Genomic DNA, 144179 nt, shown 5'->3' on the forward strand with positions numbered 1-144179 from the left:
AAATCCTGTCTGGGGTGGTGCACGCATCTCCCCTGGCAGGAAACCCTTTGTCCACACCTCCCAAGCTGGAAGGACTCCCAGCAGCAGGAGGGCAGACTTGTGTCTGTGGTGGCAGCATCCATTTTGTGGAGCTGAGGCTATGTCTGATTTTACCCGGGTTTCAGGTACTGTACATGTCGTGTCCCTCTAGAAGGGTGGAATGCTAACCCCGTCGCCAGAATTGGCGAGGGGTTAGTATTCCAATTCGTATGACACCTTACTCGACATGTTTTGATAAAGCCAAACCAAAGATAGCATTTAACCGCGAGGTTCATAATGCACTTAAGAGTATATGGTAAGACGATATCTGGAAACAGTAAAAGGAAGTTGTTCCGACCACTGCAGACAGGCTCAGCTCATGCCAGAGCACCATCTCACATGGAACCAAGCACTCTGCCTTCAGGATTGTTAAGGCCTGCCATTGGAGTGACTTATAGGTTAACATGTGTCCCATTTAAGGTTAGGTATAGGTATACTACACCTACGTAAGAGGTGGTTACACCAACTTACCCCAGCTGAGTGATCAGCCAGTTGTGTCAAATTTGTTAGGCCAGGCCAGGGGTGGCACAATACATGCTTCAGCCCCTGGTAGGCCTTAGATACACCAATGCCCTGGGTACCTAGTGTACACTGGTACAGGGGCTCACAGGGTGATCCACTTCCAATTGGTTATGCACCTAGGGTGCATAGTGTAAATTTAGTAGAGAGAACAGCAGGCTGGGGGTCTGATTGGCAGGCCCACAGCCTCAATATGTCAAAAACCAGTGAAGCAAAAACCAAAAATTTGGGGTGACCATAGGATAGCAGACCCTACTCTCCTACAGCATCCAAAAACCTTGAGGCAAGCCAGGCCTTACAGAAAGCTTGGCATGACCAAAAGGCTGTCTTGGTTGAGTTTCAGCCAGGACAGAAGGTATGGGTGTTGGAGCCAGTGGCCCCAGCAGCACTCCAAGACAAATGGTCTGGACCCCATACAATCCTGGAAAAGAAGGGAGAGGTTACCTACTTGGTGGACCTAGGAACTCCCAGGAGTCCCCGCAGGGTACTCCATGTTAACAGGTTAAAAGCATATGTTGACAGGGCAGACATGGGCTTGCTCATGGCTACAGATGATGGACAGGAGGAAGAGAGTGACCCTCTCCCAGACTTGTTGTCTCAGAACCCTGAAGATGGCTCAGTTGAAGGAGTGACCCTTGGAGGCAACCTCACTGACCATCAGCAGATTGAATGTAGACAGGTTCTACAATCATTTCAACATATGTTCTCACTGATACCTAGTCAAACTGACTGGTGTACCCATGTGGTGGACACTGGTGACAGTCTGCCTGTAAAGAACAAACTTTACAGACAACCTGACCACGTCAGGGACTGTATAAAGGCTGAGGTACACGAAATGCTGGAAGTGGGTGTCATTGAACCCTCAGAGAGTCCCTGGGCTAGCTCAGTGGTACTGGTCCCCAAACCTCACACCAAAGATGGCAAGAGAGGGATGAGGTTCTGTGTGGATTACAGAGGACTCAATGCTGTCACTAGGACGGATGCACATCCTATTCCAAGGGCAGATGAGCTCATAGATAAATTGGCTTCTGCTAAGTTATTGAGCACATTTGATTTGACAGCTGGCTATTGGCAAATCAGGTTAGCTGAGGAGTCCAAGGCCAAAACAGCATTCTCAACCCCAGGTGGGCACTATCAATTTTTGGTGATGCCCTTTGGTCTGAAGAATGCACCTGCCACCTTCCAAAGGTTGGTGAATCAAGTCCTTACTGGGTTGGATGACTTTTGTGCAGCATATCTTGATGACATTGCTGTCTTTAGCTCCACCGGGGAGGATCACCTGATCCACCTGAAGAAGGTACTTGAGGCACTGCAAAAGGCAGGCCTCAGTATCAAGGCTATTAAGTGCCAGATAGGGCAGAGTAAGGTTGTGTATTTGGGCCACCTTGTAGGTGGAGGCCAAGTTCAACCACTGGAGAGTAAGATACAATCCATCAAGGACTGGTCTCCTCCAACCACCCAGACTCAAGTTCGAGCTTTCTTGGGCTTGACTGGGTACTACAGGAAGTTTGTTAAGAACTATGGGTCCATTGTGACTCCTCTTAATGATCTGACATCCAAGAAGATGCCCAAAAAGGTTCAGTGGACAGTAAGCTATCAAAAGTCATTTGATGACCTGAAGAAGGCCATGTGCTCTGCACCTATCCTGAAAAGTCCTGACTACTCCAAAGAGTTTATTGTCCAAACAGATGCTTCTGAGTTGGGTGTGGGAGCTGTGCTGTCACAACTTAATGTAGATGGTCAAGACCAACCCATTGCTTTTATTAGCAGAAGGTTGACCCCCAGAGAGAAGAATTGGTCAGCTATTGAGAGGGAGGCCTTTGCTGTGGTGTGGGCCCTGAAGAAGCTGAGGCCATACTTGTTTGGCACTCACTTCAAGATTCAGACCGACCATAAGCCCCTCTTGTGGCTAAATCAGATGAAGGGTGAAAACCCCAAACTGCTTAGCTGGTCCATTTCCCTACAGGGGATGGACTTTACAGTGGAGCACCGGCCAGGTACTGACCATGGGAATGCAGATGGTCTCTCCAGGTACTTCCACTTAGGACATGAAGACGAGACTGGTCAAGGCTAGTTTAATGTCCCTGCGTTTGGGGGGGGGGTTGTGTAGGAGAGTAGGGTCTGCTATCCTATGGTCACCCCAAATGTTTTGCTTTTTGCTTCACTGGTTTTTGACATATTGAGGCTGTGGGCCTGCTAATCAGACCCCCAGCCTGCTGTTCTCTCTAACTAAATTGACACTATGCACCCTAGGTGCATAACCAATTGGAATTGGATCACCCTGTGAGCCCCTGTACCAGTGTACACTAGGTACCCAGGGCATTGGTGTATCTAAGGCCTACCCGGGGCTGAAGCATGTATTGTGCCACCCCTGGCCTGGCCTAACAAATTTGACACAATTGGTGATCACTCAGCTGGGGTAAGTTGGTGTAACCACCTCTTACTTAGGTGTAGTGTACCTATACCTAACCTTAAATGGGACACATGTTAACCTATAAGTCACTCATATGGCAGGCCTTAACAATCCTGAAGACAGAGTGCTTGGTTCCATGTGAGATGGTGCTCTGGCATGAGCTGAGCCTGTCTGCAGTGGTCGGAACAACTTCCTTCTACCTTTTCCAGATATCGTCATACCATATACTCTTAAGTGCATTATGAACCTCGCGGTTAAATGCTATCTTTGGTTTGGCTTTATCAAAACATGTCGAGTAAGGTGTCATACGAATTGGAATACTAACCCCTCGCCAATTCTGGTGACGGGGTTAGCATTCCACCCTTCTAGAGGGACAAGACATGTACAGTACCTGAAACCCGGGTAAAATCAGACATAGCCTCAGCTCCACAAAATGGATGCTGCCACCACAGACACAAGTCTGCCCTCCTGCTGCTGGGAGTCCTTCCAGCTTGGGAGACGTGGACAAAGGGTTTCCTGCCAAGGGAGGTGCGAGCCCCACCCCAGACAGGATTTTGTGGATTGGTCAGGTAGGGCTTGAAAGAAACCAGACATGCCTGAGGCTCACAAGGAGCCTCGGTGCATATGCCAGTTCAATCCGGTCCTGGGGCACACCAGCCCCGGACCTGGGGTGAGCTGGACAAAGTATTGGGGGTGTAACCACCCCCCTTCCTGGTCCCACCCTTAGGGAGGGACCTAGCAGGTAGTCCGGCCCCTAGAATCCGCTTAAAGGTAGGAGCTGTGTCCTAAGACTTCAGACATCCTGGAATCAACTTAACCACAAGAAGAAGACGGGAACTTCGATGCTCTGCTGCACAGAGGACTGAAGGAAATCTCCCGTATGGTCAGGGAGTGACCATCTTGCTAACGCAAGCACCAACCAGCTATTCGACGTCTGCTTTGCCGCCGCCTACCGCCAGAGCCCGAGCCCAGAGCCCAACATGATCTGGACCTCCAGACCTCTCACAGCCCAATCCACAGTCCCTGCAAAGAAGGAACCCATGGAGGCACCGAGACACGTGGAGCCAGCCATCTTGGAAGACCAACAACAAGCTGCAAGCGCAACAACAGAGGCTCCCTCCAAGTTGTGCTTTGGGTCCTGAGAAGCCCAACACCCGAGCAGCATCTGCACCAAAGGTGAGCCCTCCAGCATCTCCACGATCTGCGTGGGGCCCCTCTGCACTTTGCATCTCGACACGCCTGACCGGTCCCTGGCCCGTTGGCTAGTGGCCATTTTGGCGACCTAACTTGAAATCAACGATGCTGGTCTGGTTGCCCCAGACTGGTCCCAGCTTCTCTTCAAAGGAGCAGCCTCTCTGACCTTGCTGGTCAGAACAATCAGCTTTCTTTACTTTCCACGACTCCTGCCTTTGCCAAGGCTTGTTTGCTTTTTTTGAGTTGCCGACACCGCGGACAGCGAGAGCCTGCGTGGGACAGCTCGTGAACCGACTCCTGGACGTTGTCGACCTTCAGGGACCACGTGGCTGCGGAGACAAGCTACACCTCATCACCTGTTTGCACCCGACATCGCCTGGTACCTACCTGGTGCCACGCCGGTCACTGGCTAGTGACTGTGAACACTGTCCCCTCTGCTTTCAGGTCTTCTACAACTCTGATCCACCCTTGGATCCAACGCAGCTCTTCTGGACCGACCGCCTGCAGCATCTTTGTCATCAGGCTCCATTGAATCGATAGAAGAAACCCGACGCACTTCGAGACCTATGCACCCGCTTCCTGTGGGTGAGGTAAAGCTGGCACTCCGGTGCCCAAGTGTAGAGAAACATCTCTAGTGTCTGTGTTTTGAATCTTAAGTTCGTAGTCCATCCAGAAGACCCTTTCTGCAGTAACTTTTAAACTTTTACGCACCCATTGAAAACCTATGGGAGCCCGCGTGTAACTTTCCTCACTGCACACGCGACCCATGGACCTCCTGGTCACTAACTGAAGTTAGCTCCTTGTAGGCCCAGCGATTCTAGAGGCCCTAGGCCTTTTCCCTTTCCTGTTCGTGGTACTTATACCACTATTTTAGTATATGGTTTGAGTGGCCACCAGGGCCCATCCATATAAAGTGCAACTTCTGTATATTATAACGTTGTCTTGTTTAACGATTTGTGCTCCTGTGCTCATAAAGAGTCTAGGGGATACTTTGAGAAATAAATACATATATATTTTGAATATATATCTGTGTGGTGTCCTTTCATTGGTATAAAGGGGGGTTGCAATTGGTAAAACAGCCTGCTTAACACGCTTTAACGAGTTTAGCCTCAAAGACTGCTTAGCCTACGCTACCACTAGGGCAGCTAGTCCGAAAAGGTTGACTTACAACCACACCATAAGGGTTGCTTGGCATGGTACAAGGTGGTCACTTTAACTAGTGAACATCATATACCAGGGCAACTTCTCACAGCATCCGTTTAAGCGTGTAGAAATGCATCAACTAGAGCGCTGACTGCCGTGCACCGGAAGTAGCAAACTCCCTCCACATCAATCAGGACGACACCCGCGGTGCAACGGGGAGGAGCAACCGGTCACGGCAAGTAATCAGGACCGAATTCAGGTAAATCTTTGTGCAAATGGCAATGTTTTAAAATACATAAATGTGCAAATGACGCGTTTTAAAAAAACATATATGTGCAAATAACGCTGAAGGAGAATCACAATTTTAAAAATGCCGGTGGTAAGGTGTAGGTTATTTTAAAATATGGGCTGCACACAAACACATTAAAATGGCTGACTAAAAGTACTGGCTCAATCAACACAAGTCATCTAGCAGGACATAGCAGCATTGTCTCTCTGCGCGCGTCCGCTGCGCGTTAGCCAGGGCATCTGTTTTAAGCGTGTAGAAATGCAACAACTAGAGCGCTGACTGCCGTGCACCGGAAGTAGCAAACTCCCTCCACATCAATCGGGACGACACCCGCGGTGGAACGGGGAGGAGCAACCGGTCACGGCAAGTAATCAGGACCGAATTCAGGTAAATCTTTGTGCAAATGGCAATGTTTTAAAATACATAAATGTGCAAATGACGCGTTTTAAAAAAACATATATGTGCAAATAACGCTGAAGGAGAATCACAATTTTAAAAATGCCGGTGGTAAGGTGTAGGTTATTTTAAAATATGGGCTGCACACAAACACATTAAAATGGCTGACTAAAAGTACTGGCTCAATCAACACAAGTCATCTAGCAGGACATAGCAGTATTGTCTCTCTGCGCGCGTCCGCTGCGCGTTAGCCAGGGCATCTGTTTTAAGCGTGTAGAAATGCAACAACTAGGGCGCTGACTGCCGTGCACCGGAAGTAGCAAACTCCCTCCACATCAATCGGGACGACACCCGCGGTGGAACGGGGAGGAGCAACCGGTCACGGCAAGTAATCAGGACCGAATTCAGGTAAATCTTTGTGCAAATGGCAATGTTTTAAAATACATAAATGTGCAAATGACGCGTTTTAAAAAAACATATATGTGCAAATAACGCTGAAGGAGAATCACAATTTTAAAAATGCCGGTGGTAAGGTGTAGGTTATTTTAAAATATGGGCTGCACACAAACACATTAAAATGGCTGACTAAAAGTACTGGCTCAATCAACACAAGTCATCTAGCAGGACATAGCAGTATTGTCTCTCTGCGCGAGTACAAAAAGGTTTATTGTACATGCCAGGCTAATTCAGCTGGGAGAGTGATGTGCTATGAGCGAAGCACAAGTCAGTCTCAACTAACATACACTTCGGGTCTACTTCTTATAATACTAATTTTGGCCTAGATCCATATTTAATACAATGTTCACAATATAAAAAGCTTCCTGCTTTTCCGTTTTGTCCCACCCAGATTACATACATTTATTTAAAGAACAGGTCTTTTCTGTTGTTTGTGATTTCTCATGCCAAACTAACAGACTACAATGGAAAACATTCTTGCTGCTCTGAATTTCCTGTAACATATCCTAGGCAGGACGTTCTCAGCTCGAATACAATGAAGAGGAAAAAACACTTAAACCAAACCGCATTGAGACCTTTTTTTGAAAGCAGGCTGTAGGTTATTTCCAGATACAATTGTGCAACTTTAACATGCACGTTTAAACAGTATTATACTGTTTTTCTGTCTTTACTTAATATTTCACAGTGTGAGGGCACATGACAGATAAAACTGAATAATTAGGTCCTAAATCTAAATTAGTGTTTTGATTCCTTTCATTCCCCTCTCTAGTCGATTCTTCGACTACTTCTTCACTACCCCTGTACATTTCTTCCAATTCTATATTTTGCATCTCTTTATTTCTCCTTATAGGGAACATACCTCCCACTTTAGCTGTAACCCTCTTGCAACATGCTAAGATAACCTGAAATACTTGGCACATCAATAGCAACAGAACTATTATAGGCTACAAGGCCTTAGACAACCCCGACATCCAGGACGGCACCCAATCAAACCAGCCAGTGAACCACTCATCTGGAGCACCCCCCTCTTTCTTCACCTGTGCATGCAAATTATGCAAAGTCAATATGGCCTGAGTTAGATTTCCTTCATCTTCATCATTCGCCAGTATGAAAGTGCAGCATACTGAATTACGTTTTTTACATACTCCTCCTTCGATTGCTGTCATTAAGTCCAAAACATATCTGTTTTCCATCACCATAAGTCTGATTGAACGAAGCTCTTCTTTAATTGCATTAAAGTCATCTTCAGTAGCATTTATGGCTTTCATCAGCTCCCAGCGGGTGATCTGAACCCAGCGAGCATTTGCTTTTGCTTGAAACAAAGGTATCAGACTTTCAAAAAATGTTTGGGCGTCACTGAACAACCTATACTCTTTGGGCACATCCTGCCACACTGAAGTTCCAAAGGACTCAGCCATCCTTTTTCTTCTGTGATGATGCAGCAGAGTTGATGCTTTACTCATGGAATCCAAATGCAAATTTTGTATTTCTTTTGCTGGTATTACCATAGAAGGAGTATGCAAAGTCACCAGAGAGCAGATTCCGCTCCAGTCGATGGGTAATTGAGTGTATATTCGAGCTCCACACTGCCAGTAAAAATCCATAAGGTTGGAGGTACCGCCCTGCATATCGGCATTGTAAATAGTTGAACTGCAATTGAGATTCCCTCCCACTTTAACAATCCCATTTCCCTGAAAGCAAAGAGAAAATCTCATTAGTTTCACAGCCAGTTTAGGATGACGTTTAGTTCCAGTCCATGTATATCTCTGTATGTTTTCATCCCATATTTGCTGAGATGATGTTTTTATATCATCAAATCTCAAATGATTTTTTTATTTATTTCTGTGCCATTCCAGAAAGATATGGCCCTACATGAAAACCTAGCTCCAGTAAACCATTTATTATTGGCAAATACTGATGCTTCAATACTTAATACTGGCCTGGCTGCGCAATCTGGGGGCAGTGGTTTGGCAGAATAATTATTACAGGTGGATGGTGGATTAGATCTCTCTAGAATACCTCGTTCCAATATGGCTTCCTCCCAATTTGCATAACTATATTTCTACCCTGCTCCTTTCATTCTGGATATCTCTTTCATTATCTCTGTTTTATCTGTCAAAATTTGCAAAATTTCAGGGGTTGTATCAAATCTGGTTGTATTAACTCTGGCTGTCATAGGACTAACATGCGTTGGCTGTAACTGTGCTATTATCCTACACAAGAAAAGATGCAATAAACACTTTGTCATATTAACAGGCACTTCTTTAGGATACACTAAAGGTGGTGTTTCTATGGCATGGGGAATAAGAGAACATACATAACTATCATTTTGTGTATTGGTACCTATATCATGGATGCTTTTGTACCACAAATTATCAAGTAGAGAATCATGCAGAGGATGTATATCTGTTTCATTGAAAACAGCTCTACGAAAGCGTAATACTTCTTCCCTGTGGGTGGGATCTTTTGCATCTACATAACACATAACACAATAGCAAATTATCAGAGTAATAATCATAACCACTGAACTCATTATTATACTATGAAAAATATCATTTAACTGTCTCTTCATTGTATAATTTGTTCTTGGACCATTGCCTCCTCCACTCCTTGTGGGAGGGAGGCCAAAAATGGAATAATGTCCGTTACGTGCACCCAGTTCCGCATCCCCTCCACTTTTACTGCTGTTGGCGTGCTCTGAGTTACTTGGTAGGGGCCTAGAAACTTGGGATCCTTCCATGTTCTCACAAAGTTGCGCACGAAGATCCAGGAACCGATGCTGATGGCTGTAGACAAGGGCAGGGGTGGTGCAGTACTGTTGGCCTGTTGCAGCTGAACCTGTTTAAAATAGACCTGTACAGCTTTTGTTAAGGCAGACATGTATGCATTCATTTCTTGCCAAACACTTTCTGATGCAGACTTGGTATCAGAACAAATCATTTGATTTTGTTTAAAAGAAAAATTAGAATGCCTACCTGTTACGACTTGGTGAGGGGTCAAATGATGATCTTTTGAAGGGGCATTTCTCAATGCATACAGGGCAAGGGGAAGGCAGTAAAGCCAATTCTTTTTCAGTGTCTCACAAATTTTTGACACTTTGCTTTTCAATAAGCCATTCATCGTCTCAACAATTCCATTACTCTCTGGGTGGTAAACTGAGGTAAACTGGTGTTCCACTCCTAATAGTGTAGTCATTTGCTGAAATACTGTGTTAGCAAAGTGTTTTCCATTATCGCTGCGTATCGCTGCCAGAACCCCCCACCTAGGTATGACCTCTCTCACCAGGAATTTGGCTGCCTGGTCAGCATCACACCTGCAGCAGGGTCCTGCTTAAAACCATCGCGAAAATGGACACACCACTACTAACAAATACCTATATCCATTACATTTTTGTATCATATCTACAAAATATATGTGTAACTCTATGAAAGGACCTATTGGTCTTGGAATGGAGGATGAAGGCATTTTTGGTGACCTTTTATTAGAGTACTTGTTGGACCCGGCCTCGTGGCGTGGTCCTTAACCCCCCTGGACTGTGGCCGTTCCCCGCCCCGGCCTTCACGGGCCACCCGTCTGAACTGCTCCAAGGCCCTTCACCTGGAACTGCACGTGGTCGCATGCTCCTCATGGCTCCGCCATCTTGTTGGCATCTACGTCACCCCGTACACCAGCCGGCGCGACCCCGCTCAACCCGGCCTCGACCCCAGCGAAGCCCCGACCTCGAGGCACCACGGACTGGCCAGGGGGTGCCGCAGGAACCATTCATCGCCCCCGGCGGAGGACGGTATCGTTGGGACCCCCAACTGTCCTCCCCTCTCGAGGTGTGATCGCCCTGCAAACTCCCATGGGCCTGGCGCCTCTCCTGCTGGGCGTCTGGCCACCTCCACCCGGCCACTCCGCCCCCTTGGGCGCAAGGGTCCGGACATCAAAGGGCTCCAGACCTATATCTGGGGCGACCCCACCACAGCTCGGCAGTTGTATCCCGGAGTCGAGAGCCCTGCTGATCGAATCGCGGCTGACCCTACGGAGAAGAACTCTTGTCGGAACCATCACGAGCCCTGCTGACTGCGTCGCGGCTCCCTCTTGTGAACCTTTCCTGAACCACCTGGAACATCGGAGCCCTGCAGACGCCGTCGCGGCCCCACCTCGCTGAGACCTTCCTCGGAGCCCTGCTGACGACGTCGCGGCTCGAGCTGAGCAGAAACCATCTTGAGAGCCCTGCTGATTGAATCGCGGCTCTCCACGAACTGTACGCCAGAGCCCTGCTGACGCCGTCGCGGCTCGACCCCTCCGAGATCGGAGGTCCTCCAGCTTGAGGATAAGAACTGGGCCCCAGGTACCCTCGTACCACATTCCTGCCAAAGACTGTCCCGCTACCCCTACCCTTCCAAAGAGACATTGAGACTTTTGGTGGATCCCTCGATCCCTTCGTGTAAATATTGAACTCGTAACCTTTTATTGATGATAAAGAATTGCTTGTCTTGAGACAACCTCCTTGAGTCCGGTGTGGTGGTGTTACTGTGCTAGTACGTGATAGGAGAAGGATCTCTCAGGAGACTTCTCGGCAGCGCTCGGCTACTTCGTGCAGTGCGAGGGCCCCCCTTGGTGGTCTCACCGACTCCTCGGGGTCCGCCTTCCAACATTTGGTGGCCAGCGACGGGATCCGAGCCGAACGCAGTACGTACCAGCCAGTACCCACTAGCTACCCATCCAAACGAATAGCATCATGAGCAGCCAGGAAAACAACGCGACAATGGAGTTCCAGCCCGAACGGCTGGAAGAATATACGCACAAAGAATTAAAACAGTTCTGCAGAGACAAAGGCATTGCAACCACCAGCCTCGGTACCAAGGAAGAGATGCAGAAAGCTCTGAGGACATGGCTGGAGGCCGGGGCAGGCCCCTCCCAGGAAGAAGGGCCCTTGCCCCTGACGGAGACCACAGCAACCGCACTGACCCCGGCAACCGGAGGACGAAAGAGCCTAGAAACCGGCCTCTCCGAAGAAGAAATACGAGAGCGGGAAAAGGTCCGGAGCCACGAGCTAGAGCTCGCCCGACTGCGACTGGACGGCGAACTCCAGCTGGCAGAAAAGAAACTGGCCCTCGAGCAGCTACGCCTTCAAGAAGAGATAGAAGAGAAGAGACGACACCGGGAGTTGGAGGAAAAGAAGCTCACCCTTGAGCACGAGCGCAGCCTCAAGGAGCTCGAGATCAAGGCCAAGAACGGAGGGACCAACACCCCCAGTACGAGAGACACTCTACCGCCTGCCGAGGCCAAAGTACATATCCCGAAGGAGGTCGTCAAGGAGTATTACAAGAATGACGATATCCAACAGTGGTTCAAGGCCTATGAGGTGGCCATGACCTCCCATCGAGTGCCCCGAAAAGACTGGGGCGCAGGCCTGTGGGGGCGATTCCTGAGTGAAGGGCGGGACACGCTGCTCCAGCTACCGGAGGAAGTGATGACCTCCTACGATCACATGAAGGAGGCCCTGCTCACCCGCTACGGGCTAACAGCGGAAATGTACCGCCAGCGGTTCCGAGACTGCAAGAAAATCCCGGGTACCACATGGGTGGAATATGTGGACTTTTTTAGTCGGGCCCTAGAAGGGTGGATCAAAGGCAGCAAAGTAACCACCTACGGGCAACTGGTCGACCTCATCGTGTGGGAACATCTTTCCAACAATTGCTTCGTGGAGCTGAGACAGCACCTCCTCGACAGCAAAATGACCGACCCGCGGAAACTGGCCGTCGAGGCCGATGGATGGGTCAACTCCCGGGTCCCCCGGAGCTCAATGGGGGAGTACCAGAGGAACCCCAACGGACCCCCACGCCAGCGCGGTGGGGGGGGAGGGCCGAACAGGAACCGAGACCCTCCCGCTGGGGCCCCCAGGAGCCCCCCTCGAGGGCCACCGCAGCCACATCTCTCCCCGAGCCTAGCACGAAGGGTGGGCCCGGCCCGACCCGGACCACGGCCACCAGTGACCTGCTATGGCTGCCAACAAACCGGACACTTTGCCAGCGACCCGGCCTGCCCTCTGAACCGAAGAAACGGGGCCGGCGGGCCCCCGCCCCGGCAGCTGACAGCCGCCGCCTTGGGGGGAGGAGAAGAGGAAGAAGAGGCCCTCGACCGAGAAAACACTGAGTGGGAGCCGGCAGCCATGTCCCTGGTCTGCCTGGGTAGCCGGGAGATGGTACCCTGCACCCCCATCCCAACCAACACCCAGAAGTACCGGCAGCAGGTCACGGTCAACGGACAACGGGCCGAAGCCCTTCGCGACACCGGCGCCAGTATCACCGCTGTCCGCTGCCACCTGGTGACCCCTGAACAGATTCTACCGAATGTGCTGTGCCCTGTCCGGACGGCCGACAACAGTGAAAGCCTATGCCAGATGGCCCTGGTCCCCTTCGAGTGGGGAGGGGTGACGGGCCTGCTGAAGGTGACAGTGCGCGACGACGCCCCGGTCGACTGCCTCCTGGGGAACGACTTGGAGAGTTCCCCCTGGGCTCAAGTAGAACGACGAGAGCACCTCCGAATGTTGGGACTGGCTGATTGGGCCTGCGCCATCACCCGGTCCATGACCGCCCAGGCCCCCCGCTCATCCTCGACCTCCGGGACCGCCCGACCCGAGGGGCTCACACCCCCTCCCGCCAGCAGCGAGGAGGAGGCGGACACCGACCCTGGGTCCAGCGAATCCTCCCCCGAAGAGATGACTTCTCCGAGCGCCCTACCAGAGCTGACGCAATGGCAACACGAAGGGGGCCCCACCCGAGAGCAGTTCCAGCAAGAGCAACAGTCCTGTCCCTCTCTCGAAGGGGTCCGGCAGCAGGCGACCGCGCAAGCCAACGGTGACCAGACCGGCACCCACTGGATCTACTGGGCCGAGGGCCTGTTGTACAGTGAACAGAAAGTAGCAGAACTCGGGGCCAGCCGCGTGTTGGTGGTCCCCCTCCGCTTCCGGGAGTTTCTTCTCAACCTGGCCCATGATGTGCCCCTCGCCGGACACTTGGGGCAAGACAAAACGTACAGTCGTCTGGTGACCCACTTCTACTGGCCCCGGATGCGGAGAGATGTGGACAACCACTGCCGGTCCTGCCAGACCTGCCAAGCCAGCGGAAAGACGGGGGGTCGGGTCAAGGCCCCCCTCCAGCCCTTTTCCGCCGTCAGCACCCCGTTTGAACGGGTCGGAATCGACATTGTGGGACCCCTGGACCCCCAAACCGCTCTGGGCCACCGCTTCATCCTGGTCCTCGTGGACCACGCCACCAGGTACCCGGAGGCGGTCCCGCTCAGAACCATAACGGCCCCTGTGGTAGGCCGGGCCTTGATGGGGATCTTCTCCCGAGTGGGATTCCCCAGCGAAGTGGTGAGCGACCGCGGCACGAACTTTATCTCCAGGTACATGCGGTCCCTGTGGCAACAGTGCGGGGTCACATACAAGTTCACGACCCCATATCACCCTCAGGGGAACGGACTGGTTGAGCGATTCAACCGAACATTGAAAGGGATGATCCAGGGCCTGGAAGAACCACTCAGGCGGAAATGGGATGTCCTGCTGCCCTGCCTCCTGTTCGCCTATCGGGAGGTCCCGCAGAAGTCCCTGGGGTTCAGCCCGTTTGAACTATTGTATGGACACCCGGTCCGCGGACCGCTCAGTCTGGTCAAGGAGGGCTGGGAGATGAAGCCCCGAGGCGCCCCTCCTGACGTCTACCGATACCTCCTGACCCTCCGAAACCAGACCCGCAAGTTCCGAGCCCTCGCCGAAGCCAACCTCGAGGCCAGCCAGGAGGACATGAAGCGGTGGTACGATCGCAACACTTCTACTGTAGAATTCGAGCCAGGTCAGAAAGTATGGGTCATGGCCCCGGTCGAACCCGGCGCCCTCCAGGACAAGTGGACCGGGCCCTTCAAGGTGGTGGAGAAGAAAAGTCCCGTCACCTACTTGGTCGATCTGGAGTCCCCCCGGAACCCCCTCCGGGTCCTACATGCTAACAGGCTAAAACCCCACTTCGCCCGGACCGAACTGAGCCTGCTGCTGGCGACCGACGAGGGGGGCGAGGACGACTCCGAGCCCCTGCCCGACCTCTTGCAATCCGACATTCACGATGGATCGATCGAAGGGGTCCAACTCGCCTCGTCCCTGACCCCGGAACAGCGCAACGACTGCCAGCGATTACTGCGGGACTACGCAGCCCTCTTCTCTCTCACTCCGGGGGTGACCCACTGGTGCGTCCACGACGTCGACACCGGGGAGAACCCCCCCATACGACACAGAGCCTACCGGGTGCCTGACCGAGTGCGGGCCTGCATCCAGGCCGAAGTAGCGAAGATGCTGGCCCTGGGGGTCATCGAGCCTTCCGACAGCCCGTGGGCCAGCCCTGTCGTCCTGGTGCCCAAGGCCGCAGCTCCCGGCCACCCCCCGGAGTTGCGATTCTGCGTGGACTACCGAGCCCTGAATGTAGTAACCAAGACGGACGCACACCCGATACCCCGGGCCGACGAACTCATCGACCGCCTAGGGGCCGCTCGCTACCTGAGCACGCTGGACCTCACCGCCGGGTACTGGCAAATCCAGCTCACCCCCGGCGCCCAAGAAAGATCCGCCTTTTCGACTCCGGATGGGCATTACCACTTTCGGGTGATGCCCTTCGGAATGAAGAACGCCCCGGCCACCTTCCAGCGACTGGTGAACAAAGTTTTGGCCGGGCTTGAGGCCTTCAGCGCGGCCTACTTAGATGACATTGCCGTGTACAGCAACCACTGGGCCGAGCACCTCCTCCACCTAAAGGCCGTCCTGGCCGCCCTCCAGCGGGCCGGGCTCACAATCAAGGCCAGCAAATGCCAAATCGGCCACGGATCCGTGACCTACCTGGGCCATCAAGTGGGGAGCGGGCAGGTGGCCCCCCTCCAAGCAAAGATAGATGCCATCCAGACCTGGGAACCCCCCACTACCCAGACCGCTGTCCGGGCCTTCCTGGGCCTCACCGGATACTACCGACGGTTTATCCGGGACTATGGGAGCATTGTCGGCCCCCTCACAGAGTTAACGTCCAAAAAGCAGCCCAAGAAGGTACACTGGACACCCCGCTGCCAAACAGCCTTCGACACCCTCAAAACGGCCATGTGTACTGCTCCGGTGCTGCAGGCCCCGGACTACCAGAAGGAGTTCGTGGTACAGACGGACGCCTCCGAGTATGGGATCGGGGCCGTTCTCTCCCAAACTGACGAAAAGGGGCTCGACCGACCAGTGGCCTTCATCAGCCGGCGACTACTGCCCCGGGAGCAACGCTGGAGCACTATTGAGCGCGAGGCCTTCGCTGTGGTGTGGGCCCTCAAGAAGCTCCGGCCCTACCTCTTTGGCGCCCACTTCCGGGTCCAGACCGACCACCGGCCCTTGCAATGGTTAATGCGAATGCGGGGCGAGAACCCCAAACTGCTGCGATGGTCCATCTCGCTACAAGGGATGGACTTTGACGTCGAACACCGGCCCGGCAATGACCACGCCAACGCCGACGGCCTGTCCCGCTTCTTCCGCCTTGACGAGGAGAATCCCCAAGGAGATGGGTGACTCTCCATGCCTTCGGCTGGGGGGGACGCCTGTTGGACCCGGCCTCGTGGCGTGGTCCTTAACCCCCCTGGACTGTGGCCGTTCCCCGCCCCGGCCTTCACGGGCCACCCGTCTGAACTGCTCCAAGGCCCTTCACCTGGAACTGCACGTGGTCGCATGCTCCTCATGGCTCCGCCATCTTGTTGGCATCTACGTCACCCCGTACACCAGCCGGCGCGACCCCGCTCAACCCGGCCTCGACCCCAGCGAAGCCCCGACCTCGAGGCACCACGGACTGGCCAGGGGGTGCCGCAGGAACCATTCATCGGCCCCGGCGGAGGACGGTATCGTTGGGACCCCCAACTGTCCTCCCCTCTCGAGGTGTGATCGCCCTGCAAACTCCCATGGGCCTGGCGCCTCTCCTGCTGGGCGTCTGGCCACCTCCACCCGGCCACTCCGCCCCCTTGGGCGCAAGGGTCCGGACATCAAAGGGCTCCAGACCTATATCTGGGGCGACCCCACCACAGCTCGGCAGTTGTATCCCGGAGTCGAGAGCCCTGCTGATCGAATCGCGGCTGACCCTACGGAGAAGAACTCTTGTCGGAACCATCACGAGCCCTGCTGACTGCGTCGCGGCTCCCTCTTGTGAACCTTTCCTGAACCACCTGGAACATCGGAGCCCTGCAGACGCCGTCGCGGCCCCACCTCGCTGAGACCTTCCTCGGAGCCCTGCTGACGACGTCGCGGCTCGAGCTGAGCAGAAACCATCTTGAGAGCCCTGCTGATTGAATCGCGGCTCTCCACGAACTGTACGCCAGAGCCCTGCTGACGCCGTCGCGGCTCGACCCCTCCGAGATCGGAGGTCCTCCAGCTTGAGGATAAGAACTGGGCCCCAGGTACCCTCGTACCACATTCCTGCCAAAGACTGTCCCGCTACCCCTACCCTTCCAAAGAGACATTGAGACTTTTGGTGGATCCCTCGATCCCTTCGTGTAAATATTGAACTCGTAACCTTTTATTGATGATAAAGAATTGCTTGTCTTGAGACAACCTCCTTGAGTCCGGTGTGGTGGTGTTACTGTGCTAGTACGTGATAGGAGAAGGATCTCTCAGGAGACTTCTCGGCAGCGCTCGGCTACTTCGTGCAGTGCGAGGGCCCCCCTTGGTGGTCTCACCGACTCCTCGGGGTCCGCCTTCCAACAGTACTGATAACACACATGACATGAAGCTAGAAATACATCAACTAATGGTCCTAGATTAGGGATAAACCAGCTTTTATTCAATTCATCCATCATTACTCTTTTAGAATTGTGTGTTGGTAAATGAAGTTGTCGAAGGGCTGATATAAGTAATAACTGAGGCATTATAACCTTACCTGAAGTTGCTAATCTATAAAGAAGATCTGGAAATCCAGTCACTCCCCCCCTTGATTTCCAGAGCTCTTTCTCATGTTGTGGCGCTGCATTTTGAATGTCTAATAATGCCTCTGTAGAAATATTCTCATAGTGTCAACCTCATCATCTGCATCTAAAGTGTGCATACTGCATGTTTTCATTGCATATAAACTAGCTTCCTTTGCTGCTGTATCAGCAGCTTCATTTCCCTTAGACACCAAATCTGTTCCCTTTTTATGTGCCTGGCACTTAACCACTGCTACTTGACATGGTATTTGTAATGCAGCAATAAGGTCAGCAAAAAGATATTGGTGTGCTACTGGTGTCCCATCAGATTTAAGAAATCCTCGCCTTTCCCATCTCTTCAGCCCTGAGTGAACTGTGGAAGCTACATATGCTGAATCAGTGTATATTGTTACTGGCTGACCCTGACAAGCCTGTAGGGCCGTTATCAATGCTTTTAATTCAACCACTTGGGCTGAGTCTTGGGATGGCAAGGTTAAGAGATGCACTGTGTGTAAGGTATAATCAGTAGGTGTACCAAAAGCCTCAACAACAGCTGGACCTGTAAGTCTTTTACCTGTCTCCTGGTCTATCCATGAGGAACCATCAATAAACAATTGTCGCCCATCAGACAAGGGGTCCTCATGTGCCAGGTGATCGTCCTCCTCCAATGTTGCACTACAGTCATGATCAGTGGGCTCTAGTGGGTGCACTAAAAAAGTTGCAGGATTGACTGAGTGTACTCGCTCAATGCAGATAGAAGGGTTTGACAGTATTACTTCAGAACCTGTTGCTCTTTGAGTGGTCAGTGTACTTTTACTTTTCTGCAGCACAGCAAATGGAGTGTGCTCAACATAAAATGTTACAGCGCATCCTGCTGTAATAGTACTACTGTTTTCTACTGCAAAAGCTGCTGCTGCAAGCGCTCGCTCACAAGGAAAGTGACCTTTCATTACTGGATCTAATAGTCCACTAAAATAGGCGACGGCTTTATGACCCATTGGGTTTTTTTGAGTAAGGACTGATATCATGGAATCCTCTGTGGCAGCAGAAAATAGAAAAAAATCTCTTTGTATAGTCTGGATTTGCTAGCACTGGGGCTGAAGCAATTGCTTCTTTCAATCTCTGAAATGCACTTATACTGTCATCACTCCACTGTATGCCTGTGTTGTCAGTTTTAGCTTGCTTCATTGCATATAATAGTGGTAGTATGATGGTAGCATAATCAAATACCCACTGACGTACAAAATTACAAAGGCCTAGACATTTCTGCATGTCTTTTACTGTCTTGGGCTGAGGCTGATCACGTATAGTTTGTATTCTAGAACCAGCTATCTTTTTGCCATCTGCGGACAACACTTGGCCCAAATACAGCACTTCTCTTTGCACAAACTGTAATTTTTTCCTGTCCACTTTGAATCCCTTAGTAGCAAGTACCGTTAGGAGATTGACAGTGTCCAGGACACATTTAGATTCTGTTTTACTGCATATTAATAAATCATCTACATATTGCAAAACTGTACTGTCTGACTGGAAATTTAACAAATCATCTCTCAATACTCTATTAAACACAGATAGAGACTCACAATAGCCTTGTGGGAGTCTAGAGTACTAGATTTGTTCACCATCAAAACTGAAGGCTGTCAAATAATGACTGTCAGGATGTAAAGGTATGCTAAAAAAAGCATTCTTTAAATCCACCACAGAAAACCATTTGCTGTTACTTGGTATATTAGTCAATATCACAGATGGGTCTGGCACTATGGGGTACTCTGCTAATACTATGGCATTAAGGGGGCGAAAATCCTGAACCATCCTCCAAGTATTACCTGTAGATTTTTTCACAGGATAAATTGCTGTGTTACAAGGTGATGGACAGGAATACAGGACTCCCTGATCCTTCAGTCTTTGTATTGTCCCTCTAATACCTTCTTGGCTTCAACTTTATCTTAAATGGTTCTGCAGATAGTATCAGTCCTACCTCATCTGGAGCTGATGTCCAGACACAAGGTGGGACTGCTGCAAGTGCTTCAATATCATTGGAGGGGGATGGCACAACTGGTAACGTGGTCTGTGCACGGTAAACACGTACTAACAAGGGTGCAGTGTGTGTATAAACTATCTCAGTCCTGGTGGGATCGTCTGAAAAGAGTTCTGAATCAGAAATGTCCCGCGGTCTCAGACCAGGCATAAGAAAATCAGGACCTTCCAAATTCCTCCATCATTATCTGATGCCACCAGAGCGCCCCACCTTCTGGATATTTCCATGCACTCAAGATAAAGGGTATTCACCTGTCCTAGTTCATCACCACCAGCTTGTCTCCTAAAAATTAATCTTGGTGGTAATTCCATCCATCTCCCTAAAAGTATTTCCTCTGTCTTCAGAACCGTAAGTACTGCATCTGCTAGCAATTTATAATGCACTGGCTCTGCCCTTCCAACCATATTTTCCTCTGGTATTCTTAGTAAATGTATCCCACATTTCGCTTGCCCTGGTATTTCACATGTCTTGGACCCATCAGAGGTAAATCTTATTGTCATGTTTAATTTAGACATGATAGCCCTTCCTAATACATTTGCTGGTGAATTTGGAGAATAAAGGAAACGCTCCTGCGTTCGCACTCCTGCCACCACTATGGGCACATGTGTTGTGTATGGAATGCGCTGTACTTCACCAGAGAAGCCCTGCGTATCCATGGCGGCAGAGGACAATGGAACATTTCCTTCTGAGAGGCAAGATTTTGTTGCCCCTGCATCAACCAAAAAAGCATACCTTCTTCCCATTATAATCATTTCTACCATTGGTTCTTCCTTTGGGTCTATAGTCCTAGCTACCACAGTACTATTGGGATTCCCTGGTGCGTCCCATCAGGCTGTATGATAAAAGAGGTTTGCTCCTTGAACAATCACTCCCCCCTTGTCCTTGACACCCTGTGCTCACCAGAGCAGTAGTCTGCACCTGATGCTGGCCTCCTCAATGCACAACAGGTGCTGGTGCCCCTTGAATAGGTACGTTAGCAAATTGCTGTTGTGGCATATAAACCTGTGGTAGTGGAGTTATTTGTTGTTGAGGATAGGGGGCATACTGATAAGGACCATATTGAGGCGCTGGCCCTGACGTGTTCACATTTTGTCTTCCCCTTCCTCTCCCTATTTCTGTCACTCCCTGCGCTTCATCACTCTTCTTAAAGCGACATTCAGCAATAAAATGTCCAATATTACCGCAGTAATGGCATTTAAAATTTATTTTTCCTTGCATCCCCTCTCTTTGACCACTTCCTTGCTCCCTGTTTGCAACAGGAACCTGCACAGTCATTTCTTTTACTGTCTTTTCCTTCTCATTTTTCTGTATCTTTTGTGTCACCAGTTTAGCTTGGGCTCTGTCACTTTGGTAATTATTCCTCCTTTCCTTTTCTTCCTTTTTCCTACAAAAATGTATAATATGTCCTTGTATTTCTGCCCAGGGTTTTACATCCAAAGCCACAACCTGATCTAAATGATCTTTTATATCTCCTGGTAGCCCCTGTTTTAAAACATTGTAGAATAATCTTCAACTACCTCCCATGTCTACAGGTCCTACATCTGCTTCCCACTTTTTCTTCATCATTGTTATGTAGTCTGCACGGGACTGTCCTGGAGACATAGTTTGTGTCATCAATGCCCCAATATCTGGTCGGTCTGGGTACCCATTCCTTAATTCAGTCCACACTCTAGAGCGCACCATTCCAAAAGCAGACTCATCACGTTTTCCTTTAGTAATAGCTACTCCTTGTATCCCTGCACTTCTCATTATACTATCCACCTCATCCCCTACTATGGAGCTCAAAAGGCTCTTTACATCCCCAAGAGCTAAAGGTATCCCAGCTGTTGCATTTTCAAATGCTTTTATCCATTTCCCTGCTCCTTCATGTAATGGAGGCAGGCCTTTTTTTAGATTTTCTTTATCCATGTGTTGCCATGGAACATAGACAGGCTGTGCTCCCTGTGTCTTATACACCAGTGGCATCTGCATTTCAGCGGTATTCCTGTCACCATGTCCCTCATAAGGTGTGTCAGACCTTAAAGCATATTTCTTCCACACACACAGACTTTGTTGCATGTAATCATAATCCCACTCTGGATCCCCATAACCTTGAAAAATACATAAATCAGCCATATTTATCAATTCAGGGTCAAAGGATCCTGCTCTTGCCCACACTTTCATCTGTGGCACCATGCCTGCTGTCCATCCTTCAAGGTTATTAGTAAATGGGACAACATTATACCAACTATTTTCTCCCTTTGCTACTATTTCATTGGGTGTCAAGTCACTGTTTCCTTTCCTTTCTTTTCTCTGTATAAAACTTGTCATTCCCTGCATATTTCGTACATGAAGGGATCTTACTTCAGCTGGAGGGGAACTTTGTCCTAACTCTATCATACCCTCTGCGCGAAATGGACGCCCAGACCTTGTTGTACTACTGGGAAACACCTGCTCTCCTTTTATTTGTTCTCTACAAGCACTTTGTTCCTCTAATCTTCTTCTATTTATTTCAGCATTTCTATTCTCAGCCTCTTGCCACAATTCCATACGTTCCTGGTCAAGAACTCTTCTAGTTTCACTAACCACTGAGTTTATTTCTTCCCTAGCTTTCTCATCCTCTCCTGTCACATTCTTGATTTCTAGATCATATCCTATGTCCCTTACAACTGACTTTGCATCTGGTTTAAATGATATGAATTATATATATTTGAACAGTCATCAGCAATAGTGCTTAATCTCTTAATTGTATTCTGTATTCCCTTAACAGTGGCGGTCATGGCACGATAACCCTTATCCTCTTCCTGATATATTTTTGATTGTGCCCCTAAATCAAACTTCACCTGTGGGGTGCTAGTATAATATCCATTTCCCTGACTTGAGTTTTGAGAAATCTTGCTAGCCCATTCTAATATATCTTTTGACTTTTGTTCCACCAATTTTCCATTGTTGTCTTGTCTTAATTGTACTGAAATGTCTCCTGTTAAGGACACTGTTCCCTCATATACTTTTTCAGGTTTAAGAGGGTCTTCATTAATTGTTTGAGCAAAATCAACCTCCCCCATTTTTAATAAGTCATCAACCTTTGGTGTAACTTTGTTTATGTCAGTCAAAGGAATTAATATCGGATCTTTATAGCCTACAGCTGGAACATCAGTGTCCACTGAGTCTATTGAGGTTTATGGATTCCTTATCTTCCACTGACAATGCTGGTTACATACCCTGACGGCATAAGGGCCCTTTAATTATCTCAGAATATGTCGGGGGTGATGCTGTGGCTTCAACATGGGAATCCTGACTGAATATCTTCCACATGTCCAATGATGCTAATCTTTTTGTTCTCTTATCTCCTTTATATGCTCCTAAAATATATGATATTACATGGGCTATCACTGTATTATCAAAAGAGCCATCTTGGGGCCATGGAACCAGGGAAGTCTCTGTGCCTTCTGCCCATTCCTGACAATGTCTTTTTATTCTGTCAGAGTCTCCTGGAAATGTGGAAATCATATGGCCTAAAGGAGTCCCTTTGTCTCCCTGCCTCCCCTTGGAAGATTTCTTAAAGAAAGTGAAGTACTGGGTTTTTCAGAACCCAGCGGTGCCAGGGGACACGCCCTAAGACTTCGAGTTCTTCCTGTTTCAGACTACAGAAACACAGAGTCTTCTTGGTGAAGTCAAAGATCGTATTTATTGGCTGCAACCAGTAACAGGTATCCTAGAAGTACAACACGGTGTATATTCTCAGGAGACTGCTCAAACTTACAAAGCCAGCCTTCTCCTTTTATACAAAATATTGTGCTTTAGGCAAACATTCCTTATTTTACAGTTGACCATTCACATATTTTCACTACAAAGAAAAGCAGAGTCATGATGACAAGCCCATTTTTCAGTTTGTCCAGCCCTCAATTAATTATCCGGCAAGGCTCAGTACTTTCATCAGATATCGACGGACCCCCAATAAAAACGGGCACCTCCTCCTCGTAAAGCAAGTCATAAAGTAAGAAACAGGGACAGGTGTGTGTGAGATTAGGCATGGTTTGTGTGTGATGAAAGGTTTTACGATATGTTGTGCCTTGATACTAATCTCGTTCGGCCACTGGGAAAGGAACTGGCCGAGCAGGTTTGGCTTTAGGCAGTGGACTCAGCTTGCCCAGGTCACAGAGGAGTCAGCAAAGGTGTATGTGTCCTTCAGACTCGATTTTTGGCCTAGTCATTGGCCTATGTGAGGGCAACCACAAAATGGCTGCCGTTCAATGGAAACCGAGGGTTCAGAACGGAAACTATGATTTCAGGGTGATTTCTTCACTCGAATATGGCGAAAATGCTTGTGCATAGTATCCTAACCATTCTCGGTCTGCTGATACCAAAATCGTCATGATACGACGATGTTTATAACACGGGTTCAGAATTTACAGTACCACAGACCCTCCTTTTGCCCTTACATAGGCAATAACCTATCCTCACGTTAATCTGAGTCCAGGTCTGAGTCCAGGTCTATGTTCATGAAGTCGTTGAGATGTTGCTGTAGCATCATCCTATTTCTTAGCTCGTCCCTTGATACAGGTTTCCTTACACACGATGTTGCACAGAGGCCACATATTGCAGGAGCACACTGTACACACAGACAGAACAGGAAAAGAATGGCTAAGATCATCCCAATGACTATCAGAATCTTCCATCCCCAGGCAGATATCAATTCCCAGAACCACCCCATCAATGACCAATCTCCTTTATCCACGTGTATAGATTCGGAGATCTTATGCAGTTTGGAAATGGCCTGGTAAACTGTTGGAGCGTTATCTGGAATGAAACCACAACAACTTGATTGGATCACTGTACATACCCCACCTCGGTCTGCAAGTATGACGTCTAATGCGACCCTGTTCTGAAGAGTCATAAGGCAATCCGACTGGAGCTCAGCTGTCAAAATTACTAAGGGCACCGGCGGTTTCATCTACCGTGGATTCAACCACCCTTGTCAATTGCCTTATGTTCCTGCTGTTAACCATAGGCCCCCAAAACGGCAGAAAACCCTTTACGAAATCTCCAAGTTCTTGTCCTGCAGTGTCTTCTTTACTGATGACACCTCTAACTATCCTTGTCTTGTGGTAATCTGCCGCGGCCGTGTAGGTGGGAGGCAACAGGAACGAAACAAAACATGTGCCTGAGAAGTCAGGGGGCAACCATGTATAGGCTCTATTATGGCAGATGAAATAGGTACCCTTAGCTGCTAAGAACGAAGGGGAAGTCTGAGACGCAAAAACATATGTTTCAGTGCAGATACTTTTCCCTAACTGAGCTCTGGGATTCTTGCCATTACCTTGCAGACATAGGTGACCCTGATGGGGTACAATCCAGATCGGGGAGGATCTCTTTGCTCGCTGGTTCTCACTCAGAGTAACTCCATATCCTGTTATGTTCCATCCAATATATGCTAGTGTCTCATCTCTCGGGATAGTCTCATAGGAAATATCTTCCCTAATCATATCTACTATACCCTTAACTAGAGCACTATTCTTAGGATTATCTTTCACAGAACGTAGGGGGTTGGCTTCATGAGCGTATATGAATATCGTTCTATATGCCCACACAAAACCATTATGGCTGAAAGGCAGGACCAGATAAGGGATACCTTTATCAGTAGTGTGCGGCATAAGACCACACACCCAACAGTTAGTTGTATTCACTACTAATTGGTGTTGGTGTAGAAGCTGAATGAATGAATTATTAACAAATTCTAATCTTCTAGCAGACTCATGTTCAGGCAGGGGGTGAAAAAAATGCGAGGAAACAGTAGAAGGAGGTATGGGCTGTGTAGTGGGTGCAAATGTCACTTGAAAAGAGAATAAAACATATCCTATTAAAAACATCATCACACTAAGCAACATGAAAATACATAATATCAAAAATGACCTCCTCTGTGACCTTGCCCAGGTCACAGAGGAGTCAGCAAAGGTGTATGTGTCCTTCAGACTCGATTTTTGGCCTAGTCATTGGCCTATGTGAGGGCAACCACAAAATGGCTGCTGTTCAATGGAAACCGAGCGTTCAGAACGGAAACTATGATTTCAGGGTGATTTCTTCACTCGAATATGGCGAAAATGCTTGTGCATAGTATCCTAACCATTCTCGGTCTGCTGATACCAAAATTGTCATGATACGACGATGTTTATAACACGGGTTCAGAATTTACAGTACCACAGACCCTCCTTTTGCCCTTACATAGGCAATAACCTATCCTCACGTTAATCTGAGTCCAGGTCTGAGTCCAGGTCTATGTTCATGAAGTCGTTGAGATGTTGCTGTAGCATCATCCTATTTCTTAGCTCGTCCCTTGATACAGGTTTCCTTACACACGATGTAGCACAGAGGCCACATATTGCAGGAGCACACTGTACACACAGACAGAACAGGAAAAGAATGGCTAAGATCATCCCAATGACTATCAGAATCTTCCATCCCCAGGCAGATATCAATTCCCAGAACCACCCCATCAATGACCAATCTCCTTTATCCACGTGTATAGATTCGGAGATCTTATGCAGTTTGGAAATGGCCTGGTAAACTGTTGGAGCGTTATCTGGAATGAAACCACAACAACTTGATTGGATCACTGTACATACCCCACCTCGGTCTGCAAGTATGACGTCTAATGCGACCCTGTTCTGAAGAGTCATAAGGCGATCCGACTGGAGCTCAGCTGTCAAAATTACTAAGGGCACCGGCGGTTTCATCTACCGTGGATTCAACCACCCTTGTCAATTGCCTTATGTTCCTGCTGTTAACCATAGGCCCCCAAAACGGCAGAAAACCCTTTACAAAATCTCCAAGTTCTTGTCCTGCAGTGTCTTCTTTACTGATGACACCTCTAACTATCCTTGTCTTGTGGTAATCTGCCGCGGCCGTGTAGGTGGGAGGCAACAGGAACGAAACAAAACATGTGCCTGAGAAGTCAGGGGGCAACAATGTATAGGCTCTATTATGGCAGATGAAATAGGTACCCTCAGCTGCTAAGAACGAAGGGGAAGTCTGAGACGCAAAAACATATGTTTCAGTGCAGATACTTTTCCCTAACTGAGCTCTGGGATTCTTGCCATTACCTTGCAGACATAGGTGACCCTGATGGGGTACAATCCAGATCGGGGAGGATCTCTTTGCTCGCTGGTTCTCACTCAGAGTAACTCCATATCCTGTTATGTTCCATCCAATATATGCTAGTGTCTCATCTCTTGGGATAGTCTCATAGGAAATATCTTCCCTAATCATATCTACTATACCCTTAACTAGAGCACTATTCTTAGGATTATCTTTCACAGAACGTAGGGGGTTGGCTTCATGAGCGTATATGAATATCGTTCTATATGCCCACACAAAACCATTATGGCTGAAAGGCAGGACCAGATAAGGGATACCTTTATCAGTAGTGTGCGGCATAAGACCACACACCCAACAGTTAGTTGTATTCACTACTAATTGGTGTTGGTGTAGAAGCTGAATGAATGAATTATTAACAAATTCTAATCTTCTAGCAGACTCATGTTCAGGCAGGGGGTGAAAAAAATGCGAGGAAACAGTAGAAGGAGGTATGGGCTGTGTAGTGGGTGCAAATGTCACTTGAAAAGAGAATAAAACATATCCTATTAAAAACATCATCACACTAAGCAACATGAAAATACATAATATCAAAAATCGTTTCTTTGTCATCATTACATACATTCTGGCTTTAAAGTTCATCTGTTTGACAGGTCTCTCATTCTCGAAAAACTCCATCCTCTCTAATTGCTGCTCATGGTGGTAGGGTGTTCTATGCTAAGGAATGCTTCTGTCAGTCCAGGGCAACTCCCTTAGACCGACCAGAACTGTCGACCTAACGTCTTCAGCTGCACTCCAAAGACTTGGGCAACCACGACCCTACAGCTGAACCCGGATGGCGGTTCGAAAAAACAAAAATAAGAAAGTTTCTCAGATGAGAGAGCTGCACTTTCAAAAATAGCAAAGAAAAATAATTTTTATTTGTCCATAGTTCTCGGCCTCAGATTGTAGCGGCTTCTTCCAGGTACTGTCTGGTTCTGGAACAAGAGTTCAGGCTCTGTCGTGTTCAATCGAATTGACGGTGGCACAGCTTCTTGCAAAATATTGTCACTTTCTTGTTCAGAAAGTGTTCCTTTTACACGTGCATCGCTAAAAGGCAAAAAACAAGGCACAGTCTCAGTCTCAGAGTCGGCGATCCCCTCCTGGACCCACTGGTCGTACGGTAGAGGCAAAGGGACTCTCTTGCAGTGTACGCCGTGGATCCAGTTCTTTTTCCCTTCCACTCGAACAGCTGATCTTGTTGAAAGAAGGACGAGATGGGGGCCGGTCCAGAGGGGCTGATCATTGCTTGTCCGTTGGAAGTTTTTGACCAGCACCCATGATCCAGGATCGATAAGATGTCCTGGAGCTTCAGAGACCTGAGGCAGAGTATCGTGAACCTGTTGGTGTAAAACACACAATTTAGCCGTCAATTCATACAGATAATCAAGCAGTACAGGGTGTTCGATCTCACTGAATTTTGTCGGTCTTGGCACTCCCCATATGTTGGCCGGGCGGGCGAACACAATTTCATAGGGACTAAGTCCCACTCGCAAATGCACAGTCATTCTTGTCGATAGGAGTGCTAAGGGCAGAGCGTCAGGCCCTTTAAGACCAGTGCTCGCTTGTATCTTTGCCAACTTCAATTTGATCTTGCCATTATAGCACTCTACTAGTCCAGCTGATTGGGGGTGATTTGCAGCATGATATTTTTGCTGGATACCTAGCCCCTCACATACTTTCTTCATCACACGACCCACAAATTCACTCCCATTATCACTCCAGACCATTCTCAGCATTCCAAACCTAGGTAAGAATTCTTTGACAAGGGCTTTAGCTGTGGATAAGGCAGTGTTGTCTTTTAAGGGATATGCTTCTACCCATCTTGAAAAGGCACAAACAACAACGAGTACGTATTTCAAATTGTTGCACCTTTCCATGTGGATGAAATCTAGCTGCAAAACCTCAAACGGATACGTTGGAGGCGCAAAATGACCAGCTGGAGTTGGGGTTCCCCTACCAGGATTGTACTTCAGACACACCATGCAATTCTTGACCACATTCTCTGCACATTTAGGAATTCCAGCATTTTGCCATACTGGAGCCAACAACTTACAAATACCTTTCCCACTGATATGGGCCATTCCATGAGCCATTGTCACCACTGCAAGCACATACGCATCGGGTAACAACCATCGCTGATGTTCTGACAAGTCAACCCAACAACCATTTTCATCCAATTTACCCGTACTTTCTCTCCACACACTCAACTCTTTCTCTGAAGCTTCAGCTTGAAGAGACTTCACACTCTCTATCGTATCTTCACACATTCCAACATCACCAACCCATCTTGCAGGGCCTGCAACATACATTCGATTCATCACATCTTTTGCTGATTCTTTTGCAATTTCGTCAGCAAATGCATTACCACGACCAACATCATCAGTAACCTTCTTGTGTGCACTGCATTTCACAATCGCAACTTGTAATGGCAAGGTCAGTGACTCAAGAAGCTCATTCACCAACTGACCATGCTGAATCTTAGCTCCATGCGAAGCCAGGAACCCACGTTCTTTCCACAATCGTCCAAAACTATGAGCTACACCAAACGCATACTGGCTGTCAGTATATATGGTCACTTTCATTCCTTTCGATAACACACACGCTCTTGTAAGTGCAATCAACTCTGCTGCTTGAGCTGAATTATGTGGTATACGTGCAGCTTCAACAATCGTATGCAAAGTCGTGACAGCATATGCTGCAGTCGTATCACCATTCGGAAGCTTGAAGCATGAACCATCCACCCATAAGGTACCATCACACTTTACAAGAGGAGTATCTTTAAGATCTACTCTCCCTTTCGTTTCTTCTTCTGTCCTGAGAAAACAATCATGCTGTTCAACATCATCTGTCTCTACTGAAATTGGCAATAACGTGGCTAGATTCAACGTATTGCATCTCTTTATGTGCACATGACTCGCTAACAGTGTCAACTCGTAACCTGACAATCGAGCATTAGTTAAGTGCTGTGTCTTGGTCCTGTTTAACAACGTGTCCACTGCATGTGGAACCATCACAATCAACATATTATTCATCACTAACCCAGCAGACTGTCGAATAGAAACAGCTGCTGCCGCTGTGGCTCTCAAGCAACTCGGCAATCCTTTAGCTACCGGATCCAAAGTCGACGAAAAATACGCGCATGGACGCTGCTTATCTCCAAAAGACTGTGTCAGCACTGACAATGCACAACCCTCTTTCTCATGGACATACAGTGTAAAGGGCTTACTGTAGTCGGGGGTACCCAACACAGGAGCCGAACACAATGCATTACGCAATTCGGAAAAACTTTTCTGACAATCTTCAGACCACGGAACAGGATTCGGTGTATCTTTACAGGTCAATGCTACCAAAGGTTTGGCCAGCAAAGAAAAATTCGGTATCCACTGTCTACAGTATGATGTAATGCCCAAGAAAGCACGTACTTCTCTCTGTGTCCTTGGCACACTCAATTTTGCAATTGCCTGAATTCTTTCTGGGGTCAGTTTCCTTCCCTCCTTCGATAAGAGATGACCTAAGTAGGTCACTTCTTGTCGACAATTTTGCAGTTTAGAAAGAGACACTTTGTGATGTAAATCAGACAAATGACGCAACAACGACAAGGTGGCTTCTTTACAAATTTCCTCAGTATCTGCAGTGATTAGCAAATCATCGACGTACTGAATAAGGGTAGCGCCATCAGGTAAAACAATTGCATCAAGCTGTGTTTTTAAGGCTTGACTATATATTGATGGACTTTCACAGTAGCCCTGAGGAGCGCGTTTGAAGCCTAAGCTTCGGCCTCCTAAACTGAAGCCAAAAATATCCCTGCTCTCCTCGGCAATCGGGATGCTGAAGAAAGCATTCTTCAAGTCAATCACCGAGAACCAGGTGGCGGAAGCTGGAATCATAGTCAATAGGGCAGTGATATCAGGAACAACTGGAAACTGTGGCACAACTATTTTATTGACCTCTCTAAGATCAATCACGAACCTGTAAACAGGTGGCTGAGAAGGGTCAGTACGTTTTAAAACAGGCAGAACAGGACTATTACAAACATTGCCTCTTGTCTCTTCAATTACATCTTTTTCAATCAAATCATAAATGATCGCTAGCAACGCTTTTTTACCTTCACTAGAGATCTTGTATTGGGGAATGCGTGGCAATTTAACATTGGCTTTCAATGTCACAACATATGGCGGTATTTCCAAAAGACCCACATCATTAGGACCAGTAGCCCAAAGAATATCAGGAAGAAACGACAATTCTGTCGGCAGTTTATCCTTCGACAAATACATTGGAGAGATCACTTTCCTACCCAGTGTAAGTTTTACTCCCGAAGGAGAACAATATAATGTCGCATACAATCTTTTCAACAAATCCAATCCTAACAAGTTTTCACCACAACCTGTCGTCAGAATAAGGGGTGCTTCCAATTCACAAGGTCCAACAGAAAGGGACATAGGACTAGAAATCGGGTTCCTAACCGGGGCGCCAGAAAAACCTACTGAAACATTTGTCTTGCCAGACAAAGGTGCGCCAGGGAGTTTTGAGTGCATAATAGAACTCTTTGTTGCACCAGTATCCAACAGAAAAGGCTCTGACACACCTGATGTAATCACCTTAACATATGGCCCACTCTGATCTACTGGAACTGAAACAACTCCCTCTCTTTGTCTATGGCTGTCCTAGCAATCATTACCTTCCATATTCTCATCTTCTGCATAATAGTCGTCAGCATAGTACTGAGCCGTCCTACCAGACGAGTTATTTTGCTGGTCAAAACTATTCATTGAATTCTGAGGCGGAAGGGAACGCGCGTTCTGGGGGACACTTCCACGTCCTTTACCTCTAGGAGCTTGTTGAACACCTTGACCTCTTGCGCCAGAAGCACCATTCGTACGCTGTAACAAAATAGGACAACTATACTTGAAATGACCCTCTTCTTTACAATAAGAACACTGGTTGGGACCTACAGGAACACGTGGTTGAGAATACTCGAACCTTTGCGAGTTTCTCTGAAACTGTTGAGGTTGCTGATAGTTACTCTGACCACCACGTGGTGGATACGCCTGTTGTAAAAGAACCTTCGTCTTTAACTCTTTAGTTTTCTTTTCTGCCCTATCCTTCTCATCTTTATCCCTATTTTTGTAGTACTGTGCAGTCGCCAATATTTGTGCTGAAGAGGAAACGGCCCAAGAACTCTCTGAATCTTTCAATTTCTTACACAGCTCGGGAAGCAAATTGTGCACAAACTTGTCAACGAACAACCGTTGACCACCTTCTGTACTCATATCTTGACCACTGTGGTCGATAAACGTTTCTTCAAACCTGGTGAAGAAATCAGACACTGTCTCATCTTTCTTCTGCTTACATGCAGACAATTTATCCCAATTCACACGCATTGCAGGCATTAAAGTCTTCATGTAAGTAATGATCCTAGCAGGAAGTTCTGCTACCAAAGGCTCAGGCTTGGCACCACCAACTTGTCTATCATTTGCAGTACTAATATTAGCCCATGTGTCACCTAATTCTTGCGCGTGATCTGCATGGCGAATCAATCTCCACAAAGGCTGTGGAACAACATTCCCAAATAACATGTCTATGTCAGCTAAATTCATAATGCATGAGTCTGCAGTCTGTGATAATTCCTTATAATACCCAGCAGGGTTTTTACGGGGGTCAGGCAAAGTCTGCTTAAGCGCTAAAACTTCAGCTCACTTCCAAGGAACATGTACCCAAACACGCTGAAAATGAGCCGGAGCAGCATCAATATTATTAACGGCATCAGCCGCAACGGCCTCCTTCCATACCGGGGGGACTTCTCTCATTGGGTACTGTCGCACTTTCTTCCTAACTGAGGAGTCAGGCTCAAACAGTGATTGGGAAGGATCCTTATTCCTAAAGGACAACAACGTCGTGACTGCTTTTTCAACATCAGAACCCACAATCGCGCCCTTTGAAAACTCAAACCGTACACGGCACTATTCAGGCGGATTTGTTTCCAAATCATTATCCTCCAATTCCTCACAAAGGAAAGCACACATTTTCTCAAAAACGTATCTTTGTTTTGGTGCTTCCCATTGACGGAAGACATCCATAACAGACTCTACATCATATTTAAAAGGGAAAGTAACCCATTTACGCGCCATATGGTCAAACACTTTTCTCTCTCGAGAATCAGGCAGTTGACTACGCGACTGCTTACGCTCCGAACCAGGGGTCAAACCAGATGACCCGAAGAGAGGAAATATAAGGCTAGAAACAGTATCAGTCATTCTCTGTCGGATAGAAGGAGAAGTTGACAAAAGAACAGGAGGAAAAACAGAGGGAGGCAAGGCAGATGCAGATTCAGACACAGAGGCAGTATCAGGAAGAACACCAGAAGAGGCAGTCGATGTAGTAGACAAAGTCGTAGGAAGTACAGATGAAGGAGGTAGCAAAGTCGGCGGCCCTTGAGGGGGCTGCGCCATAGGAGTAGGAGCCAACTGAAGAGGAGCTGGCGGCTGTGGAAGAACCTGAGGCACAATAACTGGGGGTTGCACAACTATAGGTTGCGATGGTGCTGTAGCACTCTGCGCATAAGGGGGTGGCGAACTCAACAAGTGTGACATTAAAGGATCTTTCTCAATTTCTTTTGCTGCATCTTGCTGAAGAAGCGGCAAAACTGGATAACATCTATCGATCACCATTTTACGTTGCCTGTGCAACTGCTCACTCATCTGTTCTTCTTCATTATCTTTAAACTGCATAGCAGCTTGCATTCTCGAGATACCCTTTTCTCTCTTATTTCTCTTTGCTAATTTAATTTCCTTCTGTTTGGCTTCCTTACGCCATAGGCGGAAAGAGTCAAACATCGCCGGCCGGGCTTTCTTCTTAAAAAGTTCAACCTCCAAATTATCCAGAATCTCTGTGTCAAAACTACCATATTGGGGCCATTTTAAAGCACCATCTTTCCTGGTGTATCAGATCCATACTTCATTCCATGTGATGGGGCCTACGCCATGTTTCACATATAGTTCATAGGTTGGAGTTCCAATCGGAGGAACCGGACACGAGTCCTCCAATCGGGAATCCCTATTACAACTAAGACAAAACAAATTTCCAAGTCTGCTAAGACCAGGCATCTTCGCTCTCTAGTCTAGCTTCAAACTTCAAAGGATTATCGAATACGATAGTCTCGTGAATACACGAGTCCCTCGGCTTTGGTACTTGCAAGTTCCAAATCAAAGCGATCCCAAGGGGATACCAAACTAAGAACCAAACTAAGGACTGGGAGACGCTCCACTTATACTTAACTGAGGTATCGATGACGTCACCAGAAGACTCGTCTATCGTTTCGCTCTACCAAACATCAAGGGTCCAAAACAGGGCGATAGTCAGGGCAGAAGTCCTTCGTAGCCGTTGGGAAGCGGGGAACCTCGCAGCAAAGACTTTCGGACCACGTCGACATGCAGGGGTCGATGAAGTGGCGGCCTTCCTCCAGAATTTTCACACGAAGCTCCTCACGAACCTCTGGCTTGGACCGGTACCGCTGAATTCGCCCTACGTTAGGCGCCAACTGAAGTACTGGGTTTTTCAGAACCCAGCGGTGCCAGGGGACACACCCTAAGACTTCGAGTTCTTCCTGTTTCAGACTACAGAAACACAGAGTCTTCTTGGTGAAGTCAAAGATCATATTTATTGGCTGCAACCAGTAACAGGTATCCTAGAAGTACAACACGGTGTATATTCTCAGGAGACTGCTCAAACTTACAAAGCCAGCCTTCTCCTTTTATACAAAATATTGTGCTTTAGGCAAACATTCCTTATTTTACAGTTGACCATTCACATATTTTCACTACGAAGAAAAAGCAGAGTCATGATGACAAGCCCATTTTTCAGTTTGTCCAGCCCTCAATTAATTATCCGGCAAGGCTCAGTACTTTCATCAGATATCGACGGACCCCCAATAAAAACGGGCACCTCCTCCTCGTAAAGCAAGTCATAAAGTAAGAAACAGGGACAGGTGTGTGTGAGATTAGGCATGGTTTGTGTGTGATGAAAGGTTTTACGATATGTTGTGCCTTGATACTAATCTCGTTCGGCCACTGGGAAAGGAACTGGCCGAGCAGGTTTGGCTTTAGGCAGTGGACTCAGCTTGCCCAGGTCACAGAGGAGTCAGCAAAGGTGTATGTGTCCTTCAGACTCGATTTTTGGCCTAGTCATTGGCCTATGTGAGGGCAACCACAAAATGGCTGCCGTTCAATGGAAACCGAGGGTTCAGAACGGAAACTATGATTTCAGGGTGATTTCTTCACTCGAATATGGCGAAAATGCTTGTGCATAGTATCCTAACCATTCTCGGTCTGCTGATACCAAAATTGTCATAATACGACGATGTTTATAACACAGGTTCAGAATTTACAGTACCACAAAAGGCATGACCTCACAATTTTCCTTTTAATCCACCCAAAAACTTTTACTTTTCTTAAAGGCTACTCTCCTAATGTAGTTCACACTAAAAATACAGTTGGTACCTCTGATAATGCAAGAGAACTCATAATCTAATACACATGATATAACAATCACAAATCTACATTATATTTATATATACATATATATTTAGAAAAACAACTCACTTAACATATAAATACAAAATGTCAACTTGTCCTCTTCTCGAACGTTTTCCTAATTCAAACTGTCAGGATAAACCTCTTAGATAATTCCTATTTCTCTAATAATACCCAAAGGGAAAGAAAAACAGTCTGCCAAGTTTAACTAAATAAACCTCTATTTCCCTGACGATTCCTGAACAAAAGGTCTGTCGGGATCAACAAAACACATTTAATTCTCTCTCTCTCTCTTCCTCTCTGACGATTCCTAAACAAAGGTCTGCCAGGATTAACTAAATACACATCTCCGTTTGTAACAGTTGTGGATCAATACACAAGGATTCGACAATCACCCTTTTTTTAGGTCTCACCTGACCCAGGGCATGCGTTGACCTGGTGAGACATTTAGTAGGTGGGTTTAGAAAGTGCTACCCACATTTTTGTGCTGGCGACAAGCTACAGTGCACAATGGCGTGCACGCTCACAGCTGCTCCCCGCATTCCCCCTCCCTTCTCGCCCAGCCATCTGCCTTTCCTGCGCCAGCCTTCAGAAGCATACCCCTCCCCTCGCTGCTGTGCGCGCATCCCTAGCGTGCGTCATCGCGATCCCTTTTGCTTTTAGAGTGATCGCGATCGCGATGAGGGATTGTCAGTGTGTAAGGGGTAGTTCAGAGTGCGTCGTTGTCTACACAAAGCAAGCAGAACAGATCCGCTCACCTTCACAATCTAACGCCTGACAATCGCCGGTGGGGAAACAACAAAGGAACAACAGGCCAAGCATGACTGACCCTACACTCGCCATTACAGCACTTCAGTTAGACTCGGAAAACGAACGAACAGTTGCGCCCCTTTCTCTCTTCTCCCCCATGATTGTGTACTGCTCTATCACTCTAATCCCGCCCCACTCTTCTCCGTGGTCTGTCTACTGCTATAACCCTGCCTCCTTCAATACCCTCTGTTTCCCCTTCTCCTGCCCGCGAGCTGCTGTACATTCTAGACCCTCCCATTCCATCTCCTCGCGCCTCTTCCTGTCCATGTGCTGCTTTGCTATCCTCATAGCCCCGCCCTTCTTCCTCATTCCCAGTGCTGATCTAGAGCCACTTTAGTACCGCCTCTTCGCCCTTCTCCAGCCTTACGTCTTTGTGACCCCCCCACCCTTTCACGCTCGTGCCCGCACGTGCTCTGTTCACACACTGGGGGCAGCTTTGCATGATCTCAGCTGACAGGCGCCCTCTTCCCACCACAACATTATGAAGGGAACAAGGCGCATTAGAAATCTGTCTGTTTCATCTCTTTTCTTTTTAATCCCCCGCTCATGCTGGACCCCTCCGTGTTACTGAAGTTCACTTGAGTAAATAAATATTTTTTTGTGCATGTAAAAATCGATTTTTCAGCCTCTACTGCGCAGTGTCCTTCATTGTTAGGAATATATGGGCTCCTAAGTGTCTTTGTACGGCAAGAGCCTCCTGTCTCTAGGAGCTATGGGGCTGAGAGTGCATATATTTTGTTTTATATTATTATCAGTCCCTTTACATGGGATTTGCTAAATCTCTACCTATGTTGATGCAACATGTGACCAGTTCCAACGCAGGACTACTTCATAAAACAATTCTCAGTGCTTAATGACACACGAGATGCTGCAAAAGGTCATCAGATGATGCAAATTGAGTAGAACTGGCTAGGTAAGTGCATTGAGATGAAATTGCACTGCCCCATAATGCATCCGGGAATATTAAAACAGAACATACTAATTTTCTCCATGTATCAGCTCTCTGTATCTCGCGGGCACCCTTACAGCCGCGATTACTTTCACTTTCGCGGCACCACGATTGCTTTCATTTTTGCAGCGCTGCCATCTGCATAGCCAATAGGTCTCGCTTTTGGGACCTTATAAGTATTTAGCTATGCAACAGTTGGTGTTGTTGCACTAAGGATATTGTGCTTCATACCGAAGTACTTCTAGGGTCCCAAAAGCGCGACCTATTGGCTATGCAAATGCTTGTTTAAAGGGAGCCTCGAAACGGGTCCCTATCGGGCTCTGTTTTGTGCCTTGGCACAGACGGACCGTTTTTTTCCCCGCAATGCAGTGACAGCAGGCACATGGATGTGCGGCTCACACTGCACACTTCTCACTAGTGAAGAAGTTACAGCATAACGTAATGCCAAGTGAGCGTTGTAGTGGAAGGGAAATCTTTTAAAGAGAGTCATTTTCTCTCTGGATTTCCCTTCTCTTTTTAAACTCAGGAGCAGCAACATTGTCGTGGTGTCACCAGGGCTTTAAGTGGAAGCTTTTTCAATATTATATACAAGCCATAGTTGCTGCTTATTTATCTTACGCAACTAACAACCATTGACAAAGTCAATAGTCCTGACTTCTTGTAGGTATGATGTTACTTGTTGCATCATATATCTGGATACAATGATAGAAACAGTAAAATACAAGTTGGGCGGCACACTATGCTAAGCACAGATTTTTAGCATGTGTTTTAAGTCACGCCCTTAATTACTTTGGCCACTCCCATTTGAGAGAACCCCCAGTTTTTTCATCCCACTTAAAGCCCTGAGCAAGGGTCTGGCACAGCAGAGATGTCAGTCATGGCAAAGGAAGGCACACTTCAGATACAGACTGCCAGTGCCCTGGCAGGCAGGCCCGACATGTCTCTGCTCCGAGAGTCTCACTCTGTCTGTTTTCTGTCAGGTTAGCCTCTGCTATGATAGCCTGCTGACCTGTCTCTTTTGAGAGTGTAGAGACATGTGAAACAAGGTCTGACTCAAAACAAGATGGGAAATAATCTTTTCCAGTAAAAGGTGTACGTGTGGCTGACGCAGCAAAGACACGTCAGAGTGGGACGTTTACAGGAGTCCCTTTGAAGTCAGGTAGAGTCACGTACCTGGATGTGCATCAACCAATAGCACAGTTATTTTGTAGGTGGACCAGAAGTGGCAAAGGAGGATATTGTGTGCCCTCTTTTCCAAACTGCAGCCTGTGTGCCCTCTAAAGGCTGCCGTACAAGACAACAACACATAACCAGCTTCGGGCACACAGCTGTGTTGATGCCAGTACTTGTATTCTCTCTCTAACCACTGCTTCAAAATGTGACTTCGGTAAGTAATCAAAACATATTTCAAATGTACATCCCCATGACAACCTGGACACCTTCTAGATTGAGTGAGTGATATGAAGGTTTATACTTTTATTTTGTGGTGAAAGCATCGCAAGACAGCCCTTAGTGTCTTTTGCAAAAAACGTTTGTGGCTTAGCTAACATGTCCAAGCCAACTCCTACTCCAAGACCTTGTATGTATGTATGTATGTATGTATGTATGTATGTATATATATATATATATATATATATATATATATATATATATATATATATATATATATATATATATATATATATATATATATGTATGTGTATATATATATATATATATATATATATATATATATATATACATATTTATATATTCACAGAAAAAACCATAGGTTTCAGGGGTGTTATAGTTAGCTGCCCATTTCACTCATACAAAGCCATAGAAATTCTTCCGTTATAGTTAGTTCTGCTAACTATAACTCGCGCGCGCGCAATGCACTGCTGATGATGTCACATATTGCATCATTCATGACATGGTCAGTGACATCACTGATGATATCACTGATGACATCTCAAATGACATCACTGATGACATCACTGATGACATCATCCACTGAATGTGGTTTAGTTTGAAATTTAAATATGTATTATATATATACCAATCTGTATTGAAGATTGAGTGGATATATAACTGTCTGGATGGAGGATTTAGTAGCTGTCTGACTGTCTTTTTAAGTGAGTAATTAAAAGTGTCTCACTTAATATATGGATTAGTAACTAAACTATGTGAATGTGTGCATCACTGTCTCTGTTGTATAACATGCTGCATCAGTTGGTCACTAACTACATGAGTGTGTATATTATTATTGATTAGTTGGGGGAGTATTTGCATGGGACACTGAGTGTGTGTGTGGTTGGATGGGGTGTGTGTAACTCTATGCATAGATGTGTGAATGGTTGATTGACTAGGTGTATGGGTTTAAGAGTGCATGTGGAAACAGTTGTTTGGGTGACTGAGTGTATTTATTTGTGTGCTGGTGAGCGAATATATGTTTTAGTTGTACATCTTCAACAAAATAAAAAAATAAAAGGCATTGTATGTGAGAGTTGGTGTATATAAATATGTATGTGTAAGAATCAGTGATTGTAAGAGTAACTATAGGAATGAGTGTGTAATTGTAATGTTGCTTTTTTAACATATTAACAATGAGTTACTATGTGTTTGAATAAATGAGGTGTTGTTGGATAATTGTGTAAGTGAGTAAATTTAAGTGCGATAATTTTTTTTCATGAGTGAGTAGGATGACTGCATAACCGACTAAGATGACTACTGATGTGTCAATGTCTATATATGTGTATAAGTGCATTTGATAGTGTTCTATTAATTAATGACTGCATGTATAGATGATTCTGTTGTTGAATGGGTAGTTGTGTGTGTAGACTTAGGAATCAGTGAATGGGTATGTAGTAACTGGTATTGGTGTGTCAATGGTTTCAAATATGGTACTCTGTATTTTCCAGTGAGTGATGAAAGGTTATACTAGTGTGTAATGAGGTGTATCAGATTGTCAAGTGGATGATGTCATCAGTGATGTCATTTGAGATGTCATCAGTGATGTCACTGACCATGTCATGAATGATGCAATATGTGACATCATCAGCAGTGCATTGCGGGCGCGCGAGTTATAGTTAGAACTAACTATAATGGAGGAATCTCTATGGTTTTGTATGAGTGAAATGGGCAGCTAACTATAACACCCCTGAAACCTATGGTTTTTTCTGTGAATTTCTAAGGTTTTTTAAATGCTAATTTCTATCTATAACGTCTCTGAAACCTATGTTTTTTTTCAGTGAATTTCAAAGGATTTTTAAATGCTAACTTTTAAGTGTGATAGTAGTTATATCTATTTTTTAGTACTGATTTTCTACTGTTTTTTAACTATTTATAAATATTTTATTCATTAAATAACATTATATATGTTTCTGAAAATTGAAAAAAAGTAATTATTTTTAATTAAAACTGAAATATTAATTTTCTTGTTTTCATTTTTTATTTTAATATATTTATATTATTTTCTTTAAAAAAAAATCTATTTTTTTTGGAGTCGCGCACTTAAAGTGTACACATCACGGTGGGTGCACGCATTCTAGCCGCCATTTTAGAAAAGTCATGAAGGGTCCGCGTATGGTGTGCGACGGCTGCGTGTTTTTCAGTTACATCATATACATTTAATATGACGTGATATGCGCGATTAGTATGCGACCAGTCTGCGACTCCTGCTTCCGCGCATTCGTGACACATGCGCATTACGGTACGAGATGTTTGCGCGGTTGCGGGTCCCGCGTGACATCATATACGTGCTGGGGCGCGCTGGGTGCGCAACTCCCGCAAAAAAAATGTATGTTCCAAAATGATATGTATGTGTCTTTAATATACATATTAAGGCAAGAGATTATGTAAGATATTCATCAAAATAATATATTTATACTTATAATAAACTTATATTATTTTTAAATATATTTTCGCGAAGTCGGGTGCGTGCATCGTGAGTGCAGAAAACCAGGTCAGCAGAGCTGCTGTAGAGCCAGAGAACCAGGTCAGCAGAGCTGCTCTAGAGCCTAAGAACTAGGTCAGCAGAGCTGCTCTAGAGCCAGAGAACCAGGTCAGCAGAGCTGCTCTAGAGCCAGAGAACCAGGTCAGCAGAGCTGCTGTAGAGCCAGAGAAACCAGGTCAGCAGAGCTGCTTTAGCGGGAGAGAACCAGGTCAGCAGAGCTGCATTAGAGCCAGAGAATCAGGTTAGCAGAGCTGCTTTAGAGCCAGAGAACCAGGTTAGCAGAGCTGCTTTAGAGCCAGAGAACCAGGTCTGTAGAGCTGCTCTAGAGCCAGAGAACCAGGTCTGCAGAGTTGCTGCAGAGCCAGAGAAACCAGGTCAGTAGAGCTGCTTTAGAGGGAGAGAACCAGGTCAGCAGAGCTGCTCTAGAGCCAGAGAACCATGTCAGCAGAACTGCTTCAGAGCCATAGAAGTGGGTCAGCGGAGCTGCTTTAGAGCCAGAGAACCAGGTCAGCAGAGCTGTTGTAGAGCCAGAGAACTAGATCAGCAGAGCTGCTCTGTAGCATAAGAACCAGGTCAGCAGACCTGCTGTAGATCCAGAGAAACCAGGTCAGCAGAGCTGCTTTAGAGAGAGAGAACCAGGTCAGCAAAGCTGCTTTAGAGCCAGAGAACCAGGTCAGCAGAGCTGCTCTAGCTGGCACTGACTGATTGACACTGACTGGCACAGATTGACTGACACTGACTGACACTGACTGACTACTCTACTACTGACTCTCTACTACTCTCTGCTACTCACTCTCTACTACTCACTCTACTACTCACTCTCTACTACTCACTCTCTACTACTCTGCTACTCACTCTACTACTCACTCTACTACTCCACTACTCACTCGCTACTACTCTCTACTACTCACTCTCTACTACTCTCTCTCTACTACTCACTCTCTACTACTCACTCTCTACTACTCACTCTCTACTACTCTCTACTACTCACTGTCTACTACTACTCTCTCTACTACTCACTCTCTACTACTCTCTACTACTCACTCTCTACTACTCACTCTCTACTACTCTCTACTACTAACTGTCTACTACTCTCTACTACTCACTCTACTACATTCTACTACTCTCTACCACTCACTCTCTACTACTCTCTGCTACTCACTCTCTACTACTCACTCTACTACTCAGTCTCTACTACTCACTCTCTACTACTCTGCTACTCACTCTACTACTCACTCTACTACTCTACTACTCACTCGCAACTACTCTCTACTACTCACTCTCTACTACTCTCTCTCTACTACTCACTCTCTACTACTCACTCTCTACTACTCACTCTCTACTACTCTCTACTACTCACTGTCTACTACTACTCTCTCTACTACTCACTCTCTACTACTCTCTACTACTCACTCTCTACTACTCACTCTCTACTACTCTCTACTACTAACTGTCTACTACTCTCTACTACTCACTCTACTACATTCTACTACTCTCTACCACTCACACTCTACTACTCTACTACTCACTCTCTACTACTCTCTACTACTCACTCGCTACTACTCTCTACTACTCACTCTCTACTACTCTCTACTACTCACTCTACTACTCTCTACTACTCACTCTACTACTCTCTGTTGCTCTCTACCACTCATTCTCTACTTCTCTACTACTCTCTCTACTACTCTCTACTACTCACTCTACTACTCTCTACTACTCACTCTACTACTCTCTACTACTCACTCTATTCACTCTCTACTACTACTCACTCTCTACTACTCACTCACCGCTACTCACTCTCCGCTACTCACTCTCCGCTACTCACTCTCTGCTACTCACTCTCTACTACTCTCTGCTACTCTCTCTCTACTACTCACTCTACTACTCTCTCTACTACTCACTATACTACTCTCTACTACTCTCTCTCTACTACTCTCTCTCTACTACTCTACTCTGCTACTCACTCTCTACTACTCTCTAATACTTTCTCTCTACTCACTCTCTAGTACTCTCTACTACTCACTCTCTACTACACTCTACTACTCACTCTACTACTCACTCTCTGCTACTCACTCTACTACTCACTCTCTACTACTCTCTACTACTCTCTACTGCTCACTCTCTACTACTCTCTACTACTCACTCTACTACTCTCTACTACTCACTCTCTACTCTCTACTACTCACTATCTACTACTCTCTCTCTACTACTCTCTACTCTACTACTCTCTAATACTTTCTCTCCGCTACTCACTCTCTACCACTCACTCTCTACTACTCTCTACTACTCACTCTCTACTACTCACTCTCTAATACTCACTCTCTACTACTCGCTCTCTACTACTCACTCTCTACTACTCACTCTCTACTACTCTCTCTACTACTCTACTACTCACTCTACTACTCACTCTACTACTCACTCTACTACTCACTCTACTACTCTACTACTCACTCTTGATACTTTCTCTACTACTCTCTACTACTCACTCTCTACTCTCTATTACTCGATCTCTACTCTCTACCTCTCTCTCTACTACTCTCTACCTCTACACCTCTACCTCTACACCTCTACCTCTACACCTCTACCTCTACACCTCTACCTCTATACCTCTACCTATACACCTCTACCTATACATCTCTACCTATACACCTCTACCTATACACCTCTCTGTACATGCACGCATATGCACATATATATATGCATATGCATTTATATATATGTATGTGTGTATATATATATATATACATATATAAACATATAAATATAATCCGCATATCTATATAAATATAAATGCATGAAAACATATACATATACATATATGCATACATATGCATGGTATGTACATGAAAGTTTGAAAAATTAATACAAGCAAAGCTAAAAAGCCACCTAATTACAAACAGAATTGCTTTAACTTAAACGAGGGCGAGACCTATTGCATTTTCAATGCATGTTTACTTTGATTCCATCAAGAAGGCATTCAGATGTGTCACACATTTTCCATAAATTGTGAATGGTAGCACTCTAGTTGCTCATTAGATCACTGTAGTAAAGCTACTGCTCACCAGGGAAGTCTGCTGCTGGTATTCAAAGTGCATGTTTCAGTCTGCATGTCAGAATTTTTTTATGAAATGGAAGAGGATTTGAGAAGTCAAAATGTGCCCTAATCTTTCTTTCTGCAGCACTAATCATAATTTCTATGGCAAAATGAACCCCCTCATTTTGTTCCTTTGCAAATTAAATGTTTTAAGTGTTACCACTTTATTCCAATGAAGATGGCATCAGGTGTGCCATACTTTTGTCATAAGTAAGACTGTTAGCGCTCTAGTTGTTCTTAAGAACACTCTGGGACATTCTGTCATTGGGCTATACTTGGGCTACATCTCTGTGATATTTGTGCTACATTTGGGCTCTTTTGTCTCTGGTGGCCATCTTGGGAGACTTATTTGTTTTGAAGTTTCCTAATTGCCTCATTTACAACAGTCTCCTCAGTAGGAAATACTTTCAGGTTTTTTACTTCAATTCCATCAAGAAGGCATTCAGATGTGTCACACATTTGCCATAAATTCGGAATGTTAGCACTCTAGTTGCTTATTAGATCACTGTAGTAAAGCTACTGCTCACCAGGGAAGTCTGCTGCTGGTATTGAAAGTGCATGTTTCAGTCTGCATGTCAGAATTTTTTAATGAAATAGAAGAGGATTTGAGAAGTCACTCAAAATGTGCCCTAATTTTTCTTTTTTCCGCACTAATCATACTTTCTATGGCAAAATGAACCTCCTCATTGTGTTCCTTTTAAATTAAACTACTCACTCTCTACTACTCACTCGCTACTACTTTCTACTACTCACTCTCTACTACTCTCTACTACTACACTCTCTACTACTCACTCTCTACTACTCTCTACTACTCACTCTCTACTACTCTCTACTACTCCCTCTCTACTACTCCCTCTACTACTCACTCTCAACTACTCACTCTCAACTACTCACTCAACTACTCACTCTCAACTACTCACTCAACTACTCACTCTCAACTACTCACTCTACTACTCACTCTCTACTACTCTCTCTACTACTCACTCTACTACTCTCTATTACTCTCTCTACTACTCTCTACCACTCACTCTCTACTACTCTACTACTCACTCTCTACTACTCTCTACTATTCTCTTTCTACTACTCACTCTCCACTACTCGCTCTCCACTACTCGCTCTCTACTAGTCGCTCTCTACTACACTCTACTGCTTACTCTACTACTCACTCTGCTACTCACTCTGCTACACTCTCTACTACACACTCTCAACTACACACTCTCTACTACACACTCTCTACTACTCAGTCTACTACTCACTCTACTACTTTCTACTACTCTCTACCACTCACTCTCTACTACTCACTCTCTACTACTCTCTACCACTCACTCTCTACTACTCTCTATTACTCACTCTACTGCTCTCTACTACTCCCTCTCTACTACTCTCTACTACTCACTCTCCACTACTCGCTCTCTACTACTCGCTCTCTACTACTCGCTCTCTACTACTCTACTACTCTCTCTGCTACTCTCTACTACACACTCTCTACTACACACTCTCTACTACACACTCTCTACTACTCTTTACTATTCACTCTCTACTACTCACTCTCTACTACTCACTCTACTACTTTCTACTACTCTCTACCACTCACTCTCTACTACTCACTCTCTACTACTCACTCGCTACTACTCTCTACTACTCACTCTCTACTACTCACTCTCTATTACTCACTCTCTACTACTCACTCTCTACTACTCTCTACTACTCACTGTCTACTACTACTCTCTCTACTACTCTCTACTATTCACTCTCTACTACTCACTCTCTACTACTCTCTACCACTCACTCTCTTCTACTCTACTACTCACTCTAATACTCTCTACTACTCACTCTCTACTACTCTACTACTACTCTCTACTATTCACTCTCTACTACTCACTCTACTACTCTCTACTACTCACTCTACTACTCTCCGCTGCTCTCTACCACTCACTCTCTACTACTCTACTACTCTCGCTCTACTACTCACTCTCTACTACTCACTCTCTACTACTCACTCTCTACTACACACTCTGCTACTCACTCTGCTACTCACTCTCTACTACTCTCTCTCTGCTACTCACTCTCTACTACTCCCCACTACTCACTCTCCACTACTCACTCTCCACTACTCGCTCTCCACTACTTGCTCTCCACTACTCGCTCTCCACTTCTCTCTACTACTCACTCTCTGCTACTCCCTCTCTGCTACTCTCTAATACTCACTATCTACTACTCTACTACTCTCTACTACTTGCTCTACTACTCACTCTCTACTATTCTCTAATACTCACTCTACTACTCTCTCCTACTCTCTACCACTCACTCTCAACTACTCTACTACTCTCTCTCTACTACTCACTCTCTACAACTCACTCTCTACTACTCACTCTCTACTACTCTCTACTACTCACTCTCTACTACTCTCTACTACTCACTCTCTACTACTCTCTACTACTCACTCTGTACTACTCACTCTCTACTGCTCCCTCTCTACTGCTCACTCTCCACTACTCATTCTCTACTACTCGCTCTCAACTACTCTCTACTACTCCCTCTACTACTCACTCTCTACTACTCTCTCTACTACACACTCTCTACTACACAATCTCTACTACACACTCTCCACTACTTGCTCTCTGCTACTCACTCTCTACTACTCTCTAGTACTCACTCTTCTACTCACTCTCTACTACTCTCTACTACTCCACTACTCTCTACTGCTCACTCTCTACTACTCTACTACTCTCTACTACTCTCTACTACTCTCTCTACTACTCACTCTCTACTACTCTCTACTACTCTGTACTACTCACTCTCTACTACTCACTCTCTACTACTCACTCTCTGATACTTTCTCTACAACTCTCCACTACTCTCTACTACTCACTCTCTACTCTATTACTCGATCTCTACTCTCTACCTCTCTCTCTACTACACCTCTACCTCTTCACCTCTACACCTCTACACCTCTACACCTCTACCTCTACACCTCTACCTCTACCTCTACACCTCTACCTCTACACCTCTACCTCTACACACCTACCTCTACACCTCTACCGCTATACCTCTACACCTCTACCTCTACACCTCTACACCTCTACCTCTACACCTCTACCTCTACCTCTACACCTCTACCTATACACCTCTACCTATACACCTCTACCTCTCTGTACATGCACGCATATGCACATATATATATGCATATATATGCATATGCATTTATATATATGTATGTGTATATATATTACCTACTGGCGGTTGCCAGTAGGTAGTTATAGTTAGGACCGTGTTTCCATAGGAAATATCAAAATTCTATTTTGAATAACTATGGCGCCGGTTGACGAATCCTCGCGAAATTTTCAAAACTAATGGGGCGCTCCGTTCAGCTCCTACCCTGAAAGTCTCGGGGTGATTCGTAAAGCGGGGGCCGAGAAAAAAGGGGGGTCCCAAAACATTTTTCCATAGGGACTTTAGTCGCAGCTACAGCCCGAACGGCTGAACAGAATTATGTGAAATTTGGCAGAGAGGTAGCCATAAGGTCCATGAAGTGCCTTTTGCAGGTTTGGTGTAAATCTGTTCAGTATTTCCTGAGAAATTAGCATTTAAATCAATATATATATCTGTAAGCGCGCAGCGTGCGCGCACTGAGCAAGTCCTGTGCGCGCACCTTGCCGATCGCGAGCGCACTTCTGATTGGTTGTTAGATGTCAGTAAACATTCGAATCGGTGGAAATCAGGAAGCGGCGGCCGCCATTTTGTCTCTCGCATAAAGAGGGGGTGAAAAACAAAGGGGGAGAACTTGAAAAGGGGGCAGAGTGGGGAGATATTGACCCACTAGGCATTGTAAGGGGGTCACAGTAGGACCTTGTAGGTAGGGGTGGGCGGAATTTGCGGAATTAACCTTCGCAAATTATCGCGAGAATGTTTAAAATTATCGCAAACAAGCAGAAATATCGCGAAGATGCGGAAGTTTTTTTCCGGCATGTTCGCGCGATTTTCTGCATGGTTGCGGGTCGCCAACTTACCCATGTGGCTGCTTGCGGGCGCGGCCATCTTGTTTTGAGTTGTTCTCGCGGTGCATGATCGCGAGAAGAAAGACGTGATCGCGCGACGCATGACGTCACTGCGGGCGCGAACTGTCGCGAGACAGCGCAAATGGCTAAAAACAATACAACATCTCATGGAGAACGCGACCGGATCAAGAAAACTTGTCGGCGAACGCAGGGATTCAGGTAAGGCGATCGCGCGCGCGCGAGAATGTATCATTTTACAGCGCGAGCAAGAAACAAATTATCGCCAAGCTGCGGAAACCGGAATTTTTGACATTTTCGCGCTCTCCGCGGAACGCAAAAATGTCAAATTATCGCAATTTCCGCGAACGGAACGAAATTTTTGCCCAGGCCTACTTGTAGGGCAAAAAAAAAGATTTATATTTTGTAAAAAAATATCGCCGAGTGCGCGCACCCAGCGCGCACCCGAAAAATTTTTAAAAACAAAAAAATGTAAAAAAATTCGCAATTAAGTCAAAAGATATAAGGTGGCTCTAAAACGAGCCCTTGTGTGTATTGTGTGTTTTTTGGTACCTACAAGTAAGTACCGATGCAGAGTCTAAAGTTCAAGAGGAAGACTCTGTTCCCTTCATCATTGAAGTGTACACCATCTCCTCTATAAATGTCTTGCATGTTGTAACGCAAGTTGTTGTGGTATATAGAACCCATACCATAGTCTCTGAGGAAAGCAGAAATAGATTTGTTGTCGTGCTTCCTTGCTTTGTCAATCTGCGGACGAAATTGGTTGGACCAGTTCCACTTTTGCCTTTGGCATATGTTAGAATATACAAAGGCAGTTTGTGGAAAAAGCGACATCAATTGCACAAAGGTGTCCTTAATAAGCATTTCCAGACCTACTCCAGTTAAAGTGCCTAGGTCATTTCCACCACAGTGCACAATAATAAGGTTAGGCTGTGGGAGATGTAGAAAGGTTTTCACCAAAGGCATTAATTGGTGCCACTTTAACCCTCTCTGACCAATCCATTTAATGTCTACATTTGGCAAAGCAAGGTCTCTTACCATACCTCTTTTTTCTGCAAATTTTTCACTCCAGAAGACATAGCTGTGACCTACAATCCACACTGTGAACATCTTCAAAGGAGATCTGGATGCACTCAGAAGGTGTCTTTCAGTAGAAAGGCAAAAAGAAATGAAAGACAGTTGAAAAATGGGGGCACACATACTTTTTTTAATAAAAAGAACTCATTGGCTGTTTCAAACCATTCTACACTAAAAACTAGGCTGTATGTTTAAATTTTAAAAAGCATGTTTTGTATTGGTTCAGACAAATGTGTGAACAAAGAACATTAGTTTGGATTTGCTGTTAGGTTTGAAAAGTCAAGCACTCTTGCTCTTTGGAAATGAAACATTGTCTGCTGAACTTCTGACCTCTCTGCTCACACCTGTGTTCCATGACCTGTTGCTATGGTAGCAGGCAGAAGTCAAGTTGGGGGAAGGGTACATTTGGAAAGGGGTTGAAGTTTTCAACCAATAGAAATGTGTGATTTCATTTGAAAAAATGTGGGAAGCACTGAGATTTGAAATTAACATGTATATGTGTGAAAAAAAGAGAGGGAAACTGTGCCATTAACTGGTTCTGCTGAGAGGAGAGAGGTGTTCAGCTCAGATATTCTGGTCTGATAAACTGCTGTGTGACTGCCACATTTCTTTCACAACTAACTAATTTTAAAGGTGATTTATGAGTTTGAGAGGGGGTGTTTGTGGTTAATTTAGATCTAAAAAAAAGAATTGTGATTATTTGTTTAAAGTTGTGATTTACATTTTCTGTTTTGGGAGATATTTAACTGTCTTGAATATGTAAAATATTATGGAGTATGTTTTCACCATAAGTTAATGTGTACTGGTAACAATGAGGAATACTGTTTTGTGCCTACCATCAAACCATGAGTCTGTGTGCAGAGAAGAATTGTTGACAGAGATTTAATTTGTGTTGCTGTTGAAAAGTAAGACTTGCAGTTGAAAGAAAAGGACAGCTTCTTTTTAATTGTGATGGTTAGCATTTAGCAGAAATCACTTTGAAAGAAAAGAGAGGAAAATGGCAGCACATTTGAAAAAAGCATTAGTTCTGTAAGAATTGATAACCCAGGAAAGGGGCAGCCTGTGTGTTGTGCCTACCAACACAGCATGAGTCTGTGTGTATATAGGAATTGTTGTCTGAGATTTAATTTGTGAAGTTGTTGTTCAGTAAGAAATGCAGTCCTAGGAAAGGGGCAGCCTGTGTTATGTGCTTAAAATGATGGCATGAGTCTGTGTGCACACAGGAATTGTGGGCAGAGATTTAATTTGTGAAGATGTTGTTCAGTAAGAATTGCAGTCCCAGGAAAGGGGCAGCCTGTGTTATGTGCCTAAAATGATGGCATGAGTCTGTGTGTGCACAGGAATTGTGGGCAGAGATTTAATTTGTGAAGTTGTTGTTCAGTAAGAATTGCAGTCCCAGGAAAGGGGCAGCCTGTTGTGTTTACACAAATTATCCCTTAGCACACATGCACTGTTACATACATCCCTGCAGTCTTCATGCAGTTCTGGAAGTCTCTTTGCTCATCTGTCTTGCACCAGACAATACACAGTCTTCAGAAACACACTCTTGGCACACATGCAGCAGCTTCTCCAACACTCTCATGTGTAGTACTCAGCTCTGTGTGCTGTTTCAGATAGCACTGTGTAATGCAAACACATTCAACGTCACCAAGGCCTCATTTAAATTGATCTAGTCTAATCACTCACCCTGTAACACATGGTCATGGTCTTAAGGAGCTGTTAGGACATGTGCTGTTTTCTGCTTCTGTAAATGATATGGGAAATGTGTCAGGCAGTAACAGTAATTTGGTACTATTCAGGGACACTGTTTTGTTCCAAAAAACATAGCATGAGTCTGTGTGCGCACAGGAATTGTGGGCAGAGATTTAATTTGTGAAGATGTTGTTCAGTAAGAAATGCAGTCCCAGGAAAGGGGCAGCCTGTGTTATGTGCGTAAAAAGATGGCATGAGTCTGTGTGCACACAGGAATTGTGGGCAGAGATTTAATTTATGAATTTGTTGTTCACTAAGAAATGCAGTCCCAGGAAAGGGGCAGCCTGTGTTATGTGTGTAAAATGATGGCATGAGTCTGTGTGCGCACAGGAATTGTGGGCAGAGATTTAATTTTTGAAGATGTTGTTCAGTAAGAAGTGCAGTCCCAGGAAAAGGGCAGCCTGTGTTATGTGCCTAAAATGACAATATGACTCTGTGTGCACACAGGAATTGTGGGCAGAGATTTAATTTATGAAGTTGTTGTTCAGTAAGAATTGCAGTCCCAGGAAAGGGGCAGCCTGTGTTAAGTGCTTAAAATGATGGCATGAGTCTGTGTGTGCACAGGAATTGTGGGCAGAGATTTAATTTGTGAAGTTGTTGTTCAGTAAGAATTGCAGTCCCAGGAAAGGGGCAGCCTGTTGTGTTTACACAAATTATCCCTTAGCACACATGCACTGTTACATACATCCCTGCAGTCTTCATGCAGTTCTGGAAGTCTCTTTGCTCATCTGTCTTGCACCAGACAATACACAGTCTTCAGAAACACACTCTTGGCACACACGCAGCAGCTTCTCCAACACTCTCATGTGTAGTACTCAGCTCTGTGTGCTGTTTCAGATAGCACTGTGTAATGCAAACACATTCAACGTCACCAAGGCCTCATTTAAATTGATCTAGTCTAATCACTCACCCTGTAACACATGGTCATGGTCTTAAGGAGCTGTTAGGACATGTGCTGTTTTTTGCTTCTGTAAATGATAAGGGAAATGTGTCAGGCTGTAACAGTAATTTGGTACTATTCAGGGACACTGTTTTGTTCCAAAAAACATAGCATGAGTCTAAGTGCGCACAGGAATTGTGGGCAGAGATTTAGTTTGTGAAGTTGTTGTTCAGTAAGAATTGCAGTCCCAGGAAAGGGGCAGCCTGTTGTGTTTACACAAATTATCTCTTAGCACACATGCACTGTTACGTACATCCCTGTAGTCTTCATGCAGTTCTGGAAATCTCCTTGCTCATGTCTCTTGCAGCTGACAATACATAGTCTGTAGAAACACACTCTTGGGACACACGCAGCAGCTTCTCCAACACTCCCATGCGTACTACTCAGGTCTGTGTGTAATGCAAACACATTCAACGTCACCAAGGCCTCATTTTCTTTGCTCTACTCTAAACACTCACCCAGGTTGCAGATACTTATGGTATGAAGTAGCTGTTAGGAAATGTGCTCTTTTCTGCCTCTGTGATTTTCCAGGTAAAATGTGTAAGGCTGTAACAGCAATTATCACTTGATCTACCAGAGTAGTAAATGTGCTTTGAATTTGCAAATCAAATTCTGTTTTCTGCTTAGAAGCACACCATGAGGCTGTGTGCGCACAGGAATTGTGGCCACAGATATAATTTGTGTTGCAGTTGTTCTGTTAAAAAATGCACTTGCAGGAAAGGGGCAGCTTGTTTTTTTTCAACTGTGGTGGTTAGTACTGTGCACAAATTAGTAAATCTGAAATGAGAGACAAATGGAAAAACATTTGAAATAAATGAAAAGTAAACAAAAAATAGTTTAATGAATTATAATTACAAAAAGGATTTTTTTTTAGTTCCTTGCAGGTATTGCTGAGCAACAGTGAAAAAAAAATGCCTTTAAGGACAAGAAAAAGGAAAGAAAAGCAACAACAAGTATATCTGGACAAAACTGGGAAAAAAATAGCAGGAGAAGCTAGTGATGGCAAAAAGAAAAAGTCTACTGGTAAGCAGAGCAGAGATTTCTTAAAAAAAGATTTTCAAAAAACAAAAAAATGGCAAAAATAACTGTAAAACAAAGAGAGTTTTATGTACAAAGCAACAACACAGTCAACAGCAAAAAAAAAAGCTAATGTACAATCAGAAGTATGTCAAACTGATTTAACACGAAAATTAGATTTTAAAAACATTCGTCGAAAAATGTTTCATAGAAGAGTGATGTTAAATTTGCTAAAGGATGTGAAAAAATATAAGAAAAAAACTAAATTTATTAAGAATTTTTTTTTTATAGAAAATATTGTAAGTAAGGCTTTGGAAATAAAAAGAAAACTTTTAATTCTAATTTTGAATAGGATGCGTAGATTAGAAAAATTAGTGAATGCAATGAAGTCACAAAGCAAAAGGAAAAGAGAAGTGAAAAAAAGTAACTTTTGTAAAGTGTTCTTGGGAGAATGGAAACACAGTTCAAGTACTGAACCATTTCTTAATGAAGAGAGTTATCTTCAAAGTAATAGTTTGTTGCATGCAGTTGACACCAATGGTAGAGCATATGAAGTTAAGGATGGTTGTGTGATGCAAAAAGAGAAAATGGTCCCAAGAAATGAGGAAGAAGTAATGGCTGCTGAGGCTATGGGGAGACGTCCAAAAGCCCCAGTGTACACTTGGAACTGTAGTAGTATTTGTACTGTGCGTCAGGAATCTATTGATAAATTACGTGACTTTCTAAGAGAATATAGTAAAAAGAGTGTAAAACAGAAGATGAAGGTGCTTCAAACACTAGATCCATGCAGAGTGAGAGAAAATACTGGTTTGCAGGGACATTCTCTGGCTTGTCTATCTAGAAAAGTGTGTAAAAGTGTTTTTCATCATTTTAGGATGCTGGCTGTTCATCATACTGAAATGAGAAAGTTTGTGAGAACATTGTATTTTGCTAAAAGTCCAGCAGTAAAGTTGAATGAGTTTAATAATGCTCTGTTCCGTGGATCTGTATCAGATGTAGTGAAGGTTACTGATGAGATTCAGTTTTGTTACTTTGGTCCAGAACAAGAAAGTGCAGAAAAGGACACAGTAAATGAGGAAAATGAGGAACAGAATGTAGAACTCATTATTACTAAAAAGTTTGAGGATGAAATGACAAAATTTATTATCACCTCTAATGAAAGACCAAATATTACTTGTATTTGTTGCCGCAGAAGTCATTATAAAATTCAAACAAGGAGTGTTGATCTGTATAAAAAAAGTGAAAATGAAGATAATTATAAGTGGAAGGATTTTGCAACATATATATTTCTTGAAAATTGTTTTGAATTGGGTGAAGATCAGCGTATTTGTAAATACTGTTATAATAAGTTAGAAGAAAATAGAATACCGACCAGAGCTGTACATAATAATTTAGAATTGGATGCTATTCCTGCCGAACTTTCTGAATTAAATACATATGAGTCTATACTCATTCAATATGTTCATCCGTTCCAGACCATAGTACGTATGGAGCCCAAAACTGGTAAATTACCTCCTTCTGATTTACTGAGAGGTTTAAAAGGAAGAGTGGTGTATTTGCCCTTCGATTTGAAAAAAAATATGGAAACTATTGATGCAGATACTTTGGAAACTGAACCATTAGTAATTCTGGTTAATGGTGTACCTACAAAGAATAAGAAGATTTGGCAAGAGCTGGTGGATGTACGAAAAGTACAAAGAGCAAATTTGTATTTGAAAAAAAATAATAAATGGTATGAATCAATTTATATAGAAGAAGAAGAAGAAGATTTACAAGAAGACACAGAAACACCAACTGGTCAAATTGAAAAAGTGGACAAGTCAAAGGAAGAAGAAATTTATGAACATTTTAGCATACATCCTCTTCATTCAAAAGAAGTTATGGGAGACACTATTGATCTGTTTCAAATGAAGAAAGCAAAAGGAACTCCCGTGAGTGTATGGGAGGAGAGCTTGGAAGCTCGATGTTTTCCCCAGCTGTTTCCTACAGGAAAAGGAGGACGATACGATGAACGTCCAGAACAGATTCCAGCTTCTGAGTATCGGACTACAAGACTATATGCAGAAGATCCAAGATTTCGTCAAAGTATTCCTTATTTGTTCCATCTTTTATTTGAAAGCGACTTGTCTGCATTATCTTATGCAGTAAATCACATTTTAAAAAGTGGAGTACATTTACAAAATGTGTCTGCTAAGGATTTTATGGAGAAAGTGCAGCACCGAGATGATCATTTGGAAACACAACTGATCAATCTGATGGCTTCTCAGCGTGGGACAAATGAATATTGGTACCGACGCCATGGTGAATTAAAATGCATGTTATGGAATTTAGGAACTCCTACATGGTTTCTAACCCTAAGCTGTGCCGAGTACGCTTGGGATGATTTACTGGATTTTCTAAGAGAGGCAAATTCAAACATTAAAAACATTGAATACAAGACAGCTGGAGAACTGTGCTCATTGGATCCAGTTAATGTTTGCAGATATTTCAATCATAGATTTGAGGCTATGATGTCCTTCATCTGCAATAAAAAAAATCCACCTCTTGGAGAAGTAGTGGATTTCTTTTGGAGAAAAGAGTACCAGGCAAGAGGTGCTCCTCATATTCATATGCTGTTGTGGATCAAGGATACCCCAAAGTTTGGAACAGATACTGATGAAGCAGTGTTATCTTTCATTGAAGAATATGCAACATGTGCTATACCTAAAAGCACAGAAGAGAAAAAGTTAAAAGAGCAAGTTTTACGTTTCCAAAGTCATCGGTGTGGAAAATACTGTCGACGGAAGTACAAGACGAAAGATAAATTCTACACAAAGTGTCGATTTGGATTTCCTAGACCTGTTCTTTCAAAAGGAAGAGTCAACAGTTTTATGTCAGCTGTGCGACATACTATAACCAGAAAATCTCCCAAAAATACCTACAACCTAAAAAGACATGAAGAGTCAAAATTTATAAATGACTTCAACCCAGTCATTTTATCCATGTGGAATGCTAACATGGATATTCAGTATGTGGCAGACAATTCTATTGCTGTTGCTCGGTATGTGACATCTTACATCACTAAATCTGAGAAAACAGAATTGAAGGAAATGTGGGATGAGATTTCTCACGAGAAGACTGTCAGTAAGAAGCTGTACAGTTTCAGTTTAAAGATGTTATCGCATCGAGAAATTGGATCCTACAAATGCTCAGATAGGTTATCATCTGCAAGTCTTTACTCGAAATCCAGAAGAATAATTTGGGTAAGCTTAGGCCTTGCAGGAATGAGAAATCGGGTACTAAAATCTGTTGGAGAAATTGAATATTTGGCCGAGAATGACCCAGAAAGTACAGATATTTTGAAATCAAACATGTTGGACACATATTACCCAAAGAGAAGTCATCATCTTGAGAACATGTGTCTCTATGAAGTGCTGCAGAACTACATTTATTCACGGAAAGCCACAGAAGACATCAACAATGGAAAATATAAAGTCATTGGTGAGGAAGGATGTTTGGTGAAGCAAACAAAAGGAAGTTTGATAAATCACAGGAAGCTCAGTTGCGAAACTACTGACAAAAAGGAATTTTACTACTTGGCTCTTTTACAGCTGTTTAAACCATGTCGTTCAGAGGACGAACTACTGGGAGAATTTCAAAGCTATGAAGATTCTTTTAATGCTAGCAAAGACAGTATAGAATGCAGTACTTTCACAACTTATGTCCAAATGTTAAATGAAGAAAATGAACAGGAAGCAAAAATTGCAGCTGAAGTAGCTAGAGACAGTTCTCAAGACAGCCAAAGTTCAGTAACACTTAGTCAAGATCCCCTAGGACAACCAATCATAGAAAATGAAGCTGCAGTAGCCATGACTGAAGTAGAAACGGCTATGAATCAAGCACAGGAAGATTCAATCGACTTACTAAATCTGGAACAACAACTGAATGAAGAACAAAAAGAAATTTATGAAGAAGTCATCAAAAAAATTGATCATGGAATACTACATGAAAAGAAAGAGTGCTCATGCACATCATTTGAACCAATCAGGATGTATGTGAGTGGACAAGCTGGAACTGGTAAAAGGTTCTTAATAAAAGTCATCAGAAGCTACCTACAGCAAAAAACAGCTTCAAATTTGTCTTGTGTGGTAACTGCTCCAACTGGGTTAGCAGCCTATAACATAAAAGGAATTACCTTACATCGCTTGCTAATGTTACCAGTGGAGCATGAGAACAAAATAGAATACCACAAGCTAACTGGAGAAGCATGCCTCGAAGTTTCAAGAGTGTTGAAGAAGATGCAAGTTCTCATTATTGATGAGGTGAGCATGGTTTCAAATTTAATGCTTGCCTTTGTGCATTTAAGAATGCAACAAATTCTTAAGAGAGACTATGACGTGTTATTTGGAGGAAAACATGTCATAGTTTTTGGGGATCTTCTGCAGCTTACTCCAGTTAAAGGACAACCAGTGTTTAATACTGTGACACATGAAGACACGAAGAAGTCATTAGGAAGCATTGGTAATGCGAATATTTGGTCGTTCTTTGAGTACAAAGAACTCACTACCAATATGAGACAAGCAAACGACGAAGATTATGCAAGTATTCTGAAAGATATCAGAATTGGACTACTCATAGAAGTTGGCAAAAAAGCATTACAGAGTCGGTTGCTACATAACTTATTTCCAAATGAAGAAATAGTTGCAGAGAAAATATACCAGAACATTGCAGAAAAAAATACTGTAATCTGCTTAATGCCAACACTACATGAGTGCTCAATATTCAATGAGGAACTTTTGAAATTGGAAAAGGAAGAGATTAAGAAAATGGAAGCAGAGGACAAAATTCAGCATGAAAGAATTACTTTTACATTAACAGGCAAACTGAAAAATAAATTGGATTCACTAGAGAAGAATATTTCCAAAACAGCTGGATTAGAAAAAAATCTATATGTTTGCATGAATTGTCGAGTGATTTTAAGGAGAAATTTGGATGTAGAAAAAGGTTTAGTGAATGGAGCTATAGGAAGAGTTGGGGGTTTTATTAATTACCAGAAAAAAGATGGAATTGAATGTTTAAAAATAAAATTTGATCAGATAGAAGAAGTTAAAGACATTTGTCGTTGTTCAGTTCGTTTCATGCTTGTGAAAGACTTATATGTACGTAGGAAGCAGTTTCCGTTTTCTCTAGCATATGCTGTAACTATTCACAAGTCTCAAGGATTAACTGTAGATAGTGCTTTTGTCAACATTGGTTCTACTGTGTTCGAAGAAGGTATGGCATATGTTGCTTTGTCACGAGTGAAAACATTATCTGGTTTATTTATGATAGACTTTGATGACTCAAAAGTTAGTGCTGATACAAACTGTGTAAAGGAGTATAACAGATTAAGAAGAACCTATGCTCCTCATTTAGGTCAGTATCCTGTGATTGAAAAACATGTTGTTTGTCGGAAAAGGAGATTTGAGAATATCTGTAATGTGGATGAACAGAACAAAAAAAAAAAGGACAGTGATGTGATAGCAAGTGTGAGAAGTTGGCCTGGTATATGATGCTCACTAGTTAAAGTGATCACCTTGTACCATGCCAAGCAACCCTAATGGTGTGGTTGTAAGTCAACCTTTTCGGACTAGCTGCCCTAGTGGTAGCGTAGGCTAAGCAGTCTTTGAGGCTAAACTCGTGAAGCGTGTTAAGCCAGCTGTTTTACCAAATACAACCCCCTTTTATACCAATGAAAGGACACCACACAGATATATATTCAAAATATATATGTATTTATTTCTCAAAGTAACCCCTAGTCTCTTTATGAGCACAGGAGCACAAATCGTCAAACAAGATTACAGTAGAATACACAGAAGTTGCACTTTATATGGATAGGCCCTGGTGGCCGCTCGAACCATATACTAAAATAGTGGTATAAGTACCACGAACAGAAAAGGGAAAAGGACTAGGGCCTCTAGAATCGCTGGGCCTACAAGGAGCTAACTTCAGTTAGTGACCAGGAGGTCCACGGGTGGCGTGTGCAGAGCAAATAGTCACACACGTGCTCCCATAGGTTTCAATGGGTGCGTAAAAAGTACAAAGTTACTGCAAAAAGGATCTTCCGGATGGACTATGAACTCAAGATTGGAAACACAGACACTAGAGATGATACTCTACACTTGGGCACCGGAGTGCCAGCTTTACCTCACCCACAGGAAGCGGGTGCATAGGCCTCGAAGTGCGTCGGGTTTCTTCTATCTGTTCCGTGGGGCCTGTGGACAAAGATGCTGCAGGCGGTCGGTCCGGGAGAGATGCGGTGGATCCAAGAGTGGATCGGAGATGTTGAAGACCTGTAAGCAGAGGGGACAGTGTTCACAGTCACTAGCCAGTGACCAGCGTGGCACCAGGTGGGTACCAGGCAATGTCGGGTGCAAACAGGAAGAAAGGTGTAGCTTGTCTCTGCAGCCACGTGGTCCCTGGAGGTCGACGACATCCAGGAGTCGGTTCACAAGCTGTCCCACGCAGGCTCTCGCTGTCGGCGGTGTCGGCGACTTGATCAAAGCAAACAAGCCTTGGCAAAAGCAATTGTTGTGGAGAAAAAGATAAGCTGATTGTTCTGACCAGCAAGGTCAGAGGGACTGCTCCTTTGGAGGGGAGCAAGGGCCAGTCTGGAGCAACCAGACCAGCAGTGTATTTCTTGAAGTTCGTTGCCAAGATGGCCACTAGCCAGCGGGCCAGCAACCGGTTAGGCGCGTCGAGTGGCAAAATGCAGAAGGGCCCCACGCAGATCGTGGAGATGCTGGAGGGCTCACCTTTGGTGCAGATGCTGCTCGAGGGTTGGGCTTCTAAGATCCCAAAGCACAACTTGGAGGGAGCCTCGGTTGTTGCGCTTGCAGCTTGTCGTCGTCGTTCCAAGATGGCTGGCTCCACATGTCTCGTTGCCTTCACGGGTCTCCTCTTTTCAGGGACTGTGCATCGGGCGGTGAGAGGTCTGGAGGTCCAGGTCTTGTCAGTCTCTGGGCTCGGGCTCCGGCGGGAGGCGGCGGCAAAGCAGATGTTGATTTGCTGGATGGTGCTTGCGTTAGCAAGGTGGTCACTCCCTGACCACAGGGGAGATTTCCTTCAGACTTCTGTGCAGCAGAATGTCGAAGTTCCCGTCTTCTTCTTAGTTTCAAGTTGATTCCAGGATGTCTGAAGTCTTAGGACACAGCTCCTACCTTTAAGCGGATTCTAGGGGCCGGACTACCTGCTAGGTCCCTCCCTATGGGTGGGACCAGGAAGGGGGGTGGTTACACCCCCAATCCTTTGTCCAGCTCGCCCCAGGCCCGGGACTGGTGTGCCCCAGGACCGGTTTGAACTGGCATATGCACCGAGGCTCCTTGTGAGCCACAGGCATGTCTGGTTTCTTTCAAGCCCTACCTGACCAATACACAAAATCCTGTCTGGGGTGGTGCATGCACCTCCCTTGGCAGGAAACCCTTTGTCCACACCTCCCAAGCTGGAAGGACTCCCAGCAGCAGGAGGGCAGACTTGTGTCGGTGGTGGCAGCATCCATTTTGTGGAGCTGAGGCTATGTATGATTTTACCCGGGTTTCAGGTACTGTACATGTCGTGTCCCTCTAGAAGGGTGGAATGCTAACCCCGTCGCCAGAATTGGCGAGGGGTTAGTATTCCAATTCGTATGACACCTTACTCAACATGTTTTGATAAAGCCAAACCAAAGATAGCCTTTAACCGCGAGGTTCATAATGCACTTAAGAGTATATGGTATGACGATATCTGGAAACAGTAGAAGGAAGTTGTTCCGACCACTGCAGACAGGCTCAGCTCATGCCAGAGCACCATCTCACATGGAACCAAGCACTCTGCCTTCAGGATTGTTAAGGCCTGCCATAGGAGTGACTTATAGGTTAACATGTGTCCCATTTAAGGTTAGGTATAGGTATACTACACCTAAGTAAGAGGTGATTACACCAACTTACCCCAGCTGAGTGATCAGCCAGTTGTGTCAAATTGTTGGGCCAAGCCTGGGGTGGCATAATACATGCTTCAGCCCCTGGCAGGCCTTGGGTACACCAATGCCCTGGGTACCTAGTGTACACTGGTACAGGGGCTGACAGGGTGATCCACTTCCAATTGGTTATGCACCTAGGGGGCATAGTGTAAATTTAGTAGAGAGAACAGCAGGCTGGGGGTCTGATTGGCAGGCCCACAGCCTCAATATGTCAAAAACCAGTGAAGCAAAAAGCAAAAATTTGGGGTGACCATAGGATAGCAGACCCTACTCTCCTACACAACCCCCCCCAAACGCTGGGACATTAAACTAGCCTTGACCAGTCTCGTCTTCATGTCCTAAGTGGAAGTACCTGGAGAGACCATCTGCATTCCCATGGTCAGTACCTGGCCGGTGCTCCACTGTAAAGTCCATCCCCTGGAGGGAAATGGACCACCTAAGCAGTTTGGGGTTTTCACCCTTCATCTGATTTAGCCATAAGAGGGGCTTATGGTCGGTCTGAATCTTGAAGTGAGTGCCAAACAAGTATGGCCTCAGCTTCTTCAGGGCCCACACCACAGCAAAGGCCTCCCTCTCAATAGCTGACCAATTCTTCTCTCTGGGGGTCAACCTTCTGCTAATAAAAGCAATGGGTTGGTCTTGACCATCTACATTAAGTTGTGACAGCACAGCTCCCACACCCAACTCAGAAGCATCTGTTTGGACAATAAACTCTTTGGAGTAGTCAGGACTTTTCAGGATAGGTGCAGAGCACATGGCCTCCTTCAGGTCATCAAATGCCTTTTGACAGCTTACTGTCCACTGAACCTTTTTGGGCATCTTCTTGGATGTCAGATCATTAAGAGGAGTCACAATGGACCCATAGTTCTTAACAAACTTCCTGTAGTACCCAGTCAAGCCCAAGAAAGCTCGAACTTGAGTCTGGGTGGTTGGAGGAGACCAGTCCTTGATGGATTGTATCTTACTCTCCAGTGGTTGAACTTGGCCTCCACCTACAAGGTGGCCCAAATATACAACCTTACTCTGCCCTATCTGGCACTTAGTAGCCTTGATAGTGAGGCCTGCCCTTTGCAGAGCCTCAAGAGCCTTCTTCAGGTGGATCAGGTGATCCTCCCAGGTGGAGCTAAAGACAGCAATGTCATCAAGATATGCTGCGCAAAAGTCATCCAACCCAGTAAGGACTTGGTTCACCAGCCTTTGGAAGGTGGCTGGTGCATTCTTCAGACCAAAGGGCATCACCACAAACTGGTAGTGCCCACCTGGGGTTGAGAATGCTGTTTTGGCCTTAGACTCCTCAGCTAATCTGATTTGCCAATAGCCAGCTGTCAAGTCAAATGTGCTCAAAAACTTTGCAGAAGCTAGTTTGTCTATGAGCTCATCTGCCCTTGGATGAGGGTGTGCATCTGTCCTGGTGACAGCATTGAGACCCCTGTAGTCCACACAGAACCTCATCTCTCTCTTGCCATCTTTGGTGTGAGGTTTGGGGACCAGAACCACTGGGCTAGCCCAGGGGCTCTCTGAGGGTTCAATGACACCTAATTCCAGCATTTTATGTACCTCAGCCTTTATACAGTCCCTGACGTGGTCAGGTTGTCTGTAAAGCTTGTTCTTTACAGGCAGACTGTCACCAGTGTCCACCACATGGGTACACCAGTCAGTTTGACTAGGTATCAAGGAAAACATATGTGAAAATGATTGTAGAACCTGTCTACATTCAGTCTGCTGATGGGCAGTGAGGTTGCCTCCAAGGGTCACTCCTTCAACTGAGCCATCTTCAGGGTTCTGAGACAACAGGTCTGGGAGAGGGTCACTCTCTTCCTCCTGTCCCTCATCTGTAGCCATGAGCAAGCCCATGTCTGCCCTGTCAACATATGCTTTAAGCCTGTTAACATGGAGTACCCCGTGGGGACTCCTGGGAGTTCCTAGGTCTACCAAGTAGGTGACCTCTCCCTTCTTTTCCAGGATTGTATGGGGTCCAGACCATTTGTCTTGGAGTGCTGCTGGGGCCTCTGGCTCCAACACCCATACCTTCTGTCCTGGCTGAAACTCAACCAAGACAGCCTTTTGGTCATGCCAAGCTTTCTGTAAGGCCTGGCTTGCCTCAAGGTTTTTGGATGCCTTCTCCATATACTCAGCCATCCTGGAGCGGAGACCAAGTACATAGTCCACTATGTCTTGCTTAGGCTTTTTGAGAGGTAACTCCCATCCTTCCTTCACCAAACACAGTGGGCCTCTTACAGGGTGCCCAAACAACAATTCAAAGGGGCTGTAGCCAACCCCCTTTTGTGGGACCTCTCTGTAAGCAAACAGAAGGCAGGGTAGAAGGATGTCCCATCTTCGCCTGAGCTTTTCAGGTAATCCTTTGATCATACCCTTTAGGGTCTTGTTGAATCTCTCAACAAGCCCATTGCATTGTGGGTGATAAGGGGTGGTGAACTTGTAGTTGACACCACATTCCTTCCACATAGCTGTCAAGTATCCTGACATGAAGTTGGTACCTCTGTCAGAAACTACCTCCTTAGGAAACCCCACTCTGGAGAATACTCCCAGCAGGGCCCTGGCCACAACAGGTGCTGTAGTGGTCCTAAGGGGAATTGCCTCTGGATACCTGGTGGCATGATCCACTACCACCAGTATAAATCTGTGCCCAGATGCAGTGGGAGGATCCATGGGACCCACTATATCTATTCCCACTCTTTCAAAGGGGACCCCCACCACAGGTAGTGGTATTAGGGGGGCCTTTGTTGTGCCACCTGATTTGCCACTGGCTTGGCAGGTCACACAGGAGCGACAAAACTCCTTTGTATCTTCATTCATGGGAGGCCAGTGAAAGTGAGGGACAAGCCTGTCCCAAGTCTTATTCTGGCCTAAGTGTCCTGCTAAAGGAATATCATGGGCCAAGGTAAGAAGGAAGCCCCTAAATTGCAGAGGTATAACCAACCTCCTGGTAGCACCAGGCTTGGGGTCTGTAGCCTCTGAATAAAGGAGCCCTTCATCCCAATACACTTTATGGGTACCTTGAGCATTCCCAGCAGCCTCAGCAGCAGCCAGCTGTCTGAGGGGTTCAAGAGAGGGACAGGATAACTGAGCCTGCCTCAAGTCAGCCCTTGAAGGTCCCCCTGTCCCCAGAAACTCAACCTGATCAGGTTCAAGCTCTTCAGGGACAGTTCCTTCAGGGTCCTCTAGATCAGCTTCCTGGGAAGGCTGATCATCACTCTAAGGCAGGGGGGAAGGCACAGCCTTGACCCTCCTGTTCTTCTTCTTGGTAGGTGCTTGGTCCATTGTTCCAGGATCCAAGACCTGAGGTTCAGTGAGGCACTTTTTGGCCTGTGACCTGGTCACAGCAAGGACATGTGATGATATACCTAACATCTCTGCATGAGTCCTGTACTCCACTTCTGACCATAGAGAACTCTCTAGGTCATTGCCCAACAAACATTCTACTGGGAGGTCTGCACTAACCACAACCCTTTTGATGCCAGTTACCCCTCCCCATGAGAAGTTAACAACTGCCACACTATGTGAAGTAGTGGCATTGCTGGCATTGGTCACCAGGTAATTCTCACCTGGTATGTACTGTCCAGGGTCCACAAAGCCTGGTGTCACCATAGTGACACTGGCACATGTGTCCCTGTAGGCTTGAGCCACTTTTTCATTAATTAAAGGAGTCTGTCTGTACTTGCCCAGGTTACTGGGGCTCACAGTCAGGGACAAATCTATGTCCCCATCACAGATCAGGACTGCCTGTGTCAGGGTTCTGTCTAAGTCAGAATCTCCTTCAGTTCCCATAGTGATTCCCACTACACCCTTTGTCTGGGGACCAACACTGCTAACAGTAGTACTGGGAGCAGGTGCCTTAGGGGCAACAGTGTTGGGGGCTCCATCCTTCTTACAATCACTAGTCCAGTGAGTTGTATTCTTGCAATGATTGCACCAGGGTTTCTTTTGACCTTCTTTCTTCTTTCCCTTAGTTTGTTGTTGGGACCCACCCTCCTTAGCATTAGTTTGGGGCCCTGTTGACGACTTCTGGTCTTTAGATTTCTGATCTCCACCCTTTTGGTCTGTTTTCTTCTGATCACCCCCTTGGCCCTGGTTCTGGTTCTTTTGCTTAACCCTGGTTCTGACCCATTTGTCTGCCTTCTTTCCCAATTCTTGGGGAGAGGTCAGATCTGAGTCAACCAAGTGTTAATGCAGTTGCTGGTTTTGACAGTTATTTAAAATCTGTTCTCTCATCATCAAATTATACAATCCTGTAAAATCAGATACCTTACTTCCCAGCAACCAACCCTCCAAAGCCTTAGTGGCACATTCAATGTATTCAGACCAGTCCTGAGTCTGTGTCTTTTGGGTGTCTCTGAACATTAACCTGTACTGTTCAGTGGTTAAGCCTAACCCATCAACCAGAACACTCTTCAGGACTCTGTAATTTCTGACATCCTCTTCTCTAACAGTGAGGAGTCTGTCTCTGCCTCTTCCTTCAAAGTAGATCCAGAGGATTGCTGCCCACTGGTCTTCAGGAACCTGCTGTACTTTGCAGGCTCTCTCAAGAGCAGTCATCCATTTGTGGATATCATCCCCACTTTTGTAGGGGGGCACAACCTTAGACAGGTTCCTATTATCAAAGACACTATCTTTGTCCTTAGGGACAATGCTGCCACCAGTGGGTATAGACCCACTCTCTCTAGGTTGCCTAGCCTTCCTCAGTTTTTCTTCCATCAGGGCTACTTCTAGCTCCTGCTTCCTGATCCTCAGCTGGGCTTCCTGCATTCTGGCCTCATGTTCCCTCCTCTGAGGGGTGGTCATCCTTTTCCTGGAGTGACCTTGAGAGCCTCTAGAGGCATGAGAAGCATTAGAGTCACCTGAGCGATTCCTTTGCCTCCCAAACCCCTGGTTAAGTCCACTGGGGAGATCCAATGGGATGACCCCATTGTCAGTCCCCAATAGCCTTAGTTTAGCTGGGCCAAGTATAACACTTGGCACTGGGCTAGTTCTCCCTTCATCATCACTACTTTCTGTATCCTCCCCACTTTCCTCCTCTGTAGTATGGTTCTCATCTAAGGGATGGCTATTGGAAAGGGGTACTTCTGTAGCATCTTCAGAAGGGGGGCCTCCTGTTCCTGACCCTAAGGGGGCTAACTGGGAAGCTTTCTTGAGCTCTCTCTGATTTTCATCATTTTGCAAGAGTTCTCTGAGCTCAGCAGAGGTAGGGTTCTTGGGCTGTTTAAGGCCTCTAAGAGTTGCCAAATGCCTGAGCTCATTCTGGTTAAGGGTAGCAAAGGTGGATGGTGCCCTCTGGGGGTCACTCTCAACAGAGATGGGTACATTGGACCCCTCTGCCCCAGCCATTGCTCTTAAGTGTGGGTGGATGTGTTGCAATCTACCTACACTTGTGTTTATCTACTAAACCTATCTAGTAGTTGTAGTCAGGGTGTGCTACTCCCTTTGCTCTACAACAACTAAGTTCAGTAGAACTTATGTATATCTAATCTTGTTTTATATGTACCTACAGGTACCTATGTGATCTTTCAATTGGTAACCAAGAGATTACAATGGTAAAACACAGCAAGCTCAAATACAACCGCTGCTCACCAATGTGAGAAGTTGGCCTGGTATATGATGCTCACTAGTTAAATTGATCACCTTGTACCGTGCCAAGCAACCCTAATGTTGTGGTTGTAAGTCAACCTTTTCGGACTAGCTGCCCTAGTGGTAGCGTAGGCTAAGCAGTCTTTGAGGCTAAACTCGTGAAGCGTGTTAAGCCAGCTGTTTTACCAAATGCAACCCCCTTTTATACCAATGAAAGGACACCACACAGATATATATTCAAAATATATATGTATTTATTTCTCAAAGTAACCCCTAGTCTCTTTATGAGCACAGGAGCACAAATCGTCAAACAAGATTACAGTAGAATACACAGAAGTTGCACTTTATATGGATAGGCCCTGGTGGCCGCTCGAACCATATACTAAAATAGTGGTATAAGTACCACGAACAGAAAAGGCCTAGGGCCTCTAGAATCGCTGGGCCTACAAGGAGCTAACTTCAGTTAGTGACCAGGAGGTCCACGGGTGGCGTGTGCAGAGCAAATAGTCACACGCGTGCTCCCATAGGTTTCAATGGGTGCGTAAAAAGTACAAAGTTACTGCAAAAAGGATCTTCCGGATGGACTAGGAACTCAAGATTTGGAACACAGGCACTAGAGATGTAATACTACACTTGGGCACAGGAGTGCCAGCTTTACCTCACCCACAGGAAGCGGGTGCATAGGCCTCGAATTGCGTCGGGTTTCTTCTATCTGTTCCGTGGGGCCTGTGGACAAAGATGCTGCAGGCGGTCGGTCCGGGAGAGATGCGGTGGATCCAAGAGTGGATCGGAGATGTTGAAGACCTGTAAGCAGAGGGGACAGTGTTCACAGTCACTAGCCAGTGACCAGCGTGGCACCAGGTGGGTACCAGGCAATGTCGGGTGCAAACAGGAAGAAAGGTGTAGCTTGTCTCTGCAGCCACGTGGTCCCTGGAGGTCGACGACGTCCAGGAGTCGTTTCACAAGCTGTCCCACGCAGGCTCTCGCTGTCGGCGGTGTCGGCGACTTGAAGCCTTGGCAAAAGCAATTGATGTGGAGAACAAGATAAGCTGATTGTTCTGACCAGCGAGGTCAGAGGGACTGCTCCTTTGGAGGGGAGCAAGGGCCAGTCTAGAGCAACCAGACCAGCAGTGTATTTCTTGAAGTTCGTCGCCAAGATGGCCACTAGCCAGCGGGCCAGCAACCGGTTAGGCGCGTCGAGTGGCAAAATGCAGAAGGGCCCCACGCAGATCGTGGAGATGCTGGAGGGCTCACCTTTGGTGCAGATGCTGCTCGAGGGTTGGGCTTCTCAGATCCCAAAGCACAACTTGGAGGGAGCCTCAGTTGTTGCGCTTGCAGCTTGTCGTCGTCGTTCCAAGATGGCTGGCTCCACGTGTCTCGTTGCCTCCACGGGTCTCCTCTTTTCAGGGACTGTGGATCGGGCGGTGAGAGGTCTGGAGGTCCAGGTCTTGTCAGTCTCTGGGCTCGGGCTCCGGCGGGAGGCGGCAGCAAAGCAGACGTTGATTTGCTGGATGGTGCTTGCGTTAGCAAGGTGGTCACTCCCTGACCACAGGGGAGATTTCCTTCAGTCTTCTGTGCAGCAGAATGTCGAAGTTCCCATCTTCTTCTTAGTTTCAAGTTGATTCCAGGATGTCTGAAGTCTTAGGACACAGCTCCTACCTTTAAGCGGATTCTAGGGGCCGGACTACCTGCTAGGTCCCTCCCTATGGGTGGGACTAGGAAGGGGGGTGGTTACACCCCCAATCCTTTGTCCAGCTCGCCCCAGGCCCAGGACTGGTGTGCCCCAGGAGCGGTTTGAACTGGCATATGCACCGCGGCTCCTTGTGAGCCACAGGCATGTCTGGTTTCTTTCAAGCCCTACCTGACCAATACACAAAATCCTGTCTGGGGTGGTGCATGCACCTCCCTTGGCAGGAAACCCTTTGTCCACACCTCCCAAGCTGGAAGGACTCCCAGCAGCAGGAGGGCAGACTTGTGTCGGTGGTGGCAGCATCCATTTTGTGGAGCTGAGGCTATGTCTGATTTTACCCGGGTTTCAGGTACTGTACATGTCGTGTCCCTCTAGAAATGGTGGAATGCTAGCCCCGTTGCCAGAATTGGCGAGGGGTTAGTATTCCAATTCGTATGACACCTTACTCGACATGTTTTGATAAAGCCAAACCAAAGATAGCCTTTAACCGCGAGGTTCATAATGCACTTAAGAGTATATGGTATGACGATATCTGGAAACAGTAGAAGGAAGTTGTTCCGACCACTGCAGACAGGCTCAGCTCATGCCAGAGCACCATCTCACATGGAACCAAGCACTCTGCCTTCAGGATTGTTAAGGCCTGCCATAGGAGTGACTTATAGGTTAACATGTGTCCCATTTAAGGTTAGGTATAGGTATACTACACCTAAGTAAGAGGTGATTACACCAACTTACCCCAGCTGAGTGTTCAGCCAGTTGTGTCAAATTGTTAGGCCAAGCCTGGGGTGGCATAATACATGCTTCAGCCCCTGGCAGGCCTTGGTACACCAATGCCCTGGGTACCTAGTGTACACTGGTACAGGGGCTGACAGGGTGATCCACTTCCAATTGGTTATGCACCTAGGGTGCATAGTGTAAATTTAGTAGAGAGAACAGCAGGCTGGGGGTCTGATTGGCAGGCCCACAGCCTCAATATGTCAAAAACCAGTGAAGCAAAAAGCAAAAATTTGGGGTGACCATAGGATAGCAGACCCTACTCTCCTACAGCAAGGAAAAAGAAAAAGGACAGTGTTGAAGAGGTTGTTGGTTGCCATTTTGAAAATAGCTCTGGTGTCAACTGCTATGCAAATGTAGTGCTGAATGTTGTATTTTATCTTGAAAAGTTGCTAGAACAGATAATAGTAAATCATGGAAAAAGATTGTGTTCTCTGCTGAGTCTCCTTTATGAGAAGCTGAGTAATGATAAAACTGAAATAGAAAGTGCTACTGATGTTAGAAATCTTTTAGATGTATGTTGTGGTTCTACACAGTTTAAAGAAAATGTCCAGCAAGATGCTCAGGAATTCTTAATATATATTTTGAGTGTACTAGAAGATGAAGTAGTAGAAGTAGAAAACTTATTTGGTGTCTCTTACAAATGGGAACATTGCTGTGAAAACTGTATGAACACATGTAGTAGTAATGTTGATTCAGAAAGGTTCATAATTTTACCATTACCACAAAGTAAATCAGTGACTTTTAGTAAATTAGTTAAAGATGCCAATCACAACATGGAATGTTCTGAATGTAAATCAGACATGTTTTCTACATTATTTTTACAGAAATATGGTCAGTATGTAATTTTAATGATGCAACGTTGTAGAGCTGATGGTTCAAAATTGGACACTTTAATAAAGAAGTTTACAGGACAGCAATTATCAATTTCTGAAAAAACTTTTGTTACAGTTGCAATAATTTTTCATGAAGGACCTACTGTAACTTCTGGACATTACACAGTTTATCTTAAATGTGAAAAAGGCTGGACACTGTGTAATGATTCCCAATTGATTTTCAAGCAACGTTTGCCTTATGATTTACCCAATTCTTACTTAATTTTTCTGAAACCTAAATTTTGAAAACTAAAAACTGCATCTGAAGAAAGCATTTTTTGTATTTTTAAAGGATTATAATTGAAGATATCACTTAAAAAGGATTTTAAAATTACTATTTGGCCTAAAGGAAAAGTAATAAAAACAATTGTGGACTCCTTTGACAGAAATTATTTTGGCATGTGTGCTTTTGCGACAAGGTTTAAAGACGGTTTGTCTAGAAAATTTTTATTCATCTAGAGAAGTACTTGTAATATATATGTAATATTTCTAACAAGGTATATTTTAGTGAGGAAAGTTTTAGGGCTTTTTTTAAGCAATCTTTCAGATTGTTTTTTTTTTGCCCGCTGTTAAATGATGAATACAATTGTTTTCACTATTTTAAGTGAAAAATAAAAAATTCTGAAAACAGCAAAAAAAGGGCAAAAAATTGCTTAGTAAAATATGTAAAAACATGTAATGCTTTTTGTAATGTATGATTGAATATTAATACTTTTTTTCTTTTTTTGCAGAACTGGAAAGAAAAAATAAAAAAAAAATTCTGTTCCCTTGCAAAATACTTTTAAATTTTTTTTTTTAGAAAAAATTTATTTTTTAAAAAACATAAGTGAAAAATATTAGTATTACTCAATCCTCCCTTTTCATGCTTCCATTTCTTCACCTCTTTATGAACATTAAATTTAAAAAAATAAAATAAAATAAAAAAAAATTAAAAAAAAATCCCTCAAAAAAAAATTTGGGGGGTTTAGTTTATAAGTGGCTCTTGAAAGAGCCCTTGAGTTAATGGAGGGAAACAGGAAGAGAAAAACGAAAAAAAAGAAAAAACATCTATGGCCTACTTGCACTCATGGGCATCAAATTTTCTCTGAATGAGATCAAGACTGGTCTCACCCACAGAAATAAGTTGACCGCAAACAGTGCAGCGTGTGGACAAACTTGCAAAACAAGGTGGTCCAAAAAGAGGTGTGGAAGAAGGCAAAGGCACCACTGCAGAAGAAGTGCTCGGCTGAGCTGCCGAAGATGTGCTCGGCTGAGCTGCTGCAGATGTCGTCGGTAGAGCAGGTGGAGGGTTTGCTCCAGAAGCTCGACGAAAAGTCACTGGATGTATTTTGTCAACATGCCTCAACATAGTGTGAATGCTAAAAGAATATTTCTTGTTAGGATTCCCACGTTGCAAGACTTTTTGACAAAGTACACATGTAACTTTAGGTGCATTTACCTTTTTTTGTCCCTCTGGAAAAGTGAAAAACTGCCATATAAAGCTGTCTTTCTGCTTCCTGTTCCTCTGCCTCTCAAGAGTGTCCTGGTCACTGTCTGAAGATGGTTGCTGTTCAGCCATTGTCTCTCAACAACAGAATAGCTCCTTCTCCAAAGGAATCAGAACTAATAATGAGGGGAGTAGGTGTGGTTTGGGAAGAATCTGGAACTGAAAGTACTTCAAACCAATCAAAAGTGATGATTCTTGATCACACGACTTGCCATGAGGGGATTGGGTGTGGTGTTGAAACAATCAGAAACTGAAAGTAATGATAACCAATAAGAAGTGCTGTTTTATTATGCATATACCCGAGGTGCGCGCACAGAGCACGCTCAGAGCGCGCACCTTGTGATTACGCATGCGCGAACGCGTATGAGCGCATGTACATACGTCATATGCGCGCACGTAACGCGCATACGTTGAACACGCGTATACGCGACCGTTAATGCGCGTAATTTTAGCGTATGCGGAAGTAAACCGCGTGGAGCGCGTAGGACGCACGCACGCATGCTTACGTACGTACGCATACGTACTGGGTGCGCGCTCCCAGCGCGCACTATAACGTATATTTGCGTACGTAAATAACGTACGGCGGTATTCATAAAAAACTTACGAAATTGTACTAGGAGCGCGCTCAGAGCGCGCACTCCAAGAATTTATATATAAAAAAAAAAAAAGTGGAGAAAAATTAATTGCAAAAATTAAAAAAACTGTTTAACTTTATCCTAATTGAAATTTTTTTTAAAAAGCAAAAACAAATATAAAGATACAGATAATATATAAATGAATACATAGGAATTTTATTTTTAATATAAATTTTTTTTTTTTAATTAAATAATACAAAAATTAGCATTTAAAAAACCGTACAAATTCACTGAAAAAACCAAAGGTTTCACACACGTTATAGTTAGGAATTAGCATTTTAAAAACCTTGCAAATTCACTGAAAAAACCATAGGTTTCACACATGTTATAGTTAGCTGGACATTTCACTCGTGAAAAACCAATGAAATTCCCCCGTTATAGATAGTTCAGCTAACTATAACTCGCGCCCCCGCAATGCACTGCTGATGACGTCACATATTACATCACTCATGACATGGTCAGTGACATCACTCATGACATCACTGATGACATCTCAAATGACATCACTGATGACATCATCCTTGTGACAGAGTGGCAGACCTCCTCTCACCCTAATATAACCTTTGATACACACATTCAAAAATAGAGACTAACATTTTCAAAAAAATGGACATACCAATACCAGTTACAACAACCTCTTCAGTAATTCTAAGATCCACATACACATCCACTCATTCACCAACAGTCCTATACAGTCACTCATACATGTACTCAATCATCATATGTACTCATACACCTATACATCCTGTTACACAATGCCACTCATCCACAGAGTTACTGACACACATAGTCACTCATGAAAATAAAGAAAGAAACATACATTTACTTGCATATACATTTATACACACACCACCACACTTACTTCTACGGGAACTTACACATACTTAGTCTTTTAAACAATCACTTATAGAAACACATACTTATTCATACAGGAACTCTTTCAATCTCTCACTCTCACATATACTCAGTTATATACACCAAAAGTCACATATACTAAACATATGTAGTTACTCATAGAGACACTATTGAGACAGTCATTCACTCACTAACACACCCATGCACACACTCATCCACCCATACAGTCCTGCAGACACGCTTTCTTCAACACATACAAACAGTGAGTCACTCATTCATGTACCTATGCAGTACCTAATACCCCCCACCGAACCATACACACACTCACAATAATACTAAAAAAACCAACTAATAACATATATAAACACTCATGTAGCTACTCACCAACCCATGCAGCCACTTATACACAAAGTGAGAGACTGATAAAGATATTTACATATTTAAACATTACTCAGTAAGCCATGTATTCACTAAGATACACTTAATCAGTCAGTTATACAATCAATTTTTCAAAAAGAAATCATCCATTTAGACACTTATATACCCATTTATTCTTCCATCGTCCGTGAGATATACATATATAAAACATATTTAATTTTCAGAAAAACACACATTCACTTGATGATGTCATCAGTGATGTCATTTGAGATGTCATCAGTGATGTCATGAGTGATGTCACTGTCCATGTCATGAGTGATGTAATATGTGACGTCATCAGCAGTGCATTGCGGGGGCGCGAGTTATAGTTAGCTGAACTAACTATAACGGGGGAATTTCATTGGTTTTTCACGAGTGAAATGTCCAGCTAACTATAACATGTGTGAAACCTATGGTTTTTTCAGTGAATATATATATATATATATATATATATATATATATATATATACAGACACTCATACTAGGCTTTTGGGTAAGTGTCATTCACATTTCATGTCCATCCTCTACAGCACCCAGAATGGAGCAATGTGGTAGGCTACTTCATCTACTGTGGGTCTTGCATTGTAAGTAAAATAATTGTTTTTCTCAGATCACATGTGCACATCCACCTGCAAAAATATACTTCAGCACCAGGGCTGCTTGGCACACCTTTATTTTTTTGACATTGTTGGTGATAGTAAGTAATCATTTATTGTCTATTCTTTATTTTGAAAACTAGGGAATGTAGGTCTCTCTAAAATAGGATAGAGGAAACTGAATAAAATGCCATATCATTTTTGTTCTCAACATTGAGGCAGAATTATATTGATTGCCTAGATGATGGTAAGATAATACACAAAATGCATTAAACACCAATCAGAAGCTAAGCTTGAAGCCTCATATTGCATGGTACTTATACTGTCAGTAAAAAATATAGTGGGATACAAAAATTGAGAGAAAAATATTGTGATGAAAAGAATGTCATAGGTTAAAATATTGCAGGTAAGAATAACATTTTTCGAGTTATTAATGTCATTGTTAAAATATCATGTTTAATACATTTGAAATGTATATTGTGCATTTAGCATATGTTTTTATTGTTTTAAAAATGTGGCTACATTTGGAGTTTGAGTAGTAAATCTGACCCCAACAAAGTGCAACACTTTCCCCTGGGTGACTAAGTTCAGAGTAGGAATAGTAAATCTAATCTACCAAAGCCAATCCTTTCCCCACTGCTATTACATTTGGGAGGAGAATAGTGACTCTAACTCCCCCATATCCAACACTTTCCCCAAAGTGGCCATGTTTGTGGTGGGAACATTATATCTAGCCTCTATAAAGTGTTACCATTTGCTACTGTATGAAATTGTGTAGTTTACATACTTAAAGTATTTTTTACTATAACATATTTTTATTTCGTTATTTTTCTGCCATTTGTTTTGACTGTTTCCTGATTTTGTAGTCTGTCTTCATCATGTTAGGTTGCTCATATACTTTGCAGTTTACTGTTACTGCTCTCTGGTGCAGGTAAGAGTAATTTGTAGCAACTTTCCAAGGGTTTGGAACCAGAAAGGAGGTGTTAAGAGTTATTTAGGCTAGTGTCTGTTAGCTAATGTTATTTTTCTATGTGGTTTGTTAGTGTAATCTGTATTAGCTATTTTAAATTAGGTAGGAATTATATTAATTAAAAAAACAAAATTACCATTTTGTATGTATTTTGCATGGATGTATGATTGTTCCTAATGATGTTCTTCTATGCTACGTTTCATATGTGGGTTGTACATGTTGTTTGTGTGGATTTATATGTGTTTGCTTTATAGGTTTTTATGTAGGATATCAGAGATTTTTTTTAGTCTAGATGCATTTATTTTGTTTCAAAGAAAAATAGTTCGGTATTTTTTAACCGTTAATGACATCATATTGGATATTTTGTTTTTGCAAGGTTTATTTTAGCATTTTTTAGATTTTTTTATGGCTACGTTTTGAGAATGTTTTTGGCTTATGATTTTATTTACTAGGACTTAATTTTCATTTAATTATATTTTTGCGTTCAAATATAAATTTGTTGATGTTATTTACATCATGTTATGTACTGATATGCTTTTTTATTATATCAGGATATGTGTGAAGGTGATGGAGAAATTTTGGTTATTTAAATTAGTTAATGTGTTGTTGGTGTGTATATTTATTATAAATATTTATTATTCAAATGTTTAACTATCAGTCTGGTCAATTATGCATTGCATATATTTATTTACTTTTCAGATTGATTCAAAAAACGCGTTTTAATAGTACTTAGAAAGAAATATTAATAAAGTATATGTTTTTGGTTAGTTTTGAATTGTGTGATTTCTTTAGTGTGACATTTTTTAAAGTTCGATTCTAGCTATTGAATATTAGTATGGTAGACCTCGGTTGTTAGCAAACATTACTACTTTTCATGCTAAGATTAAATGTGTTTATTTAGCTCGTTTATGTATTTGTGGCTTGATATGGATCATGGATTGCTCAATTCGTAAAAGCTCTGTTGTTCTTTGAACATTTCTCTAGTATACGGTAGCATCTTCCAAGAGTTCTTTTAGGGGATTGTGCCAATCTCCACTGCCTTATTTGGTCTTTGCTGCTTGGGACATGGTGCTGTCAAAGACATTGCATCGTGGAATATGATACTTATGTTGGTGTCTGTGTCCTGATCACTGTAGGAGACCAACCCAAGTATCTTTAAAATAATCCATTAACAGTGCTAGTCTTGTGCCATACGTTTGCTAATAGTGGGATTAACTTAGAATGTCATAAAACCGAATGATTTTATATACAAGGACATATTTTGAAGCTGAGCTATAAGTCTTTTAATTTCATGTGCAAATTCTAGGTTGGTTGCATTCTCTACACACAGGGGCCGATTCCGATCCGGGTCGGAAGTGCACCAAACGCGATCCGGCCGGAAAAACTACGAGCCGTACGCGTGTTTTCCGGCTGACTCGTACAACTGTACGAGCGAGCATGTACGATGCGAGCTACATGAAATTCACCGACCGAGTCATTTCCGGGTCCGAACCGCTCCCTACGTCTCGGTCATAAGCTAACCTTGGCGTGCAATGGATGCGATTCACGACCGAGCCAGTATGATGCACGTGTCGGACAGCCTGTGCGAGCGGGAGTGTTCGGCTCGCAAATTGTCTGGGTGGTTGCCTTTGGGGGTCCGCGTCGGACCCCTGTCACCCACAGCCATACGACACAGACACAGGGGGAGACCCATGGGTCTCCCCAACACAGGCATGTACGGTGCGGATGGCACTGATGCGTACCCACTGTAAGGGGCGCACTTGTATGCGATGTACCCATTCAGTCAATGGAAGCCCATGTACGCATCGTACGACCGGCTCCCATTGATTTCTATGGGAGTCCGACCGAACTGAGTCCGGCAGCATACGGCCGCATCGTACTCGCTCGGTCGGACTGCAGGACTCCGGCTCGGTCGGAAAACACTTCGGATCCGGCTCGGTTGGAGTGCTTTCCGACCCGGATCGGAATCGGCCCCTCAGGGTGAATTTTTGTAGGTGCCTCAATATGCTGTGGCTGAAGTGATAGTAGCAACCCTGAATTGCAGTGTGTGAGAATGTTTCTAGAACAACGTAAATCATTGTATGTTCCAAATCTATGGTGATTTGTTTGAGGCTTATAGTTTTTTTTACAGAGTTTTATATAGCGCAAACTTAACCCGAAGGTATCAGAGCGCTTTACATATCATAAGTTGCATTACATGAGGACTCATTCATATTTTTGTTGGGCACGGGGAGATTAAGGGATTTGCCCAGAATCACAGGATGTTCAGCGTCATTGCAGAGACTCGAACCCGGTTCCCCAGATTCGAGGTCGACTGCCCTAGCCGTTAGACCAACTCCTCTCCCCTAGTTGTTAGTTTGTGTTTCATATTGTGTTAGCATTTAATTGTAAATTGCACATTGTTTGTTAGGTTACAGCATATACCCTAACTGGATGTTTGCATTTTGGTATTGACCATGTATTGTGTATATTTGACTGAATAGCTGAGGACGAAATGTGCCATCCATCATCTATGTGTTCCACTGTGTAGAGATTAGTAAATTGTTCAAAGTCAAAGATAGCTTTATTCGATTTCAATTGTTAAAACCATAAAAGCACATTGAAAATACATACATAAAAACACAATAGTAAGAATCAAGATACATCAAAATATGAGTACTACATAATAGGGAAAACCTAAAACTGGGAAGGCAATATTTAGTTCATAGTGGATCTACATCGGATTGCAAATTTTAAAAATTTTGATACAGCACTAATGGTCAATTCATCTTCTAGAAGCAGCAGCTTTACACAAGCAGGTTTACACTGTCTTAGGCCCCAAATCTTAAGAAGTGGAATCAAAAATCTCTTTCTTCCCCAGGCATAATATTTACAAAATAAAACACAATGTATTGTTGTTTGCATAGAGAGGTTATCACAGGGGCATTTAATTAAACTTGATGACCATCATTATTTTCCGGGAAGGTTAACATCCTAAAAAAAGAACCAGTTCTAAGTCGAGCTAACAGCATCCTCGTGTAACAAGAGAGCTCGGGAGATAAGTAAAGCTGCATGCCAGATCCCTGAAATATTAGATGATGATGTGATACAGATGTCTTGTTCCTCTCCTCAAGCCACCGTTTGGACTCCAAAAATTCAAGACAACATTTTTTGAAAGCCTTTCTGGAGATCAAGGATAGCGAGGATGGTGTATTAAAATATTCTGCACACCCCATATTAGTCAGGAATTCCTTTATAAATGAAATCCATTTGATATCTTTTGATCTCTCTAGTCTCATGCAGTCTAACAGGATGGTTCTATTATAGATGGTTGCCTCAGAAGTCCATATCTTATGCCATAGCAATAAAGGGCTGATTTTTATTAAATCCGATATATAAACCAGATCAAGTTCTCTATGGCAAATGTATATGGAGGTCGAAATGGGTACCGCTAAGAGATAGCACAGGAAAGAATTTTCTTTAACTTGTATTTCCCGGCAGTCCATCGTGCCCCAAATACCAGCCCCATAAATAGCAGTTGAGACACATTTAGACTTATAAATCTCCAAAAGTATACGTACAGGCCTACCCCCCAGTTTATTTGCAAATTGTTTTAATGCGCCTAGCGCACGAGCAAAAGCAAGATTCCTTGTATTGAACGCTGATTTCCAAGTTCCCATTTTATTAAAAACAATCCCTAAATATGAAAAAGTACTTGTTAGACCTATCTTAGACTTTTGAATAAAAATGTCACAAGAAAGCTTTTTCTTTGATGAGCAGCACATGGTAAAGGTTTTCCCAATATTAATTTTTAAACCCCTGGAACTCATATAAGTTGAAAAACTAGTTACTGCCTTTTGGAGGCCCAGTTGGGTTCTAGCCATGATGACCGCATCATCAGCATAAAGTAAAATGGGGACCGCCGCTCCATCGATTTGTGGATAATCTACATCTAATTCCAATAAAAAGTCCGGCACACCATTTATATATAAATTAAAAAGAAAAGGTGCCAATATGCAACCCTGGCGAACGCCTTTCATTATTGGAAATTTGCTGGTACATTCTCCTCTTTTTCCATATCGTACCTTTGCCCCTGCCACTCTATAAAGTTCTTTTAAAAAATTAAGAATTATTTGATCAATGCCAAACCCACTTAGAGTGTTCCATAAGACTTCGTGGCTTAGGCAGTCGAACGCTGAACTAAGATCAACGAAAGTCATAAAGAGGTTACCCTTTTTAGCCGCCATATAGTTGCCAGTTATTAAGGCTAAATTGAGGCCTTGTTCAATAGTTCCCAAACCTGCCTTAAAACCATACTGAAATTTTGATAAAATACCATTATCCTCCGCCCATAATTGCAACCTATTTAAAATGATTCTACCAGCCACCTTCATAAGTGAGTCAAGAAGCGAAATTGGCCTATAGCATTTGGGATCATTACGGTCTCCCTTCTTAAAAATAGGCACTACGATCGCTTCCTGCCAGGTAAGTGGGAATCCTTTTTTATTAAAACTATTTAATACATTGGTAAGCAATGGGGCCCATAGAGAAATATTATCTTTGTAAATGTCTATAGGGATCCCATCAGGCCCTGGAGCTTTGTTTTTTGAGCTTGCCAGCAATGCTTCTTCCACTTCAGTAATAGTAAATTGTTCTTAGTAGCATGAATTATAATTCTTCTATCATTATCATATACTAAGAAGGCATTCAGATGTGTCACACATTTGCCATAAATTCGGAATGTTAGCACTCTAGTTGCTTAGTAGATAACTGTAGTAAAGCTACTGCTCACCAGGGAAGTCTGCTGCTGGTATTGAAAGTGCATGTTTCAGTCTGCATGTCAGAATTTTTTAATGAAATAGAAGAGGATTTGAGCAGTCACTCAAAATGTGCTCTAATTTTTCTTTTTTCTGCGCTAATCATAATTTCATCGGCAAAATGAACCTCCTCGTTGTGTTCCGTTTAAATTAAACTACTCACTCTCTACTACTCACTCGCTACTACTTTCTACTACTCACTCTCTACTACTCACTCACTACTACTCTCTACTACTCTCTACTACTACTCACTCTCTACTACTCACTCTCTACTACTCACTCTACTCTCTACCACTCACTCTCTACTACTCCACTACTCACTCTCTACTACTCTCTCTCTACTACTCCCTCTCTACTACTCTCTACTACTCACTCTCTACTACTCTACTACTCTCTACTACTCACTCTCAACTACTCACTCTCAACTACTCACTCTACTACTCTCTCTACTACTCACTCTCTACTACTCTCTACTACTCACTACTACTCACTACCACTCACTCTCTACTACTCTACTACTCACTCTCTACTATTCTCTACTACTCTCTCTCTACTACTCACTCTCTACTACTCACTCTCTACTACTCTACTACTCACACTCCACTACTCGCTCTCTACTACTCGCTCTCTACTACTCACTCTCTACTACTCACTCTACTACTCACTCTACTACTCACTCTCTACTACTCGCTCTCTACTACTCGCTCTCTACTACTAACTCTACTACTCACTCTACTACTCCCTACTACTCACTCTACTACTCACTCTCTACTACTCTCTACTACTTACTCTCTACTACTCCACTACTCTCTACTACTCACTCTCTACTACTCACTCTCTACTACTCTCTACTACTCACTCTCTACTACTCTCTCCTACTCACTCTCTGCTACTCTCTCTACTACTCTCTCTACTACTCTCTCTACTACTCTTTACTCTCTATAACTCATCCTCTACTCTCTACCTCCCTCTACCTCTCTCTCTACTACTCTCTACCTCTACGTCTCTACCTCTACGTCTCTACCTCTCTACACGCACACATATGCACATATATGCATATGCATTTATATATATGTATGTGTATATACATACATATATAAACATAAATATAATCTGCATATCTATATAAATACAAATATAAATGCATGCATACATATACATATATGCATGTTATGTACATGACATTTTGAAAAACACTAATAAAAGCAAAGCTAAAAAGCCACCTAATTACAAACAGAATTATTTTAACTTAAACGAGGGCGAGACCTATTGCATTTTCAATGCTTGTTTACTTTGGTTCCATCAAGAAGGCATTCAGATGTGACACATTTGCCATAAATTCTGAATGGTAGCACTCTAGTTCCTCATTAGATCACTGTAGTAAAGCTACTGCTCACCAGGGAAGTCTGCTGCTGGTATTCAAAGTGCATGTTTCAGCTTGCATGTCAGAACTTTTTAATGAAATAGAAGAGGATTTGAGAAGTCAAAATGTGCCCTAATTTTTCTTTCTGCAGCACTAATCATAATTTCTATGGCAAAATGAACCCCCTCATTTTGTTCCTTTGCAAATTAAATGTTTTAAGTGTTACCACTTTATTCCAATCAAGATGGCATCAGGTGTGCCATACTTTTGTCATAAGTAAGACTATTAGCGCTCTAGTTGTTCTTTAAAACACTCTGGGACATTCTGTCATTGGGATATACTTGGGCTACATCTCGGTGATATTTGTGCTACATTTGGGCTCTTTTGTCTCTGGTGGCCATCTTGGGAGACTTATTTGTTTTGAAGTTTCCTAATTTCCTCATTTACAACAGTCTCCTCAGTAGGAAATACTTTCAGGTTTTTTACTTTCATTCCATCAAGAAGGCATTCAGATGTGTCACACATTTGCCATAAATTCGGAATGTTAGCACTCTAGTTGCTTAGTAGATCACTGTAGTAAAGCTACTGCTCACCAGGGAAGTCTGCTGCTGGTATTGAAGGTGCATGTTTCAGTCTGCATGTCAGAATTTTTTCATGAAATAGAAGAGGATTTGAGCAGTCACTCAAAATGTGCGCTAATTTTTCTTTTTTCTGCGCTAATCATAATTTCATCGGCAAAATGAACCTCCTCGTTGTGTTCCGTTTAAATTAAACTACTCACTCTCTACTACTCACTCACTACTACTTTCTACTACTCACTCTCTACTACTCACTCTCTACTACTCTCTACTACTCTCTACTACTACTCACTCTCTACTACTCACTCTCTACTACTCTCTACTACTCTCTACTACTACTCACTCTCTACTACTCACTCTCTACTACTCACTCTACTCTCTACCACTCACTCTCTACTACTCCACTACTCACTCTCTACTACTCTCTCTCTACTACTCCCTCTCTACTACTCTCTACTACTCACTCTCTACTACTCTACTACTCTCTACTACTCACTCTCAACTACTCACTCTCAACTACTCACTCTACTACTCTCTCTACTACTCACTCTCTACCCCTCTCTACTACTCACTACTACTCACTACCACTCACTCTCTACTACTCACTCTCTACTACTCTCTACTACTCTCTCTCTACTACTCACTCTCTACTACTCACTCTCTACTACTCTACTACTTACTCTCCAATATTTGCTCTCTACTACTCGCTCTCTACTACTCACTCTCTACTACTCACTCTACTACTCAATCTACTACTCACTCTCTACTACTCGCTCTCTACTACTCGCTCTCTACTACTCGCTCTCTACTACTAACTCTACTACTCACTCTACTACTCCCTACTACTCACTCTACTACTCACTCTCTACTACTCTCTACTACTTACTCTCTACTACTCCACTACTCTCTACTACTCACTCTCTACTACTCACTCTCTACTACTCTCTACTACTCACTCTCTACTACTCACTCTCTAATACTCTCTACTTCTCACTCTCTACTACTATCTCCTACTCACTCTCTGCTACTCTCTCTACTACTCTCTCTACTACTCTCTCTACTACTCTTTGCTCTCTATTACTCATCCTCTACTCTCTATCTCCCTCTACCTCGCTCTCTACTACTCTCTACCTCTACGTCTCTACCTCTACATCTCTACCTCTCTACACGCACACATATGCACATGTATGCATATGCATTTATATATATGTATGTGTATATATATATACATACATATATAAACATAAATATAATCTGCATATCTATATAAATACAAATATAAATGCATGCATACATATACATATATGCATGTTATGTACATGACATTTTGAAAAACACTAATAAAAGCAAAGCTAAAAAGCCACCTAATTACAAACAGAATTATTTTAACTTAAACGAGGGCGAGACCTATTGCATTTTCAATGCTTGTTTACTTTGGTTCCATCAAGAAGGCATTCAGATGTGACACATTTGCCATAAATTCTGAATGGTAGCACTCTACTGACAGTATGCCTACTGAAGGAGTCTGTGGTAAATGAGTGCAATTTAGCTTCATAACAGTCCTCCCAAGATGGCCACCAGAGACAAAAGAGCCAAATGTGCACAAATATCACCGAGATGTAGACCAAGTAATAGCCCAATGAACAGAAATCCCAGAGTGTTCTTTAAAATAACAGACTAGAGCGCTAACAGTCTTATTTCCTTTGCAAATTAAATGTTTTAAGTGTTACCACTTTATTCCAATCTAGATGGCTTCAGGTGTGCCATACTTTTGTCATAAATAAGACTGTTAGCGCTCTAGTTGTTCTTTAAAACACTCTGGGATTTCTGTCATTGGGCTATACTTGGGCTACATCTCGGTGATATTTGTGCTACATTTGGGCTCTTTTGTCTCTGGTGGCCATCTTGGGAGACTTGTTATGAAGTTTCCTAATTTCCTCATTTACTACAGTCTCCTCAGTAGGCATACTGTCAGTTTTTTACTTTGATTCAATGAAGAAGGCATTCAGATGTGTCACACATGTGCCATAAATTCAGAAGGTTAGCACTCTAGTTGCTCATTAGATCACTTTAGTAAAGCTACTGCTCACCAGGGAAGTCTGCTGCTGGTATTGAAAGTGCATGTTTCAGTCTGCATTTCAGAATTCTTTAATGAAATAGAAGAGGATTTGAGAAGTCACTCAAAATGTGCCCTAATTTTTCTTTCTGCAGCACTAATCATACATTCTACGGCAAAATGAACCCTCTCATTTTGTTCCTTTTTAAATTAAATGTCTTAAGAGTTACCACTTTATTCCAATCAAGATGGCTTCAGGTGTGCCATACGTTTATTATAAGTAGGAGTGTTAGCGCTCTAGTTGTTCTTTGGAACACTCTGGGAAGCTGCAGTAGAACACAAAGAAATCAACTGACAGTCTCTGCCCTTGTTGGATGTACATGTTTCACTGAGAATGTCAGACTGAGAAATTTCCTAGTTAGCACGAAGGAAAGTTTCAATTCTAATAAGGAGACGGAGGCGAGGATTATGCACTACTTTCCTCACTTTTAATGAACAGCAAGTTAAAAGACACCATATAAAAAACAAAAGACCACAACTCCCATGAAGCTCGGGAGTAACCGTGGCAACCAGTAGTCCAATCATAGCAACGAAGCACTCCATAAACAGTAGTAGCCTCCGTAGTCCTTCCTCTTTCTCTGCTGCAGGAAGTTAAGCCCTGTGGGTCCTATTCCGTCTTGGAGTCGGAACCTAGGATGATATGTACAAGATATTGAAGGCTGCTACAAACCATAACATTGCGTAAGGTCAACATGATACGCATGATATCAATACAATTGCAAAATCTTGTCAAAACAATCAGAAATAGATATATTACGGAAAAGCCACAGCATGATATAACATCAAATCTGAAATCATATGCATACAAAGCACTGAACATCAGCAAGAAACATTGACCATAGAAGTCTCAAAAGGTTACTTCCCTGATACGAAACTCTGCAACACTCTGCTCTTAGAGCCATTTTCCGAAAAATACCATGGGTGGGAAGGCATAAGAGAAAACTTGCCGGGGGGGGATAATCCTCGCCTCCGTCTCCTTATTGGAATTGAAACTTTCCTTCGTGCTAACTAGGAAATTTCTCATTCTACAGCAGGAGCGGAGGCGAGGATTATGCACGTTCAACGCCCCCTTACCACCAAAGCGGCCGCTTCATGGATTGGTTTAAAGTAGAACTTTTTAAAAGTTGAATCTGAAGACCAATCCGCCGCATTCATAATGTCCTCCAATCTACCCCCTACCTGAATGGCCTTAGAAGCCATAGCTCCCCTGGTAGAGTGTGCGCCAAACTCAGAAGTGTCAATACCAGCCTCAGTCATAATCCACCTGAGCCATCTGGCAATGGTCGGGGAAGACACCGCTTTAAACGGTTTCTTAATGGCAATCAGAAGTTGCTGTTCGCCCGGAGGCCGTACTTCCAAGGTCATATCCTCATAGGCCTTGAGGCATCTAACCACACACTATTTCGGGGTATCTGGAAAAGCAGGATAAGTTACTGACTTCGTACTCGTCTTGGTTCTCCTCGAGATGGTAAAAGTGACCCCTTCCGGGGTAAAAATCCGTGCTGTGAGGTCCAAAGCTCTGACATCTGACGCCCTCTTGCACGAAATAAGGCATAACAACATAGCCAATTTCGCTGAGATCTCCTTTCTAGACAGATACTGATTGTCTTGCCAGGACATCAGTAAATGTAGAACCAGATTGACATCCCAGAGGCCTGCATAACGAGGCTCAGGGGGCCGAGAAATCCTAATGCCCTTCAAGAGTTTACACACCCAGGGATGTTCTCCCACCAGATTGTTATCAACGGGAACATGGCCCGCCGAAATGGCAGATCTAAAAGAGTTAATGGTACAATAAGCGAGCCCTTCCTGAAAAAGCTCCGTTAAGAAGTTGATGACATCCGAAACGCTGGAGCCCACGGGATCCAGGTGTTTCACCATACACCAACGTACCCATTGCCTCCAAGCTGATCTGTACCGTTTGATGGTTGCTGGTGCCCATGCCTGCTGCATGAGGAATTCAGCTTCCCGCGAAAGAGTTCCGTCTGACCAACGTCGCCTGAAATCCTCCACGCCATAAGATGAAGAGGGCCCTGAAGAACCAGGGGATGAGGATTGCCCAGGGGGTCCACCAAGACCTCGTCGAAGAGTGGCAGACATATTGGAAGGTCCCAGCTGAGCTCTAGAAGAGAAGGGAACCACGCTTCAAATCGGGGTCACCAGGATCAAGGAGGCTCTCTGTCGCCGAACCTGGGCCGCCACTCTCTGAATGAACAAGAACGACGGAAAGGCATAAGCTGATATCGATGACCAGTCCTGGAGAAAAGCGTCCACCGCCTCCGCCCCGGGATCCGGTTTCCAGCTGAAGTACCTGGGAAGCTGGGCGTTCCATCTGGAAGCGAAGAGATCCACCTGGCAGGGACCCCAGGAGGCCATCAGTGAGTTGAAGACTCTCGTATCCAGCCTCCAATCGCTGGCGTCCCGGAAGTGCCTGGAGTTCCAGTCCGCCACCGAGTTCTGCGCTCCCGGGAGGTATTCGGCCGTCACCGAAATCTGGCGTTGAAGGCAGTAATGCCAGAAATCTTTGGCTAGGTCCACCAGAACCCTGGACCGCGTGCCGCCCAAGCGGTTGATGTATTGCACCGCCGTCGTGTTGTCCATCCGGAGGAGCACACAACAAGACACCTTGTCCTTCGTGAAGGACCGAATGGCAAAGGACCCCGCCAGGAGTTCCAAACAGTTGATATGCAGGGAAAGCTCTTCCTCCGTCCACCTGCCCCCTACTGAGGTCGAGCCGCAACGGGCTCCCCAACCGAGGCGGCTGGCGTCCGACTCTATCACTAGATCCGGTTGCGACCCAAAGATCGCCCTGCCATTCCACGCCTCCATGTGGTCGATCCACCACTGGAGTTCCCCTCTGGATTCCTGATTCAGATAAATCAACGGGGAGTATGTAAGGCCCCTCCATAGATGGGACGCCTTCAGTCTCTGCAGGGCACGGTAGTGCAGGGGCCCCGGGAAGATGGCCTGAATCAATGAAGATAACAGGCCCACAATCCTGGCCAACTGTCGCAAGGAGATCCTGTCCCTCCGCAGGACCTTCCTCAATTCTTTCTTGATTCTCCCAATCTTCTGTTCTGGGAGGTGCAGGGTCGCCGACCTGGAGTCTATCCTGAACCCCAGGGGGACTAAGTCCGACTTCCCTTGATTGATGGTAAACCCCAAGCTCTGAAGGAGGGAGATTACAATCTGTAAGTGGGAGCGTAGATGCGACCTGGACTGATCCATTATCAGGATGTCGTCCAAATAAATGATCAACCGAATGCCCCGTTTCCGGAGATGCTCCATCACCGGCTTGAGGAGCTTCGTAAAGCACCACGGAGCCGAAGACAGACCGAAGGGAAGAGTCAGAAACTCAAAAACCTGTGTCCTCCACCGAAACTGGAGGAACCTGCGGTGTGGAGGAAAAATGGGGACCGAGAGGTAGGCGTCCTTGAGGTCCAGACGCACCAACCAATCGTCCTGCAACAAAGGATCTCTGAGAAGATGTATCCCCTCCATTTTGAAGTGGCGATAGACTAGCCACTCGTTGAAGTCCCTGAGATTGATAACGGGACGGAAACCCTTGTCCTTTTTCTCTACCAAGAAGATGTTGCTCAAAAACCCCGTGGGATGAAGATCTGAAGGGCCGATCGCCCCTTTGGATAAAAGCTCTTGAACCTCTTGGTCTATGAGAGACTCGTCCTGAGCAGAAAACACCAAGGGTCTGGGTCTGACCCCTTGAACCGGTGTACCGTAGAACTCTATGTGAAATCCTCTGACCGTTTCCAGTACCCAAGGATCGTGAGTAATCTCCGCCCACCGGTGATAGAACAGGGCAATTCACCCCCCCAATCGAACCGGGGTTAACAAAGGTACGCTTACCGCTGTATCCTCCGGTGTTGTTGCGGGCACCTCCCCGGCCTCGGCCGTTCTTTCCTCTGCCGCCCCGGGAGGGGTAGAAGGTCCCTTGGCGACCGTCCTGCCATCCGTTGTTGCGCGTGGCTTGGGCTCTATTAGGGCCTTGATTCGATTGCCGGCCGGAGGAGCGACCCCTGCCTCTTCCGGCCCCACCGAAAACCTTCCCCGGGAAAATCTTCTTCATCGAAGCCTGCGCCTTGTCTAGGGCTGAAAAAGTAGCCACGAACCTTCCCAACTCCTTGACAAAAGGATCTCCAAACAGGGAACCCTGGGTTATCGGACCTGCCTCCGAGGAAGAGAGCTCACCAAGTTTGGGGTCTATCTTCAGCAACAGGGAACGGCGGCGCTCGGCCGAGAGGGCACAATTTGCATTGCCTAGCAGGCATATCGCCCGCTGCGCCCAACCCGTGACCTCTTCTGCAGGCAGGGGCTCCCCAGAAATTCGGGACCTCTCCGCTAATTCTATCACCTTAGTCAAAGGGCCGACTACATCTAAGAGCTTGTCCTGGCAAGCCCGCCATGATATATCTATCCCTTTCTTTGGATCCTTCATATACTTAGAAAAGAAGGTACACAACCTGGGGTCAATCTCGGGGGTCAAAGTGACGCCGTTGGGAAGGGAGGGTCTGGGACATTCGGACCACAGACGGGCCCTAACCTCTTTATTGAGCGGTCGCCGAATTTTGTCGGCTACATAATCCGCTACCTTTTTGTCGGGGACCCATTCCGTGGATTGGGGTTTATAAATGCATATGGGGTTAAACATATCACTTGAGGGGCCTTCCCCCTCTCCTACTGAAGGGGCAGAAGACTGAGGACGCCAAGACCTGTCGTGCTCCTGGTACCCATCCGAGGAATCCCCATCATCCTCGCATTCCACCTCCCCCAATTCGGGAAACCCCTCTTCAGGGTCGTAATCCGTGGCGCCTTCGTCGCCGGTTTCTCCGGGCATAACCTCCTCCCGGTAGGGTGCATCACGAAGCGTGCGTGCACTTTTCTGAAAGGCTTCCGCCAGCCGGCTGAAGCCCTCAAGGTGCCCTGCGTCACACTTGTGGGCCTTGCGCGGGAGAGCAATTGGCCCACCACTAGGCCCGGCCTCCCCGTCCCCCAAAACACCTATGCCCTTAAACACATGGGCGGACAAACGGTCAACGCTTTCCTGCAGAGGGGCAAGCGCCTGGGCGATGGCCGAAGAGAGGAGCCTGTCCGCCTCTGCAGGCCTGCGCACCTGGGACAGCCGGTCCTCTTCAGAGGACAAAGATGGGGTATAATCATGCTCCCTCTGAGCATTCATCATAATAGGAGGTGAGGGCACTGAGTCAAAATGCCCCAACTAAGTTAAGGGGGGCTCTCCCCTCGCCGGTGCCCAGGAGCTGACACCCCTCTGGTGACTAACACCACACGCGAAGGAGTCAGCCCAGTAATTCACTCAATAGGCTATGCCCTTCAGTCCTACCGCAAACGCGGTGTCAGGCGAGGGGAGAAATGTCAAAACGAGCGAGCGCTCAAAACACCGAGGCAGAAGCCTCACACACGGCGCTTCACCGGCGCCTAAAACGGAGCGTTGCGTTGGAAGCGCGAAATAGCGCCACCTAGCGGACCCGCTCCGTATCGAGAAGAAACGCGCTCGGGCCGAAGCCTACTGCGCAGCGTACATCAAGCGTGTTACCCGCTACGATACACAATCAACAGAATCAAGTCATCAATGAAATAAAAGCTATACAGAGCCCATCCAGCCAAGACCCAAAACCACAGTAAGGAGAGAAGGGACTTAACTGACGGGCCAGCAGTGAATAAAGAGGAAGGACTACGGAGGCTACTACTGTTTATGGATTGCATCGTTGCTATGATTGGACTACTGGTTGCCACGGTTACTCCCGAGCTTCATGGGAGTTGTGGTCTTTTGTTTTTTATATGGTGTCTTTTAACTTGCTGTTCATTAAAAGTGAGGAAAGTAGTGCATAATCCTCGCCTCCGCTCCTGCTGTAGAATTCATTCTCACATGACTAAGAAAGATAATGTGAATTTACAGAAAATATGCTCTCAGTTTAGCTTATAGATCACCTTCCAAACCTCTGTGGGAAAAGCATGTGAAAATAGTTTTTTCTCAAACATGATTCATGAAATCCCAGCAGAAGCCTTTTTCACATGGTAAAATCACCTCAGAACATACCAAAATTCCTAAAATGAGTATGTTACCATCAACAAATGATTTATAATGCAACTAAAGTCTTAAAACCTTCTATTAACTGCAATGCTTTTTAATGAGGTGCTATCATGTATATTGGTCCCAAGATGGCTGCCATCACTTCTTGGATGAAGTGCTGACAGCCAATCAGATCTCACGATGAGATGTGTGGTTAGGCTCCGCTCAGATATATATGTGATTTTACTTTTGATTTTCTCAGGAACTACTGAACGGATTTACACCATTTAAGTAAAAGGCACGACTCTGAAACAAGATCTACCTTTCTGCCAAATTTGGTGTAATTCCGTTCAGCAGTTCGGGCTGTAGCTGCGTCAACAGGTCCTATGGGAAATTGGATGGGGAAAACGCGTTTTGGGACCCCCCTTTTTTCTCAGCCCTCGCTTGACAAATCACCACAAAACTTTCAGGATAGGAGCGGACCGGAGCTGGCCAAAAGTTTGTAAAATTTCGCGAAGATTAGTCAACCGGCGCCAGACTTATTGGGAATAGAATGTTGCGGATTTCCTATGGAAAATAGGCCCTAACTATAACTACCTACTGGCGACCGCCAGTATATATATATATATATATATATATATATATATATATATATATATATATATATATATATATAATCTACTGGCGGTCGCCAGTAGATAGTTATAGTTAGGACCGTGTTTCCATAGGAAATCTCAAAATTCTATTTTGAATAACTTTGGCGCCGGTTGACGAATCTTCACAAAATTTTCAAAACTAATGGGGTGCTCCGCTCAGCTCCTACCCTGAAAGTCTCAGGGTGATTTGTCAAGCGGGGGCCAAGAAAAAAGGGGGGTCCCAAAACACGTTTTCCCCATGCATTTTTCCATAGGACCTTTAGTCTAAGGTACAGCCCGAACGGCTTAACAGAATTACTTGAAATGTGGCAGAGAGGTAGTCCTCAGGTCAGGGAAGTGCCTTTTGCAGGTCTGGTGTCAATATGTTCAGTATTTCCTGAGAAAATAGCTTTTAAAAGCATATAAATATCTATACGCGCGCACCGTGTGCGAGCGAAATTCTGATTGGTTGTTAGATGTCAGTCAATATTCGAATCGGTCGAAATCAGGAAGTGTCGGCCGCCATTTTGTCTCTCGCACTGAAAAGGAAAGGGGGAAAAAAGGTGGAAAATGTGAAAAGGGGGCAGGGAAGAGAGTTCCTGACCCCCTAGCCTTTGTCAGGGGGTCACAGAAGGACCCCCATGGGTGAAATAAATATTTTATTTTTTTTCTAAAAAATCGCGGGGTTCGCGCAAGGTGCGCGCACGGTGCGCACAGTGCACCGCATGCCCAACGCGCGAGCACGGTGCGCAAAGCGCACCATGTGCCCAAAGCGCGCGAACTGTGCGCGAAGCACGGTGAAAAACCTTAAAAAAATATATATTAATAAATACATAACTTAGCATTTAAAAAACCGTACAAATTCACTTAAAAAACCATAGGTTTCACACAGGTTATAGTTAGGTGGACATTTCACTCGTAAAAAACCAATGAAATTCCCCCGTTATAGTTAGTTCAGATAACTATAACTCGCGCGACCGCCACTCTATCACAAGGATGATGTCATCAGTGATGTCATGAGTGATGTCACTGACCATGTCATGAGTGATGTAATATGTGACATCATCAGCAGTGCATTGCGGGCGCGCGAGTTATAGTTAGCTGAACTAACTATAATGGGGGAATTTCAATGGTTTTGTACGAGTGAAATGTCCAGCTAACTATAATGCCCATGAAACTTAAGGTTTTTTCAGTGAATTTCTAAATGCTAATTCCTAACTATAACGTGCCTCAAACCTATGGTTTTTAAGTTATATATATATATATTTTCACTGAAAAAACCATAGGTTTCAGAGGCGTTATAGTTAGCTGGACTTTTCACTCGTACAAAACCATTGAAATTCCCCCGTTATAGTTAGTTCAGCTAACTATAACTCGCGCGCCCGCAATGCACTGCTGATGACGTCACATATTACATCACTCATGACATGGTCAGTGACATCGCTCATGACATCACTGATGACATCTCAAATCACATCACTGATGACATCACCCAGTGAATGTGTGTTTTTCTGAAAATTACATATGTTTTATATATGTATATCTCAAGGTCGATGGAAGAATAAATGGGTATATAAGTGTCTAAATGGATGATTTGTTTTTGAAAAATTGATTGTATAACTGACTGATTAAGTGTATCTTAGTGAATACATGGCTTAGTGAGTAATGTTTAAATATGTAAATATCTGTATCAGTCTCTCACTTTGTGTATAAGTGGCTGCATGGGTTGGTGAGTAGCTACATGAGTGTCTATATAGGATATTAGTTGTTTTTTTGTGTATCAGTATGAGTGTCTGAGTGTCTGTATGGTTCGGTGGGGGGTATTACATAGTGCATAGGTGCATGAATGAGTGACTCACTGTTTGTATGTGTTGAAGACAGCATGTGTGCAGGACTGTATGGGTGGATGAGTGTGTGCATGGGTGTGTTAGTGAGTGAATGACTGTCTCAATAGTGTCTTTATGAGTAACTACATATGTTTTAAACTAGTATATGTGACTATTGGTGTATATAAGTGAGTATATGTGAGAGTAAGAGATTGGAAGAGTTCCTGTATGAATAAGTATGTGTTTCTATAAGTGATTGTTTAAAAGACTAAGTATGTGTAAGTTTCTGTAGAAGTAAGTGTGGTGGTGTGTGTATAACTGTATATGCAAGTAAATGGATGTTTGATTCTTTATTAGCATGAGTGACTATGTGTGTGAGTAACTCTATGGATGAGTGGCGTTGTGTAACAGGATGTATAGGTGTATGAGTACATATGATGAGTGAGTACATGTATGAGTGACTGTATAGGACTGTTGGTGAATGAGTGGATGTGTATGTGGATCTTAGAATTACTGAATAGGTTGTTGTAACTGGTATTGGTATGTCCATTGTTTTGAAAATTTTAGTTTCTATTTTTGAATGTGTGTATCAAAGGTTATATTAGGGGGAGTGAAGGTCTGCCACTCTATCACAAGGATGATGTCATCAGTGATGTAATTTGAGATGTCATCAGTGATGTCATGAGTGATGTCACTGACCTGACCATGTCATGAGTGATGTAATATGTGACGTCATCAGCAGTGCATTGCGCGCGCGCGAGTTATAGTTAGCTGAACTAACTATAACGGGGGAATTTCAATGGTTTTGTACGAGTGAAAAGTCCAGCTAACTATAACGTCCCTGAAACCTATGGTTTTTTCAGTGAATTTCTAAGGTTTTTTAAATGCTAATTCCTAACTATAACGTGCCTGAAACCTATGGTTTTTTCAGTGAATTTCAAAGGTTTTTTAAATGCTAATTTCTAACTATGCCTACAGAGATAGGACATGTGAAGAAAGAAGAAAAAACGCACAGAAAGAAAAAAAAGAAATGCAGAAAGAAGCAACAGAAGTCCTCAAAGACGAAGAAAAGTGCAGGAAGAAGGATAACGTGCAGAAAGAACAAAGAGAAGAGCAGAAAGAAGCCTTGTTGCAAAATCATCCTGTACCCTCAACTTTTTCAGACGGATACTGGTGGTAACTGAGTCTGACTAACCAGTCCTAGAGCCAGTGCTATGTTAAAAGACACTCAGAATACAGTGAAATGCGAGACCTATTGCATTGCAAATGCTTGTTCTGGGGGGTTGGTGGGTCCAATTTGAAAACACCCCCCATCAGGCTAAGCTGGGCAGGTCCGACGAGAAGTGTGGATTCAGCGCTGATCATCAGGAGTATGTGTGGGAGGAGGGGAATGGCGGGAACAGGCCTTCGACCTTGGCCGGAAACCCTGCATGGGGCTGAACTCTGTTTGCCCTCTAGAGAAAATCCTATAATCCCATTTCGTCCCTCCTTTAGACTCGTACGTGGGGGCGGGGTGCTCCTTTTTAAGTGGCTCAAATCTAAACGTTTCGTTTTTTGGAAATCGGTCTTCACGTTTGAGCTAATCCAGTCATTGGGTTTTCATTTGCAGCTTTAATATAGTGCTTCATGCTAGATGTCTAGCTCTGAGCGCTTCAAGTTTTCGGAGCTCAAGGAAATAGGGGAGTGAACTTTCCGAGGAGCACAATTCGGCATAACAAATGATAACATTTAACCGACTGAGCTGGTTCTCTGCGCTACTTTTTTTTTTTTTTTAAACATAAGCATGGCACGTAAATTCTTCACTGAACCCTGCTGAAAATATTAACAAGCCCTCGCAGCCGCTTGTTTATCTTTGCATCGATGCAAAAATAAACATGCTGAAGTAACCTGATACTGCTAATTAAAACCAGATAGCCCCCTTAAAGATAAGGAACTGCTTTGCGACAGCCGCAAAGCAGACGAGCCAGTCCGGATGGGCCGGAGGAAAATGCAAAAGGGCGGCAACAAAAATACCTCATTTCCAATGGCAGCCCACCATTTAGCATAATCAGTGACGCCAGCCAATGGAAATGAGGGGCGGGGTTTCAAGTCCCCTTCTCAGATCTACTCTCTCACAATATCTCTCGCCGAGTGAGCAACGCTTTGCGCTGCAAAGCCAGTCGAGACCTAAAAAAACGGATTTGTGAACACGCTGGGGGAACCCATCACAGTCTATGACCATTGCACAAGTAAGGAAACTGACAATCACAGAGATGAAAACATATTAATCACAAAACTCCCAAACTCACCCCCATTCCCTTTCGCCAAAATACGAGTGTGTTCTATAAAACCTTTGTGCTCAGTTTCAGTTAGAAAACAAAACAGGCATCTCACACATACGGGTTTTGTGGTAATGAATGTATTACTTATCGGTGTTCTGTATTACTTGAAACCTCAGTCCTCCTCATCCCTCCATCTATCTGTACAGCAACGCCAGCAATGTCCTTGCACGTTTAGGCCCCTTGCAAGAGCCCTCAGCTGCATTCCATGCCTCAACGCCTAATATTCCCTTGACCTGATCGCACTCCATCAGAATATAAACTCAGCCATAACAGTCTCTATTAGAAATGGGGGTCTCTAGTTGGCAGAGGTAGGTACCTTTGTCCAAATAAGGACCCTTGCTTCTAGTCAGGGTAAGGGGGATACACACTTCAGAGAACCCCTTCTCACACCCTTGGTAGCTTGGCACGAGCAGACAGGCTTATCTCGAAGGCAATGTATAAAGTATTTGAACCAACACTCACAGTAACACAGTGAAAACACCACAAAAGGACACCACACCAGTTTAGAAAGATAAATTATCTTTATCTAAACTAAACAAGACTAAACCGACAAAAATCCAACAAACACAGTTATACATATGACTTTCAAAAGGTTTCTAGAACTTGTACCATAGAAAACTATGGATGCGTGACTTTTCACCAAAGTACCTGTAGATGCGTGAAAGTTCCGAAAGCCAAACAGCCGCAGAGTCGGAAAACAAAGAGATGCGACACTCCTGAGACCTTGGGGAGGCGATGCGATAGTTCTGCGACACGCAGAGGACGAGTTGCATCGAATCCGGTCTGTATGGGGAATGATGCGCCGATTCTTCGTGACTGTTACGTTTCGCAGGTGATGCGTCAGGAAAGTGTGCCGCACAGGTACGATGCGTGGAAATCCACGAGGCGTCAGCGATCGATGTGGCACCATCGAGCGGCGCTGCGTTGGCTCTTCGGTCACGATCCCTCGATCTTAGTAGTTCTTCACGTTTCTTCTTTCTTCCAGCTCCCAAACAGCAGCAACAACCTCCAGAGGCCCAAAACTGGCACAGGCACCACTTGGCAGGCTAGAACTCACAGCATCAGAGTTCAGGGGAGCTGGGAGTGAAGTCTTTGTGTCCCTGAGACTTCAGAACAGGAGGCCAGCTCACTTCAGGCCCTTGGAGATCTCCTTCAAGCAGGGAACACAGCACACAGCAAAGTCCTTCTCCTTTCCTTGGCAGAAACAGCAACTGCAGGCCAACCCTAGACAGGCATCAAGGGCAGTATTTCTCAGTCTCTCCAGCTCTTCTCCTTGGCAAAGGTTCCTCTTGAATTCCAGGAATGATGTAAAGTCTGGGGTTTTGGGTCTGATACTTATACCACAAAATGTCTTTGTTCTCTTTGTGCAAGGGGCTCTGAGCCCAGTTCAAACCAGTTCTGGGGGGCACTCTGCAAGTGCACAACAACATCCACTGTCAGTGTGAGCCTTGGCTCCCGACACACCACAGGGAGGCAGAGGCAGCATTGTGGAAGGCAGGTGCAGCCCTATTCTCCAAATGCAGATCAGGCCTATTCAGACTAGTGCTGACTCATCCAGACTCCTGGAGCCACTGCACCTCCCCAGCCCCTGTCACTCCAAAGCCCGACAGTCAATCCACAACAGGCAGAGGCACACAGGTTGAACAAGAAAATAGCCACTTTCTAAAAGTGGTATTTTCGAACACACCATTTAAAAACCATCTTTACTAAAAGATGTGTTATCAAATTCTGAGTTCAGGGATACCAAACTCATTTTTTCCATCTTATCCCTATGGGAAGAGATGCTTGTAAAATGTCACAAAGCATTCCCCATTCTGTCCTATGGGGCAAGATAGCCTTTCAATAGTGAAAAACGAAATTGGCAGTATTTCACTATCAGGACATGTTACATACACCAGTAAATGTCCTATCTTTCACATACACCGCACCCTGCCCAGGGGGAATACCTTGGGCCTACCATAGGGGTGCCCTCTATATAAAAAAGGAGAGGTTGGGGCCTGGCAAGTGGGTGCAGTTGCCAAGTCGACATGGCAGTTAACAACTGTGCACAGACACTGCAATGACAGATCTGAGTTACCTTTTCAGAGCTACTCATGTGGGTGGCACAATCAGTGCTGCAGGCCCACTAGTAAAATTTGATTTACTAGCCCTGGCACACTTAGTGCACTTTACTCGGGACTGACCAGTAAGTCAAATATGCCAATCATGGATAACCAATCATGTTCACAATTTACACAGAAAGCATATACACTTTAGCACTGATTAGCAGTGGTAAAGTGCCCAGAGTCCTATAGCCAACAAACATAGGTCAGGAAAAAATAGGAGGAAGAAGCAAAAAGTTTGGGGATAACCCTGCAAAAAGGGCCATTTCCAACAGTCTCTCTCAGATGTGGCTTGGAAAAGATGAGTTCTGACTTTCTGAACTATCAGAAGTACGACTGGAGATGTCTTGGTTGCACAGCGAAGGATATCACAATAGTCCCTCAAAGTCTGAATCAGCATATCCAAGGCATAAGACTTGGTAACTTTAGTAGCCTTCAAGACTTTCTTTCACCATAGCTAGGAACAGTTTAAAAGTCTTTCAGCGCAAAATGCATTCTCATATCTGTTTTGCACCCAAAGATACATGTTGTGCTAAAACAATAGTACAAATAAACAAAAGCTCAGGAAACAACAGCAGCTCGCGCTCCGCCGTTCACATTGTTCCTGTGTGTTCATGGTAAATTTTGACTACAAATGGTGCATTTGTGGTCAATTTTTACATAATTATGCGCTGTGACATAATAGCATAATTTGGGGAATTTCGCATAGCAAGAGTACCTAAAAATTACCAAGATTAATTACTCCAGCATAAAGCATATTATGCTCAGGGCTAGTCAAAACTGGATATAGTTTCAAAACAACTTTACAGGAAGCTATGGGTTCTCACAGGAGAATTGTTGGGATGGATTCGCCTAAAATTACATTTTGTGTTTTTACTTTTATCATAGCACAATTTGTTTTCCATTACTTCTCCGGATATTGTCTTCACCATGTGCAATATTTCTGCTGGGGCGCTGTGTTTCTGAAATAACACAAGCTGGGGATTGCTATAAAAGCATTGGCCCAGCTTTAGAATTGCTTATAGGGTGAATTTAACATCGCAGAGGCGGCTGCATCATACTTTTGAGGACATTATGACCATCACCTCATTATTGCACGTCCTCACATCTTATCCTCACTGTCCCTCTGCACTAATCCTCCTCACTCTTCATCTCTTCTTCATTCTACTGTCTCACCTCCCCTTTAGTACCCCTTCATCCTCTTCACTCGTCCTGTTCACTTCTCTCTTCCTCCATTTTGACCCCTTCTCCTTAGTTCTTGAGGAATAAGTGAGAACAAAAGAATATTCATGACATAATGAAAATCAATGTTGTAAAAGTACAACATTCTGGTGCCAGTTAGTCCAGAGGGACCCGCAACCGATCAGAATTAGGACAGTACAACTCAAGTTTGTTTTTTTGTAATTCTGAAGTGTGGTGGAAACAAATTTTTGAATATTATCAGACCACCTCAATGCAGTAGGTCATGACATTTCCACACATTATTGTTTTTGCACAGTAAAACGGTATGTCTGTGCAAATGTAAAGGTCATTTCAATTGAAAATGTGTAGTCTGTGATGGTAGTGTACTACCACACCATGCATACTCCACACTGTGCCACTCAACTCTATATCATGCCGCGCCACTCCATGCCACTCTACACCATGCCACTTCACGTCACACCACTCCACTCCACTCCACTCTATGCCCCTACACTCTGTGCCACGCCACTCCATTCTATGACACTCCACTCTACAACCTGCCATTTCATTCAACAACACTCAATGTCACTCCACTCTATGACATACCACTCCGCTCTAGCACCCCTACTTTATGCCACTCCACATCACATCACTCCACTCTACACCACTCTACTCCATGCCCCTCCAGTCTATGCTATTCCATTCTATACCCCTCCATTCCACACCACTCACCCCACTCCAATCTACCCTAGCCTACTCCACTCCACTTCAATCTGCCCCAATCCAATGTACTTCACTTCAGTCTACTCCACTCCAATCTACCCCAATTCACACCACTACAATCTACCCTCTCCACTCCACTCCACTCGACTCCAATCTACACACTCCAACCTACCACAATCTACCTTATTCATCGCTACCACAATCCACCCCGCTCTTTTCTACTTCAATCTACCCCACTGCAATCCACCCAATCTTCCCCACTCCACTCCACTCCAATCAACTCTCTCACAACTTATGGAACCCACTCCATTGTACCCAAGTCTAATCTACCCTAATCCACTCCAATCAATGCCACTCCACCCAATTCACTACAATCACCCCATCTCCCATCTACCCTACCCACCACAATCTATCCTACTCCAATAAACCCTGATCTACCTCACTCCACTCTACCCCAATCTACATCACTCCACTCTACCTCAATCCACCCCACTCAACCCTATTCTATCCCACTCCATTCCAATCAACTCCACTCCAATCTACCCCATCTAACCCATTCAATCCAGTCTACCCCACTCCACCCTAATCTACACCAATCCACACCACTCCAATCTACCCCACCCTAACCCACTCCAATCTATCCCACCCACTCAAATTAACCCCCAAACTACCCCACATCTACCCCACTTCTCTCAAATTTACCTCACACAACTCAATTCTACTCCAATTTACCCCACTCCATTCAATTCCAATCCACTCTACCTCACTACACACCAACCTACCCCACTCCAATCTATCCTACTCCATCTACTCCACTACAACCTGCCCCACTCAAATCTACCCCAATCCACTCCAGTCTCCCCCACTCCAATCCCCACCACAACCTACCTCACTCCAATCTACCACAATCTACCACACTCCACTGCAATCTGCATCTCTTTGCTCCAATCTATCCCACTCCAATCCCCCAATCTACTCCACTCCACTCCAAACTACCCCACTCCATTATACCCCAGTTTATCCCACTCCATTCTACTCTACTCCAGTCTACCCCACTCCACTCTAGCCCAATCCACTCTACTCAAATCTACCCCAATCTACCTCACTCCACCCCAATATACCCCACTCCAATCTAACCCCCCACTTCAATCTACTCCACTCTAATGTACCCCGTCTCCACTCCAGTCGAATCCACTCCATTCCAATCGACCCCATCTAACCCAATTCTCCCCAATCCACCCAACTCCACCCCACTCCGATCTACCCCACCCAACTCCAGTCTGCCCCACTCTATTCCACTCTATCCCAACCTACCCCATTCCACCACATTCCATTCCACTCCACCCCACAACACTAACATTTAGCCATGCTGTTTAACATAGCTAAAACTCATTGCCAAAGCCAATTGCCCTCACGTAGGTGGGACCTATTGGCTTTGCCAATGCTTGTTGTAAGGTGCAATCAGTCATTTTAGGAAACAGCCAGGCCGTTATTGCACTTTCAGTTTCTAGGAGACTGAGGATTCTTATTTTCTTGAGATAAATGCTTCAGATATAGATGTATTGACAAATCCAATAGGTCTAGACTAATTGCGCTTGCCAATGCTGTTTGCCGATGCTGTGCAGCATTAGCCAAAATAAAACAAGCATTTGCAATGCCATAGGTCTCGCATTCAAGCAAGTTTGAGCTATTGGCATTGTAAATGACAATGCCGTTTATTTATGTTCTGGGTTTTAAAACATAAATAAAAGGCGTTATTTACAATACTAATAGCTTAAACTCTCGCAAATGCAAGACCTATTGCATTGCAATAAAGGGCCTTCTCGACCGCTTGTTAGATTGTAAATATCAGAGAAAGAGATTGGCCGACGATGTCTTCAAAGTAGTAATAAATAGTGCAGTGAAGAGCATGTGTAAGTGTTGTAAATTACATACACACAAAGTGTGAAGTGAGAGTTACATATGATCCGAGCTATCAACACTAACAAAGCGCTCCAACACCTTTTGCTCTGTGATTACACTGTTGCGGTTCAGGAGGAAGAGTGGGAGGGTGGAAGGCTATTTCCTGCCCTCTCCGTGATTTGAATGTGCAGTGTGGCATTGCATAATGCCATTGCTGTCTTTGGCCTAATAAAGAACACTCTAGCTGTAGTAGGGCCCTGGCTTCACCTCCTGGTGCAGGGCGGGCTGTGCTTTATGGCAGGTAGGGAAAGAGGGATGGTCTCGGCTGCAGCTCCGGCCTCATACAATGCTCCTGCTATTACTAGTGAGAGAGAGGCGTTGAGGTGGTGAAATTGGTATTGGTGGTGGTGGTGGTATTGGTGGTGGTGATGGTTTAGGTATTGGTGGTGGTGGTACTGGTATTGGTGGTGGCAGTATTGGCATTAGTGGTGTTAGTGGTATTGATGGTGGTACTGTATTGGTGGTGGAGTTTTTTGTATAGCCCACAATCGGCTTAAGCCTACCAGACAGGTAGAAGCTAGATCTGGTGGTTTACTAAGTCTCATGAAGATAGAGCGATTTATGGGGAACTAGAGTTTGTTAGGTGTCGAGGGGAGCAGCATGAGATGTTAGAGTGACTGGCCCACTTGTCCTCATCCATAGTTAGATGCAGTTAGATGCTGGACAATGGACGCGCTGTGCAGCCCTGGTCTGTTGCTGCGCCTCAGACAGTGTTGGTATGCCATAATTTCAATATCTTTGGTCGGCCAGCAGTGAGCTTTTTCCTAGGTCCTCATCTTTTCTGATGTATATTTGAAGCATATCAAGCGCCTCATTTATGGTTTTTTTGCCATAGAGCAGCGCAGCAGGCCTTGCTGCTGCGCTCCCCTACAGCAAAAAGAGGCAGGAATGGATAATATCTATTAGATACGGCGCATTTGTGTCCTTTTCCCCTGCTGTGATGCACAATGGGTTGCCGTGCGTCAATCCTACCTGCACTAAAGGCTTTTACCTCTTTCAATGGGAAAGAGGAAAAACGAGGAGAAAAAAAGATATTTTCCCTCGTTGTGCATCCGTTACGCCTCCCCTTTGGAGGCGTAAGTTTTTGGCGCAGCCTCAGACTTACGATTTCTCGTAAATGTGGGGCAGTGCCAAAAAGCCATGGAAGTTGCTGGGAACGCTCCCAGCAACACCTAAGGAATGCCCCTTTCACACAGTTTTCCGCGTGAAAGGGGCACATCCCCCACGCAAAACGTGGTTTTGCGTGGCCTTATAAATATGCCAGTGGCACATTGCACCACCGAACGTAAAAAAAGTGACGTTCCGGTGGCGCAATTGTGACGGTAGGGATAAATGAGGCCCTTGGTCTCTAAACGCACTGGTGGAATTACATGTAAGCTTTTAAGATTTGGGGCCAGATGTACGACCAAGAAAATTGCACATCGCAAATTGCGACCCTTTAGCGAGTCACAATTTGCGAGGCGCAATTTGCTATCTACAACAGTGTATTTCACACTGTTTGTGATTCTCAATGGGGTCACAAATAGCGAGGCTCATTAATATTAATGAGCCTCTCGCAATTTGCGATCCAATTGGGAATGACAGCCCTCCCAGGGATGGTGGCCTGCTGGGCTCAGCAGACCACCATGTGTGGGATTGCTTTTTAATAAAGCAGCATTTTTTTTGTTAATGCAGCCCGTTTTCCTTAAAGGAAAACGGGATTCATTTAACAAGCATTGGCATAGTCAATAGGTCTCGCCTTTGGGACCTTATAAGTGTTTAGCCATGCAACAGTTGATGTTGTTGCACCAAGGACATTGTGCTGGATAACTAAACACTTATAAGGTCCCAAAGGCGAGACCTATTGGCTATTTATGAAAAAAGCAAGATGGATGAAATGGAATGCCAATCCATGTTTCTAATTTGTATGAAATCCCACCTCAGAGATCAACGAAACATTGTATTTCTTAAGCTTGTGCAAGCTGTACGGAAAGCAGCCAATGCATAAAATCAGCATAATAGAAAATCGATTGAAACTTAAAGGCTCATTATGTTTCCAGTTACCCCTCTCTTTGGTCATTTACTGAAGGACACAGCACTGTGTGTAGCGATTTAGTGTACACTGAAAGAGACGGAATACATACAGCAGAAAAGAGCACTGTGTCTGCTAAATCACTGCACTGTGGAACAGAAAAATCCCATGCTTCAGTACACAGCACTGCCAGTGGTGAGCTATTTATACAGCACCAAAGACGGACTATATGCTGCGATTAAAAACTGTGTGTGTGTCTAATAACTATATAGTGCAAGCGACAGACTACACGTGGCAGTGCACAGCTAGGTATAGAGAGACAGTGGTGCGCCAGTGTATGGTGAAAGAGCAGACCATGTGCTTCAGTACATTGCACTGTGTGAGTTGATTCTCCGCTGACTTCGGGAGATAACCCATATGCGCAATTTCAAAGTATAATAACAGGTCCAAAGACTAACAGAAGAGCACTAAAATGCACACTATTAACATACTCATATAAACCAAAAAAGAAAAACAAGCATTGGCATAGCCTATAGGTCTCGCTTTTGGGACCTTATAAGTATTTAGTTATGCAGCACAATATCCTTGGTGCAACAACATCAACTGTTGCATGGCTAAACACTTATAAGGTCCCAAAGGTGAGACCTATTGGCTATGCCAATGCTTGTTTTTAACTTATTCCTGCAGAAGGCCTACATGGATGGCTGAGTTTCCCTGGTACAAGGAGATAAATAAAGTTAGCAGTTTATGGTTTAATGAATCGAGGTTCGGATTCAGGCCTACGGATGCCTTTTTTGCACATCCTGATTGAAATTCGGCGAGCAAAAACACGTGAATCAGGTCCGGCAAGTCCTCATGGGACAGATAGGTCAAAACACCACAGGGGAGCAGCTATTGTCAATCACTGCCCAGCTTCCGGGATCGAGGGGTGCAGAGAGCAACTGGGATTTACCGCTCAGATCAGCTTTCTGGGAGAGCCGTGCACGTGCAGAGCTGAACACTTCCGGTGATGCACAGGGAGGTAAACGCTGGCTGCGAATAACTGACTGAGCCCAAGGTCAGCCAATAATGTGTCTGATGACAGAAAATGAGCTCCATCTCAGTGAATGTGCTTCCTGTCTAGAAAGGTGCCTCATGCCACACAATTTTCCACCTGCAGGAGAATGTGCCATGTGCCACAGTGGTGCAACGATGCTTCCAAAGACATGACATAAAATGTGCCCAGTGCCACAGTGGTGCCAAGATGCTTCTAAAGACATGCCATGAAATGTGCTCTATGCGCAGGATGCAGCATTCCGAGCTGCAGAATTGGCCCCATACGAAGAATGTGCTCTGTGCATCAGAATGGCCACTATGACCCGACTGCCCCTCTTCTTCATCTCAAAGAGGGTGCCGCAATGCCACATAATGTGGCCCATTCCATTCCTTGTGCAGCCAAATGTGCCTGTGCCACAGAATGTGCTGAAAATGCGGCTTGCACTGTTGAATTGCCCAAAGCTGCTCTCTGGCACCCATTTGTGGTAGAGTCCTCTGGAGTCCATATTTAAAAGGCTGGCATTAAGCCATGCAGATAAGGCTTATTGGGGCCAGCCTACCAGCGAAGTAACGAAGATCAAGTGTGGTGCTACGCCGATCTGTGGCAATTGCCAAAGGCAGCGATTACTGGCAAATCAAATCATTAGATACGTTCCCAGATGTTCAAATTGGGCGCCATTTTTAAATTGCATTATATATATATACTTACAGTCAGAAGGAATGGTGTAATGCGGGCGCTTCAGTAAAATGACATTACAATAAAGGGAAAAGAAATACAGGCAGAGCTTTTTAGGAATCCGAGACCTAGCCAATGAGGCCTCAGCACTACTAGAAAATGAAATAAAAAACAGTGTACATTTATAATTCTCTGACATAAGCAGGTTCAAGGACGGAAATTGTGGTGACACGCACATTGCAAGTGAGTGCAAATAATTTGTAATGTTAGAGTAACAAATCTTGTGGGTGGACTTTGATGTGTGTGTGTGCTTGTGCATGTGAGTGCTTGTGCATGTGTGTGTGTGCGCGCGTGGGTGTGTGAGTGTTATGATTTTTATTGAGTTTGGAATAGACATGCACAGGCTTCCAACTCTGTAAAAAGCTTATGCTTGATGTTGTAACAAGTCTTGATACTGTTGCAATAACGGCACCAGTGCACATCGATCAAGACCCATACTCAGGACAAGGTGCATAGACGTGAGTGCACTTGGTGACGGACAGTGAGACTATTGACACTTTCCACTTGTCTTGCACTAGAGTGTTCACATTTGCACAACGGTGCACACAAAGACTGAGGTATGTCCTTTACTGAGGAGGGTTTAAGCACAAAATGTCCTACTGGGTTTAAGGTCCTGCTAAGTGTCGAAGTTTTTCTAGGACACACTTCCCGAAATGTATGCAGTTGTTACAGTTATTACCCATAGTTAACAAAGAATAGATTTCTGATATGGGATTTCATGTTAAAATTATGAATTTCGCATACCTGTTTTGCTTTTTTCAAGAATGGAAAGATTTCTGTCACCATTCAGTCCCACCGTTTTTCAAAATTAACTAAGGAGATAAGAGCACATCTATTTTCAGCTGCAACCTGCACCCACAAGAAAATATTACCAATTGCTGTTTCAAAATGAATCAAGGGTAGAAGCAAAGAGAAAGTGAGAACCTGCAAATTATGGGTGGGCCTGTGATTGCGTTCTGTGCAAGCCTTTGTCTGTCTAATAATAATTAAACATTTGCTATATTTGAGTACATCCCCTCACACACAGTCGCACATGTGTGTCCCTTTTTGGGAAAGTATGAAAACTATCTCACAGAAAAGGGAAGTCCAAAACAAGCTCTAGCGTGTCTATGATTGTTGAACATCTTTGAGAAATACCGACACATCACCGTCTACTGGGGTGGAAGAGACCCCGAACAGAATGCGTCTGCCTGCTTCTCTCCCAGTTTTATAATGAGGGGCTATGCTGCTTTAACTTTGCAATGGTTTTGTTACTGCTATATTTGCATTACATTATGGATTTTGAGTTTGCGCTTTTGTAACACTCAGGTGCAAATGTCTATTTCGAAATTGACTGTTTATTTTTTTATAGACTTCCATTCTTGGTTGCTAAGATGTTATAAAAAAGTTACATTAATGCCCCGAAGCGCTGTTTCCTGGCATACTTCCTTTTTAAGATACCTCATTGAATAAATGGCATATATATTATATAAAATAACTTGCCACTGGATTACAGCATAGCCTTCCTTGTAGTGCAACTTTCACTATTTGTATGCAAGTAATCTCGTTATCTTTTAAATGTTAAGCATTTATAAATTTCCTTTCTTAAAAAATATGATGTTCAAGTATCTGCCAAGCGCAGATTAACTTGTTTCCTTAATGTTCCCTACAAATCTTTCTAGCCAGAATACTCAATTATTGTCAGGAACATTTTCAGAATTATATCATGCCGTTCGGACATTTCAGTTGTGGTCGAGAAAAGTAAATAAATCGAAAAAAAGAAAAGAATGAAAAAAAAAAGAACAAATAACATTTAAAAATGTAAAGTACAGTTAGAAAAACACGAAGTTGTAGTGCCTAAGTATATTCTTTAGAAGTGTAGCTCTCGCGACCCATCCCCCATTGTCACTGCCCTCCTGTTACGCTAGGGGCTTCCTAACTCCGGAGCCAGCATTTCCCAAGTTTTGGAAAGAGGGAAGAAATGTGGTCTTAATTATCATATGTGAAAGGCAGCCTCAGGAAGGGGGCTGGCTGTCTGCTGAAATCCCATCAGAGCCAGCCGAGGCGAGTAACTTAAAGGGGGTGCAGAGGAGTTTCCGAAATAAAAAGTGCAGCGTCCCGTTTGTGGAGTTTGTTAATGCCAGAGAGCGCTGGCGGGCAGGCTTTGTGCAGCAGAGAGCAGCACTGCCACCCAGCCCACTCCACCTCCATTCATTCACCTCCCAGCTGGGAAGGGGGCTGCAGACCCACGTACGCAGGTCACCTCCGGTCGCACTTTACACAACTTTTGTAGCTGCTTTCTCCGGTGCCAGAGACTTTTAAATTTTGATCGGTGCCTCGCAGGCTCGGCCAGGGAGATGGACTTTGTGCCCGGGAATTTTGTTACTTATAAACTAACCGCGTCCGAGGCCAAGGTCGGCGGAGCCGCCCGAGAGCCGGCTGCCTGCAGGAGCGGTGCATAGTTTGCGGGAGCGCATTGAGATACCTACCGGCAGCTCACCCCAACATGAAAAACTACAAGTACGACAAGGCGATGGTCCCCGACAGCAGGAACGGGGGCACCCCGGCGCTGAACAACAAACAAAACAAGCTGAGCGCCTGTAGACGCTGAGGGGGGAGGGGTGGGAGGAATGTGCGGCCGAGAGCACACAGAGCGTTTCCCTTGCAGGAGCGAGAAGGGACACCATCCAAAGCTCAGTCCCAAAAGGAAATCGCCAAACATGCACGCATTGCCATTGAAAGCAATTTATCGCGTGCACGTTTTTCGCTGAAAAAGCGAATCGATTACAAGAGGTCCCCTCCTACGCAGCGCATGCGCGCTACGTAGGTGAGACCAAAAAAGTATGGGCACGCCTTGCCCCTCAGATCCCGCTCACTTCGACCACTGACCTACACCCTTTATGTGACTGACTGAACTCCAGCCCTGCAGCCATTATATTAGAAAAAGCCCATTGGTTCAACAACCTTTTAATTAATTTTATAAAAACTTTCTTCTCAAGCAAGAATACTCGAGCTCGCTGAATGCTAATGTACATTCTATTGAAAAAGCATCCATGTGCGACCTTTGAGAAAAACAATATGGGACTAAAACGTGAAAATCAGAAGTTGTGGATACCCCATGGGCAGCTCTGACTTATTGCAATGAGTTTGTAGGGCGTAAACACGTTTTTGTGAGCAAACATCATACAAGGAAACATCTGCAATCGCGACTTGCGCCTTTCCCTTCAATGGACTTATCCCAATTTTTGTGTTTAGGTTAATTTTTACAGTGATTATTTAATTTTTGCTTCATCATTCAGTACACTTCACTTCTTTGTAATGGAAATTTAAAGGAGAAAAGCATAAAAAATGGATGCAGTCAATTGTTTTTTTAAAATAACTTTTGATCTGTTTCAGCAAGAAACTATTTTTTTTGTTAAAATCTGCAGATTATGCAGCAGATGATGGACTATGTGGCAAAAGCAGCAAATCCATAATTATGTGATAAACGATGTGGTCATAGAATTGCATAATTCCAGTGCCCCAGATTATGAGTTTGTTGAAATAGGGTGGACCACATGTACCTGAGTTGTTAAAATGAAAATGATGCATAATACTGGAATCAGTTTTACCACAATGAATTGTGCATGTTTTGACTTTTTTCTGGGCTTTTGTCCCACCCGGATGAACTTCTGCATGTTTGACCTGCCCAAACTTATCAGGGGAAAGCTGCAAGTGCGTGGTAATTAATATGTTCGCACACAGTGGGAGGCCTCTCGCATAGGTTAACACGCATCTTTTATTTGCTTATTTTACATGTTTATAAATATGGCACAGCTGACTCAAGCACTTACACTATTGCTTCCTAGTTGGTCTCCAATGCCTTTCCTGTTGGAAATGTACTTTCGTAAAGATTTTCCATTTTAAATGTTGATAAATATGTTTTTTTTTAAATGTTCGCTTCACGAAAATCTCTCAATTTACGAGTTTACATGAACAGGTCATAAAGAGTCCCAGTGGAGACCGCACTAATGGGTCCTTGTTCACACAAAGCTTCCATGTCATGAAGGTTGGCCATTTTGTGGTTTCATTCCATGAAAAAAGTTTGAAGCATATATTTGGTCATCTGGAGGCACAAAAACACTGATTCATTTTCATGTGTGAGAACCTTCCTACCAGGGAGCACTTAAAGAGCAATAACTATAACCAAGTACATTTCCAGAAACAGTGCATAAGCACAATCGGCTGTTCAGCGAAGACACCGTTGTCACTAGAGTGTGAACCATCCTGTTCATGAATGTCGCTCCAAAGTGAGAATTCCTAAACAAATTTCTTTGAAATCCTCTCAGCAGGATTGTGCCTAAATAACGGTGCGTGCGGATCAGAAAACATCCCCATGTGGACCCTGCGTTCCTAATGAAGTAGATGATGCTTGTAGTGTGTGTGCATGTGAAAAGTGTTTGTGTTTATATGCCAAGCCCTCTCCAAGTGAGAGTGGATAAACGGTTCCTTTACACAAGAGAAGCTTCAAATACCTGCTTGATCGACCTGCCGTGGGTGTGTGGAACTGGTATCAGCTGTTTATTTGGGAAAAAGCTCATCAAGGCAATGGACTCCCTTCATTTGAGATGCTCCCTAAGTGCCATCAACATTTACTTGCTTAGCGGATGCAGTGAGTCAATGTATTGAGCACGGCAACTGCTCTCACAAACATGCACAAATAACACACAGCCACAGGCACCCGCCCAAAAGTAGTAACACATACAATTTAACACAGGCACACATGACACATCCTCAACCTCACAAACATATGCAAAAAAACATTCATATTGACAAAGCCAAAAGCTCAGAGCTCGGCCATTACTTTGACTTATTGTAATGTTGAGGGAAACATGACAAAAATGGATTTGTGCACACTGGATTCTGAATCAAAAAATATTCTTTTCAGTCAATGATAACAATCGTTACTAAAACATTGTGGATGATATTGCAGAAGTGCTGCTCTCACCACTATCCTTGCTCCAACCTTCAGATTGAGTGCTTAGAATATGTGATGACAGTCAATTATGAATCCAAATATTTCCCCTTTAAGGTGCAATCTCTAGTTCCCTCTCAAGAAGAGAAGCTGTAAGATCAGTTTAGGTCTTATGCGACCCTCCGAAATGTCTGCCTCCTGACGGGGAGGGGAATGGGGGGGGGTGGCTCTGATCCTTCTCTCATGCGCATCTAACAAAAGAATCGACTCTTGCCGCCTGTACGAAACACCCTAGAAAAAGAACTAAGGTTTAACAGCTAAGAGGCACAGCAATGATCTAGTTTTAAAGTTGCCCGGGCAGAAATGTTATTTTTCTCAAAGTGCCTAATTTCTACCATTGTGCTGGACCCTGACATCACCAAGACACACAGATAACCACAGGGCTTTGTACGAAATATGCTCCAATATTTAAAGTATCAATTAATATTTGTCTAGTTGCAATATCTACTGATAAGTGCCGTGTAGCAGTGTGTGTTCATACAGAAAGACTTTGATGTTGAATGTTCCGTGGAATGCCTCGTGCATTATTATAACGAGCGTTGAAGCCCTGTTTTTCTGCTGCCTCTGTGCCAAACAAACCTGCAATTTGCAGTTCCAGGCGAGCGGGTTGAGTCTACCATTATGTTTACAGGGCCTGCATTTCGCAGCACAGAGCACTGCTAATTTTCTGAGCTTGTACGACGACCTCGCCAACCTTCCCGCCAGTAGAACGTCTGGAGAACTATTGCCACTCAAGCTGTGCCCTTCCAGCATCTGGTAGTAGAGGAGCCACGGGTGATATATATATATGAGAGAGAGAGAGAGAGAGAGAGAGAGTGAGAGAGTGAGAGAGTGTGTGTGAGAGAGAGAGAGAGAGAGAGAGTTATTTATTAGTTAGTTATATAATAATAAAGGCATATGGCGGCTGCACATGCACGCAATCTTTAGGCCAGGAAAAGCTTGTGTGTAGCACTTTCAAAACCCCCTTACTAAAAGTCGAGCATCAGTGCAAGCGCTGCTCTAGGCTCGACCTAAAAATGTGCAATGGGTCTTGTGCCAGCCAATTACGTATCATTGGTTGGCTTTTTTGTCACTCTCATTTCCTTGATTTTTTATTAGAAAATGTTCCTTCCTCTTCTTAAGTTTGTCTCTTCCCTGAAGCATAGCTCTTTTGGTTTGGGGGATTGGTATTGTGAGAAGTTGGCCTGGTATATGATGTTCACTAGTTAAAGTGACCACCTTGTACCATGCCAAGCAACCCTTATGGTGTGGTTGTAAGTCAACCTTTTCGGACTAGCTGCCCTAGTGGTAGCGTAGGCTAAGCAGTCTTTGAGGCTAAACTCGTGAAGCGTGTTAAGCCAGCTGTTTTACCAAACGTAACCCCCTTTTATACCAATGAAAGGACACCACACAGATATATATTCAAAATATATATGTATTTATTTCTCAAAGTAACCCCTAGTCTCTTTATGAGCACAGGAGCACAAATCGTCAAACAAGATTACAGTAGAATACACAGAAGTTGCACTTTATATGGATAGGCCCTGGTGGCCGCTCGAACCTTATACTAAAATAGTGGTATAAGTACCACGAACAGAAAAGGGAAAAGGCCTAGGGCCTCTAGAATCGCTGGGCCTACAAGGAGCTAACTTCAGTTAGTGACCAGGAGGTCCACGGGTGGCGTGTGCAGAGCAAATAGTCACACGCGTGCTCCCATAGGTTTCAATGGGTGCGTAAAAAGTACAAAGTTACTGCAAAGAGGATCTTCCGGATGGACTAGGAACTCAAGATTTGGAACACAGGCACTAGAGATGTAATACTACACTTGGGCACAGGAGTGCCAGCTTTACCTCACCCACAGGAAGCGGGTGCATAGGCCTCGAAGTGCGTCGGGTTTCTTCTATCTGTTCCGTGGAGCCTGAAGACAAAGATGCTGCAGGCGGTCGGTCCGGGAGAGATGCGGTGGATCCAAGAGTGGATCGGAGATGCTGAAGACCTGTAAGCAGAGGGGACAGTGTTCACAGTCACTAGCCAGTGACCAGCGTGGCACCAGGTGGGTACCAGGCAATGTCGGGTGCAAACAGGAAGAAAGGTATAGCTTGTCTCTGCAGCCACGTGGTCCCTGGAGGTCGACGACGCCCAGGAGTCGGTTCACGAGCTGTCCCACGCAGGCTCTCGCTGTCGGCGGTGTCGGCGACTTGATCGAAGCAAACAAGCCTTGGCAAAAGCAATTGTTGTGGAGAACAAGATAAGCTGATTGTTCTGACCAGCAAGGTCAGAGGGACTGCTCCTTTGGAGGGGAGCAAGGGCCAGTCTGGAGCAATCAGACCAGCGGTGTATTTCTTGAAGTTCGTCGCCAAGATGGCCACTAGCCAGCGGGCCAGCAACCGGTTAGGCGCGTCGAGTGGCAAAATGCAGAAGGGCCCCACGCTGATCGTGGAGATGCTGGAGGGCTCACCTTTGGTGCAGATGCTGCTCGAGGGTTGGGCTTCTCAGATCCCAAAGCACAACTTGGAGGGAGCCTCGGTTGTTGCGCTTGCAGCTTGTCGTCGTCGTTCCAAGATGGCTGGCTCCACGTGTCTCGTTGCCTCCACGGGTCTCCTCTTTTCAGGGACTGTGGATCGGGCGGTGAGAGGTCTGGAGGTCCAGGTCTTGTCAGTCTCTGGGCTCGGGCTCCGGCGGGAGGCGGCGGCAAAGCAGACGTTGATTCGCTGGATGGTGCTTGCGTTAGTAAGGTGGTCACTCCCTGACCACAGGGGAGATTTCCTTCAGTCTTCTGTGCAGCAGAATGTCGAAGTTCCCGTCTTCTTCTTAGTTTCAAGTTGATTCCAGGATGTCTGATTTTACCCGGGTTTCAGGTACTGTACATGTCGTGTCCCTCTAGAAGGGTGGAATGCTAACCCCGTCGCCAGAATTGGCGAGGGGTTAGTATTCCAATTCGTATGACACCTTACTCGACATGTTTTGATAAAGCCAAACCAAAGATAGCATTTAACCGCGAGGTTCATAATGCACTTAAGAGTATATGGTATGACGATATCTGGAAACAGTAGAAGGAAGTTGTTCCGACCACTGCAGACAGGCTCAGCTCATGCCAGAGCACCATCTCACATGGAACCAAGGACTCTGCCTTCAGGATTGTTAAGGCCTGCCATAGGAGTGACTTATAGGTTAACATGTGTCCCATTTAAGGTGAGGTATAGGTATACTACACCTAAGTAAGAGGTGATTACACCAACTTACCCCAGCTGAGTGATAAGCCAGTTGTGTCAAATTGTTAGGCCAAGCCTGGGGTGGCATAATACATGCTTCAGCCCCTGGCAGGCCTTGGGTACACCAATGCCCTGGGTACCTAGTGTACACTGGTACAGGGGCTGACAGGGTGATCCAACCAATTGGGTATGTACCTAGGGTACATGGAGTCCATTGTAAAGAGAGAACAGCCAGGCTGAGATCCTGAATAGCAGGATCTCAGGCCAACTAAGTTGAAAAACCAGCTAGACACTAGGCAAAAATTTGGGGGTAACCATAGTCAGATATCCACCTTCCTACACAACCCCGCCCCCCAAACGAAGGGAGATAAGGCTGACCTTGACCAGGTAAGCCTATATTGCCCAAGTGGCCATATAAGGAGGAACCAGCACTGGCATGGTTACCCCCTGTCTCATGGTCCACTAAGCAATCCCTCACCCTAAGGGTATCAGAGGGTCTCCACCATAGGGAATCTCTACCTTTGGTGTGTCTTGGCAAAGTAAAAGGCTGGTGTTGAGATGGAGTACTGAAGTGAGTGTCCTCAAAGTGAGGCCTCAGCTTCCTCCAATCATTCTCCACCATGGATGCCTTTCTTTCCTTAACTGAGTTGCACTGTGCTCTCAGGGTCAGCCTCTGGCTACCTAAAGCTGGAGGAAGGGTCCCTTTTGTGGGCTTACTGGAGGGACAGGTCAGGTTTGGGGCCCTAAGGTCCCATGTTGCCCGTGCCCAACAGAATCCCTCTGGGGGAGGTCCCTAACTACCTGTAAAGGAGATCCCTCAGGAATGTTTTTACCCATCACCTGACTAGGGCTACTAGCCAGGCAATCCTCATTCTTTTGATGGGGGGGTTCTTGTGGACAGGGGCCCTCTGGGGGTCCACTGGCCTCCCTGACCTCTGCAGCCCTGGGCTGACTGAGGCAGGGTAGAGAGAGGCAGGCTACCTGCACCAGACTGGGTCCCACCTTGGAAGGGGCCACTGACATCAGAGGCTCTGCCAGGCCAGGCCTGGCTACCTCTGGGGCAGTTCCTTCACAAGGGGTGAGGTCAGCTCCCTGAGGAGGCTGACTTTTTCCTAATGTCTGGGGAGAGGGAGACTTTTCTTCCTCCCCACTACTCTCTGTTTGTGTGGAGTGATCCATAGTTTCAGGCTTCACTACACCTATGTCAGTCTGAGTATAGGCTGAGACCATTACAGCCTTGCCAACCTTTTCAGGGGGGCACTCAGTTTGTGTTTGAGCTGTGACTGTCACAGCTCTGCCAGTCTCTACAGGGAAGTCTGTCTGCGCCTGGGCTGTGGCTACCACTGCCCTTCCAACCTTTCCAGGGAGGAAATCTATTTGGACAGGGGTTGTGAATGGCACAACCCCACTACCCTTTTGTGAAAGGCCTACCATTTTAGAATGGGTGTCTTGTTCAACTCTAGCCCAAGCTGAGAGTTCTAAGTCATTCCCCAGTAAGCAGTTTACAGGCAAGGTTGGGGACACTGCCACCCTTTTAGGGCCAGTGACACCTCCCCAGCTGAGACATACCTCTGCCATGGGATGACTGTTCTGTTTGCCATCAATGTTGGTCACCTGGTAGGAGAAACCAGGCAAAAGCTGCTCAGAGGGAACTAGCCAATGGGCCACCATTGTGATGCTAGCTCCCGTGTCTCTGTAGGCCTCAGCTTTTGTACCATTGATGTAGGGCTCCTGTCTGTACCTACCCAAAGTGTTGGGACAGGCAGTGAAGTTGGCAAACCCCATGCCACCATCACAGACAAGAGTATCTGCTGCAGGGGAATTGGCTAAGCCAGGGCCCCCCTGTGTTCCCCAAGTAAACCCACCCAAATTTTTGGGGGCACTCCCACCACCTGGGGGATTACTGCTGACAGTAATAGGTGGTGTGACAGGAGTAATTGGAGGAACAGTTTTGTTTGTAGCCCTTGGGCAACTGCTGTCAGTTTTCCAATGCCCAGGAGTTTTACACTCATGGCAGTAAGGCTTTTTAACTGTGGTAGAGGAGGGAGCTTGGGACGCACCACCCTGTGTGGAGTTTTGGGGCCCTGAGGAAGATTTCTCTTTTGCTTTATCCCCACCCTTCTCTTGAGGTTTGGTGGTATCTTTCTTTTGGTCACCACCCTGATTCTTAGGCCTGATCCTGGTCCTGACCCATGTATCTGCCCTCTTTCCCAATTCTTGGGGAGAGGTCAAATCTGAGTCTACCAGGTGTTGATGGAGGAGCTGGTTTTGACAGTTACTTAAAATCTGTTCTCTCATCATCAAATTGTACAATCCTGTATAATCAGATACCTTACATCCCAGCAACCAACCCTCCAAAGCCTTAGTGGCACATTCAACATATTCAGACCAGTCCTGAGTCTGTGTCTTCTGGGTGTCTCTGAACATTAACCTGTACTGTTCAGTGGTTAAGCCTAACCCATCAACTAGGACACTCTTCAGGACTCTGTAGTTTCTGACATCCTCCTCCCTAACAGTGAGGAGTCTGTCTCTGCCTCTTCCTTCAAAGGAGAGCCAGAGGATTGCTGCCCACTGGTCTTCAGGAACCTGCTGCACTTTGCAGGCTCTCTCAAGAGCAGTTATCCATTTGTGGATATCATCCCCACTTTTGTAGGGGGGCACAACCTTAGACAGGTTCCTATTATCAAAGACCCTATCTTTGTCCTTAGGGACAATGCTGCCACCAGTGGGTATAGACCCACTCTCTCTAGGTTGCCTAGCCTTCCTCAGTTTTTCTTCCATCAGGGCTACTTCTAGCTCCTGCTTCCTGATCCTCAGCTGGGCTTCCTGCATTCTGGCCTCATGTTCCCTCCTCTGAGGGGTGGTCATCCTTTTCCTGGAGTGACCTTGAGAGCCTCTAGAGGCATGAGAAGCATTAGAGTCACCTGAGCGATTCCTTTGCCTCCCAAGCCCCTGGTTAAGTCCACTGGGGAGATCCAATGGGATGATCCCATTGTCAGTCCCCAATAGCCTTAGTTTAGCTGGGCCAAGTATAACACTTGGCACTGGGCTAGTTCTCCCTTCATCATCACTACTCTCTGTATCAGTACCTTTATCACTCTCATCCTCTGTGGTATTATTGCCATCTAAGGGGTGACTATTGGAACTGGGTACCTCTGTAGCATCTTCAGAAGGGGGGCCTCCTGTTCCTGACCCTAAGGGGGCTAACTGGGAAGCTTTCTTGAGCTCTCTCTGATTTTCATCATTTTGCAAGAGTTCTCTGAGCTCAGCAGAGGTAGGGTTCTTGGGCTGTTTAAGGCCTCTAAGAGTTGCCAAATGCCTGAGCTCATTCTGATTAAGGGTAGCAAAGATGGATGGTGCCCTCTGGGGGTCACTCTCAACACAGATGGGTACAGTGGACCCCTCTGCCCCAGCCATTGCTCTTAAGTGTGGGTGGATGTGTTGCAATCTACCTACACTTGGGTTTACCTACTAAACCTATCTAGTAGTTGTAGTCAGGGTGTGCTACTCCCTTTGCTCTACAACAACTAAGTTCAGTAGAACTTATGTATATCTAATCTTGTTTTATATGTACCTACAGGTACCTATGTGATCTTTCAATTGGTAACCAAGAGATTACAATGGTAAAACACAGCAAGCTCAAATCCAACCGCTGCTCACCAATGTGAGAAGTTGGCCTGGTATATGATGTTCACTAGTTAAAGTGACCACCTTGTACCATGCCAAGCAACCCTTATGGTGTGGTTGTAAGTCAACCTTTTCGGACTAGCTGCCCTAGTGGTAGCGTAGGCTAAGCAGTCTTTGAGGCTAAACTCGTGAAGCGTGTTAAGCCAGCTGTTTTACCAAACGTAACCCCCTTTTATACCAATGAAAGGACACCACACAGATATATATTCAAAATATATATGTATTTATTTCTCAAAATAACCCCTAGTCTCTTTATGAGCACAGGAGCACAAATCGTCAAACAAGATTACAGTAGAATACACAGAAGTTGCACTTTATATGGATAGGCCCTGGTGGCCGCTCGAACCATATACTAAAATAGTGGTATAAGTACCACGAACAGAAAAGGGAAAAGGCCTAGGGCCTCTAGAATCGCTGGGCCTACAAGGAGCTAACTTCAGTTAGTGACCAGGAGGTCCACGGGTGGCGTGTGCAGAGCAAATAGTCACACGCGTGCTCCCATAGGTTTCAATGGGTGCGTAAAAAGTACAAAGTTACTGCAAAGAGGATGTTCCGGATGGACTAGGAACTCAAGATTTGGAACACAGGCACTAGAGATGTAATACTACACTTGGGCACAGGAGTGCCAGCTTTACCTCACCCACAGGAAGCGGGTGCATAGGCCTCGAAGTACGTCGGGTTTCTTCTATCTGTTCCGTGGAGCCTGAAGACAAAGATGCTGCAGGCGGTCGGTCCGGGAGAGATGCGGTGGATCCAAGAGTGGATCGGAGATGTTGAAGACCTGTAAGCAGAGGGGACAGTGTTCACAGTCACTAGCCAGTGACCAGCGTGGTACCAGGTGCGTACCAGGCAATGTCGGGTGCAAACAGGAAGAAAGGTGTAGCTTGTCTCTGCAGCCACGTGGTCCCTGGAGGTCGACGACGCCCAGGAGTCGGTTCACGAGCTGTCCCACGCAGGCTCTCGCTGTCGGCGGTGTCGGCGACTTGATCGAAGCAAACAAGCCTTGGCAAACGCAATTGTTGTGGAGAACAAGATAAGCTAATTGTTCTGACCAGCAAGGTCAGAGGGACTGCTCCTTTGGAGGGGAGCAAGGGCCAGTCTGCCGCAATCAGACCAGCGGTGTATTTCTTGAAGTTCGTCGCCAAGATGGCCACTAGCCAGCGGGCCAGCAACCGGTTAGGCGCGTCGAGTGGCAAAATGCAGAAGGGCCCCACGCAGATCGTGGAGATGCTGGAGGGCTCACCTTTGGTGCAGATGCTGCTCGAGGGTTGGGCTTCTCAGATCCCAAAGCACAACTTGGAGGGAGCCTCGGTTGTTGCGCTTGCAGCTTGTCGTCGTCGTTCCAAGATGGCTGGCTCCACGTGTCTCGTTGCCTCCACGGGTCTCCTCTTTTCAGGGACTGTGGATCGGGCGGTGAGAGGTCTGGAGGTCCAGGTCTTGTCAGTCTCTGGGCTCGGGTTCCGGCGGGAGGCGGCGGCAAAGCAGACGTTGATTCGCTGGATGGTGCTTGCGTTAGCAAGGTGGTCACTCCCTGACCACAGGGGAGATTTCCTTCAGTCTTCTGTGCAGCAGAATGTCGAAGTTCCCGTCTTCTTCTTAGTTTCAAGTTGATTCCAGGATGTCTGATTTTACCCGGGTTTCAGGTACTGTACATGTCGTGTCCCTCTAGAAGGGTGGAATGCTAACCCCGTCGCCAGAATTGGCGAGGGGTTAGTATTCCAATTCATATGACACCTTACTCGACATGTTTTGATAAAGCCAAACCAAAGATAGCATTTAACCGCGAGGTTCATAATGCACTTAAGAGTATATGGTATGACGATATCTGGAAACAGTAGAAGGAAGTTGGTCCGACCACTGCAGACAGGCTCAGCTCATGCCAGAGCACCATCTCACATGGAACCAAGCACTCTGCCTTCAGGATTGTTAAGGCCTGCCATAGGAGTGACTTATAGGTTAACATGTGTCCCATTTAAGGTTAGGTATAGGTATACTACACCTAATTAAGAGGTGATTACACCAACTTACCCCAGCTGAGTGATCAGCCAGTTGTGTCAAATTGTTAGGCCAAGCCTGGGGTGGCATAATACATGCTTCAGCCCCTGGCAGGCCTTGGGTACACCAATGCCCTGGGTACCTAGTGTACACCGGTACAGGGGCTGACAGGGTGATCCAACCAATTGGGTATGTACCTAGGGTACATGGAGTCCATTGTAAAGAGAGAACAGCCAGGCTGAGATCCTGAATAGCAGGATCTCAGGCCAACTAAGTCGGAAAACCAGCTAGACACTAGGCAAAAATTTGGGGGTAACCAAAGTCAGATATCCACCTTCCTACAGGTATCCTTCCACTGCTTACATTAACAGAACAACTTTTTTTATTTTCATTTAGCTCTCCTTGTGCCTTTTTTTTGCTGTCTCCCTCGTGTAGTGTTTTCCCCTTCAAATAACAACCCTGTGCTCTGTTTCTCTCCCTACTTCTCACAGCTTATGTGTAAAAGCACAGCAACAGGTATATACTTTTCTGTAAGTATTACTAAAGAATAGACTTTAAGGGTTAATATTGCCCTCTCGCTGCAGACAGTTGGCTGTCCGAGACAGTATTGTATACTATACTCCACAGAGCCAATCAGTGCTGAAGAGTGTATGGGTTTCATGTCCGTCTGAGTTGCCTTGCTCGTATTTGTTACTTTCCACTCTTTTTCATTTTTGCCTTTGGTAGATTTATCATTCATCCTGCTCTGACCACACCATTGCATCTAAGAAACAAGCACTTGCAATGCATTAGGTCTCGCATTTACGCGTTTGAACTATTGACATTGCAAATAACAATGCCTATTGGCATTGTCATTTACAATGCCAACAGCTTTAACTCGTGTAACTGCGAGACCTATTGCATTGCAAATGCTTGTTGTCTCAGCAGCCCCCTGGACAGCGTTACTGCTATTGCTGTCATAAATTGCGAAGCCCTTGTGTTCAGCACTGACTGTGGTGCACCTCCCTGCAGGACTTTTCTTCACTGAGTAAGTGCTTAACAAGACCATGAAGCCCCTTACTCACCCCAACACTCCGTATAACTTGAGGGCCTGTTTATTCTCCAGCCCCACCCCGTGAACCAGTGTTATATTATATGCCCTTACACTTTGACTGCACCAGTCTGACAGAACCTTCCCTTCTTATGGGTTGGGGTGTGCACCCTCGTTGGAGGCTCTGGTGCCCCGTGCAGGCACAGCTGAGCCTACGGTTCTCCTTGGCCCAGGCTCTCCCCATGCTCATGCCTGCGCACCAGCTGCGGCTCCAGCCCCCTCGTGCACGCTAGCTCGGGTTCCTCGCGGAGCTCTGATTGGAGGCCCAGCGGCAGAGACGTTTTAATGCATGGGCAAAGTGGGCTCTGGCCCAGGGCCCCAGCCTTTCAGGGGGCCCCCTGACAGAGTCAGCTCTGTTTTCCAGAGTTTGTCCCAATGACCTTGAATATTTCTTAAACAAATTGTTTTAAATACTATTTTCCTTTAATTTATTTTTATGTACCTGATGTGTGAGAGTCTAGTACATCCATTTTGCAGAGAAATGTTGTGTTTATGTTTCATGCAATATACATAAAATAATTTTCTTTAAGATCAAAACAAGGGCGTCACAGAGATTATTTGCAGTAATATTGGTGAGCTGCTGCTGTGTTACAATATTGAAAACACACATAACTATCCCTGAGTATTAAATGAAAACACATTTAGGGCCTTATTTATGAGAAGTGATGCATCGCTGTGTGAAAACAGGGATGCGTCACTTCTTAGCGCGTCCTCCTTGCGACATGATGGATGCGTCATATTTACTGTATGACGCATCATGTCGCAAGGAGTTACAGATACAGCAGTATTTCTGACGTATTTGTAGGCGCACAAGTGATGCATTGCTGGGGTGTGTCTGAAAATAGACGCAGCTCCAGTAATGTGTCCTTTCACATGGGGCAAGCCCCATGTGAAAGGCCCTGCATCAGTCTTACACCTGCTTTGAGGCAGGTGTAAGATATTGACACAATGGCGTCCTAGAAGTGGCACACTGACATAGATTTCAATGCGCCACTTCTGCGAGGCTTTTTGCGGGGCAATACCCACTCTGCATACATTATACCTGGCGCAGGTATAATGTGGTGCAGGGGTTTACAAAGTGACGCATCTGCCTAGATGCGTTACTTTGTAAATAGGGCGCAACATGGCACATTTTTTTACGCAGCCGGTGCGTCACAAAACATGACGCACCGGCGGCATAAAAGGCCCTTAGAATTTGAACGAGTGTTCCTTTGCATTGTCAGGGACCTAATGAAATGAAATAGTGTATTTATCAAAGAGCGCAGCTACTCAGACTAGAGTGTCCTGGCACGTGACAGCAGGAGGAAAACGTGTGTAAATGTTCTTCCTAAAAGAGAGTAGGTCTGTGGTTAGTCTCAGAGAGGCTATTCCACAATTTTGCGCCTAGAAAGCAGAGGGATCTGCCTCAAATGCGGGCAGGGCATATTTTAGGCACGATGGCCAGGTTGGCATTGGAAGATCTTAGGGGTCTAGATGTTGTGTAGCGATTAACTCGCCGGCTTCTAAGCCATGGAAAGCTTTAAAGAAGATGGTCATCGCTTTGAAGTCGATCCGTTCTTTTATGCGGAGCCAGTGTAGAGACTTAAGAATAGGTGTCATACTAGATCTGGGTTTAGGTCTCAGGATGGGTCTGGCCGCCGCGTTTTGTACTACTTGTAGGCGCTGGATAATGGATTTGGGAAGACCTAAGTACAAGCTGTTGACATAGTCAAGCTTTGATGTCACCAGAGCCTGCACCGCGATCTTTCTGCTCTCAAGCGGTAACAGTGGCAGGAATTTTTTTAGCATCCAGAGTATGCCAAACAAGCGCCAGTTAGATTTTGGATTTGAAAGCGTACGGAGAGTGTCTTGTCCATGACAATTCGTACGTTTTTGACTTTCTCCTTTTCCGCGGGTGGGGGCAGCAGATCTTTTGGCCACCAAGTGCTCCTGTCCGGTGTTTCTGGATTACCAAAGAAAACAACTTCAGTTTTGTCCGGATTGCACTTCAGCTGATAGATCTTAAGCCAGTTAAAAGCCTTTGTGAGGCAAGACCTAATCATTGCCCCGTCAAAGTCGGTTCCTTTTTCACACTTAAAAATCAGCTGAGTGTCATCAGCATAGGAAACAATTTTGGTACCCTCTTCCTCTACCAGAAATGCAAGGGGGATAGATATATAATAAAAGGGATAGGACTGAGAATGGAGCCCTGAGGGACACCTACATTCATGGCCGGAACTGGGGAAGGGAAAGGGGGGAGCCAGATGTCCTGAGATCTATTTGCCAAGAAGGATGACATCCATGTTCAGGCAGTCCCCCCAGGCCGATGTTAGCAAGTCTCTCCAGGAGCCTCTCATGTGGGACTGTATCGAAGGCAGCCGACAGATCGAGCAGTATCAATACGTCCTTGCCTCCCTGGTCCAGCTTACCCTTGAGAAATTCAGTCACTTCCAGCAGAGATGATTCCGTACTGTAGTTAGCCCTAAAACCGGATTGGGACTCATGAAGGAGCTATCCATTTTCAATGTGTTTTGGAGGGCCTTGTTTACATGCTTCTCTAATACTTTGGAGAGGGCAGGAAAAAGAGAGATTGGCCTGTAGTTGGCATGGTCCTTCGGTTTGGCGTTTGCCTTTTTTTATCAGTGGAAGAATCTTAGCATTCTTCCATAATTTCAGCATGTTGCCTGAGGAGAGGGAAGCACTAAAGAGCTGGTTTACCATGGGGTTTATGGTGGAAGCTAATAGGTTCAGGATATTCGCTGGACATGGGACGGTAGGAGAGCCAGACTTAATGCTTTGGAGAAGGGTCAGTGACTCTTCAAGCTGAAACTCAGCAAAAGCTAGTAAAGATGGAGGATCCAAGAGGTGAAATTTGCTATTAGAACTAAGGTAGAAGGTCAGTTCTTCCTCTGAGATGTTAGTGAAGGCTTCTTGGATCACGGACATCTTTTTGTGGAAGATTTGAGCTATTTGCTTAGACCATTCTTCCTTGCATGGCCCTTCCTTTGTGCCCACTTTCGGGGCGGTAAAGGATTTGACTATGCTAAAGATTTCCTTACTCTTATTTTGGGCATTTTTTATCTTGGTTTGAAAGAAGTTTTTCTTGGCTGCCTTCACGAGTATGTATTAGCTTTTAAGTTATCTTTATACACCTTCCTGTCCTCGGGTAGATAGGATTTACGCCATTTCCGTTCCATTTTTCTGCAATTTCTTTTTCTGGATCTGAGGGAATCGTTAAATCATGGAGCTGGTGGGGCCAAACTCTTTGAGGAGCGCAAAACAATCAGTACCGCTGCATCAATCTTGGTTTGGAGCCATGAATCTATTGAGAGGGCGTCCGAGTCTGGGCAGCCAGACAGCTCCGGTGAGGAATGACTGAGGGTGTCTGTGAACATCGGGATGGATATTTTATGGAACGTCCTGTAATTAGGGACCCTCTGCCCTGCGTTAGCCCGAGGAGCTGTGGCAGAGTTGGGAATGACAAATTTTAATAGGAGGTGGTCAGAACAGATAATGGGAAGAGGTAGGCTTACTGATATGTCAAAGTTGTGAAAGATTTGATCTAGGGTTTGGCCCTTCTCATGGGTGGCCGAAGAAATAGATGGAAACATGTTGCAGGCCTGCAGAGTCTCCAACAAGGAAATTGTTTGAGGGTCTTTTCCATTGTCCATATGTATATTGAAATCTCCCAGAATAAGGCAGTTGTTGTATTTTAAGGCTAGGAAGGTGGTGGCTGTATTAAGCGTACTAATAAAATTTCCAATGGCACTGGGAGGTATGTAAATCAGAAAACCAGCTAAGCTATGATGGGGGGATAAAGTACAGCGGAAGCCTAAGGACTCTGCGCCCTCGATGTTTTCCATCAGGATGGGAGAGCAGTCTAGTTTTTGATTGTAAATTATGGTGACACCACATCCTTCCCACTCAGCCGGCCCCTCCTAAGCATTTTATAACCCGTAGGGATGGCCGAGGTGATAGTAGGGTTGGAGGCTTCGGACAACCAGGTTTCAGTGAGAAATAAAAGATCAGGCTGTTCATCTAAAAGTAGGCAATAAATGTGTGGTTCATGCTTTTTCATAGAGCGACAATTTAAAGGGTGGCCTTTAAGTCCTCTGTTTTCATATTGTTTTTACACTTATTGTTGCGTGGGAGGATCTTGGGTGTGAGTTTCCTGGGCTGGAGGAGAGACAAGTTGCACTTATTGCATCAAAAGTCTACCTCCAAGCGTGGATCAGCCACTGTACACTGACATAATGGTAGCCGCCTAAGGCTAAGCAGTTTTTCCCTATTGTAATATAGTGGAAGAAACTCACCGGAGGGGAACTGGGCAGCATGGCCGGTGCTGGACGCCTCTGGAACGCCTCCAGGCGCAGACGGGTTTGCCTTTGGTGCGCATTCGGCGCGCCCGCTGCGCGCGTCCGTTTGCATCGGGAATATATAGGCTAATACCAATGATGCAAACTGGATCGCTAACGAAGCTGAGGAAGTGGAAACTGAGTGGGCAGTAGTGTGGAGCCTGATAGTAGCCCCAGCCCTCCGCACAATCGGCGTACCAGCTGCGGCGGACCAGGACTGGAGGAAAAGCAAGATGTGAATCGAAGGAGCTAAGGAGGTGTAGGCAAGCAGAATCAAGTAAAGTGCAAGTGCGCGTAGGTAGGAGAAATTGTTAAAAAGCACAGAGTAATTAAGCCACACATATACAATTTAAAAAGTATTAAAAACATCTTAGCATGGCAGGAAACACTAAATCCTACCACTGTCAGCTGCGCGCGTCTGTTTGCATCGGGAATATATAGGCTAATGCCTATGATGAAAACTGGATTACTAACACAGCTGAGGAAGCGGAAACTGCGTGGGAAACAGGGGCTCAAATTGGAACATAAATTCAAAGTTGTTCTGAACAGGGGCCCCCAAAATATGTTTGGCCCAGGGCCCCCAAAATCCTTAAGATGTCCCTGCCCAGCGGAGACAGCCCTTCTCGGCTGGCAGTCCGTGAGCCTGCCAGGGTGGGGCTCTGCTACTGCTGGCCAAGCGTCTTTGTGCCGAGACTGACCCCCTACCTACTAGGGCCTTCGCCCAGCAGTACCCAAACCCTTTCTCGGACCCTTCTTAGCTGCTCAGGGGACTGTCTGCTGGGTGGGGACTGGCTGCTGGGTAGGGCCTCGGGCCCGTCTGAGTGCACAGGCCCTGCTCCTGGGCTCCCACGCCTCTTGTAGGCATGTCCCTCCCTGGCACCCGGTGCCTGCGGCTCAGCTCTAGTCTCTTCCCGGCTGGCTCTTAGTGGGAGAGTGAAGCCCTGCCCCTCCACTGGGCCGTCCCTCGGCTCCCTGTGAATGGGAGGCTCAGCCCCCTCGCCCCACCCCTCTCTTGACTGGGCCTTGGCCCTTCAGAGCTCAGGCTCCACTCTGATGACCATGGCCCGACCCCCGTGTTGAGCCTCACCCCTCTCTGCCTGGCTGGGCCCTGGGCAGGGCCTGGGTGTGTGGGACGTGCCCCCTCCGGCGCTGGGCCGGGCCTGGCTCCCCGTATGCCGTGCCCCTCCCGGCTAGGGCCTAGCTCCCAGCGCCCCGTGTGCTGGGGCTCAGCCCTATTTTGGGCAGGGCTCTGGCCGGCTCCCAGCACCCTCCGTGTAGGGCCTGCAGTTGGAGAGGCTCAGCCCCTCTGCTGGGCAGAGCCCTGATTTCAGGCCACTTCTTGACTGCTGCTGCTTTAAACAAGGCCGCCCTGTGCGCTGGGTGAGGTGGCACTGAATGAATTGAAGAGCGCTGTTCTGCTTCACCCTTCCTAAATCACACGAAACATTTCTGTTCTTCAGGGAAGAAAATGTCGAAATCCAAGGAAAGAAAAACGGAAGAAGTGTCAGAGAGGAGGAGGCACGAATGAGAACCACCCGAAAATGAAAGGGGTCAGCTTTCTTTTAATAACTTTTCCATGTGTATTATGTCCGTTCCCGTACCACATGCATGACGCTCACAGCACCCACAAACACTCTATTTTCCCCTATTATTCATGTTTACGTGTCGCTCAGACCTGAAATAAAGCTTCCACTTTTACATTGGTTGACCTCGCTTTGCCGCATTTATATTTCAACTTTAAAGTACTTGCAATCTTTTACCATCCTAATCTATGGTTTGTACTCCTATTGGGGCCGCAGAGCATAAACGAATATAAAACCTATATCCAAACAGCTACCCAACACTATCCATGCCAAATCGTACATCCTAATATCCACATATTAGCAAAGTCATCAGCACTAGCAGACGGTGCATATTTTTGTAGAATTTACTTGGCTCAGTCCCTGCTCCCAGGCAGCAACACATTTATGTTTACAGAGTCAGCAAAAAGTCTGCAATGCCCAGGCTATAGAGCATGATTCAAAGGCAATGGATGAGCCAATAGTCTCAAAGGCGAGACCTATTGGCTTTGCCAATGCTTGTTGTACAGGGGGGGCGGCGGCGGTGGCGAGGTGTGTGCGCGAGCGTTAGGCAGCCGCGGATGCGGTGAGGGGGGTCGGCAGCGGCGGGGTGTGTGCGCGCGCGTGTCTGTGTGTGTGCGTCTGCGCAAGCGCGTCCACAGACCCCGACCCCAATCGCTGCACGTGCCCCGGTCTGTCTCCCTTGAGAGGCATCTCGGCGACAATAGGTCTCGAGAGCGAGACCTAAAAAAATATTGTTGCTTCACAATCAGAGGTATTACATTTCCCCTTTCTGAGAATGTTTTGTGCACCATGGGGGCTTTTTGTTACAAAAAGAGTTTAATACAACCTTACAATTTTCATCCTCAGTTGAATTACACTTGTCATGAGAGGCATCAGTGAAATGGAAAAAAACTACTTTAAGCTGGTGTTAAAGAAAGTGGAAAGTTAAGCAACGCTAGGCAAAGTGAACCATACAGAATTCGGCAGCAGCGAGTCAGGGGAAATAGTGCACACCACATACCAAGTTTTCAGTTGGTTCTTTAATTCTCGATTCACAGACCCTCTAAGTCTAAACAACGGAAATAAACGGTTCACACAACTTTGCAGCTTCTTTAAGTACCGTTAAATTGAGACTACTAGATCAAAACAAATGGCTTGAACAGGAAATGGTACTGCACTGGGGAAGCATGCTATTTGATGACACGTTAAATTAAAAACTGACAGGTACTTACCTTTGAAGACACCATCTTTTTTGGACGCTAGTGTAGACAATTTACAAGTCTCAGTTTCAATGCTAAAGTGCGAACGGCAACATGTTGCTGAAAGGCTACCCGTGCAAGTAATGCCGAAAGAAGAAAGGAAAAGTGGACTATAAAAGCAAAGGAAGCCTTTAGGAGGTTGAAATCTTATCGGCCATTTTGAAAGTGTACCGCTTACGTTTCGTAACAGGAACTATGACACACAAATGTGATTTTAGGGCTTCAATTTCAATATCAATTATTTCTTTATTTTTAAACTACAAAGTCGCCATTCATTGTTGGTAAACCTTAATTTCTAAGAAATACAACTAATTATAAAAAAAAAAAATGGCTATACTTTTATAATTGGTTCCCTAGAGAGGGGGACTCCAGCCTTTCCCAGACAGGAGGAGGGCATTTGCCCGAAGAAAAGGAGCGCAAGGGCTCTGCAGCGCTGGTCTGCACCAGGTACGCCGAGGGAATCCCGGCGTGGGGATCCCCCTACATTTAGGCTACTGGAGGCGGGAGCCTACCTCGCATTGCTGCTATTTTTGAGCTCTGACTGGCGGGTGCCCACCCCGTATTTGAGCTTGTTAACCAGCAGGAGCCCACCCCGCATTGGCGTTTGCTTTACAGCGAGCCCACCCGCACTTCCCCACTGAGAAAAGGCACCGCCGCGGAGCGGAAGTGAGGCAGTGGTTGCCTGGTCTGGAGTGCTGCTTTTCTAGAAGGAGGGCGGGAGCCTACCCCGCCTCCTTGACCGCAACAAGCGAGGAGAAGCTGCCCGGCGGCAAGAAGTCAGGCAGAGTCGGAAGCCTCAGGGGGGCGTTGCCTGGGAGAGACAAATAAAAACAAGGAGAAAGAGAGATCCCGGCAAGTCTGTATACCAGTGTGAGGGATATGTTGTGGCAGTGAGCGCGAGGTGTCTAGCGGCCGGCGAACGTGCTAATTAGTCAGAGGAACAGAGGAAGTGGTGCGTGCGTGGTCTGCTCTTTTTGGAAGCACATACTCGTGCTTGTGGCGCGCCCCTGCTTGCTCCCGCAAGGTGGATGCTGCCACAAGCACGAGTATGTGCTTCCAAAAAGACCAGAGCGACGGCTAAAGGTCCTCCTAGGCAGCGCATGCGCGCTGCGTAGGTGAGGCCTAAAAAAGGAAAATGAAACTTTTCAGTTTCATTTTTAGGTCTCGGCCTGGCGAAAGCAGCGCATGCGCTGTCCTGCCATGCAGAAGCCTTTTGGAATTGATATGATTCCAGCGTGCACGCGGGGAGACAAACGAGACAGAAGATGTGCACGCGGAGATTGGATGCTTTACTGGCGGCGTGATACACTAGGGACTTTTTTTTTTTCGCCGCCAGTAAAGGCAGTCCCCGCGTGCACATCTTCTGTCCGTCCCATGACGGGCCGCGCTTGTTAATTTTTTACTAATAACTTTTAAAGTACTGGTCCTGTTACGTGGATGCAGGCTTGGAGATGTAATGAAAAGAACTTACATTCTTTCCGGTGTTCTAACACCGGATAGCTGATCGACCAGTCAGTTCTGAGCACAGCGTCCGCAGATGCCAGACTCTAACAGTCCCCACCATTCGCTACCATGGAAACAGAACGACAACGCTCTACTGCGCACAGGAAGCTCTGGACTCATGCGCCGAGAGGAGGCAACCCTGCGTGGGTCGAGCGCATGCACCACGTGCGCGCCTACTTCTAGCCACCCCGTCATTATACGTCACATGATCCGAGGACTTTGTACTGAAGTAACCTCGGCCAACAGTGACCTTTGCCCCCTTCCTGTCTTTGCTGTCATCAGTCCTCAACCAAGATGGCTGCTTTCAGCAAGTCTATCCCACATAGCTGCTATGAAATCGGGCATACCTGGAATCCTTCCTGCACCATCGCCTACCTTCAGATTACACAGGGCACTCTGGAGGAGTCACTGAAGATATATGCTCCGCTCTTCTTGGTGAGTGACATATCTCCTTCCCCGGGTTTCCCAGGCCGGAGCACAATGGGCTCCTACTGCACTTTACACAGGTGCATACTTTGCATTGCACCCAGGTACGTCATCATGTGCTTAGTTCTTAGTCCTTCTGCACCCTGACATTGACGCAACTTTGTTATTAAGAGGTGCATTGCAATCCTGGCAATATATATCCATCTATAAGCTTAAGATCTTTTATAGGAACACGTATTGGAACCCGGCACACAGTACCCCAATACAGCGTATCCTTGCCATAGGAAGCATGGCAGCTCTGGTACTGGAACAAACATTGAATCCTGACATAAACTAATGCCCTGGGCTAGCATTAATCCTTTGACGTGTTGCACATTAACTGGGTTCCCGGGACACCGCAGCCCTTTCACATGCATACTACAGTCAGTCTGTACCCCAACATATACAACCTTGGCATGAACGGTTAACACTGCATGGACAAATAGTTAAACGTCCTAGGCATGTGGTGAGCAGATTTTGAGAGCCCATAACAGGAACATTTGGAATAAAATCGAAAGAATCCTAGGGGCACCGAATGACTGCGTTCATCAATATAGAAACACAGACGAAGCATTTAGGGAATAAATAAAAAGCCATTTTTTAAAACCCAGTATCAAAACATGTTATTTAAGTAGCTTTCTAATTTGAGCTGCTAACTCGTACTGCTTTGTAACACATAAAAACGTGCCTCCACTGTTTGCAGTCAACCCTCACTGAAAACCAGGACCGGACCCAAAATTGCTGAAATCTGCCAGGATAGCTGGTGGAAAACCGGGACTCTCCTGGGTTGCCTGGTCACCCTACCCAGGTACCTACTGCATCCGGACCAGACACAGTGCTGTTCAGGCGCAACGCGGTTTTGACACTGCAGTCATGATCTATCGGACCCAGTGCCACGCAGTTCAATACTGGCACAGAAGGACAACATGAACCTTTGCACAGACTTTAACCCTGTTACCGAAGGAGACCACCAACACAAATCCCTTGCAAACACTGCATCACTTGCAGGAAACTATGCACGACCTCTTATCTCAGCCCTGCCACACATTTCAGCTCGGGTACACACATTCAGAACAGCGTGCGCCACTAGCAGTCACCCTGCCACAAACTTCAGCTCCAGGTACACGAGCACACACAAAACAGTGTCCCTACACTAAAGGCATTGGGAGGGAGAACAAACTACACTGTTAAAATATTTGTAGGCATACTACACGTGCTCTGCGCATGGCTCCTTTGTTTACCTTACAGCTCTTGGACATTAGAACACCGGTCACAAAGATAAACGCTGGGCTCTGTACATAGCAGGATGCTGCACTCTGGCACACTGCTCCCCTCCCACCCGGTCACAAAAGCACAGAAACCTACTTGGTATCAAACTCTGCAGTGAGGGATGCAAAGTTCAAACTAGTTAGAAAACAACGCAGCACTGTACATTGGTCTGTGGGAGATGCACGTAAATTTATGAGTGGTTTATCAGTAGAGAGATACAAAAACTGACTTAATCTAGGGAAATCTTGGGGTGCAATTCATAGCGGACCCAGACGAAAAGCCATCAGTGTAGGGAGTTGATATGTATAATAGCCTGCAGAAGTAAGGAAAGCGATCCAAAGAAGGGCATGGCAAATGGAATGCTGAGGAAATAGGTTAGCAGATAGAGGATAGAGTTGCAGACACCCGACACTGATGAGCCAGCTATGCAAGGTCAGTGGGTTGCTTGAAAAAATTATTCTTCATGTCCTTCTGGAATCGAAGGAGAGTGGAAGCTTGACAGATCCCGATGAGGATGGATTTACAAAGTAGAAGGCCTACTGCCTTCTCTTCTTATTCCTGTCCCTCTGGTTTCAGACCTGGAGTTGTTGCTGGTATGTGTTTTCTTAATGTTATGTTATGTTATGTTAAATGTTTTGTAGAGCACTCAAATCACCCTGGGGCATCTCGGCGCTAACTAGGAAAGTGGACTGAGAGTAGGTAGACCCAGGATAAAAAGGATATCTCTATTAAAACAGAAAATCTTTCAGCTGTTTCTTAAAAATGCTAAGCGTTGGAATTTTGCGCAAAGCTGGAGGGAGCTCATTCCAATATCTTGGCGCCAGATATGAGAAGGCTCTTTCTCCAGTGCGGATGAGGCGGATTCGAGGAACCTGGAGGAGATCCAGAGTACTGGATCTAAGTTTCCTACAAGGGGAGTATTTTAATAGTTTTTCCCGCAAATAGAGGGGGCCTCTTTCATTCAACACATTATGTGTAAGACAGCAAATCTTAAACAAGCATTTGCAATGCAATAGGTCTCGCATTTATACGAGTTTGAGCTATTGGCATTGTAAATGGCTATGCTTTTTATTTAAGTTTGTTTTTTAAAAAACATAAATAAAAGGCACTGTCATTTACAATGCTAATAGCTCAAACTCTCGCAAATGCGAGACCTATTGCATTGCAAATGCTTGTTAGAACTGCCTGTGCTGAGCACCAGCAGCACCCGGCCCACTTAAAGCCTTGACTGTACTGCAATGAAACTATGTTAACTGAGGCAGCACAAGAGCAAGACAGTACTAGAATGAGGCAGCACAGGAACGAGGCAACATTGGGTGAAGTGGCACTTGTATAAAGCTGCCCTGTAAGAAGGCTGTACCAAAATAAGGCAGCTGTGGATTCCTCTGCATTCGAGTAATTGTGCCTCGAATACAGCAGTACCAGAGTGAGGCCCCCAGGACTGAGACGCTTCTGCTACTGAGGCTGCAGCCCTGATATGAGGTTTCACGGAGTGACCATGTTCCCAGATAGCGCTAAATGAGGGCCGCTAAGGAATGAACCCTCATTGAAATGACACAGAATATAAAATTAGAAGGTAGCAACTGAACGAAGCAGCAGTGTGTGGGAATGACTTGGAACGAGGTAGGACTAAACCTGCATGCAGCTAAATACGGATTTCCCTGAAAAAGCAAAGGCTGCACTAGAATAAAACTTCACTGAGTGAGGATGCACTGGAAGGAGGTAGCAGCAAACTAAGCTGAACGAGGCAGCCCTGAAATAGTCGTGCACTGACAAAAACAACCTTAAGCGAGAACACAGCAACGTAATGACACAGTACTATAGCGTGTCAGCTCTGGAATGAGGCTGCCTGACATACTTCTGTACTCGAACGGGCATGCCCTGCATACACCTGCATGAGAAGGAGGCAGCGCCGACTGAGACTTAGCACTGATCCGGCCTCACAGAAAAGAAGCTGCTACAAGTGACACTACTGAAGTGAGGCACCGCTGCAATTCGCGCTGACACAAGCTGCCCCAAAATAAAGCCGCTCTTCTGTGAGTCACCCAATGGATGCTGCACTACTGGGAGAGACTGATCATGAATGAGGCTTTACTGGCACGAGAAAGCGTTGCAAGAGGCTGCATCAAAATGCTCAAACAATCTCAAATGTTTCAGTAGTTTACAATAAAGTTTGTTTAGTTCAAATTACGATAGAAAAGAAAAAACTGACATAATTCAGTAATTCACCATGGAAAGTTGTTTTAGCCTTACATTAACTAAACAAATGGCGTATTCGATTCCATTCCCAAAAGTACTTAAAAGTAGAAGAAGAAAAAAAAAAGTGGTCCGGACGCGAGCGCAAGCCGCGCGAAGGTGAAACGGCGAGACGCGGCGTAGCGTGGCGCGCGCGCTTGGCGGGGGCGGGGGAGCGCATTCCAGGCGGGGGAGCGGACCCTTTGAAGTTTGATGCCGAGGGCGCCAGTGGGCTGAAGCGCTTCCCACGGATTGCATGGCGGCACGATGCACATGATTGTGCGCGTGCTCGCTGTAGGAAGGTGGAATCTGACTAATGGTTGCCCCCAACTTTTTGCCTGGTATTTGAGTGGTTTTTGACTAGTCTGGCTGGGATCCTGCTATCCAGGACCCCAGCCTATCTGCTTTTTCCCTAAAACTAATGGGAAGTGCCCAAGGTACAAACTAATTGGATGCTGAGGATGCCCTGACAGTCCCTTGTAGATGGTACCCTAGGTACCCAGGGCATGGGTCCCTCAGTAGGCCTACCAGGGCTGCAGCACTTATTGTGCCACCCTGGGACAGCCATACAAACTGACACCACCAGACCACTACTGTAGTCTGGGTAAGGTGGTGCTAGCACCCCTTACAGGGATATAGGTACCCTATATCCCACCCCATTACAACACATGTACTCTCATAGGTCACCCCTATCGCAGGCCTTGCTAATCCTACAGGGCAGGGTGCTGAGGTATGTGTGAGGGGGGACCCCTACATGAGTAGGGCCTCTCTGCAACCTTCGTAAAATCATATCGTGTTTGGTGTCAAACATGTAGGAATCATACCCCCAGTCCAGCCATGGGCATGAGGGTACGACTCCCCCCTGCTAGAGGGGCGATATGGGAAAAGCGGTAGAATTTAGACACCAATTTAAAAGTGCACAAGTTTCACAAAATGGCTACTGCCCGCCACCTACACGACCCTGGCTGGCTATTGCTGGGGAACACCCCAGCCTCACCAGCTGGACAATAGGGCTCCTGTGGCAGGGAGGTGCTAGCATCTCCCCAGACAGGATAATGTGGATTGGAACAGGGTGGGTGCACCAAATGTCCTTTCAGAGTTGCACGTAGGAAGCTGCAGAGACCTAATTCTGCATACACCGCTTGGAACCGGTTCAGGGGCATCCTGCCCCTTGCCCAGGCGGGAAAAACACAAAGGGGAGAGGGTGTAGCCACCCTTTCCCGCCTCACCACTCATTGGTGGACACTACTCTGGACACTCCCCTAATCTTGGAGATAAAGGCGAATAACGTGGCCCCAGAGCCTCAGATTAATCTTGAACTTTACAGTCTTGACCTTCGACTTGCTGCTGCCCAGCTGGCGGAAGAAATCTCCCTTGGGATAAAGGAGTTATCCCCCTGCTTGGCAGGCACCTGAAACACTGCAAGTGTCCCCAAACTTGCCTGTAGATTGCCTACTGGGGAATGATCTGGAAATCTCAGCCTGGGCTGAGATTGACCACAAGGCCCATTTGAAAATGGTAGGAATCCCTGAGAGAGTGGATGAGACCCTGAGGGCCTCACCTCCACCCCAGGAGAAAATAAAGGGAGTGAAGCCTGAAACTATGGATCACTCCACCAAAACAGAGAGCATAAGGGGTGAGGAACAGTCCTCCCCCCACCAGACTAAAGGTAAGGGTCAAGTTTCTCAGGGAACTGATCCTGCCCCTTGTGAAGTAACTGCCCCAGAAGTGGACAGGCCTGCCCTGCCCACCTCTCTGATGGCAGGGGATCCTTCCAAGGTGGTACCCAGTCTGGAGCAGGTATCCTGCCCCTCTCTACCCTGCCTCAGTCAGCCCAGGGCTGCAGAGGTCAGGGAGGTCAGTGGACCCTTAATGGGCCCCTGTCCAGAGGAACCCCCTCATCAGCAGATTAGGGACACCCAGCAGAGTAGTTTCAGCCAGGTGAATATTCCTCTACAAACTGAGGGATCCCCCTTACCCCTAGGTATAGGTACCCCTCCAATGGATGATGTTGAGCACAGGGAAACCTGGGGCATAGTTGCCCCAAACCTTCCAGTGCCCTCCACTATTCCAGCCAAAGGGATCCAACCCCCAGCTGTAGGCAGACAGAGGTTGACCCTTAGGGCCAGATATGACACAGTCATGGGCAGAAAGGCTTCCATAGTGGCCAGTGATCTGAGGAGGTTGAGACCAACCCAAGTAGGGCTTCACTTCCAGACTCAGACACCCCACCAGCCCACCCCTGTCCCAAAAACCAATACAGGTAATTTCCCTAGACTTTGGAGAAACTCTAGAACCCCTTCGGGTAGGATTTCCCAAGTGGACCATGAGACAGGGAGCAACCATGATAGTGCAGGTTCTTCCTTATATGGCCACTCAGGAAATAAAGGCTTATCTGGACAAGGCTAGCCTTATCTCCTTTCGTTTGGGGGGGAGGGGTTATGTAGGAAGGTGGAATCTGACTAATGGTTGCCCCCAACTTTTTGCCTGGTATTTGAGTTGTTTTTTGACTAGTCTGGCTGGGATCCTGCTATCCATGACCCCAGCCTATCTGCTTTCTCCCTAAAACTAATGTGAAGTACCCTAGGTACAAACTAATTGGATGCTGAGGATGCCCTGACAGTCCCTTGTAGATGGTACCCTAGGTACCCAGGGCATGGGTCCCTCAGTAGGCCTACCAGGGCTGCAGCCCTTATTGTGCCAACCTGGGACAGCCATACAAACTGACACCACCAGACCACTACTGTAGTCTGGGTAAGGTGGTGCTAGCACCCCTTACAGGGATATAGGTACCGTATATCCCATCCCATTACAACACATGTACTCTCATAGGTCACCCCTATCGCAGGCCTTGCTAATCCTACAGGGCAGGGTGCTGAGGTATGTGTGAGGGGGGACCCCTACATGAGTAGGGCCTCTCTGCAACCTTCGTAAAATCGTTACTGGGTTGTTTGTAGTGTAGCCATACCATATACTCTTAACCGCATTATAAGTCTATCGCGATACCGCGATAACTCGAGAATGGCTACACAGAACCATATCGTGTTTGGTGTCAAACATGTAGGAATCATACCCCCAGTCCAGCCATGGGCATGAGGGTACGACTCCCCCCTGCTAGAGGGGCGATATGGGAAAAGCGGTAGAATTTAGACACCAATTTAAAAGTGCACAAGTTTCACAAAATGGCTACTTCCCGCCACCTACACGACCCTGGCTGGCTGTTGCTGGGGAAAACCCCAGCCTCACCAGCTGGACAATAGGGCTCCTGTGGCAGGGAGGTGCTAGCATCTCCCCAGACAGGATAATGTGGATTGGAACAGGGTGGGTGCACCAAATGTCCTTTCAGAGTTGCACGTAGGCAGCCCCAGAGCCTCAGATTAATCTTGAACTTTACAGTCTTGACCTTCGACTTGCTGCTGCCCAGCTGACGGAAGAAATCTCCCTTGGGATAAAGGAGTTATCCCCCTGCTTGGCAGGCACCTGAAACACTGCAAGTGACCCGGTTGGAACTTCGCTGCTCCGACGGACTTCGACGACTTCCAGCACCCTTGAGGTGGGTTTCCAGCGCATCCCAGAGGCCAGTGAGTGTGCTCAATGAGTTTGGGCACCATGGACCGCGTGGGTGCCAAGATCCCCAATACCCCAGGACACCGGCCACCTCTTGCATAGCACACGACCCTGACCAGTGGGGAAGTTGTGCTTTGGCCCGTTTTTGAGCCAACCACTCTATAGCAATTGTGCCAAAGACCAGCACCCTAGCCCCCTCCGGTGGCCCATGGGTGCCCTTTTACACACGCCAAATGGCCGCCTCCCGCAGTCCCTTGTCTCTCAACTTGTGGGCCCTAGCGGAGGTCTATCTCGACAAACAAGAGTTCCCCTGGTTGCTCCAGGCCTGCTATACAGTCTCTCCAAAAAAGACCTCACCCAGACCTCGTGGGTCTGCACTGTAGCTGATTTATTCATTCTTCATGGGTTGCGGTTGCCAAGGCTTAGTGGATCCAATCCGGACACTAACACCGCAGCCACCCTCATCCAACGTGGGACAGTCACCCTCCAGAAGCTGGCCTTCCTTGAAGCCTCCCAGAGCCCGTGGCTGCAGATCCAAGCAACAGCACCTCTCACCTGAGGCACCCGACATCGAAGGGTTCCTTGCTTTGAGCCTCCTGGTCACTGTTCCGTGACCCAGACTCTGTCCCCTCTGCTTTCAGGTTCTCCTCTACAATCTTCACATCTTTGATCTTCACGACATCATCAACGCTTTTGGCTAGCAGCACTTTTGAACATTTTCCTATAGAAAATCGGCCCGCGACTCGACACCAGAATCGACCAATGCACCCGGCTTCCCTGGGGCAGGTAACAGTGGTACCTTGGTACTCTCGTGGTAGTGGGCTCCTCAAAAGCTTAAGTCTAAAGTTTTAACTTTGTACTCCTGCTAGAAGTGACTTTAATCTGTATAATTTAAACCGCAACATTCTCCATAGGCTAACATTGAGATCCCGATAGCAGCTCTTTGCACTGCACACGTCTCCCGTGGGTCCCCTTCCTCACAACTGTGGGTGGATTCTGAAGGGGCAAGCGATCCTGAATGCCCTAGGCATTGCCTGTAGAATTGTCGTGGTTCTTATACCACTTTTTTGATATATGGTTTGGTCCCCCCCTGGGGCCCATTGATTTCTGTGCTATTTATTGTGTTTATAAATGCTTGTTTGAAGTGTAACTTTGCCACTAGTCACATAAAGCGACTGTGGGATTCTGTCTAGAATAAATACATATATTTTATATATATACCTGTGTGGGCTACTCTTTCATTTGGTTATTCAAGAGGTTATTATGGTAAAACAATAAGCTTAACACTCCTTCAAGACTTAGCCTGAAGGCTGCTCTCCACAGCTACCACTAGGATAGCTTTCTTTAAAGGTTGTCTTAAAGCTATCATCAATAAGAGTCGAATTGGACTGGTGCAAGGTGTCCCTATAACTAGGAACAGCATATGCCAGGCCAACTTCTCACACTCGCCATGCAATCCGCTTTTGGGAGCACTTTTGGGAGCCCCTTACTAGAGTCTCGCATAGCGATTGCTATCGCAATAGCTAGGCGAGACCTAAAAAACAGATGCTTTCTTCTGCAGCACTTTTTTCCAATTTTCCCCCCAAAAATATATATAGATATATTTTGGCCAATTTCTCAGTTCCCTCCAGGGAAATCCACAAACCCTGGGTACCTTTAGAATACTCAGGATGTTGGAAGAAATGAATGCAAATTTGGCGTAGATACCTTATGTGTACAAAAAATTCAACGGGACTAAGGGCGAACTACCGCAAATAACCCCAAAAAAGGCTTGGAGGGGGGTGTGGCAGCCTAGCAGCGAAGGAGGTTAAGCAACAACACATGGATGGTGTTGGACCTGTCAGCCCTAGGGTGGTCTCCCCATCTATTTTTGATCGTGCCTCATTTTCTCCACCCTCATTTTGATGTTGGACTTAGGTCTTCGGGCGCCTTTTCATTGTCAATCAGTGTTAAGGTGCAGGTGCTCCCTTCTCCCAAGATGGCTGCCACAGACCCCTGCTACTGCAGAGTCGTCTTTATTAGTAGCACCCTAGCTGCCAGGAGCTGGCTGGAACCCCACAACAATGTTGCGACACCAGCCCACCTTTTTTGTCCCATAGGTAGAATGGGGAAGCTCCTGGAATGTGCTGGAACCTTCTAGAAGGGAGGTGTGGTTTTACTTTTGCCGCCTTGGCTAGAGGTCACCTGACCTAGGGCTACTTAAGTGAGGGGGGGAACTTTTTCTAGTCAGTTGGCCAGTGGGGTAAAGCAGAGCTGGAGAATCCACGCAGGAGTGTAGGCGGTAGGGCCTAGCCAGGGACTTATGCCTCTGAGAGTGACAGGATTTAGGTGCTGCCTCTTAAGTGAGTGAGGGATCCTGTGAAACCCACTGATCTTGCCCAGCAGTAGGAGGACCCAGGGACCTCTGCCCAGCCTGACTAGGAAGGACCTAGTCGCCAACTCATTCCCTACCCCCCAGGAACAGAACCCCCAAGGGCGCCAGAGACATCTGCGCCATTAAGACTTTATAGAACAACTGAATACTGAAACTGAATGCTGTGACTTCGTGTCAAGACTGAACCCTGAAACCAGATGCTAAGCTGATTGTGGAATTGCTGGGGATCGACCAGGTATTAGCGCTGTGACCCCTGCGCTCCATGTCCTGGCCTGGGATCCCCTGCAGCAAGCCCCGTTGAGCACGGAACTCTCTGCTTAATTTGACCCCCCCTGTCGCAGGGGCTATAGCGCGCTCACCGTCGCGGCCCGGAAGCCTGAAGTGTGCCCCCTCATCGAGGCGAGGCCCGCGGAGAAGCCCGGGGCCCCGTCGCTGCCGTCGCAGCTGCTGAGAGAGGTGCGTGAGGCCGTGGCCTGCCCCGTCGTGGAAGGATCAACTGCGGAGGCTGGAGCTGGGTTAGACGCCTCAAGACGTCGTGATCAAGGTAAGCCGGGAGGCTTGAGAAGGACCCCGGTACGCCCCCTATCGACCGGGAGCCGCACCGCACCCTGCGACCCTGGTTCCCCCTCCGTGGGAGTCCCCCGTTAACCCAGAACTGTGACCCCTCCGAGGGATTGCCCCTTTTCTGCAGACTGTCAAGGAGCGCTGTGCCCCACGAACTGCACCGGAGTGCGCGTGGCTCGCTCCATAAGAATCATTGTGCTCCGTGAACTGCTCCGTTCTGAAGTATACATTGCTATGGATTACGAGTAGCGCTATGTTCTAAATGCTCCGTTCTGAAGTGTACCTTGCTATTGATTACGAGTAGTGTTATGTTCTAATGCTCTGCGCTGAAGTATTCACTGCTTACTGATTACGAGTAGCGTTATGTTCTAATGCTCAGTGCTGAAGTATTCACTGCTTACTGGTTACGAGTGGCGCTATGTTCTAATGCTCTGCTCTGAAGGTTTCCCTAATTAAAGGTTACGAGGAACGTATGATCGTAGGCTCTCCTCAGAAGTCCAAGGCTCAGTTCTTACGAGTGGTGCTGTGTTCGTCAGATTGGTCCCGAGGTGTACCAGGCCCGCTTGGCGCGTATAGCGCGGTAACCACCACTGAGGTGCTACAGGTAACCGAAGTAGCGGCAGGCCTGCGAGGTCTGCCCTGGGTCCCTGCATGCCCCCAGGAGTGGCGCTACAATCCTCAAACCCTACCACGGGGAGTAAGATATACAAGGGTGGCCTAGAGCCTGCAGGAAACATACTGGTGAAAAACATACTGGTGAAAAACATACTGGTGAATAACATACTGGTGAATAACATACTGGTGAATAACATACTGGTGAATATCATACTGGTGAATGTGGTGCTGGCGGATCAAACGCTGACATAAGTGATTTGCCATTGTCATCTCATTAACTGCATTTATATCTCATGAAGTACCTTTACATCTTATGAATTGTCTTGTTATCCCATGAACTGCATTTATCTCGAACTGCTTGGATAAACTTGAGTTATTTGCATAAATCTCTACAGTGTGGCGTCCCTTATTGTGTGCGTTCCTCGCTTCAGAGGATGCGTGTGTTGTATGGTCGCTTTACACACAAGCCTTTGGGTGCCCAGCCGCTCGTGTCTCGTTACCCCCTTAGGGCCTGGAGACCCCAGGTCTTACATTGGTGGCAGCGGTGGGATATTAGGACCTGTGACCATACAGCACCCTTCCGTGAAGCGGAGGGCGCCACAATTAAACGCCTGTTGTTTCAAAGCTCTGCAACTATTATTGGCTGTATTTATTGATTCCACTGTCCAGGCTGAGAGTGTAAAAGAATCCTGGATAGCTGGTAACTGTCACCCATATCCTAGGAATTTCTTCCTTAGTATCTAGGTCCCCACCTGTCAAGATGGAATTCCGGTTAGCTGACCTCGAGGGGTACTCGGTGAAGCAACTGAGAGAGTTCGGGCAGGGGATGGGGGTGCCTGGGGTGGGGAAGGCCAAAGGACCGGAACTCCGTACCGCCATTAGGGCATGGGTAGAGGCCCACCCAGAAGGGAGAGAGGATGAGCGACAGGAGGCGCCAGATGCACCTCAGGAGGAGAGCGCCCAAGAAGTACTAGACATACTTAATGTGGATATGTTTGAAAATGTGCCCCCAGGGAGACGTTCTGGGGCCAGTAGTAGGACAGGATCTAGGAGGAGCGTGTCCCCAGAGGAGTACGAGGACAGGAGGGAAGAGAGGCAACTAAAGTGGGAGCTAGCGAAATTGGAACATGAAAGAGAGAGAGAAAGAGAAAACAAGAGATGGGCAATGGAGGAAAAGAAGCTGGCGCACGAGCTTCAGCTGAAAGAGCTGGAGCTGCGTGCCCTCCAATTGAATACGTCCAATAAGGACAATGGTGGCAGCATACCTAAAGAGTCTCACGAGTCAAAATTCTACCTACCTAAGGAAGTCATTGCCAATTACACAGTGGGGGACGACATTGCTAAATGGTTAGAGGCATACGAGGTAGCCTTGACTGCCCATGGGGTACCCGAGAGTAATTGGGGAGGTGGTTTATATCGGTATATACCTCCCAATGTCAGGGACACCCTGCTATGTTTGGCCAAGGCGGATCAAGTCAGGTATGCCCCCATGAAAGAGGCCTTACTAAACAAATTTGGTCTTAACCCCGAGAGGTACAGGCAGAAGTTCTGTGGCAGCCATAAGCTGTCCACACAGACATGGGTGGATTTTTTTGATTATGCGAGAAAGGCACTAGATGGTTGGGTGCGTGGCAGCGAGGTGCAGGACTACAAAGGGGTGTACAATCTTTTTTTATGGGAGCACCTCTTGGATAAGTGCTTTCCGGAGCTGCGCCAACATCTGGTGGACCACAAGTTGATGGATCCCCATGAGCTTGCGGAGGTGGCAGATATTTGGGTGAGCACCCGGGTGTCTCACAAGGGCCCCGGGGGAGATGGCTCGAAAGGCGGACAGGGTTTCCCCCAGAAGAAAGAGGGGGGAGATAAGAAGGTGGAGTTCTCTAAAGGCCCCCAAAATAAGTTTGGGAAGGGAGTAGGAACCCCACCCCCGTCCAATTCCACAAGACCCACTTACCCTGACAGGAGTCAGCAGCCAAGGATTGCGCGGTGCTACGAATGTGGGGAGATTGGACACTACAAGGGAGATCCCAAGTGTCGCAAGCGACCCCCAGCCCCAACGGGCGAGAAAAGTCCCGGGGTGAGTAGTATAGCGCTTGGGGTGGAGCTGCCCTTAGATAGGGAAGGGGAGTGGACAGGCCTGACCCTGGTTTCACTCGGGGATAGAAAGGTGGTCCCCGTAGTGTCCCTGCCCCCGAACACTGCTAAATATCAGCAGAGGGTGAGAATTAATGGGGAGGAGGTGGAGGCTCTGAGGGACACAGGTGCCAGCATGACCACTGTAGTGAGGCGGCTGGTGTCCCCAGACCAAGTAGTCCCCGAGGAGTTCCATCCGGCCGTATTGGCTGACGGCAGTGTGAGTCACTATCTAGTGGCTCGTGTTCCATTTGAGTGGGGAGGAGTCAAAGGCCTACTAAGAGTTGTGGTGAGCCCTGCCTTGCCTGTGGGGTGCTTGCTAGGGAACGACCTGGAGCACACCAAGTGGAAAGATGTCGAGTTTCGAGCTCATACGAGATGCTGGGATTACCAGGGTGGACTTGCGTAGTCACGCGGTCCATGGATGCCCAGCATGGAACTCACCCTGGGTTGGAGCCTGGAATCATGGCCCAACCCAACACCAGAAGAGGAAAAAAGAAGGTGGTAGAGGACACGCCCCGTGAGATGGATGGGGAGGCCGCAGAGGTGCCCCCGGAGTCCGTGGAGGTGGATGTCGTTCCCGTGGAGGACATGCCGACCCTTGCTGACTGGCATGTGGGCCTACCCGGGAGGAATTTTGTCAGGCACAAAGGGCGTGCCCCACGCTTGAAGGCATGCGGCGACAGGCCGAAGCCCAAGTGGCCAGTCAGGAGATGGGAGGATATCATGTGTATTGGGAGGATGGTCTCCTATACAGTGAGCCCAGGGTGCCGGTACATGGATCTTCGAGGGCCATAGTGGTCCCCCAATGTTACCGGGCCTTCCTGCTGGAGTTAGCGCACGAGATTCCCTTAGCCGGACACCTGGGCCAGGACAAAACCTTTGCACGGTTGGTTCCTCATTTTTATTGGCCCAGGATGAGGATTGCCTCAAACACCTTTTGCAAGACCTGTAAGTCTTGTCAGGCAAGTGGCAAGACTGGGACTAAATTGAAGGTCCCTTTGTGTAGGAGAGTAGGGTCTGCTATCCTATGGTCACCCCAAATTTTTGCTTTTTGCTTCACTGGTTTTTGACATATTGAGGCTGTGGGCCTGCCAATCAGACCCCCAGCCTGCTGTTCTCTCTACTAAATTTACACCATGCACCCTAGGTGCATAACCAATTGGAAGTGGATCACCCTGTGAGCCCCTGTACCAGTGTACACTAGGTACCCAGGGCATTGGTGTACCCAAGGCCTGCCAGGGGCTGAAGCATGTATTATGCCACCCCAGGCTTGGCCTAACAATTTGACACAACTGGCTGATCACTCAGCTGGGGTAAGTTGGTGTAACCACCTCTTACTTAGGTGTAGTATACCTATACCTAACCTTAAATGGGACACATGGTAACCTATAAGTCACTCCTATGGCAGGCCTTAACAATCCTGAAGGCAGAGTGCTTGGTTCCATGTGAGATAGTGCTCTGGCATGAGCTGAGCCTGTCTGCAGTGGTCGGAACCACTTCCTTCCACTGTTTCCAGATATCGTCATACCATATACTCTTAAGTGCATTATGAACCTCGCGGTTAAATGCTAACTTTGGTTTGGCTTTATCAAAACATGTCGAGTAAGGTGTCATACGAATTGGAATACTAACCCCTCGCCAATTCTGGCGACGGGGTTAGCATTCCACCCTTCTAGAGGGACACGACATGTACAGTACCTGAAACCCGGGTAAAATCAGACATAGCCTCAGCTCCACAAAATGGATGCTGCCACCACAGACACAAGTCTGCCCTCCTGCTGCTGGGAGTCCTTCCAGCTTGGGAGGTGTGGACAAAGGGTTTCCTGCCAGGGGAGGTGCGTGCACCACCCCAGACAGGATTTTGTGTATTGGTCAGGTAGGGCTTGAAAGAAACCAGACATGCCTGTGGCTCACAAGGAGCCTCGGTGCATATGCCAGTTCAATCCGGTCCTGGGGCACACCAGTCCCGGGCCTGGGGCGAGCTGGACAAAGGATTGGGGGTGTAACCACCCCCCTTCCTGGTCCCACCCTTAGGGAGGGACCTAGCAGGTAGTCCGGCCCCTAGAATCCGAATAAAGGTAGGAGCTGTGTCCTAAGACTTTAGACATCCTGGAAGCAACTTGAAACTAAGAAGAAGACGGGAACTTCGACGCTCTGCCGCACAGAGGACTGAAGCCAATCTCCCCTGTGGTCAGGGAGTGACCACCTTGCTAACGCAAGCACCATCCAGCGAATCAACGTCTGCTTTGCCGCCGCCTCCCGCCGGAACCCGAGCCCAGAGACTGACAAGACCTGGACCTCCAGACCTCTCACCGCCCGATCCACAGTCCCTGAAAAAGAGAGACCCGTGGAGGCAACGAGACACGTGGAGCCAGCCATCTTGAAACGACCACGACAAGCTGCAAGTGCTACAACCGAGGATCCCTCCAAGTTGTGCTTTGGGATCTGAGAAGCCCAACCCTCGAGCAGCATCTGCACCAAAGGTGAGCCCTCCAGAATCTCCACGATCTGCGTGGGGCCCTTCTGCATTTTGCCACTCGACGCGCCTAACCGGTTGCTGGCCCGCTGGCTAGTGGCCATCTTGGCGACGAACTTCAAGAAATACACCACTGGTCTGGTTGCTCCAGACTGGCCCTTGCTCCCCTCCAAAGGAGCAGTCCCTCTGACCTTGCTGGTCAGAACCATCAGCTTATTTTGTTTTCCACAACAATTGCTTTTGCCAAGGCTTGTTTGATTCGATCAAGTCGCCAACACCGCCGACAGCGAGAGCCTGCATGGGACAGCTCGTGAGCTGACTCCTGGGCGTCGTCGACCTTCAGGGACCACGTGGCTGCAGAGACAAGCTACACCTTTCTTCCTGTTTGCACCCGACATCGCCTGGTACCCACCTGGTGCCACGCTGGTCACTGGCTAGTGACTGTGAACACTGTCCCCTCTGCTTATAGGTCTTCTACAACTCGGATCCACCCTTGGATCCACCACATCCCTTCCGGACCGACCGCCTGCAGCATCTTTGTCCACAGGCTCCATTGAACAGATAGAAGAAACCCGACGCACTTCGACACCTACGCACCCGCTTCCTGTGGGTGAGGTAAAGCTGGCACTCTGGTGCCCCAGTGTAGAGTATCATCTCTAGTGTCTGTGTTTCCAATCTTGAGTTCATAGTCCACCCGGAAGATCCTTTTTGCAGTAACTTTGTAACTTTTACGCACCCATTGAAAACCTATGGGAGCACGCGTGTGACTATTTGCTCTGCACACGCAACCCGTGGACCTCCTGGTCACTAACTGAAGTTAGCTCCTTGTAGGCCCAGCGATTCTAGAGGCCCTAGGCCTTTTCCCTTTTC

At 45.9% G+C, this 144179-nt stretch overlaps 1 protein-coding gene across 1 annotated transcript; it reads right to left on the bottom strand.

Moving 5' to 3' along the window:
• Positions 1-20982: 20982 nt before the first annotated feature.
• On the bottom strand, positions 20983-88609 carry LOC146870690 (uncharacterized). The gene is made up of 2 exons (XM_085643530.1): positions 87280-88609; positions 20983-22133 (listed from the first exon to the last, which is right to left on the bottom strand). The coding sequence occupies exons 1-2, from the start codon at positions 88607-88609 to the stop codon at positions 20983-20985; spliced, it is 2481 nt and encodes an 826-aa protein (XP_085499656.1).
• Between the last annotated feature and the right edge of the window lie 55570 nt (positions 88610-144179).

Source organism: Triturus cristatus, chromosome 1_1, assembly GCF_964204655.1.
Source record: "Triturus cristatus chromosome 1_1, aTriCri1.1, whole genome shotgun sequence".
Lineage (NCBI taxonomy): Eukaryota > Metazoa > Chordata > Amphibia > Caudata > Salamandridae > Triturus > Triturus cristatus.

Excerpts from the sequence above, each read along its gene's own strand:
- LOC146870690 (XM_085643530.1), bottom strand. The coding sequence starts at position 88,609 with ATGAATGCTCAGAGGGAGCATGATTATACCCCATCTTTGTCCTCTGAA. Across the intron at positions 22,134-87,279 it reads CAACACCGGAGGATACAGCG|ATGCAAAGTCAGTTGTAAGG; the intron begins GTAAGCGTACCT and ends CATTTAAACCAG.